The 144,179-nt window shown below is 44.5% G+C and overlaps 1 pseudogene; it reads left to right on the top strand.

Moving 5' to 3' along the window:
• The first annotated feature begins 35,843 nt into the window (after positions 1 to 35,843).
• On the top strand, positions 35,844 to 132,871 carry LOC144291398 (integrator complex subunit 4 pseudogene; annotated as a pseudogene).
• Positions 132,872 to 144,179: the final 11,308 nt, after the last annotated feature.

Raw genomic sequence — 144,179 nt, 5'->3', positions numbered from 1 at the left:
GGTATATCATAAGCTATACTACAGAGAACTCAAATAGTTGAGGCAATTTGTCTTTTAGGAATTGTCATCTATCAGTGAGTATCAGGAGGGCGATTCTGACTGAAATTTTTCGACAAGATATGTTAAATGGTCTTTTTTAAATATTTAAAACATGAAGGTGAAAAACAGGATTATTTTATTGGGAGTCTCATTCAACAGAAGGTCAAATAAAATAATCTTTAATGATTTTATTTAAGCTGTGGTGAGTAATTTAATTCAGGTCTAACCTATAAGAGATGGGGGAAGGGGAAGTTATTAAGGTAGCTGCCTTCAACAGAATTGCCTACATAGAATGATGTGGAGTTGCAGAGATCTGAGGAAAAAAAGTTGTATTTGCAGAAATGCACATGTTTAAAGACAGGATATCTAACCCATGGGGAAGAGAGTGAAGATTTGGCTTAAACTAGGAGAGATTCAGTTCTAGAGCCAGGAAACTAGGAAGAGTCTCATCATAAGGATTCTGGCAGAGAAAAAAGGATGGAGAACTAATTACTAGGACAAAGGAAATTACCGCCTAGGCCTCAGGGTCATAGAGTGTGGTGATATCGCATGAGAGACATGGCCAGGGGTGGGTTTGCAGAAGTAGGTGTAGATGGTGTTCACCTGAACCCCTCAGGAAGTATGTCCTATAGGAACTTCTGTTGAGCAGGCTGGCAGGTGATATTTCTATTTTATACCCTACGATATATTTTTCATCATCTTCTACATAATTTCATCTGCTAATCACGATACTTAAACCTGCCGCTCTTCAGTCCAAACATGGAGTCACACTTAGGTGTCATGATAACCATACAGAAATAATGAAAGACGAAAGGCACAACATCAACACCCCAAACAAAAATCTACTGATATATCAGGTCATATCAGATTTATAATCTGTATTAAAAATGGCATTTTTTGGTCTTTTTTACCTTAATCCCAAAGACTTTACTCATACTTGTATTTTTTTCCATTTAAAGATGAACTTGACACTCAACCCTCTCTCACTTACTAATCACTAGTTTATTTTTTAACCTACACTGAATGGGTTCCTATGGAGTATTAAACTAATTTATGGAAACAGTATATTTTATCAATAGATAGATGTTAATTTGGAAATTAATACATTACTCAAAATATGCTTAAGTACAAATGTGGTTGTTGATAAAATGATTGATATATGAAGTTTCAGGATGTAAAAATTCTTTATGGAGATAAATTACCTTTTTCGTCAAGTACCCTGACTTTTTTTTTCACCCTGAAAACTACATTACTGTTGATTAGTTTAAAAAATCCATGCCTTTTCAAATAAACTCAGCATTGCTTTATATGCAGTATATTTAACACCAATATTTTTCTAGCTAGAGCATTATTAATTAAAGTTAAATTTAAATTCTCACCAGATTTAAATCTCACAGGCCATATTTTATCTTTATTAAAAAGTTTCCTATTGACAATGCACATGTGAGAGCTATAGTTTTAATCACAGAACATGACTTAAGTCTTGCTGAACTGATAAAACTGAATCACCATGCTGCCAAGTTAGGTTCCATATTGCCGCCCTGCTTTTAATTAGAAGGCTAAATTGCTGTCAGACCATGCTTTTGAACCTTATCTTCCTCTTTCTATTAAGAAAAAGACATTCAGCATCTCATCCTGAGAAGTACAGTAATGATTTTTTTTTAAATCAGTTATTCCTTTTTCATGCCTAATTTCTTTGTTTTTTAGCAGTTTTTTTTTCATGTTCGTTGTTGTCATCGTTGCTGTTGTTGTTTTATTTTTTGGATAAAGCTTGAGTATTTGGATCTGAATTTCAGTCCTAATTTCTCAGTTGGTTATCTCTTTCAAGAATGACATTTTGGGTGTGAAAAATTAATATATATTGTTTTATATATGGATTATTCTGTCTCTTAATCCTTGGTTGATTATACTTTAATCGCTTTTTAGAATTCAAGAGAATTCAGAAGTTTTTCAGAGTGTGGAAATTATTTAATTCTTATATTCCAATTCGTTCTTAAAGTTATCTCTTTTAAGACATTTCAGAAAGAAGATAGTGGCTACTTCTATTACAATTTACTCTTTTATATTGCATTAACTTCTGCTTGGATGGAAGGGAATTCTGAAGTCTAGTAGTATATAGTTCAGTAGCATGTAATAAAATTATAATCCATATATGACGCTTATTGAGCCGGAAAAGCTGATGAATATGAAATATAACTATTGGAAGAAAACAAAGAATTGATTATAATTTTATAGAGGACAGACTTCAGATAAGTAAGTTTGAATAAAGAATTAAAAGTTTACTGATAACAGCAACTGTAAATTCATCTTAAATTATATAAACATTTTTGGTAATATGGACAGAGGCAGGCAAGGGATATTCCATTAGCATCTTTGGTAATATTGTGCCATCATGTTGAGGATTACTCTGAGGCATCCCATGAATGGGGCGAGGACCTACATGCCATGTGTTTGCTGATTCACCTTATGTTTTTTAGTTTATAAGGGTTTGTTTCTTCCCACTCAATTTCACTTTCTCGTTCCTATCTGAGAATGAGCAATGATTCGTTTGTCATAAGTCTTGTGTGAGGATTAAATCATATGTACGAAGGTTTGAGGACTGTACTTAGCCCATATAAACACTTTTAATAATAATAGCAATAATATAATTATAATAAGATGGCTAATTATGTAATTGTAATGGCTAGTAGCATATGTTAGTAGAATTATAGCTCTTGACTTACAATTTCAAAGTACAAATATATCTTTTTTTCCAGACATGAAGTTACCTTGAGCATTTTGTTAAAAAGATAAACCCTTAAAAATATCCAAAGGTAAATAACTTTAGCAGTAGGCAAGGATTCTTTTTAGTTTTAAAAAGTCATGTATTAAATCTTGGCACTCCAGATTGCCTACTGCTAAATTAGTGGTAATGTTTATGATGATGATGATGTCATGATACCTTGATATTATGACTAACACATCCTGACAATGACTCTGAATGAAACTGAATCACAGTGGTAATAATGGGTAATCCTGCTGAGTATCTCTGCTAAGCATGGACAATTAAGAAAGAAAACCATTAGTTGTAATTGAAGAATTCATGTTTGTATCTAGTAGTTTTGCTACTAAAGAAGATGAATCCCAACAAGCCCAAAATAATGCAATAATCAGTCCTCATTGCTTCATTAGCATTTTAAGAGATAATGACAATTGAGCCCTTTTAGTGTGTTTTCCAGAACCTAATTAAAAATGCAATTTATAATTTTTAGAATTGGACATGGAACAAGTATTCGTCAAAATGTCATTTAAGTAGAGCTCTTCTAAGGTTTTTTGTTTTTATTTCCTATGATAATTAATAAAATGTGGATGAAATACACTCCTGTGTCTTACACTCTTTTACTTCTTTCTTTCTCAAGCGGAGCTGTTTCACAAGTATGTTTGTAGGTGGTAAGGTCTCAACAATCAGCAAGCGTTGACGACCATATAGTACTTGTTGTGGGTGATATAAAATACTCTGTACAGTCTTAGAAACTGTACAAATCAATTCTATAGCTTTATGATGAAGAAGCCCGAGTCCCTCAGCTGCTGTGCTGTGTTAACCCCGAGCCCTGTGAACCACCTTTTCGGAAGGCTTCATTCCTCAGTTTCCTTCCTCCTCAGTGCTAGCCTACATGGTAGGCCTGGAAGTATTGTCCCTTTGACTTTTGCCTCTGAAACTCCAGCCCATAATTGAACATCATTATGTTAAATAATTAAATCACATATCAAAATCAGACGCTTTCCATTTGCCTCACATACTCGTCCCACCCCCAACAAGAGCCCAACTTCTTGAGTAATAAATGGTATTTATGTTGTTGATTTCTCAGTCTTTTAGGTTTGGACTGTCTCTCAGCCCTTTCCTTTTCACTCAGGTTCGCCATTAATTTGTTGAAGTGATTTAGCCATTTCTGCCTCTATAGTAAGTTCATATAAATCTCAATCTTTTATTTATTTAGTTTTGGAGAAGGAGGGGGAGGCCAGGGCAGAGGGGCAGAGGGAGAGGATGAGGGAGTCTTACCCGGTCTCCCCTCAGCGCCCAAGGTGGGGCTCAGTCTCACAACTTGCAGATGGAGACTTAGCCAAGGTGAGGAGTCCTATGCTGGACTGTGTCCAGCCAGGTGGCCCCGTTTTATCTCAGTGTCAGGTAAGAGGAATCAGCTCTGGCTAAGAGCTATGCAAAGGCCTGGCTAGAGGGTGTCTGAAGGTCAAGGTGAGGGCTCAGGTCAGCAGCCTCCTGTGTGGCCCCGATACAAGTGCCTGAGAAAGCAGGTTGCTGGCAGAGGTTGGATGAGGGGCTCCCCTCCTGGTCAAGAAGCTGTGGCTCTCTGCTGGGGGGGGCAGCCCTGGCCTGGGCACACCCCCAAGGAGGAGAGAGAGCTGCAGGGCCAAGGCGCTGCGGGCAGAAGCACAGACAGCAGCTTTTACCTTCTCTCTTCATTCATACATAATAGTACTGAGCTTCCGGTCTAATCTTTGTCTCTGGGTTGTTTCTGCTCCAATCTGTAACCCGCAGAGGGGAGCAGACATCACCAGGCTAAAATGACAGTTCTCTGAACTACCTGCCTCCTACTCTTCTCTGTCACACTTTCTCTTAAAGTGTGTGACACTCTCGTGTCACTCATCACTGATGATGAGTAATATTATGAAGTGTTCTTAAGTACTTTGGTCATGGAAACTGTGATTTTTATGACCTTCTATTGTTGATAGAGAATAAAATACTCTAGTGAAAGTAAGACGTATTTATATTTGCTGAAGATAATAATAGATCAGATTTATTCCCTTTGTCCTCAGATGTGAATATCCCTTTAGTAAAATAGTCATAGAATAAAATAATTTAAAATATTTAGAATACTGTAAATGTGTTCATTCTATTAATCTTTGTTTTTTTAAGACCTCTAATAGAATCCATATCCTTTGACAGAATAGGAGTTAATAAATATGAAAATATTTTAGACCAGATTTTGATCAAATGGGTTCAACTAATATGAATATTAAAACATATGAATAGATACATTCATAGAGGTATGAACATATAGATTCATAAGGATAAACAGGTAAAGGTGAAAATTATGTTCAAATTAACTTCTTATGATGTTTACTTTAAAACTTTCTTTTGTTGGGAGCCGGGGCAAGATGACAAAAGAGTAGGGTCCCCAAGTCACCTGTCCCCACCAAATTACCTAGATAACCTTCAAATCATCCTGAAAACCTACGAATTCGGCTTGAGATTTAAAGAGCTGGAATGCTACAGCGAGAAGTGTTCCCACTTCTATCAAGGTAGGAAGATGGGGAAAAAAGAAATAAAGAAACAAAAGGCATCCAAGGGGGAGGGGCGCGCGAGGAGCTGGGCTAAGGCTGGGCGAGTGTTCCTAGGACAGGAAAGCACCTTCCCAGAGAAGCAGGAGCTTCACCAATCATCCCGGTGGGAAAGGTGCTCGCAGGGAGTTGGAGCAGGATCCCAGGAGGGGCGGGGATGCCCTCAGGCTCCTTGGGACACTAACAGACACCTGCACCCCGGGGAGAGCCCCACAACCCGGGCCCAAGCTCCCTAAAGGGCTGCAGCATGCTCAAGGCTGGACCCGGGAGCAGCTCGGAGGGGCTTGGGCAGCAGCTCCACGTGGAGGGGGCTGTGCGGCTGGGAGCGTGAATCCAACAGCACAGGCTCAGGAGCACAGGGCGCCAGGACACTGCCCAGGATCTAGCACTTCCCCCGTGACAGGCAGAGGCCAGGAGGGCCCAGGACAGCAAGGACATTCCTGCCGCCAGTGGCCGGAGCTGAGAAGATCAGCGCCCCGCCCCCAGAGCATCCATGCCCCTGCACACCAAGAGCTCTGTAGCTACTGCGGGAGCTGACTCCAGGGCTCCAGAGCTGGCCGCCGCCACTGTGGTTGTTCCTCCTGGGGCCTCACAGGGTAAACAACCCCCACTGAGCCTCACAGTGGCCTCAGCAGATAAACAGGATAAACAACCTCCACTGAGCCCTGCAGCAGGAGGGGGGGTTGAGCAGCTCCCCAAAGTGCAAACACCTGAAAATCAGCACAGCAGGCCCCTCCCCCAGAAGACCAGCTAGACTGATAGGGGAGAAACAAATTATTGACCAAGCAGCACTGCAAAGTTCCAGGGGAAGTCAAGGGATTTACAGTATACAGAATCAGAGGATACTCACCCTTGTTTTTTGTGTTTTGATTTGTTTGCTCCCCCTTTTTTTCCTTTCTGTTCTTCTCTTTTTTCCCCTCTTTTTGTTTCTTTTTCCTTTTTCCTGTTTCTTTTCTTCTTTCTCTTCTCTCCTTTTCTCCTTTTCCCAATACAACTTGTTTTTGGCCACTCTGCACTGAGCAAAATGACTAGAAGGAAAACCTCACCTCAAAAGAAAACATCAGAAACAGTCCTCTCTGCCACAGAGTTACAAAATTTGGATTGCAATTCAATGTCAGAAAGCCAATTCAGAAGCACTATTATAAAGCTACTGGTGGCTCTAGAAAAAAGCATAAAGGACCCAAGAGACTTCATGACTGACTGCAGAATTTTGATCTAATCAGGCAGAAATTAAAAATCAATTAAATGAGATGCAATCCAAACTAGAGGTCCTAACGACAAGGGTTAATGAGGTAGAAGAACGAGTGACTGACATAGAAGACAAGTTGATGGCAATGAGGGAAACTGAAGAAAAAAGAGACAAACAAAAGATCATGAGGATAGATTAAGGGAAATAAATGACAGACTGAGGCAGAAAAAATGTAGGTTTAATTGGGGTTCCCAAGGGCGCCGAAAGGGCCAGAGAACCAGAATATGTATTTGAAAAATCATAGCTGAAAACTTTCACAATTTGGGAATGAAAACAGGCATTCAGATCCAGGAAATAGAGAGATCCCCCCCAAATTCAATAAAAACCCCTCAACACCTCGACATTTAATAGTGAAGCTTGCAAATTCCAAAGATAAAGAGAAGATCCTTAAAGCAGCAAGAGACAAGAAATCCCTGACTTTTATGGAGAGAAGTATTAGGGTAACAGCAGACCTCTCCACAGAGACCTAGCAGGCCAGAAAGGGCTTGCAGGATATATTCAGGGTTCTAAATGAGAAGAAAATACAGCCAAGAATACTTTACCCAGCCAGGCTTTCATTTAGAATAGAAGGAGAGATAAATAGCTTCCAAGATAGGCAGGAACTGAAAGAATATGTGACCTCCAAACCGGCTCTGCAAGAAATTTTAAGGAGAACTCTTAAAATTCCTCCTTAAGAAGAAGTCCTATGGAACAATCCCCAAAAAGTGGACTTAATAGATATCATGAAGACACTAAACTCATATCTTTCAATAGTAACTCTGAACGTGACTGGGCTTAATGACCCCATTAAAAGGCGCATGGTGTCAGACTGGATAAAAAAGCAGGACCCATCTTTTTTGCTGTCTACAAGAGACCCATCTTAGACAGGACACATACAGCGTGAAAATTAAATGTTGGAGAACCATTTACCATTCAAATGGTCCTCAAAAGAAAGCAGGGGTAGCCATCCTTATATCAGATAAACTAAAGTTTATTCCAAAGACTGTAGTGAGAGATGAGGAGGGACACTATATCATACTTAAAGGATCTATCCAAGAAGATGACTTAACAATTATCAATATATATGCCCCGAATGTGGGAGCTCCCAAATATATCAATGAATTAATAACCAAAATTAAGACATATTTAGATAATAATACACTTATACTTGGTGACTTCTATCTAGTGCTTTGTACACTCAATAGGTCTTCTAAGCAAAACATCTCCAAAGAAACAAGAGCTTCCAATGGTACACTCGACCAGATGGACTTCAGATATATACAGCACTTTATATCCAAACAACTGCATACACCTTCTTCTCAAGTGCACATGGAACTTTCTCCAGAATAGACCACATACTGGGTCAAAAATCAGTTCTGAACCTATACCAAAGATTGGGATGGTTTCCTGCATATTTTCAGACCATAATGCCTTGAAATTAGAACTAAGTCACAAGAAGAAGTTTGGAAGGACTTCAAACACGTGGAGGTTAAGGACCATCTTGCTAAAAGATGAAATGGTAGACCAGGAAATTAAGGAAGAATTAAAAAGATTCATGGAAACTAATGAAAATGAAGATAAAACTGTTCAAAATCTTTGGGATACAACAAAAGCAGTCCTGGGGGAAATACATCACAGAACAAGCAACCATCCAAACACTGGAAAGAACTCAAATACAAAAGCTAACCCTACACCTAAAGGGGCTAGTGAAAAGAGAGCAAATAGAACCTACACCCAGCAGAAGAAGAGAGTTAATAAAGATTCGAGCAGAATTCAATGAAATAGAGACCAAAAGAACTGTGGAACAGATCAACAAAACCAGGAGTTGGTTCTTTGAAAGAATTAAAAAGATAGATAAACCTTTAGCCAGCCTTATTAAAAAGAAGAGAGAAAAGACTCAAATTAATAAAATCATGAATGAGAAAGGAGAGATCACTACCAACATCAAGGAAATACAATCGATTTTAAAAACATATTATGAACAGCTATACGCCAATACATTAGGCAATGAAGAAGAAATGGATGCATTTCTGAAAAGCCACAAACTACCAAAACTGGAACAGGAAGAAATAGAAAACCATGGAGCCCAATAACCATGGAGGAAATTGAAGCAGTCATCAAAAACCTCCCAAGACACAAAAGTCCAGGGCCAGATGGCTTCCCTGGGGAATTCTATCAAACTTTAAAGAAGAAACCATACCTTTTCTATTAAAGCTGTTTGGAAAGATAGAAAGAGGTGAAGTATTTCCAAACTTGTTCTATGAGGCCAGCATCACCTTAATTCCAAAACCAGAAAAAGACTCCACCAAAAAGGAGAATTATAGACTGATATCCCTGATTAACATGGGCGCAAAAATTCTCAACAAGATACTAGCCAATAGGATACAACAATACATTAAGAAGATTATTCGGGCAGTACTGGTGGCACAGCGATTTGGCGCCTCCTGCAGCCTGGGGTGTGATCCTGGTGACCCGGGATGTAGTCTCACATCGGGCTCCCTGCATGGAGCCTGCTTCTCCCTCTGCCTGTATCTCTGCATCTCTCTCTCTCTGTGTCTATGAATAAATAAATAAAATCTTAAAAAAATAAAATAAATAAAATAAAATGACGAACTTCTTTAAAAAAAAATGATTATTTTCCATGACCAAGTAAGATTTATACCTGGGATGCAAGGCTGGTTCAACACTCATAAAACAATCAATGTGATTCATCACATTCATTTCACTTGCTAATATGCAAGTGAAAAAACAAGAATCATAGGAGCCTCTCAATAGATCCGGAGAAAGCATTTGACAAAATACAGCATCCATTCCTGATCAAAACTCTTCAGAGTGTAGGGATAGAGGGAACATTCCTCAACATCATAAAAGCCATGTAGGAAAAGCCCACAGGAAATATCACTATCAATGGGGAACCACTGGGAGCCTTTCCCCTAAGATCAAGAACAAGACAGGGATGTCCACTCTCACCACTGCTATTCAACATAGTACTGGAAGTCCTAGCCTCATCAATCAGACAACAAAAAGACATAAAAGGCATTCAAATTGGCAAAGAAGAAATCAAACTCTCCCTCTTCGCCGATGACATGATACTCTGCAAAGAACACCGAAAAGACTCCACCCCAAGATTTCTAGAACTCATACAGCAATTTGGCAGCATGGCAGGATACAAAAATCAATGCCCAGAAGTCAGTGGCATTTCTATACACTAACAATGAGACTGAAGAAAGATAAATTAAGGAGTCCATCCCATTTACAATTGCACCCAAAAGCAGAAGATACCTAGGAAGAAACCTAACCAAAGAGGTAAAGGATCTATACCCTAAAAACTATAGAACACTTCTGAAAAGAATTGAGGAAGACACAAAGAGATGGAAAAATAGTCCATGCTCATGGATTGGAAGAATTAATATTGTGAAAATGTCAATGCTACCCAGAGCAATTTACACATTTACTGCAATCTCTATCAAAATACCATGGACTTTCTTCAGAGAGTTAGAACAAATTATTTTAAGATTTGTGTGGAATCAGAAAAGACCCCGAATAGCCAGGGGAATTTTAAAAAAGAAAACCATAGCTGGAAGCATCACAATGTCAGATTTCAGGTTGGACTACAGAGCTGTGGTCATCAAATCAGTGTGGAACTGGCACAAAAACAGACACATAGATCAATGGAGCAGAATAGAGAATCCAGTAGTGGAGCCTCAACTTTATGGCCAATTAATATTTGACAAGGGAGGAAAGACTATCCACTGGAAGAAAGACAGTCTCTTCAATAAATGGTGCTGGGAATATTGGACATCCAGATTCAGAAGAATGAAACTAGCACCATACACAAAGATAAATTCAGATGGATGAAAGATCTTAACGTGAGACAAGATTCCATCAAAATCCTAGAGGAGAACACAGGCAACACCCATTTTGAACTTGGCCACAATAACTTCTTGCAAGATTCATCCATGAAGGCAAGAGAAACAAAAGCAAAAATGAACTATTGGATCTTCATCAAGATAAGAAACACAGCAAAACAAACAGTCAACAAAACTCAAAGACAACCTACAGAATGGAAGAAGATATTTGCAAATGATGAATCAGATAAAAGGCTAGTTCCCAAGATCTATAAAGAACTTATTAAATTCAACAGCAAAGAGACAAACAATCCAATCATAAAATGGGCAAAAGACATGAACAGAAATCTCACAGAGGTAGACATAGACATGGCCAACAAGCACATGAGGAAATGCTCGCATCACTGGCCATCAGGGAAATACAAATCAAAACAACGAGATACCTCCTCACACCAGTGAGAATGGGGAAAATTAACAAAGCAGGAAACCACAAATGTTAGAGAAGTTGTGGAGAAAGAGGAAGTGTCTTGCGCTGTTGGTGGGAATGTGAACTGGTGCAGCCACTCTGGAAAACTGTGTGGAGGTTCCTCAATGAGTTAAAAATAGACCTGCCCTATGACTCAGAAATTTCACTTTTGGGGATTTACCCCAAAATACAGATGGAATGAAACACCAGGACACCTGCACCCTGATGTTTCTAGCAGCAATGTCCACAATAGCCAAACTGTGGAAGGAGCCTCAGTGTCCATTGAAAGATGAATGGATAAACAAGATGTGGTTTATGTATACAATGGAATATTCCTCAGCCATCAGAAATGACAAATACCCACCATTTGCTTCGACGTGGATGGAACTGGAGGGTATTATGCTGAGTGAAATAATTCAATCAGAGAAGGACAAACATTATATGGTCTCATTCATTTGGGGAATATAAAATATAGTGAAAGGGAATAAAGGGGAAAGGAGAAAAAATGAGTGGGAAATATCAGAAAGGGAGACAGAACATGAAAGACTCCTAATTCTGGGAAAGAGCTAGGGGTGGTGGAAAGGGAGGTGGGTGGGGGGTGGGAGTGACTGGGTGTCGGGCACTGTGTTGGGCCCTTGATAGGATAAGCACTGGGTATTATTCTGTATATTGGCAAATTGAACACTAATAAAAAATAAATTTATAAAAAAAAGTTAAGCTCTTGTCTCCTCAGAGCCAAATTAACTGAAAATGGAGTAAATTTCCCAAACAATGACGAATGTCCAGTAATTGATGTGAATCACAGATGCTTTAATTTTATATATAGGGTGATTAAATCAGTGGTGTCAGATCACAAAGGGGTTGTAACAACAAAACCTGGATGACCTCATTAACATCCAAGGCATTTATCTTTTTATTATCCTACGTTGTCTGTGGTACAGATTTTTAAACTCCTAATATAAAAAAAATCATTCATTCTTTGCTTGGAAAAATATTTTTAAAGTACTTAAAATTTATCTAAAGCCCTCCCCTCACAAAAAAAAAATAAAAATAGGCTTATGCTTAATTCTAGTAATACATAACGTAGTGACAAAAAAAAGAGAGTTCCTTTAATTTTTAAAAAATATTTTTGTATCTTTAAAATGTTTGAAAGACATTTCAAAAATATTGGCTAGATAAAAAGTATTTACATCATTTTTAGTATATTTAAGTCAAATACATAAATATTTTGTATTTGTACCCATCAATCTTTTTTTAAGATTTTATTTATTTATTCATGAGACAGAGAGAGAGAGAGAGAGAGAGAGAGGCAGAGACAGGCAAAGGGAAAAGCAATCTCCATGCAGGGAGCCCAACGTGGGACTCCATCCTGGGTCTCCAGGATCACACCCTGGGCTGAAGGCGGTACTAAACCACTGAGCCCCCCAGGCCGCCCATGTACCCATCAATCTTAAACATAATCTTGTTGCCAAATAACCTTTGTCTCTTACATATATATGCAATTTTGTCATCTAAGATAAAATATGTCAGTTATTGAGTTAAAAATGCAAATAATTTCTTTTTTGTAAAAAGACACTTTAAACTGTTATGATTAAGGTGGTCCCCAAATCTGGGGCACCTGGGTGGTGTGGTCGGTTAAGGCTGTGACTTGGTTTAGCTCAGGTCATGAGCTCAGGGTCACGGGATTGAGCCCTGAGTTGAGGTCTATACTCAACATGGAATCCTCTAAGATTTTCTCTCCCACTCCCTCTGCCACTCCCACTCATGCTCTCTCTCTTTCTCTCTAAAATAAATAAATACATCATAAAAGACTTTCCCGAATCTAATTAAGATAAATTTTTAAAACTTGTAAAATCATCTCCCCTATGTATATTTATAGAGAAATCTCAAATAAATGTTATCAAATAGTACATTGGTCATTGGCAGCATAAATTAAAATACAAGTATTTTAAGGGTTTAAAGAAGGGAAAAAAATTTATGTTCCTGGAGGAGATGGCTCATTACTCATGTTCATAAATTTCTTCAGGTTTCTTAATAAATTTCAACCAATATGAATTAATAAATCCAAGATTTTAAAAAAATATTTATTTATTATTTTAGAGAGAAAGGGAGAGAGCACAGCATGAGGGGCAGAAGGAGGGGAGAGAACTTCAAGCAGACTCCTTGCTGAGCTTGGAGCTTGACAGTGGGCTCCATCACAGAAACCTTAGGTCACCACCTGAGCTGAAACCAAGAGCCCCAGGCTTAACTGACTGTGCCACCCAGGTGCCCCCTCAATAAGATATTTTAAATTGACTAACAAAAATTCTACAACTTTGAGGGGCACCTAGGTGGCTCAGTCAGTTGAGCATTTGACTCTTGATCTTGGCTCAGGTCATGATTTCATGATTGGGGGAGTGAGTCCCACCTCGGGCTCCACACTCAGCATGGAGTCTGCTTGAGATTCTCTTTCTCCCTCTGCCTCTGCTCCTCCCCCTGATAATGTGTGTGCTCTCTTGTTCTCTCTCTCTCTCTCTCAAAATGAATAAAATCTTTAAAAAATTATAACATCAATTAGGAACTATAGTGACAAGAAGTCAGTTATGAAAACAAGCAAAAATAAAACTGTTTACAGTGGAAGATTAGCCACAGTATAATTTTCAGTTAAATATAAAGGAGAAACAACAAAAGTATTTGCAAATGGTACCAAAAGAGAAAAGTACCAAAAGAGAGAAGTATATGGATCAGAAGAGAAATATACAAAGTATGCAAATTTATATGTAAAATTAATAACAAAAAAGATATTTGATGAATATATTGGTATAACTGGATGAATTGAGGAAAGTCATTTTAGAACTATATGCTATAGGTGAAAGGAGGATTTAGGTAGATTAGAAAATAAATATATAAAGATAAATAATAGATAGATGCTAGATTCTACATGGATAGATCATAGACAGGAAGATGATATATAGGGCAGCCTGGGTGGCTCAGTGTTTTAGCACCACCTTCGGTCCAGGGCATGATCCTGGAGTCCCAGGATCGAGTCCCACATTGGGCTCCCTTCATGGAGCCTGCTTCTCCCTCTGCCTGTGTCTGCCTCTCTTGCTCTCTCTCTGTGTCTCTCATGAATAAATAAATCAAATCTTAAAAAAAGAAAGATGATAGAGAGAGAGAGAGAGAGAGGGAGACTCTAGAGAAGAATTTTAAAAATTTGGGATGTTATTGAATACTACTGCTAACTATTGCTTTAAAAAATAAATCCTCCATAGAGAAATGTTTTGGAAACACTACTATAATTCTAAGAGATTCCTCATACATGGTAACATATTAAAGAACTGGAGCATACAAATTAAAATAAACATATCTGATTTTGTTTAACATACTTGTTTAGGGTACACGTTCCTGTAATATTTAATGTATTTTATTTTTCCACAAGTTTCTAAAGAAACAACATTTCAGGCATATTAGACTAGGAGATGAACCAGTTATTGAAAAGATTGAAGCAATATTTATTTGATTTGAATGTAAACATTTATAAATCTCAGAGAATGTAAGAGCTTACATCTATAGTAAACTCCACAGAGATAAGGATCATACCTTTTGCTCCATACAGTTACCTAGAACATAGCTCAGTTGATAGTTATTTCATAAATCAAAATGAATGAACCAAAAAACAATTTAAAAAATAATTCATTTGTTAAATAAGAGTTTGAGAATGAGGACTTTTTTCATTTAAAATGACAAGTGTTGGGATCCCTGGGTGGCGCAGTGGTTTAGTGCCTGCCTTTGGCCCAGGGCGTGATCCTGGAGACCCGGGATCGAATCCCATGTCAGGCTCCCTGCATGGGGCTTGCTTCTTCCTCTGTCTGTGTCTCTGCCTCTCTCTCTCTCTCTCTGTGTGACTATCATGAATAAATAAATAAAATCTTTAAAAAAATAAAATAAAATGACAAGTGTTGATATTAATATACAGCAGGTTTATTTCTTTCCAGATATAAAATACTACAAAGCTTACAACAGGATGTGATATACACACTGAAAATGAAATCTCTATACGGCACCAAGTCCATAATAGGAAGAACACAAGAGTCTGTATCCCCAGAAAGCGATACAAGAGTAGCTCCATTTACCATGAACTCCAATGAGTCACTGAGTGAAGTACTTTTTGTCCCCATAACTCTGCAGTCTGCAGGATTAGAAGTTCTGATCCCAAAGGGAATATACTTTTGTCAAGATTCCTTAAACTAGAAATTTACAGTTACTGCCTGAGCAATTTAGATTCCTTTGGTCACTGAAGCAGCATGAAAAAAAGAGGAGCCACCTACTTTGCCTAGGCAATTGATCCAGATGAGCAAGAACAGTTAGGCTGCTATCACGTTATTGGGTCAGAGAAGATTGTATGTAGAACACAGGTCATTCACTTGGGGACCTCTTAGTAATCCCTTATCCAAATGGGACTATGAGTGGGAGGTATAACAATGTGGCCTGTGTAAACTATGGTTAACAGGGTCTCAGACCCTTCTAGAAAGAAGATTTCGGTCACAATATCAGGCAATCCATTGAGACCAGCAGAGGTCTAAATGATAAGAGTAATTAAGCCTGGAAAGTGGAGGAAGACAATAATGAGAATAATGAGTACGAGTTGTGTCCCAGAAATCACCTGCAATGAGGGGCTGTAGTTCAACCCACTAATTTCTGTCTTCTAAGTATCTCTTCAGGAAAAAAGACCCAGACAAGTTTGTAGGAGAGGATCCCTGAATATTTATAAACAAGTTGATTCATGTGGCACAAAGGGTGTTCTATGATATTCAAGGTCATTTGCTACTTTTATTGCCTTTCAAAAAAAATCTGTGCTGTTACAGGAGTATAGTTGGTTGACTGTCTCCAGCTGGAAGCACACTGAGACTTCACCTCCGTGTTCCAGCCAATTCCAGGGTCACACCAGGCATCCCTGAGTCTGAATTCTGTCCTATGCACGATTTTTCTGACAATCTGCTCTGTTGAATGGCTCCACGTTGAAGTGACCAAGACATTGTCAGACGGACATAATGATGAAGGCTCACCCCTGCCCATTTCTGATTCCTCTTCCCTGTCCTTTCACAGATTGCCAATCCCTATCATCCCCCGAAGGCTTATTTTGTTCAATCTGACTTTCTTGCACTTCTACCCTTCATGGGAATTGCTCACCGAATCCCTTTCACATTCCTAACTTTGTCTCAATGCCTACATTCTGGTGACCCAAATGACACAGAAAATGACTTTTAAGGGGAAAAAAAGAAATTACGGAATCAGGAAAAGAAGAGGATACTTGTTGGGAAAGAGTCCATGAATAAAAATGAAGCAATAGGGCTTAGTGCATATTCAGGCAGAAGAAGGGGCGATGACATAGGTGGATAATTGTAACAGCAGGGATAACTGCTGAGGGATAATTGTAACAGCAAATAGGTTATGATACAGAAGCCAGGTGAAATGATATGAATTCATTAATTTTTAAAATGAAATTTGTAATATAAAACTGAAATATGAAAATAAAATATGTATATATTTTGTTTAAAGCTATGGTCACTGTGCATGTGTATGAGCAAAGGCTGTCAGGACAGAAACATGCCTACATTATTCTGTCTGGAAGCTAATTACTTGAATTAATTTTCCCAGAATGTGCATCTTTCTTACTCTTCTCTAATTACCCTCCAGAGAGCTCTTCATATGCTATTTTAAGAATGAAGAGTTGCAGGGATAATACCAGAGTCTAAGCAGTTCAGTAAAATTGAAATAAATTTAATTTTTCTAAAGTATGACTGACATGTAAAACAGTTCATTTCATGGCAGGAAACGAAATCTACATCAGTAGTGTGTGGTGTTTTTTTTTTCAATTTATAGAGTAAGTTGCTGCATTGATGCAATTTCTAAATATGAAATTACTTTTGAGTTTGTAAAATAAGTATAGACATTTACAGTGTCCTTGGTGCTAATTTCCAACTTCCTTTTTTATGACAGATAATTACCCTTTATGACTATCTAGATTAATTTATGATGAAGAAGTCAGCTTATAAATACTGTTCATCTGTTTCCCTTATCCCCAAGCTGTTTTGTTGTTTTGACCTTCTCCAGCTTAGTGCTTTACTTTTAACAATACACTTAATTTCATTTGGTGACTAGTGCAGCACATCCAAATTATGTCAATTCATGCACTTAAAGGGCCTCTAAAAAAAAAAAGGCCTCTAATAACGAGTGAAATCAATGTTAGTTAAAATGCATACACAACACACACACACACACACACACACAGATGCATATATGGTTTCCCTTTTTTTCTTTTCAAATCCCTTATATTATCAGATGGAAGCTATGATTCTCAATCCAGAAACCATCTCTGACTTTTCCCCTAAGTCCATATCCAATAGACTAGGAAATCTCGTGGAATCCATGACTTCCTTATGCATTGAATGTTTCCCCTCCTGATTTTTTTCACAATCAGTAATTTTGAACAGACTCACTTCAGTCAGCATTAGTAATGCAAGAATAATATTCCAGTGCTCCTCCAAAATTTACTCCTCAATGCTTAAAATTTGAGAATTTTTTTCTAATTTCACATTCACATGGGTTTCAGTAAGTGAAAAGTTTTTAATGAGCTCTTCCTATACAGTATAGCTAGGGATGTCTGTGAAGAATTAGGTTCAAGAATCAGATGAAGGCAAGGGATATCTTCAGAACACAATGCTGAGCAGGAATTATTGAAAGAAGGGAAGGGTGGAAGAAGAGAATGGGAAGAGCATCAGACTGCGAGATGACTCTGAGAAAGTTTTGGCAAGATCTGTGGAAGTCCCTGAACAAAATTTGGCTCTTTATGGAGTGTTATTTTAGTAGAAATGGCCTGGATCTTGTATCTTCACCATGTTCAATATTTGGCTGGCAGTATCCTGAGGATAGGTGTCAAAAGTAAAGATTGTCAATCAATCTTATTGCTCAGAATATGTCTTCTTGTACACCTGAGGGATGCATCCAACATGGTCTCTTCAGACTGTATAAGAGATTCAATTACTGTTCGGTAAATATCACTCAGAAATATTCACTCAATCTCCTCTCTCTTCCAATGCATCATATATATTTGAGTAACAAAGAGTCCAAATATATGGACTGCTATGTTTATTGCAGCATTACTTACAATAGCCAAGATATGGAAGCAACCTGGGTGTTGATGAGTGGATAAGGAAAATGTGATCTATCATCTAGCTAGCTAGCTAGCTAGCTATTATCTAGCTATCATCTAGCTATCAAAAAGCAGACAGATGGACAGACACAATGGAATATTACTAGCCATAAAAAAGGATAAGATTGCATCATTTGAGACAACACGGATGGGCCTAGAAAGTATTATGTTAACTGAAATAAGACTAAAAAGACAAATACCATATAATTTCATTCATTAAGTGGAATCTAAAAAATGAATAAAAAAATAAAAAGCAGAAACAGATGTATAAATACAGAGAACAAACTGGTGGTTGCCAAAGGGGAGTAGGGAGGATGGGCAATATAGGTGAAGGGGAGTGGGTTATCCAGGCTTCCAGTTATGTAATGAATGACTCACAAGAATAAAAGGCACAGCATAAGGAACGCAGTCAGTGATAATGTAATAGCAATGTAATGAGACAGATGGTAGCTACGCTTGTGGGGAGCATAGTGTAGTGTATAAGCTTGTCAAATCACTAACTTGTACATATGAAACTAATATAACATTGTGTGACCACTATATCCACATTAAAAAAAAATTCTACCTCAGGATCTTCTGGGGCAGAAATTTGGGCAATATCCTTACACCTTTTTCCTTGATCAACTACTTGCCTGTATGTCCAAGAAAGGATCCTGTCTCAATTGTATACTATTATGACCCATAAATTGGTACATTGTCTTATACAAAAAATAAATTATTGTCTTATACAAAAAAAGTTTTCAAAAGTAAATAAACACAAAGTGTATCATTGTTTCATATGTTAATACAAGATTTGATGCATTTGGGTAAGAAAGCAGACCTGGAACTTTCCTAATTCATCTTTCTTAATAGATCAAAGTAATTCTCAAAAATCATTTACCTGAGTTCTATGAAAAAGATGAGAGCTGAAAATTTAACTGCAATTTTTAAAAAAGATTTATTCATTTATTTGAGAGAGAGAGAGAAAGAGAGAGAGAAGCAAGAGAGAGCACATGCATGAGCAGGGAGGAGGGACAGAGGGGCAGAGGGAGAAGCAGACAACCCTCTGCATCCCCCGCTGAGCAAGGTGCCCAATGCAGGACTCTATCCCAGGACCCTGGATTATGACTTGGGCTGAAAGCAAACGCTTAACTGACTGAGCCACCCAGAAGCCCTAAGTCTTTACTTTTGTAGAAGGATAAAAGTCTTAGAATCTTTCCAATTTGCCTTAAAAAAGTAAATGGCTAAGATATCTATGTGGTACAGAGCACATTGAAAATGGAAGAAAAGCACTTCTATTAACTAGGGGTATTTTATTTTTTGTAATAGTTAAGTTCAATGTTGCTGATGGCTGCCTGACAAAATTACCTAATTCTTCTGGGCCTTGGAGATTCTCTCTCTCTCTCTCTCTCTTTCTCGGAATTTTTCTGTCTCACCTCTCAGTCAGTTTTCATTTCATCCTGTGAAAAAGTATAATCATGTCTAGTCAAGTCTCCTGTAGGCTGAAAAAATAAATAGCTGTAAGAGTTAAAATTATTCCTAAAATGGAGTAAATGGGTTTTCAGTAACAGGTTGGGGGAATTCTTCAATTGTTCCAAGGGCATGATTTTTAGTGCATGGCTTTCATGACATCTATTGATTGGTCAGAATGATGTGGGAAACAAAGGCAGAAGAAAATTATTAAATTTCCTTACTCCCTACAACCCACTGACAAATCCCTGCAACACGCAGAGTGACCTTCCTCTATGGACTCAGCTGCCTCCATGTTAATAGTTGGCTAAGGACAAAGGCCCAACCCCCAGGATCCTGTAACTCTACTTTAATGTATAAAAATTTCTTTGGGAATTTTCTTTATCTCCCCGTGCTTTAATAAAATCACCTTTTGCACCAAAGACATCTCAAGAATTCTTTCTTGGCCATTGTCTTTGAATTGTAACATCTGCCCTTTATCAAGAAGACAATTTTACTACTTTCTGGATGTAATTTATATTTTAGATGACAGATGTAGTTAGGAAACTGATGTTTTTCTACACATATGAGTAATTAATTGTGTATGTAATTGAAAGGGTGCAGGATGAGACATCCCTAATTGTGCCGCTTTGGCAGAAAGTTATTTCAAGTTAAGAGTATTAAAAACTCGACAGATGCAGGAAAAGCTCATAACTGTCTAAATTTACTTTGGAAAAGAAAGCCAGTCCCAGAAAGAGAGTTATGAACAGAGACTCCCCATTTACCTAAAAAACATCTGCATAATAGAGGTACCTTATTTTCCAAACATCTCCTTTCATCTTCTTGCTAATGAGCTTTCTCCCTTTTGTGTCCCCAGACCCTCTCCTCTCCTTAGCTCATATAAACTTCAAATGGCCTCATTGTCTTTGGCATCTCAGTTTCTGTGTGGATTCCCAATTTGTGTAACTATTAAATTTGATTTTCTCCTGTCAATTTGATTCTAAGTCTAGCTATAAGGACCTTAGAGCAGAAAGTCTTCTTCCCCAATGGAATACACACATGTATTATACTTTCTTGCTAAATGGACATCTTTATATCACACACAGAGACATACACATTATACAATGGAGCCCATCTGTGAACAAATTAGTTCACTGTTTATTTTGTGATACTTTTATTCTGATTCTAATTATTTAACTAATGGCTATAGTTCATCACAATTTTTCTTCAAACTGAGGAGTCATTTAATACAATTAAATAACAAGAAAATTATTATCAGGTGTTAATTCAATTCCCTCTTAAAAACTCATTTTGCAAAATGATAGTTGATTGTACATGTAATACTTTTCCTTGAGAGTTTCTTTTATCTATTTTAATTTAGGCTTTATACTAATAGTAGCTGTAGGGGGCTATCCAGGGATTGGAGTTAAGAAATCTACATAGAGGAGTGTCTTTTATGCAAGTTGAATATGCTAATGCGTGGGGATATGTATTTTGACACTTGTTTTATAATAAGATGGGCATCCTCGCAATGGGAATTTTATTGAACAAGACATTCAAATAAGAAACACAAAGTATTCCTTTGAATGTAATAAAAATATGAGTTCATGTTGAGACTCCTTATTATAAGTTCCATTTATACAGGTATTCTAATGAAAATGATTTGGAAGAAAGGTGATTGCTACTTACTGAAAGCTACACTTTAGCTTTTACATATGTATTCTAATTAACAAAGTTAGTGGCTTTAATCTTACTTTGTGAATGACCATTAGTTTTAAAGACTGCTGTTAAAAATCTCAAAGTATTTAAGATCTTAAAGTATTAAAGAACAATCCACATCTGTATTTCAGAAATAATCACAAAATTTACAGTATGTGTAGCTCGATAGATGACAGATGGATAGATCGGATAGATTAATAGATATGATCTTAAGCTAAATGCTATTTTAATATAAACTTAAGGTAATTAAAATATTGAGATATTCATATACAACAGAAAAACATAAAATGAAGTAAAATGCAGAATCACAAATATGTGTGTGTTCATATATACCCATGTTACATGTATATATAACAGTAAGGAGTATATATAACATGTATATATAACATAGGAGACAGCAGAGGTAAAATAATGCTATTCTGAGCAAAACAAACTTATTACATGTTAATGGTGAATATTTTTCTGTCTTTGATATAACATTTTTAAAAGGATGTAGAACCCCCTTTAAAACAAAACTGATGAATAAATATGCTTTTTTTTTTATTGGTGTTCAATTTACTAACATACAGAATAACACCCAGTGCCCGTCACCCATTCACTCCCACCCCCCGCCCTCCTCCCCTTCTACCACCCCTAGTTCGTTTCCCAGAGTTAGCAGTCTTTACGTTCTGTCTCCGTTTCTGATATTTCCCACACATTTCTTCTCCCTTCCCTTATTTTCCCTTTCACTATTATTTATATTCCCCACATGAATGAGAACATATAATGTTTGTCCTTCTCCGACTGACTTACTTCACTCAGCATAATACCCTCCAGTTCCATCCACGTTGAAGCAAATAGTGGGTATTTGTCATTTCTAATAGCTGAGTAATATTCCATTGTATACATAAACCACATCTTCTTTATCCATTCATCTTTCGTTGGACACCGAGGCTCCTTCCACAGTTTGGCTATCGTGGCCATTGCTGCTAGAAACATCGGGGTGCAGGTGTCCCGGCGTTTCATTGCATTTGTATCTTTGGGGTAAATCGCCAACAGTGCAATTGCTGGGTCATAGGGCAGGTATATTTTTAACTGTTTGAGGAACCTCCACACAGTTTTCCAGAGTGGCTGCACCAGTTCACATTCCCACCAACAGTGTAAGAGGGTTCCCTTTTCTCCGCATCCTCTCCAACATTTGTGGTTTCCTGCCTTGTTAATTTTCCCCATTCTCACTGGTGTGAGGTGGTATCTCATTGTAGTTTTGATTTGTATTTCCCTGATGGCAAGTGATGCAGAGCATTTTCTCATATGCATGTTGGCCATGTCTATGTCTTCCTCTGTGAGATTTCTGTTCATGTCTTTTGCCCATTTCATGATTAGATTGTTTGTTTCTTTGGTGTTGAGTTTAAGAAGTTCTTTATAGATCTTGGAAACTAGCCCTTTATCTGATAGGTCATTTGCAAATATCTTCTCCCATTCTGTAGGTTGTCTTTGAGTTTTGTTGACTGTATCCTTTGCTGTGCAAAAGCTTCTTATCTTGATGAAGTCCCAATAGTTCATTTTTGCTTTTGTTTCTTTTGTCTTCGTGGATGTAAATATGCTTTTTTATTTCAAAAGATATGACAAATGGATCAAAATACAGGTCCTGTTAACCATGAACAATTTCTATAGAAAAATGTTAATTTCACATATTTTTTCTTCTTTTCTTTCTTTGTTTCATGCACTTCACTATGAATATCTGGTTCTAGCTTCCTCCCATCTCTATAGGCTGCCATCATATTCTCCTGGAACTCATCTTCCTAAATAACCTTCCCTTGCTATCACACTCCATCCCCAAACACAATGCTGTCACATAAGCATTGCATAGTAAAGACTACCTCAGATATATGTGTGTGTATATATATATACACACACATAATACATAATGTGTATATTTATACACACACATATATGTAGTGGTAAGATAGTTTTATGTATGTCTTAATGATTCCAAATCAATTAGATCTCCCCATCCATCTTGAAACCAAGTTGGGGATTTTATTTTCCCAACTGTTCAAAACTTAAATTCCTTCAGCTACAAAATCCACTCTTGATAGTTCATTTTGGCTCCTGAGACATAGACCTATACGAATATTATTCTTCTAAATTGGTTTTGTGACAGTCTTCTTTTAAAGCAGACATGAAGAGATGGGATAACAAGAAACTATTTATAGGAATTGATTTTTAAATGATTGACATCTAAATGCAAAGGAAATATGGTTTCATTTTCTCCCAACATGTTAAATCAAATCTGTCAACCTAAATTTCCCTCAACTCACTGTCCCTTTCATCATCCTAAAATAAGAGAATGGGTTTCATTAATCAGAGCACAGAGCTTGAAGCCTATCTCCCTATACCAATTTGTCATGATTTTCTATGTAATCTGGAACAAACCCATTAAATTATGTCCTCCTTTCCATTTTGGAAACAAAGCCAAGAATTAGAATATTTCTTAGTATGTTTAATGTTTTCCTTTCCGCTTTCTTGAACCGATGAGTGCCAATTCTTTCTTTGAATTTTAGTGAATGTTAGCCTGGATATTGGCAGTAGGAAAAGAAAATGAAGCTATACTAATGATAAATTTTTTACTTTAATTTGAAGCTAGAACATTTCACAGAGTATAAAAAGTAAGTAGCTTTTTTTCTGTTTTGTGACAGGTTTTAAAAATTATGTGAAAGTCTTACCTTTATCCTCCTTTGATATTTCCCACAAAACACCAAAAGAAGTGACTGGAATCAATCATATAGTGGTAAAACCATCACTACCTTCTTTGAAGGGAACATTCATAATGTAGAAACTGCATTGCATTTTAGAGACAAGATTTAATTATAGTCAGATTATATATGATTTTTAATCCATGTGTTAGCAAAGATAGAGTGCTTAGACATTTCTGTTCAGAAGACTTATATCGTTTAGTTCCCATGCTTCTGCTTTATAGGCAATGATTGTGGATTTTATGGCCCACTCTTCACAAGTAGACCACAGAAGGAATAACATAACAACAAAAGGCTTTGGAAGTTGAATAATATTTCTGTTTCGTGCCCGCCACATGTATTTTGCCAATATTCATTTGGTCTTCAGGTGGCATAAGCACGGTCCAAATATACATATCCTAACAAAGAGTTTGACTTCAAATATACTCCATAAGGCCAGGAAGAAGTTACACAAAATAAAATGACAACACTAAAGGAAACAAGATTGTTTCTGATCAATGTTTGCTGTCAAAAACTTCAACATAGGAGATATAAATAATGTGGAGAATGTGAAGAAATGCATTTTAAGTCCCAAATATCTTCCTTGTTAGGCAAAGTAATCTCACCCTCTCTGATGGATCCTCCCTTGACAAGGTTTACCTATTTTTTGGCACAAATGAAAAAGAGGGTAGAAGTTCCCTAACCAACAAAACCATGGTATTCCTCATATGCCAACAGCATTTAATAAAGTATCAGGGATGAAAGGAATGTGAGACCCAGTTCATTCTGCTATGCTGTGCATGCGTCCCTTCCATGGCACTGCTACTCTAAGTGGGGTGTGAGGATCTGCAGCCACCTGAATCAAGATTAGGTGCTTAGAAATGCAGAATCATGTGCATTCAAGTTGGAGAAGCACTGCTGCTCCATAATGTGACCTCCAAAGATTATTCAGACCTACTGGAACATCTCCAGTTCCTAGGAAGTCACTCCCTGGGGTAGCTTGTACAGTGTTGAACCGTTTCTAAAGTAGTAAAAGTATTTCTTACATTAATTACAGCAAAGATCTGTTTTTCTGTTACTTCTACCTAATTAGTCAGAAATCTTCCTTTAAAGTGACTCAAAACACTCAGTCCCACTTCTTTCAGGGAAGTGTTTTAGAAAATGGCAAACAAAACTTTGTCTTCCCCTTACCCCTCTCCAGCTACTTTAATCATTCCTCAAATGTCATATTTAAACTCTCTTAACATGATGCTCTCTGCTAAAACCCACCATAGTTATTACCATCACCGTGTGATTTCTAGGCTTGAACCCAGTATTCTCAGTGTAATCTGGTCAATGCCAAATTGGGGAGGATTATCTCTGCACTCTGCATACTCTATCACTATTACTACAGTCTAACAACTGCCTTGTCCCTATGAGAGAGGGAGGAAGAGAAGGGATTCCTACTGCAGTTACAGATATCTAGAATCCTCATTACATTCTACTTAACAAAAGAGCTCGCTCGCTCGCTCTCTCTCTTTCTCTCTCTCTCTTTCTCTGTACTATGCATGTCAAATGGATTCTTTAAGCTTTGTACTCTCCTCCATTAACACCAGCTCCATCCACCAACAGAGGACACTGGGTCATTTGCCTGGATCTCCAGGCCTTGGAAGAATGCCCTTTGCAAGACACTGGACAACAAATTCTTGCACCTAAACGTGGGATATAGAAGAAGCTGGACGTTCAGAAACTGATACCCGAAGCAACTACTGTTAACTGTATTTACCCCCTTCATTTCTTCAAATTATTAGACTCAGTACAGAACTGATTCCATCGATACAATGTAGATAAGGATCCTTGGATGTTATAAATGTACTTTTGCTTGCAGGCTAATGTTTTTTTGAGGATTATGAATCAGGGCATCATCCCTCATGCCTAAGATAGTCAGATTTCGATATATTATTCTATGTAACAGTTCTTAAAATATATGAGTTGAAATACTCTACTTTGGGGATTTATGGGTTAAAAAATGTATGTTTCCTGCTGGCTGATATATAAAAACTTCTAGTAAATAAACGTGATTGGAAAATAGGTGCTCTGCTGTCCAAACAACCACCTGCTTTGAATAAAGGACTCTCTGAGGAGCCAATGTGGTGACATCCCAAAGATGCCTCTGACCTAATCTCTGGAAGTTGAAAATCTGCATTCCTTACGTGGCAAAGGGGGCTTTGAAGATGTTATTGAGATTACTGATCTTAAAAAGAGAGATTATTCTGGATTATCAGGATGGTTCGAATTTAATCTCCATAGGCCCTTCAGAACAGAGATTTTTCTCGTGCTGGAGGTGGAAGAAAGGAGGAAGAATGAGCAGAGATTGAATGTATGCAGAGGACCCAGTGCACCTTTGCTGTCTTGAAAATGAGGTGGCAGGTGTGATAAGGGGTGTAAGTGGCCAAGGAGCCCAGTGAGTGTCCAAGAGGACAGCCCGAAAGCAGGTGGGTACTTCTGCATGGACCTGAGTCCTACCAACGACCTCAAAGGAACGTGGCCCTGCTGATGCCTTGATTACTCCTTGTGAGACCCTCTTACAACAAGGACCCTCGCTGCGCCACACTACATCCAGACCCCTGCCCTACAGAACTGCCAGGAAACACATGGGTATTGTTTTAAGCCAGTACATTTCTGATGTTTGGTCACCACCCTGGTCAGGGCTCCAGGGACTGCGTGCTCTCCTTTTTAAGACAACAGCAGTCACTGCTAATTTATCTTCTTCATATTTTCAGACATAGCCTGAAAAAATTTCAAAACCAAGAATCCCTGCAAACCATTGGAAAACTTTCAGAGAACACACTGGATGAGACTCTGAGCTTTGGATGAAATCATCTGAGTTTTGTTTTTTTTTTTTTTTTTCCATCTGAGTTTTGGATGACATTCAGCAATGGCCTCTGATAGAGTATATGCTCCACAATTCTTTTCTTTCTTTTTATTTCTTGTAACACACAGCATTTTATTTTATTTTATTTTATTTTATTTTATTTTATTTTATTTTATTTTATTTTATTATTTATTTTATTTTTATTTTATTTTATTTTTGTATGTTTTTTATTGGAGTTCGATATGTATATAGTATAACACCCAGTGCTCAAGTCTTTTCTAATTGTTTTCTTCAGCTTTATTTCCATAACAAGAAATAACACCGAGGGAAAGAGGGAGAGAAAATGTGACAATATGTGAATTGAGAATCGGCTCTGAGACCTACTAAGTTGTGGGCTTTAAATGAATCCTAAATCTTTCTGATTTTTAATTTTTTCTTCCATAAGAGGACAGGTAATATCTCAGGAGTTTAAAATATGTCTTATTTTCTTTCTTCAAAGGAAACCTTATGTGGGAGGCTATTCTTCAGAGAGAAAAATGCTGATCTTCTTGGCATGGAGGGGTGGAGCACTCCAGCCCCACTTGCTAGACTCTCCTCCGCTAACTTCAATTCAACACAAGCCACTTAGCCATTTGCCGGGATTCCTAGATCTTGGAAGAATGTTAGTTGCAAGCCACTGAAAAACGAATATTTTCTTCAATGTTTCATGTTTTTTTTTTAATTGACATATAGAGAAAAAGGATGAAAATGAAGCTTCTGTAGCTGACACTGTACTCCATGTTCCATTTACCACCAGATATGGTGCTGCCTCATTATCATGAGAAGACACTTATGCATAAATATATATTCAGCACGTATCATTGATTATACAAACTCATGGAGATGTTCTCTCTCCTTCTGGAGGCAGGTAGTCTTATTGTCCAGCGGGGTTTGTCTCATGATGATGCCAGAGGTCAGCGACTCATTCCTTTTTTTGACTCCTCCTTTTTGATTTATTCTTTATAATTCATTCATTCTTCATGTATAATATAAGAAAATAGTTTAGGCTACTGAATCTATAATATTAAATGCAATTTTCTTTAAAATTCAGATACAAATATAAACTATCAATGTGAAGTATTAGTATTAGGACTACATCTTAAGAAATTCAAGATAATGCTACTGTATTAATTTTTTTTAAGTTCTATGAGAGGCAGACCATCATGGTTATGTTAAAGATTCAAGATCAGGGGCAACTGGGTGGCTCAGTGGTTGAGCGTCTGCCTTGGGCACAGGGTGTGATCCCAGGGTCCTGGGATCGAGTCCTACATCAGGCTTCTTGTGGGGAGCCTGCTTCTCCCTCTTTCTATGTCTTTGCATCTCTCTCTCTGTGTCTCTCATGAATAAATAAATAAAAATCTTAAAAAAATAAAGATTCAAGATTAAATTCTGCACTGATACCAAGTATGGCTTAATTCAGTAGAGTATCCTCATCTCTTGACATATAACTTACAGGCATTCAACATTTTCTTTTTTTTAAATTTTTATTTATTTATGATAGTCAGAGAGAGAGAGAGAGAGAGAGAGAGGCAGAGACATAGGCAGAGGGAGAAGCAGGCTCCATACACTGGGAGCCCGACGTGGGATTTGATCCCGGGTCTCCAGGATCACACCCCGGGCCAAAGGCAGGTGCCAAACCGCTGCACCACCCAGGGATCCCGAACATTTTCAAACATAATTGAGCTAGGTCAATTATCTGGAGGAAAAAAGTACAACTTAATTAATCTAAAACCACATTTATAGTGTTATGAGTAATGATTTGCATAAAAATACTGAAACAGCATTTTAGGATCTTTTGATGTTTGGATGCCCCCTAAGATGAACTCTTTAGCCAACACCCTGGGTTAACTGATGAACTCTGTCCCTTCTCTGTACCAGTGACTGAAGTCCACTCCACACGAACTTTCAGGTCATGAGGCTGTTCTCCAGCATCTCAGTGAAGCTCTTCTCTAGTCTTCGCACTGCCTGCGGCCAAAATTTATCCTCCTTATTGTAATTGTACGAGCAAATTAAGTTGAATTAATGTACAGGTAAATATAAATGAGGAAAGAAAGATGGCTTTTCTATGAATGTTTGAAGGATTAGTAAAAGCTACTAGTTAAAGACATTGATTTTTTTGTTATAGACATTTGAGGATGATTATAACCATCATGACATATTTTGCATCCAGATTGTTTCTCAGGTGTCTTTAAGTCTTGTTTCAGTGCAGAGTATCAGACTGCATCACCGTTGTGGTTGTGTCAGGTCATAAAGAGTTAGCTGTGAAGGGTGACCGAATGTCCAGTTATATGATTCAGGTGCAAAGGAAATGGATGTTGCATGCATATATACAAATGTGTGAGTTTTACAAGCTCTCTGCTTTAACCCACGTGTTTTTAATTGAGCCACTTTTCATTCTGATCCCTTTGTAAAAAAAAAAAAAAAAAGCCTCCTGGGCACATCAAATGACGAGCTCACTAGACCACCAGCATTCATCATGGAAGACAGATGACACTGCATATCATTAGTGCAAAGGACAAAAGGGACAAGTGAGAGTGACTGGGAAAAGGGAGACTCCTCTCTTGACTGCTCACTCACACAAACTGGCAACCCCAAACTCTCTATCCTATTAAAAATAATTAAAAGTGCCATCTTCTTAGTAATTCTTACCTTACTAACAGGTGACCTGCACAGAGCAGTTGCATGTGTCAGCCTGCATCTTGGTTTAGGAAGCATTTCTCCCCTTGAAGGATTGAGAACTAGCAAATTACATGCTCAAAACAAAAGAAAGAAGTAACCTTACTATTTATAAATCTAGGCAGCTTTAAAATACATAAAATAAGTAGCTGGAAAAGTTTTAAATAACAGCTCATTCTTCTTTTCTTGTATCTCTCACTAAAGAAGTTCGAAGGAGCTTGGTCAATTATTTTGGGGAAAAAAAGAACAACTTTATGTTAATTAATCTACTAAAATCACATTTATAGTGCTATGAGCAATGATTTGCATAAAAATACTGAAATGGCATTTTGGGATCTTTTGATGTTTGGGAATCCCATAAGGTTTATTTGTTTGTTTATTTCTGGCCATGAGGATAATTGCAATGTTGGGATAAAACATTTCAGGATTTCAGGATAAAGAGACACATCTCAAATCTGTTCTTAAATTATCAAGCAATCCTCCCTTACCAAATGGAAATAACTAAAGTTGTTTTCCACCTCATATTTTAGGGGAAAAAATGATGTGATATCTCTCTTCATGGAAACTACCGTATCTGCAACATATGATAAATGAGGCCATATATTTGATTACAGTGGCCCTAGTCGAGACCCTGGTTATTGACACTAGCAGCAATTTCTGCTCTTTCCACCACCTTTCCCCACAAAGTGATGTAAGTTAGATCTCAATAAATCTGTTCAATGTGGCTAGAAGTTTTACATCTATGAACATGTATCAATGAAGACTAGTGAAGCATGATACTGGATACTGAGCCCTTGTTTTTGAAATGATTACCAATTCTCAAAATGGTCTGTGCATTTAACACATGGGATTGTTAACATTTAGTGTAAAATTGTTCCTAGATGGTTTTGTGCTGTGAATTCTTTTTGTACTACATTCTTGATCATATGTCATTAGAGGAATGTGATTTTGGCAGTTCTTGTCTCAGCGACTGTTATTTGGTGCAAGTCATTAAATATTTAATGGGCGGGGACCTCTTCCAAAGTCTCTTAATAATTTCTTAGATTAACAGATCATGTGAAGTTCTTTTAAACGAGCTCATAAAAAATGATCTCCCAGTATTCTTGTAAAGAGATTTTTTCCTGCCAGCTTCTGATATAGAAGTATAAATACAAGACCAAAACATATAAAGACTAAATGTGGTTATACAAGTTATGTCAGTAAATTCTGACAGTATCGTCCTTCAGGTAAAAGGTTATTATGGGTGACAATGCACGATTTATAACAATCACATTTTGTTTCCCTTACCTTTGTCAAAGAACTAAAGAACAGTTTGGTGCATTTAATGTTTCAAAGAAGTTGAAGTGTTGGGATTGATCTTCATGCCTCCAGATCTTGGTCCTTGCAAGTTTGTCCCAAGCCTGAGACACACATCTACTCATTAGGTGCAGCAAAAGCGGATTTCTGAACTCTCAAGAATGTAGGATGTAACCTGGGCCGCAGAGAATCCAATACCGTGATCCTATTAAATCAATGATACTGCTTCAGAATGAGAGTAGGTACAGAACAAAGAGTCTTTTTATTCCTTTTTGAGTCCTCTTTTAGTCCATTGCAAACGTTTAGTCAGGAAGCCATGCTTTGTTAAAGAACATGTGTTTTTCAATTTCAAAAGCTTCTCTTAACAATCAAAAGTGGTGGCCTTGATTCATTCAATTTCTATAGTATTGCATTCATAAGAAAACATAGTATAAAGAACAGAGACCATATCGCAAACAGAGTTTCCTTATGACAGGGAGGAAAGTTTCCTTTACTAAGAAGCATAGGATTTGGAAAGGAGAGAAAGAGGAGAAGAAGAGTATAGGTATTATTATTATTTTTTTGAGTATAGGTATTAGTGATCTACCCACCTACTTGGGAACTAATGCCCTGGGGAGAGGGAAGAGGGAATGCTGTACACTCCTTTGCAAAGCCTTATATTCTGCCTTTTGTTGGTGTTATATAATCCCCGGGCAGAAAAGCAATGTCTGAGGAAGTATCTGAAGCCTGCCTCTTTCAAAGAATTCTGCATACTGTGGCATCATGAGGAAAATCAGCTGATAGCTTTTGGGTCTCCAGCAAGAATCACAGATTTGAGACAATCAGAAAAATGTAAAAGAGCCACTGTGGGGTGATGACAAAATCCAGAGGCATTAACAGACATGACACCACAGAATAAGCCAGACCAGTCATACCTCAGTAGGCACTCTGATGGGCCATCCAGTGATTAGAGAAGGAAAGGAAAATTCCAGAAGACAGCATGTGGACCTCTTTATACCCACCATGCTGGCATGGACCCAGAAGCCAGTTGTATGGGAGAGAAAGTTAGAGAAGACTCTGTAGAGGGGAGAAACAGTTGTGACTAGCGTTTAATAGATTTTTCCCCAAAGTATTTTGAATTCAAGTTGAATTAATCTTATTTGGCATCTATACAAAAAAAAAATACAGTGTTACTGTATTTTTTCCTGCTAGTAAAAGGACTCAGATTCTGGAAGACTTGTGAGATTAAATAACAAAGGCAGCTAACTTTTCTCTGAACAGCTGAATTTACATTTAGTTCTATTATGTTTATGTCAGAGACACTAAATTTCAGGATTTTCTAAAACCAACCTTCCTGCTAAGTGTTGTCAGAATTTGGCCACACACAAGAGACAACAAGGATTTGCAATTACCCTCCATCCATAAACAACTAGAAAACTGGACATAGTTTAGGAAGTAACTACTTTAAGAAACTTGATGGTAGGCAGTATAGGAGAATAATCTTGGAGGAAAGAGAAAGGAATGAGGTGAACTCTACCTTTGTCTAGACCTTCTGCCTAGAAGAATTTCTACTGAAGTTCAGGAAGGGGAATTCTAACAAAACTTGTGTATATGAATGAATTGAGGAGATAGAAATCATCATTTGGGGGAGCCAAGGCAATTAGAATTTGTGAGGCAGACTACCTAAGAGGAGGGAGCTATGCAGAAGTGCTCAGGATATTTTCATGGAAGTTGCATCAAGTCTTTGGCTGAAAATGAATTTGCAGACACATCACTGGATCTGAATAATTTCAGAGAACAGAACAGTTACCAGTGAGCTGAACAATTAATTCCTGGAGACTGTAAAGGTCTGAGAATCATTCAAGTTCCCATAAACCCAAGTAAAGAGACCTTCATGAATACATGGTACATTTAGTGGAGAGCCCAGAGAAGCCTCATCTTAAAAGTGGGGCTAAATGAGCATTAAAGGTATTCTAAATTCACCCAAAAAGATGTAACAAATGCAGTACTCAAGAACATAAAACCATGATGTCCCACATCACTAAAACCACTGCATATATGAAGAAGCAGAAAAATGGGACCCATAACTTGGAGAAAAGTCAATCAATGAAACAGACCCAAAATTAAAAATATAATCAAATTAATTAACAGACAAGAACTTTAAAACAGCACAAATCCAATATGTATATTGGATAGTGATAGAAATGCCTAGGACGAAGCCCAGAAAAATGACAAAGGCTGAAGAAAAATTAGTCTTTAGTGACGTTCTGAGACAATAACAAATGATTTGACACTTGTGCAACTGGAATTTCAGTAGATAAGGAAAGGAAGAGAAAAAAATACTTGATGACATAATAGTCCAACTTTTTTTCAAATTTAATAAGTTATAAACTTTCAGAACCAAAAGACAAAATGAAGCCTAAGTAAAATAAACATAAATCAAATCTCTCCAAGTCTTATTGTAATCAAGCTGACAAAAGAGTGTTAAAGAGGGAATCCTAAAAGCATCAAGAAAACAGACACATTGCATGCAGAGACACAAAGATAAACAAAACAGCAGACTTTTTGTCAGAAATCATTCAAACCAAAGAAAAGAGGCTTATCTCTATAAAATATTGACAGAAAAAAAATAAAATACAAAATAAAAATAAAATGTTGACAGAAAAAAAATCTAAATTCTATATTCAGCAAAATATCTTTCATAAATGAGAGTAAAGAGAAATTGACAAGGTTATAATATAACTCATAGGGAAATTCAAGTGATCTAGAATTTGCAAGTGATTTTTTAAAAATAATAAAGTTGGAGGATTTATTCCATTTGATTTCAAGATTACAAAGTTAAAGTACCAAGGCACTATAGTAATGGCAGAGAATAGACATTCAGATAAATGGAACAGAAATGACAATCCAGAAATACATCAATTACATAACCAATTGATTTTTCAACAAAGATGTCAAAAATTTAAGGCTTGGGGAAAGATTGTCTTTTTAGTAAACTATGCTAGAATAATTGGATACACACACACACACACACACACACACACACACAAATGGACCTCAGCCTTCTCATTACACCATACCTGAAAAATAATTAAAAATAAACATAGGAGCTAAATCTTTTAAAAGAAAATATAAGGGAAGATCTTTGTAACCTTGATTTAGGCAGAGATTTCTTAGGCAAGACATAATAATAAGCCCATAAATGAAAATTTTGTTAATTGGACTCCACCAAAACCAAAAATTTTACTTGTCAAAGGACACTACTGAAAATGAAAAGGCAGCCACAAAATGAGAGAAAATATTTGCAAAACATACATCTGACTAAAGGTAGATCCAGACACATAGCCACAAAATATACAAAGAACTTGTATAACACAATAACAGGAGAAACTTTTCAATTAAGAAGTGAGCAAAAGAAAGACACTTCATAAAAGAAGACACTCTGGCTAACAAGCTCCTGGAAAGATACTCAACATCATCAAGCATTAAGAAAATGCAAACCAAAATTATAAAATACCAGTATGGAACCATTTAAAAGGTTAAAATAAAAAGGCTGAGAAATCCAATTATTGACAAGGATGTAGAGAACAGTGGAAGTCTCCTATATCTCTGGTAGGAATGCAAAACACTGAAATCACTTTGTATAATAGTCTGGAAATTTCTTTTTTAAAATTTATTTATGATAGTCACAGAGAGAGAGAGAGAGAGAGAGACACGCAGAGGCAGAAGCAGCTCCATGCACCGGGAGCCCGACGTGGGATTTGATCCCGGGTCTCCAGGATCACGCCCTGGGCCAAAGGCAGGCGCTAAACCGCTGCGCCATCCAGGGATCCCTAGTCTGGCAATTTCTGAAAAAGTTAACCATAGGGCGCCCGGGCGGCTCAGTCCCTTAAACATCTGCCTTCCACTCAGGTCATGATACTGGGGCCCTGGGATTCGGCCCGCATCTGACACGTGGGCAGGTGCTCTCTCTCGTTCCCTCTCAAATAAATAAATAAAATCTTAAGGGAAAAAAAAAACATACAGTTAACCATGTGTCTACAGAAACAATAGCAAAAAATTTAAAAACTAAAAAATAGTAATGTTTGGCAGTGTTTTTAAAAACATATGTAGAAGTAAATTGAACGCAATTTTTGGCACAAAGAATGAGACAGGGAAATGGAAAATCCACCTATGCGAATTAGCATAATACTGTTTGAAGGCGATGATAATTCATTTTATTTTTTGAAGATTTTATTTATTCATTCATGAGAGGCGAGAGAGAGAGAGAGAGAAAGAGAGGCAGAGGCACAGGCAGAGGGAGAAGCCGGCTCCAGGCAGGGAGCCCATGCAGGGCTCGAACGGGGTCCCCAGGGTCACCCCCCGGCTGCAGGCGGCGCAAAACCGCTGGGCCCCGGGCTGCCCCGAAGGAGATGAGCACCTAAAAACGACAGCCCCTATGGACCCGTAGTGTTTCCTTTCTGGCTCCAAAAATCGTTTCTTTCGTCAGCTGAGAAAGCTTCTCCTAGGCTGCTGCTGCAGGCTCCTCCGGGACTTGGGCGCCCGCACAGCCGGCCCCGCGGCGCTGGGGTGACCCCCGGCCTCCGCCCCCCGCCTGCCAGGCTGGACGGCACCTTCCCCTGGGGCCCGGCAGGGGGGGGCAGCAAGTTCTCCAGCCTTTCCTCCTGTTCTCCGGGGCCTCTGTCCGAGCCGCCTTCCAGGGGGTCCCGGGGGGCCGGACGGTCCGTGAAGGGGGAGCCTGGCAGGGAGACCCCCGGACGGCGAGCTCTCCCCGCGCGGCCGCCCACTGCGAGAGCGGCTGGGGTGTGCAACAGCACGTGAACCCCACGGCTAGGCCCGCGGCCGCACCGACCACAAATCTGCGTCCAGGCAGAGGCTTCCGGCCGCAGGCGGGAAAGCGCCGGCTTCGAGCTTGCTTCCTCCCGCACGTCGAAGGCGAGCGCGGCTGCAGGCTCCGCGGGACCAGCTCCAGGCCCGGGGACGCCCGCCTGAGCGGAAGCAGCTCCGCTCCCACAGGCCTCGAGCGGCTCCGGCGCCCGCCGGCTCCGAGGAGCGACTGCGCACGCGCAAGTCGAGAGGCGGGCGGGGCCGTCGGGCGCCTGCAGCTGCCGGCGCGTGCGGGGCGCGGCGGCAGGGACTCCCCGGGAGAGAGACCAGGGCTTCCGGGCGGCCTCCGAGATCCCGGGGCCGCGTGCTGGAAGCCTGCCTGAAAACACCCCGCCAGGGCCGCTCCTCTGCCGCCGGCTCCTGCCCGGCCACTGTTCGGGGCCCTTGGCCGCACGACGGACGGAGGACGGCTCTCTGTGGAGCAGCGCGCGGGCTCCCCGGCTCGCGCCCCCCCTGCCCGGGGCCTGCGGCGCGAGGTACGTGCGGCTCCCGGCCCTGCCTTCCTGTGGGCGCGACGAGGGGGAAGGTGGGATCAGGTGCGTCTCTGCAGCCCCACGAGGAGAGGGTTTTCATACAATTGGATGACAGGATGTTCCGCGGGAGGTGGAGGAGGGTACAGCGATGGCGGTTTGGTTTTGGCAGAGACTTTTTAAAAGTTCAGCTGTAAGAATGAATCGAGACAGGGCATTCGTATTTAGATGGAGTGAATTCACCTGCCAAATCCATCCCATTAAAGAAAAAATGTGGGCAGCCCGGGTGGCTCACGGTTTAGGGTGGCCTGCAGCCCAGGGCGTGACCCTAGAGCCTCGGGATCGAGTCCCGCTTCGGGCCCCTGCCTGGGGCCTGCTTCTGTCTCTCTGTGTCAAATAAATAAATAAATAAATAAATAAATAAATAAATAAATAAATAAATAGATAGATAGATAGATAGATAGATAGATAAATCCTTAAAAGAAACAAAAGAAAAAAAGTTAATGGTGTTTAGGAGAAGAGGAGGGAAACTGAATTTCTGGCCAAACACCAGTTGGTCATTACTGCTGAGCTTTACCACACAACTGTGTGTTCTGCTCTACCCTTGGTTTCAGTGCCCTCAAATACCATCACAAGTCAGGGGTGGGCTGCAGCTCTGGGAGTGTCCCTAACAATTCCCCTTTCTTTTAGGAGTTTGATGTCTTTCAGGATTTTCCTTTTTGTCGGTTAAAGCCGCTCACGAGATGGCATGGGTGGTGGGTTAGGTGGGGAAGTCAGATTGGTGTGGCCAAATGTGGAGAAAATTCCTAAAGACAGGATGATCAACAACAACAACCACAAGAGAAGACACCTGGGTGACCCAGTGGGTTAAGCCTTTGCCTTTGGCTCAGGTCATGATCCCAGGGTCCTGAAATGGAGCCCCGCATCAGGCTCCTTGCTCAGTGGGGAGTCTGCTTCTCCCTCTCCTGAGCTTGTGCTCTCTGTCACTGTCTCTGCGTCTCTCTCAAAGAAATAAATACAACCCTAAATAAAAACAGACAAGAAACAACAATAACGAGAGGAGGAGCAAGATGGCGGAAGAGTAGGGTCTCCAAATCACCTGTCTCCACCAAACTACCTAGAAAACCTTCAAATTATCCTGAAAATCTATGAATTCGGCCTGAGATTTAAAGAGAGACCAGCTGGAATGCTACAGTGAGAAGAGTTCGCGCTTCTATCAAGGTAGGAAGATGGGGAAAAAGAAGTAAAGAAACAAAGGCCTCCAAGGGGGAGGGGCCCCGCGAGGAGCCGGGCTGAGGCCGGGGCGAGTGTCCCCAGGACAGGAGAGCCCCGTCCCGGAGACGCAGGAGCTGCACCGACCTTCCCGGGGGAAAGGGGCTTGCAGGGAGGTGGAGCAGGACCCAGGAGGGCGGGGATGCCCTCGGGCTCCCCGGGACAGTAACAGCAACTGCGCGCCCAGGAGAGTGCGCCGAGCTCCCTAAGGGCTGCAGCGCGCACGGCAGGACCCGGCGGGACCAGGAGCAGCTCGGAGGGGCTTGGGCGGCAGCTCCGCGGAGGGGGCTGCGCGGCCCGGGAGCGCGAATCCAACAGCGCAGGCTCCGGAGCACAGGGCGCTGGGACACAGCCCAGGATCCGGCCTCCCCCGGGACAGGCAGAGGCCGGGAGGGCCCAGGACAGCAAGGACGCTCCTGCCCCAGCTGAGCAGAGCAGCGGCCCCGCCCCGGAGCCTCCAGGCCCTGCAGACGGAGTTCCTGCCGGAGCTGAATCCAGGTTTCCAGAGCTGCCCCGCCACTGGGGCTGTTCCTCCTGCGGCCTCACGGGGTAAACAACCCCCACTGAGCCCTGCACCAGGCAGGGGCACAGCAGCTCCCCCAACTGCTAACACCTGAAAATCAGCACAACAGGCCCCTCCCCCAGAACACCAGCTAGACTGACAACTTCCAGGAGAAGCCAAGGGACTTAAAGAACACAGAATCAGAAGATACTCCCCGGTGGTTCTTTTTTTGTTTGTTTGTTTTTGTTTTTGTTTTTGTTTTTGTTTTGTTTTGCTTTTTGATTTGTTTCCTTCCCCCACCCCCTTTTTTTCTCCTTTTTCTTTCTCTTTTTCTTTTTTTTTTTCGTTTTTTTTTCTTTTTCTTCCCTTTTTTTTTCTCTTTCTCTTTTCTTTCCTTCTTTCTCTCCTCTCTTTTTCTCTTTTTCCCAATACAACTTGCTTTTGGCCACTCTGCACTGAGCAAAATGACTAGAAGGAAAACCTCACCTCAAAAGAAAGAATCAGAAACAGTCCTCTCTCCCACAGAGTTACAAAATCTGGATTACAATTCAATGTCAGAAAGCCAATTCAGAAGCACTATTATACAGCTACTGGTGGCTATAGAAAAAAGTATAAAGGACTCAAGAGACTTCATGATGCAGAATTTAGAGCTAATCAGGCAGAAATTAAAAAACAATTGAATGAGATGCAATCCAAACTAGAAGTCCTAACGACGAGGGTTAACGAGGTGGAAGAACGAGTGAGTGACCTAGAAGACAAGTTGATAGCAAAGAGGGAAACTGAGGAAAAAAGAGACAAACAATTAAAAGACCATGAAGATAGATTAAGGGAAATAAACGACAGCCTGAGGAAGAAAAACCTACGTTTAATTGGGGTTCCCGAGGGCGCCGAAAGGGACAGAGGGCCAGAATATGTATTTGAACAAATTCTAGCTGAAAACTTTCCTAATCTGGGAAGGGAAACAGGCATTCAGATCCAGGAAATAGAGAGATCCCCCCCTAAAATCAATAAAAACCATTCAACACCTCGACATTTAATTGTGAAGCTTGCAAATTCCAAAGATAAAGAGAAGATCCTTAAAGCAGCAAGAGACAAGAAATCCCTGACTTTTATGGGGAGGAGTATTAGGGTAACAGCAGACCTCTCCACAGAGACCTGGCAGGCCAGAAAGGGCTGGCAGGATATATTCAGGGTCCTAAATGAGAAGAACATGCAACCAAGAATACTTTATCCAGCAAGGCTCTCATTCAAAATGGAAGGAGAGATAAAGAGCTTCCAAGACAGGCAGCAACTAAAAGAATATGTGACCTCCAAACCAGCTCTGCAAGAAATTTTAAGGAGGCCTCTTAAAATTCCCCTTTAAGAAGAAGTTCAGTGGAACAGTCCACAAAAACAAAGACTGAATAGATATCATGATGACAGTAAACTCATATCTCTCAATAGTAACTCTGAATGTGAACGGGCTTAATGACCCCATCAAAAGGCGCAGGGTTTCAGACTGGATAAAAAAGCAGGACCCATCTATTTGCTGTCTACAAGAGACTCATTTTAGACAGAAGGACACCTACAGCCTGAAAATAAAAGGTTGGAGAACCATTTACCATTCGAATGGTCCTCAAAAGAAAGCAGGGGTAGCCATCCTTATATCAGATAAACTAAAATTTACCCCAAAGACTGTAGTGAGAGATGAAGAGGGACACTATATCATACTTAAAGGATCTATTCAACAAGAGGACTTAACAATCCTCAATATATATGCTCCGAATGTGGGAGCTGCCAAATATATAAATCAATTATTAACCAAAGTGAAGAAATACTTAGATAATAATACACTTATACTTGGTGACTTCAATCTAGCTCTTTCTATACTCGATAGGTCTTCTAAGCAAAACATCTCCAAAGAAACGAGAGCTTTAAATGATACACTGGACCAGATGGATTTCACAGATATCTACAGAACTTTACATCCAAACTCAACTGAATACACATTCTTCTCAAGCGCACATGGAACTTTCTCCAGAATAGACCACATATTGGGTCACAAATCGGGTCTGAACCGATACCAAAAGATTGGGATTGTCCCCTGCATATTCTCGTACCATAATGCCTTGAAATTAGAACTAAATCACAACAAGAAGTTTGGAAGGACCTCAAACACATGGAGGTTAAGGACCATCCTGCTAAAAGATAAAAGGGTCAACCAGGAAATGAAGGAAGAATTAAAAAGATTCATGGAAACTAATGAGAATGAAGATACAACTGTTCAAAATCTTTGGGATGCAGCAAAAGCAGTCCTAAGGGGGAAATACATCGCAATACAAGCATCCATTCAAAAACTGGAAAGAACTCAAATACAAAAGCTAACCTTACACATAAAGGAGCTAGAGAAAAAACAGCAAATAGATCCTACACCCAAGAGAAGAAGGGAGTTAATAAAGATTCGAGCAGAACTCAACGAAATCGAGACCAGAAGAACTGTGGAACAGATCAACAGAACCAGGAGTTGGTTCTTTGAAAGAATTAATAATATAGATAAACCATTAGCCAGCCTTATTAAAAAGAAGAGAGAGAAGACTCAAATTAATAAAATCATGAATGAGAAAGGAGAGATCACTACCAACACCAAGGAAATACAAACGATTTTAAAAACATATTATGAACAGCTATACGCCAATAAATTAGGCAATCTAGAAGAAATGGACGCATTCCTGGAAAGCCACAAACTACCAAAACTGGAACAGGAAGAAATAGAAAACCTGAACAGGCCAATAACCAGGGAGGAAATTGAAGCAGTCATCAAAAACCTCCCAAGACACAAGAGTCCAGGGCCAGATGGCTTCCCAGGAGAATTTTATCAAACGTTTAAAGAAGAAATCATACCTATTCTCCTAAAGCTGTTTGGAAAGATAGAAAGAGATGGAGTACTTCCAAATTCGTTCTATGAAGCCAGCATCACCTTAATTCCAAAGCCAGACAAAGACCCCGCCAAAAAGGAGAATTACAGACCAATATCCCTGATGAACATGGATGCAAAAATTCTCAACAGAATACTGGCCAATAGGATCCAACAGTACATTAAGAAAATTATTCACCATGACCAAGTAGGATTTATCCCTGGGACACAAGGCTGGTTCAACACCCGTAAAACAATCAATGTGATTCATCATATCAGCAAGAGAAAAACCAAGAACCATATGATCCTCTCATTGGATGCAGAGAAAGCATTTGACAAAATACAGCATCCATTCCTGATCAAAACTCTTCAGAGTGTAGGGATAGAGGGAACATTCCTCGACATCTTAAAAGCCATCTATGAAAAGCCCACAGCAAATATCATTCTCAATGGGGAAGCACTGGGAGCCTTTCCCCTAAGATCAGGAACAAGACAGGGATGTCCACTCTCACCACTGCTGTTCAACATAGTACTGGAAGTCCTAGCCTCAGCAATCAGACAACAAAAAGACATTAAAGGCATTCAAATTGGCAAAGAAGAAGTCAAACTCTCCCTCTTCGCCGATGACATGATACTCTACATAGAAAACCCAAAAGTCTCCACCCCAAGATTGCTAGAACTCATACAGCAATTCGGTAGCGTGGCAGGATACAAAATCAATGCCCAGAAGTCAGTGGCATTTCTATACACTAACAATGAGACTGAAGAAAGAGAAATTAAGGAGTCAATCCCATTTACAATTGCACCCAAAAGCATAAGATACCTAGGAATAAACCTCACCAAAGATGTAAAGGATCTATACCCTCAAAACTATAGAACACTTCTGAAAGAAATTGAGGAAGACACAAAGAGATGGAAAAATATTCCATGCTCATGGATTGGCAGAATTAATATTGTGAAAATGTCAATGTTACCCAGGGCAATATACACGTTTAATGCAATCCCTATCAAAATACCATGGACTTTCTTCAGAGAGTTAGAACAAATTATTTTAAGATTTGTGTGGAATCAGAAAAGACCCCGAATAGCCAGGGGAATTTTAAAAAAGAAAACCATATCTGGGGGCATCACAATGCCAGATTTCAGGTTGTACTACAAAGCTGTGGTCATCAAGACAGTGTGGTACTGGCACAAAAACAGACACATAGATCAGTGGAACAGAATAGAGAATCCAGAAGTGGACCCTGAACTTTATGGGCAACTAATATTCGATAAAGGAGGAAAGACTATCCATTGGAAGAAAGACAGTCTCTTCAATAAATGGTGCTGGGAAAATTGGACATCCACATGCAGAAGAATGAAACTAGACCACTCTCTTTCACCATACACAAAGATAAACTCAAAATGGATGAAAGATCTAAATGTGAGACAAGATTCCATCAAAATCCTAGAGAAGAACACAGGCAACACCCTTTTTGAACTCGGCCATAGTAACTTCTTGCAAGATACATCCACGAAGGCAAAAGAAACAAAAGCAAAAATGAACTATTGGGACTTCATCAAGATAAGAAGCTTTTGCACAGCAAAGGATACAGTCAACAAAACTCAAAGACAACCTACAGAATGGGAGAAGATATTTGCAAATGACATATCAGATAAAGGGCTAGTTTCCAAGATCTATAAAGAACTTCTTAAACTCAACACCAAAGAAACAAACAATCCAATCATGAAATGGGCAAAAGACATGAACAGAAATCTCACAGAGGAAGACATAGACATGGCCAACATGCATATGAGAAAATGCTCTGCATCACTTGCCATCAGGGAAATACAAATCAAAACTACGAGATACCACCTCACACCAGTGAGAATGGGGAAAATTAACAAGGCAGGAAACCACAAATGTTGGAGAGGATGCGGAGAAAAGGGAACCCTCTTACACTGTTGGTGGGAATGTGAACTGGTGCAGCCACTCTGGAAAACTGTGTGGAGGTTCCTCAAACAGTTAAAAATATACCTGCCCTACGACCCAGCAATTGCACTGTTGGCGATTTACCCCAAAGATACAAATGCAATGAAACGCCGGGACACCTGCACCCCGATGTTTATAGCAGCAATGGCCACGATAGCCAAACTGTGGATAGAGCCTCGGTGTCCGTCGAAAGATGAATGGATACAGAAGATGTGGTTTATGTATACAATGGAATATTACTCAGCCATTAGAAATGACAAATACCCACCATTTGCTTCAACGTGGATGGAACTGGAGGGTATTATGCTGAGTGAAGTAAGTCAGTCGGAGAAGGACAAACATTATATGTTCTCATTCATTTGGGGAATATAAATAATAGTGAAAGGGAAAATAAGGGAAGGGAGAAGAAATGTGTGGGAAATATCAGAAAGGGAGACATAAGGTAAAGACTGCTAACTCTGGGAAACAAACTAGGCGTGGTAGAAGGGGAGGAGGGCGGGGGGTGGGAGTGAATGGGTGACGGGCACTGGGTGTTATTCTGTATGTTAGTAAATTGAACATCAATTAAAAAAAAAAAAAAGAAACAACAATAACAAGACCGGGTCCCAGAGATTATTCCAAAGAGCAGCACGAAAGTCCCATTTATCTGAAGTGTGTCTTCTTATCAAATAATTTGAATTTGCTGTGGTCAGGGTCTGTAGAAGTCTTCATGGGATCATGGATTACACAGGACTGGAAGGGACTTTAAGAAATAAAGTAGGTTTTGTACTGGACTTAAAAGAAAAGGAGTTAAGAGTTCATGGGGTACGAAAAGGGTCTGATTTTCATCTAGATTTCACCTTCCACTCCAAAAAGTCCAAAGCCAAAGTGGCAAAAGTAACTGAGTAAAGCACACATATGGGGAATGCCTTTGCTCAATTTTTCCCTTGTTTTTTAGGAAGACCAAAATGATCTTTTGTACTGCAAGGTGCTAACACTTGATATAGAAGAAAATCTACATAAACCAACATATCTGTCTGCAACAGGTAGGTACTATTTAAATGCCTTTTAGGGAGAAAGGATAAGGTCTGAATCTTGGCCGTGTCTTTAGCTTCTTTCCCAATATCTAGGCTTTGCCATCCAGGAAAAACCCAGAGCATTGTACTAAATCAAAGTAATTGATTGCTTTACTGAGGGGTAACTTGAAAGTTTAGAGAGTTGGACTTCTGTGGTTATTGTTTGTATAAATAATGTGTTTTATGAACCATAGTGATATGTGATAAAATCTCATAAACACCTATAGATGTACTCAAATCACCTTAGATTAGGTAGTGGACTTTTAATAAAAGTTCTGCACATTTGCTTCTAGATTTCCTGGTTGATTTCTTAGAATCCTGGCAGCTTCTGAGCAACAGTTTTTCTAAGACTCTGAGGCAGTAGTTATATCGTTTAAGAATCCAATCAGTAGTTTTATCCTTATTCTGGATACACTTCCATTATAAACAGTTGATGGATATACACACACACACACACACACACACGTGTGTGTGTGCTAAGAGCACACAAAGCAACAGTACTAAAGCCTCACCCAAATGCTTTTCCCTGGAAAAGCTCTCCTCTAAAGTGCATCAACAAACTGAAGGTACCTTTTTATTACTCCGTGGGGGAAAATGTACAGAGCTCTATGTATACATATGTTCACACCCACCAAATTGTTACTGCAGTGGGCTGTGTTTTCATACAAACGTAAATTTTGAGAGAAAAGTCAAAGGTGCTTCAGCCTTGTACTGTGTATATATATTAAAAAAAACAAAGTTTTGTAAAAAAAAAATGCACACCCAGGTCCATACATAAAAGCCATTATCCCTCAAATGTTTTTCATCTTATTCATAAGCCAAAACTGAGTACTATTGAGGAACATATGGTTCTCTAAAAATCTATTAAGGAAAAATTTGGATTTAAGAGAAATAATTATCCATTAAATTCTCAAAACATTCTCAGAGCACCTGGGTGGCTCAGTTGATCAAGTGTCTGACTCTTGGTATCAGCTCAAATCATGATCTTAGGGTCATGAGTTCAGGTTCTGCATTGGGCTCCATATAAATAATAATAAATATTATTAAAATAATAATAATAATAATATAAAAGGAAATTATTAGGACATTTTCAATCTAGACTTTACCCTTAAGTGGAAAGAATGGAGAAATTTAATATGTCCAATTTTTATCGTTGTTTTTCCTCTGTTCTGTGCAAGAAAAACCAATAGAATTAATGTGGTATTGGTGTTATTTTCTTATTCTGGTTAGCTTACCTTAATAATATCACTTAATATTTCTTTTCTTTTATACTAAGTTTCTGAGCTGTTCATGTACAATGAATGTATCTGTGTTGTGATTTCCTAGTTTGTTCATGGAATGTACTATTTTATTTCTGAATATCTGATCATATTTAAATGCCTTAAACTTTCCTGGTCAAAGAGTAACTTCTTTTCCCTTTAATATTCTGCAGAGGAATTAAGCAGATTCTTACAGGTTGAAATGTTTAAATATGTCTTCAGAACACTCATGGGAGAAACAGTAACTCTGTCACATTTTTAGCAACAGAACACTTAAAAGAAGTAGCTGTCCAACAAAACTAAACCTGCTTGTGAAGTCCACTAGAGTTGATCCCATCCTAAATTACTTGGCTGCATTAGTACATTCGTATAAGAAAGAGCAAAACATAACTGGAAGGTAAGATAGCTGTGTCTGAAACACATGAAGTACTGATATCTATTAACAGACATCAGTTTCTAACTTGTGGTTTCAAATTATGAAAGGGAATTTGTTTGAGATGCTTTCTATCTCATTTTTGCAAAGCTTAAGGTAATTTTAGAATAGGTTAGATTTAGAATAGGGTTTTTTCTTAGTTTGAAGAAATAGTTGAAAAAGTAAATAGGAATTGTGTACCATGGCCCCTCCTCCATCCACTGGGTCTCAGAAACAGCGTTCTGCTCTTCCTCTTGGCTTACGGAAACCAAGTTTCTGTACTTGTGCCGCTAGGTGGACACTGTGGGTGGACAGGGAGGGACAGAAGGAACAGAATACACAGACTTCTCTTTCCATTTCAGTTTTCTATCATCTATCGGCTATGAATGACCAAGCCTTGTTTCTGCCCACTTGCAGCCCCCTGAAGTGAAGCTGTAAGAGAACACCACCCCCCACCCCACGCCAACATTCACAAATTTATAGCTTCTGGGTCACATTAGAATGTTTTAATTGTTTTAAATTCAACTTTGCTTTTTTGTTCTTTGCTTGTTTTAAAGTAAACGTTGGGGATCCCTGGGTGGCGCAGCGGTTTGGCGCCTGCCTTTGGCCCAGGGCGTGATCCTGGAGACCCGGGATCGAATCCCACGTCGGGCTCCCGGTGCATGGAGCCTGCTTCTCCCTCTGCCTGTGTCTCAGCCTCTCTCCTCTCTGTGTGACTATCATAAATAAATAAAAAAAATTTAAAAAAATAAAATAAAGTAAACTTTGTATTCAAGTATTCGTCATACTTGAATACAGAATGATACACAAATCAAAGTGTATTAAATACACTTTATAAAATATTATTTATTATTATTATTATTATTATTATTATTATATAAAATGTATTATATTAATTGGAACTGATCACATCGTGGGGAAAGTTGGCTGGGGCCTGAGTGGCAGTTACAAATTCCAACTGCTTGAGTACTTGATGAACATTGGTTTAGTGAAAGGTGTTAGGACCAGGTTTTGCCAAATTCTATAACTATTCTTAGATTGTGGTATGTGCCTTTATTCTGTAATTACATTTAGGCTGCTTCAGATATCTTCATTACTCCAGTAATAAAATTGTATAGTCACAGTCAGAATCTCCCAGTTAGTAAATTAATTACTGCAAATTAATTGGCTACCTTCAAAGGCTGATGAACAGGATACCTCTTATTGATTGTAGTATTGAGTATTGTGTGACTACTGAGTATAGCTCCTGCACCCCTCCCCACTTCTTTCTAATGCTGATTTTCATTCAGATAATTTAATCTCTTTCATATGGCCATATGCTTTCCTAATCCAATTATGGTAATCTTTTTTTAATTGTATTTATGTTCTAGTTAACATACATTTGTAATATTGGTTTCAGGAGTAGAATTCAGTAATTCATCACTTGCATACAACACCCAGTGCTCATCCTGACAAGTGTCCTCACCACCCATCTAGCCCATCCCCTGCTCATCTCCCTCCAGCAGCCCTCAGTTTGTTCTCTGTCATTAGGTCTCTTATAGTTTGTTGCCTTCTCTCTTTTTTCCCCTTTTCCCCCCTTTCCCATATGTTCATCTGTTTTGTTTCTTAAATTCCACATATGAGTGTGAAATCATATAGCATTTGTCTTTTTCTTACTGACTTATTTCACTTAGCATAATATGCCCGAGCTCCATCCACATTGTTGCAAATGGCAAGATTTCATTCTGAGTAATACTCCATTGTATATAAAAGAATGCGTATTCTGCTTTGGGATGAAATGTCCTGAGTATATATACCTGTTAAGTCCATCTGGTCTAGTGTATCATTCAAACACTTGTTACTGTCTTTGTTTTAAAATCTAGTTTGATATAAGTTTGGCAACTCTGGCTTTGTTTTGCCATCCATTAGCATGATAAGTGGTGCTCCATCACCTTAGTTTCAATATGGGGGTGTCTTTAGGTCTAAAATGAGTCTCTTGTAGGTAGCATATAGATGTGCCTTTTTAAAAAATCTATTCTGATACCCTATGTCTTTTGATTGGAAATTTAGTCCATATACATTCAGATTGCTTATTGAAAGATATGAATTTCATGCCACTGTGTTACCTGTAAAGTTGGTGTTTCTGGTGATGTTCCTTTCTAGTCTGTTGCTTTTTGAAAAAGATTATTTATTTATTTATTCAGAGAGAGAGAGAGGCAGAGAGGCAGAGAGGCAGGGAGGCAGAGACACAGGCAGAGGGAGAAGCAGGCTCCATGCAGGGAGGCCGACGTGGGACTTAATCCTGGAGATCCAGGATCACACCCCGGGCTGCAGGCAGTGCTAAACTGCTGGACCACCAAGGCTGCCCATCTTTGTTACTTTTGATCTTTTTTCTCCACTCAGTTCCTCTTAATATTTCTTGCAGGGCTGGCTTAGTGGTCTATGAACTCCTTTAGTTTTTGTTTGTCTGGGACACTCTTTTTCTCTCTTCCTATTCTAAATGACAGCCTTGCCAGATAAAATATTCTTGGCTGCATATTTTCCCCATTCAGCACAATTATGGTAATCTCATTGTTCTTGGCTGCTCATAGTTTAGAAACAGGTATGATGCATTTCTGGTCAATGAGCTATGAAGTGGAATATTCTGGGAGCTCAAGGAAAAACTTTGTCATAATTAAAGAGACACAAAAAGACAGCATTTTTACTGGATATCATTTTGTCACATATGGTGTAAGGTAGTTAACATAAGGATAAGCCTATATCCTGAATAATGCAATCTAGAAAAATGGAAAGATCCTTGATGATGTTGTCGAGGCACTGAATTAAGCAACCCTGTAGCTGCCTAACTGCTGAATTTCTCACATGAAATGATCAATTTCTTTTTTTTAAATTTTTTTAAAAATTTTTATTTATTTATGATAGTCACAGAGAGAGAGAGAGAGGCAGAGAGAGAAGCAGGCTCCATGCACCGGGAGCCCGACGTGGGATTTGATCCCGGGTCTCCAGGATTGCGCCCTGGGCCAAAGGCAGGCGCTTAACCGCTGCACCACCCAGGGATCCCGAAATGATCAATTTCTTAAGACATCAGCTAGTTAGGTCAGGATTTTCTGTTTCTTGTAGCTGAAATCTTCCTAATTAATACAGTAGGGCAACCACTTCATTAGTGAATGATTTACATTTAAAAGGTTTATCAGGAAAAAAAAAAGGTTTATCAGGCTATGTAGACAGGTTTTTATCTCAGTCTTTTTCACAGAATAAACTATCCTAGAAAGGAGAGGGAAAATTGGATGATGGTAGAAAGATAAAACTGAGTAAGGTTAAACAACAAAAGATGTGATAGTAGCTGAGACCAGGAGTCAGAATGTATTCTAACACATTCGTTTAGATTAAAAAATGTCATATATATATAGTGCATATATATATATCCTAAGTGTATGTGTATATGTCTATGTTTCCTCTAAGAGTGTGCAGATAGTTCGTATAGTTTGTGCTTCTGATGAATATCGAGTACTTTCATGTTTCTTAAATTGCTAAACCTAAATTATTAATGTGTTTACTTAACAAAGTCATCTTATCTACCATTTATTGAGCTTAGCTTCAATAAACTTTGAACATAAAGGTTTCTGTGAACTAAGCTTCTTTTCTGAAACTGATTTATCATCTCAGTATAAGCAGGAACAAAGAATACTGGCTTCAATAAAAGGCAGGTGTGGATCCCCTCCTCTAGCCATCTCTCTCCCACCAGTGTGTCCCAGAGCCCTGAGAGTGGGGCAAAGCTCTTTCTTTTTCTGGAGTGAGAACCCTCTCTGGCAGTTTCTTCTCAGTTGTTTGTGATCCACTAGCCTCTGGAAGGGGAAGGGCAAGATGTGCAGACTTCCTATGTTACTTTCCAAGAGCTTCAGCCTTCTTGAAGGGTCAAGGAGAAGGATATTGTGGATCAAATAGACACGAATCCTGACTATATATTTAGAAATGCTCAGCATAGTTGGTTGAATTTAGAGGCAGAGTTTTTCACTGTGATCAGTTTCCTATTCCTTTGGAGGCAGGTATCTTATCTGTCCACCTGTCTGTCTATCCACCTATAGCTTCCTAGTTCATCTTCTCTGGTATGTTCTATTCTGCCGATGAAAAGGAAACAGTTACACCATCACATCATTTGACAGGAACTTTATATTAGAAGTTAGAAGTCATAAAGGAGGAACAGAAATGTTTTTTTAGGAAGAGTTAGATAAGTAGAAGATAACTTCTATAAAGTCACATGTGTCAGAAAATAGACATGGGTGTTTAGAGTCCTGGGAAGAGTATGGGAGGAGGGGTAACATGTTGGCTAAACAGTGATGTGGCATTAGCCTAGACTAAGACTACTGACTCTGATCTACAGGCCAGATCCTAACTGCTGCCTGGTTTATTTTTTTTAATAATAATATTATTTATTTATTTATTTATTTATTTATTTATTCATTCATTCATTCATTCATTCATTCATTCATGAGAGACATAGAGAGAGAGGCAGAGACACAGGCAGAGGGAGAAGCAGGCTCCATTCAGGGAGCCTGACGTGGGACTCAATCCCGGGTCTCCAGGATCATGCCCCGGGCTGAAGGCGGCACTAAACCACTGAGCCACCTGGTCTGCCCTGCTGCCTGTTTTTGTATGGTACACAAGTGAAGGGAAGGTTTCAACATTTTTAAATGGTTGAAAAAAATTAGAAGAATATTTTGTGATACATGAAAATTTTATAAAATTGAAACTTGAGGTTCCATACATGGTTTTATTGATGTGGAACCATGCCCATTTATTTACATATTTTTTGTGACTGTTTTTGAGATAGGAAGGCAGAGTTGAACAGATATAATTGTCCTGAAACAAAGGCTTAAATATTTACTGTCTAGCTCTTTACAGAAAGTTTGCTAACCTCTGACCTAGACTACTGCTTCTCAACCCCTAATAGGTTTGTAAATCATTTGAAGATTTTGTGAAAATGTCTAGTTTCTGATTCAGTAGGTCAAGGGAGCCTAAGTGTCAGTATTTCTTTTTTTTAAGATTTTATTTATTTATACATGAGAGACACAGAGAGGCAGAGACACAGGCAGAGGAAGAAGCAGGCTCCATGCAGGAAGCCTGATGCGGGAATCGATCCCAGGCCTCCAGGCTCACCCCCTAGGCGGAAGGCAGGTGCTAAACCGCTGAGCCACCCAGGGATCCCAGTGTCTGTAGTTTTAATGAACTGAGGACCACATAGTAAGTGGCAAAGCTCTAGTGCAGGATTAACACACTTATTTTTTAAAGAGCCAAGTAATAAATGGTTCAGAATCTGTAGCCTATCCAGTCCTTTTCTTTACAACTATGTACATCTGCTGGGTAATGTAGACATAGACACCATATAAAAGAGCAGGAGGGGCTGTGTTCCAATAAACATTTACGGAAGTAGGCTTTGGGCTGGAATTGGCACGAAGATTTACTTTAGCATTCACTGGCCTCAGCTGTTAAGTGTGGGTGTCCGTTAAGTAATAGACACAGTCCTACCTTCAACTTGCTTACTAGTTTTATAACGTATTCCAGTAATGATGATAAAGACAGCAGTTAACTTGTATTGGGTAATTATCATATGCCAGGCTCTATGTGAAGCACTATGAGCCATCTCTTATTTAATTACCACAACAAATCCTAGGAAGCAGATACCATCATTATCCTTGCTGACAGATGAGAATAGTGAGCTTAAGAAAAAAAAATTAAAGCTGTCAACAGCAAATCAGTGGGGGCCTAGGGTAAGGCATAACTCATGATTATTGAATGACCGTTGGATTATTAGATGACTGGATCAAATGTGTGCACTCATAGGAGTTCCACAAGCTGGAGAACAAAACTGTGACTCTACTGGCTTCCTTCATTGTGAGGCCTGGTTCTCGAGGACCTGAACAGTAAAAGATAAGACATCTCTTTAGAGGCAACATTAAATGTAGGTGTCAGATACTGGATGTTTGACTCAGTCCAGAGCTTTCTTTTTCATGAAAGATTTAGTACCTTCACTGCATGTTTTTGAAGTTAAGGCTCATAGAGATCTCAGAAAGCATAGTTTTCATAGTTTTGGATTTTCCATGCTCCAAAAATGAAATTGCTTTACTTTATAATAACATGTTATTTTAGGCACCAAATAATTATGGCATTTTGCCTTCCTTGTGTACTTTAGAATTTTCAATTATACAGTAAATGTCCCTTCTAACCACAGTGACTGAAATTACATTTTTCCTTCCAAATTCTAGATTTTTTCCCCTTCCTTCTTAGCTGCAATTACTAATGTAGAGAGTAGACCTTAATTCTGGCCTAGAATATAAGATTACTTTTATCTGTCTTTACACTGTTATTTCCATGTAAATGAATGTTTTTAGGTAAGATGCCTATCAGTATAACTACATTATAATAAATTAATAGATCCCTGAGAGCTAACATGTTGTTAATAAAAATGCTTTGGAAGAAAACTTTCTGGAGTCTCAGACACAATGTCCTTGGACTATTGCTCTCATATAAATATGAATAAGTATGCCATTTTTTTTATAAATCACCCGTTGAAAAACTTTTATGTCATTGCTTTGATGAATAATAATAGGTTCCATTTTATGAGCAGTCAGTGTAGGTACAGGGCAAGGAGGAATATGTCAACATTTTCTAAGTATTAAGAATCAATAATCAGTAACCTCTTTCTCTGTGTGTGTGTGTCTCTTTGAGGCAGAGACAAAGGCAGAGGGAGAAGCAGGCTCCATGCAGGGAGCCCGATGTGGGACTCTATCCTGGGCCTCCAGGATCATGCCTTGGGCCAAAGGCAGATGCTCAACCACTGAGCCACCCGGGGATCCCATGAATAAAAAAAAATCTTAAAAAGAATCAATAACCTTAAATTTTTAGGTGGGGAAGGAAGTTAAATATGACACTTAAATAGGAAATCACATACTTACAGATTCTAAAAGCCAGAATTTAGGGCAGGGGAGGGGTGCATCCCAGTGCCTTGGCCTGAGGCCAGGGGCCTGGGTGGGGGGTTGGGGAGGCTGTGGCTGGATCTCTGTGGGGTTCAGAACTCAAAGGTGATGGGGACAAAGTCATATCTTAGGAGTCCGGGAGGGGCTCCTGCTTTCAGATCAGAGCAAGAGAGGCTTCCTCTCGAACTTTGCTCAGGCCCCTCCGTGGGTTTCTTTCTCTTCCATCAGCCTTGCTCATGTTCCTGCACCTGTGTCCTCCCTTACAGACATGTAACTCAGCCAGGACAGATGCTACAGCCTCATCCGTGTGTCCTCAGCCCAGAGCCTTCTCTTCTCAGGCACTTTCTGCCTTTCTGTGCTTCTCAGTTGTTTATGTTTGTTTTGTCTTTTAATGAAGTAGTATTTGGCTGGGGCTGAGGGTGCACACAGAGCACTTCTTATGTACACAACAACAAGAAACCTTCTACCAGAAACGTTTTACAAATTTCCTGTCATGGCATAATAACAGTTGTGGGGTTTTTGGGGCCTGTGCAAAACTGTATCGAAACCCTGATCATCTTGGGTTGAAGCCAAAGTCTCCCTATTTTAACTTAAATAAAATAATTATTTTTTCAAAAAAAAAATCTAGCCGTCTGTGTACACTCCTATTTTTCTATATGAGTCCCAATTGATTAAGTAAAATTCTTAAAGTCGTTTGCTTCTTTAACACAAATATGTTAGTTTTTCCCCCTGAATCTGGGACTATGTATTGGTTTCCTAGGGCCGTTATAATGAAGTACCATAAACTGGTGGCTTACAACAACAGGACTTTATTGTCTTGCAATTCTGGAGGTTAGAAGTCTGAAATCAATGTATTGGTAGGGCCACAGTCCTTCTGAAGGATCTGGGGCAGAATTCTTTGCCTCTTCATAGGTTCTGATGAAGGCCAGCAATTCTTAGCACTCTTTGGCTTGAGATATATATCACTCCAATCTCTGCCTCTGGCTTCATACGGTGCTTGTGACTCTGTCTCTTCACGTTGCTGTCTTCTTAAAAGGATATCATTTGTTTTGGATTAGGGCTCCACTCTACTCCAGTATGATCTTAACTAATGACATCTGCAACAACTCTGTTTTCAAATAGGCCACATTTTGAGGTACTGGGTATTAGGACTTCACTATATCTTTCTTGGGTGAGGGATGGTACAGTTTACCCATAACAGAGTATGGGGATGTAAAGATATTATTGTTTTCCATGCAGATCTTACAGTATAGGAAGAACACATATATAGAGATTTATGAAGATGCAGGTTGTAAATACAATATTCACAAAATGCTGTAAGTGTATTGCAGTGGGCAAAGCTACCTTTTCCCAAGTGAAATGGTAAAAGAAGGCTTTCAAAGGCAGATGCCATTTGAACTAATCTTTGAGGGACATATACGAGTTCATTGAGAAAAGGATGCCAGGTGGGAGGACACATCGGCCAGAAATGTTGGGGTAAAGGCATGGATTAAGTGTTTGTTTGCTGTGTTTATTACTAGCTACTCTTTATTGAGTATTAGTGTGTGTCATTTAATCGATAACAACCTTTTGATCCCAATGGTACAGATGGGAGAACTGAAATTTCAAAAAATTAAGTATTTGGTCTCCCACTAACACATCTTGAAGGTGGTACTATTGAGATTAGAACCCAGGGAGCCTGATTACATAGTCTATAATTTGCCATTGTGCTAAAAACTACAGTTTAGGGTATTTGGGAGTGCATATGGATAGTTAGACATAAGGCCAAAGAGATAGGTTGGAGACAAATTGTGAAGAGGTTGGTTTATCAATTGATTTGCTCAACAGAAAATTGTTGACTTACTAGAGTTTGAACTTTAAGGGCTATTGACATTTGAACAATTTCCAAAGCTGTAAGGACAGGTGTCAAATGGCCACATTCCTATGCAGTGTAGGGTAGTTTGGAGGCCCAGAGGCTAGAGAGGAGGTTACTGTCATGGACCATTTTATAATTAATGAAGGTTGGAATTAAACAGAGACAATGGAACCGGAGGGGCGATAAAGTCAGAGATACTTGTGAGTCAAGGTCAGTGAGGTGTTGAACCTAAGTCATTGCCTCTGTTGTGTGGCCATTCCTGATCCTTTGGCTCAAGTGCTGAAAGTAGAGCTGTCTCAACTAATGTGGTCAAATGCAATAATTTTAATTCATAACCCTAACTTTAGAAAGAGTCTAGTGAGTATGTGCCAATGTGATGGTTGTATTAGTGCACATATAAATGATTATATTATAGAAGATATAAAAATGTCTTTAAAATTCCAAAGACTGAGTTAACATATTTTAAAACAGACTACATAAAAGAAAATATTTTGCCATGTGCTCTGATGTAATCTCATCTATCTGTATTTTTTTAAAGATTTTATCTATTTATTCATGAGAGACCCACAGAGAGAGGCAGAGACATAGGCAGAGGGAGAAGCAGGCTCCCTATGGGGAACCTGATGCGGAACTCCATCCTAGGACCCCAGGATCATGACCTGATCCAAAGTCAGATACTCAACTACTGAGCCACCCAGATGTCCCTCATCTATTTTTTTAAATTTTATTTATTTATGATAGTCACACACAGAGAGAGAGAGAGAGAGAGGCAGAGACACAGGCAGAGGGAGAAGCAGGCTCCATGCACCAGGAGCCTGACGTGGGATTCGATCTCGGGTTTCCAGGATTGCGCCCTGGGCCAAAGGCAGGCGCCAAACCGCTGCGCCACCCAGGGATCCCCCCTCATCTATTTTTATTAAGTTGTAAATGGTTAAATTCATCCAAGTATTATTGGAAGTATAGCCACACTTCAGCTCAGCTTATTCAACTAAAGCCTGGTTATTGTAAAAAATCTATTATTTCTTAAAAATAGCTTAATTGATTACTGGGTTAATGTAATAACATTTTACATTAATTTGAAAGCAAGGCATTATTTAAGGGTCCCAATTTGTCTTTGTGTGGGACAGAGGTAACCAAAACTGTGTCTCCCTGTTACTTATGGCCCTCATGAGCTGCCCAAACAATCATGAATGTCCAGCAGGATATTTATGGGATTTCCTAAAAGGATATCAATTACCGGAGGAAAGTTTATTTAAAAAAAAGCTGCATTTCTCTTAAGTGAATTTTCTCTTATTTTGAGGAATTATTTTATGCAGGTATCCGGTGCCACCACAGACAGTGCATTGTGACTTGCTCATCTTTAGTGACTTTTGGCTTGTCTGTGTGTACTTGGCTGCTTTCCCCAAATGTTGGCCAGGGCCTTCTGATATAACTGCCATTAATCAGGCAAAAGCAAATACAAACAATGTGAATCTTTTTCCACTTTTAGCCCGTAAATTAAAAGTATAATATCATAAATTTGGGGAAAATTAGACATAAACTGACATATTTATATACATGCTATATCTCACTAAATGAAAATCTAGGCTAGAATTTCTTTTTTAAAAATAATTCTTTTGAATTGATTGTATCTTGCACAATGAAAGCTGAAGTGACCTGAAAATGGCCTACATTCTTTCCCTAGTGTTCTTGTAGGCACCTGAACACACACACACACACAAAAACCAAACCCTAGATTGTGTGGAAATGTTATGTCTTCTTGTGGTTGATTTTCAACTTGATACTTTGCATCATTGCAAGATTAAAAAATTTTTCCTGGAATGTTGATTTAGAATGTTGAGCACTAACTTAGAATTCAGTTTTAAGATTTGAAACACACAGTGCAATTAAGGGGTTTAAAATTCCTGTACTTCATTGTAAGAGACCATTCTTTTATAAATTAGAGTGTTTTGTAAAATAGCAGCCAAAGGACAGGGAGATGGAAAAGGAAAATAGAAAAACAGGAAGAATTATCCTTCTTTGTTCCGTTCGAAAACACACCCAAAAAGAATATTAAGTATAAGTAGTGAGGGAAAAGGCTGACTGTGCCAACTTACTAGCATTGATTAAGCAGTTCAAATGTGTTAATATAGTGATTTTCAGATTGCTGACAAAATGTGTAACACAACAGGAGGAAAAACCCCACAACTGTATTCTCAGTATCCAAACTATTGCTGCCAACATGAAGAAAGACTGTGCATCATATAATATTTTGCTAGACTTAACTGTTGTTTAGGTCTGTGGGGATATATCGATACCTAGAACTATATGCCAGCATGTGAAGGTAAGATCAACTGTGAAGGGCTTCTTCCTTTGCTTAATAAAACTCCTGGAATCTAACAGGGAACTAACCTGGCATCAGATGGCTATATGAGATTTGCAATGCCTTTTTCATAGTAAAGAATCTAAACACATCCAGAGAGTGATTATATAAATATGCAGTTCATATAGGTATATGGTCTACCATATGGTCTACCAGAGTTTCCTAGCAGTTTAAAAATGGTTCCGTAGATAAGAGGGATAGACCTAGAGTCTAGGACTAGAGCTAAAGCTGGAGCTGGAGTGCTTTCCAAGACCACCACCAGTTCTTCCATCCCTGGGAAAAAGGACAGAAAGGGGTGGTTCTGCTTGGCGCATTCAGAGATTTACTTGATTAGGATTCAGTCTGGACTAGACCACCTCATACTTTGACACTCTTAAGTTCTAGTGTTATAATACGTGGCCTCAAATTATTCAGAATCAATGGGACATGGTCAGGGAACCCTTGCATTTCTGTCCCTACTGGTCACCTGCTGTTCACTGTAGAGAGAATTCAGCATTTGCCCAGTTGCCCTCCCAGACAAGAAAAAGTGGTGGACACAGCCAGATCCACACCAACCAGCTTATATCCTATTCTTATGGATTCTTAAATGATGACACATTGATCAAGTTCATGAATATCACTGTTGCACGAAAACAGCAATACCTCTGATACCTGGTACGTTCTAAGAAAAAACATTTGTCATTTAACTTTTCAGAGTTAAAGTCACTGAGGTGGGGTTTTAATAAAGAAAATTAGTACTGTTATAATGTCTACATTATACAGTTTTACAAAGATACTTGATTTCTTTAATACAAATTTAGAGAAAATCTGTAAGTAATGGTGATGATGTGAATCAAAGAGGTAACAAACAGTTCACCGATCTGGAGGGCTTGCCCTGCCTGAACTAGAAGTCTGTTCTTTTTCCTTTTTAAGATTCTATTTATTTATTCATGAGAGACAGAGAGGCAGAGACATAGGCAGAGGGAGAAGCTCCTCCTGTGGGGAGCCCAATGTGGGACTCGATCCCGGGACCCTGGATCATGACCTGAGCCATTGAACCACCAAGGTGCCCCTGGAAGACTTTGTTCTTATGTGTCATATGGATTGTAGACAAGTGATCTGGAGGGCTCGAGTCTGAATCTGCTGCCCTAAATTTGGTAGTGAGTTTAGAATATTTGTTTAATGCAGTTATTTCAAATGAGACAACATTTACAAAGAGATATTAGAACTGTGGTAAAGTTTCTGGAAAAACCATGGAATAAGACAATTTAATGAACAGAATAAATAGTGGGGATTTGGAAAGATCTTTTCGAATCGATAACAAGTGGCAGAGAAAAAGGAGTTACTAATTTTCCTGCTATGTGGAATGAAACCGCACTTTCTGGGATTCACATTTCATATCAGAATTGTTTAACTAGCAAAATGCTGAAATGATTAAATATAAAACCATGAAGTTAAAGCTCGAGAAAACTTTGGTCAGAGATGTTTCTGGAATGAGCCTTCACTTTCGTAGTTGTTTCTGTTCTGTTGGTCAGTGATGAAATGTGCTCTAATCAGCCTAGTAAATTATCCACAAAGGAGGGTTTACTTTGGTGGATTGAAGGTATCTCCTTTCAGAGCTGTGATGCACAGAGCAGCACATCCCTTAACAGCTCATTTCCTCAGGGATACTAAGCAAGAGCCACACCCAGGAAAAGAGAAAAGTTTAAGATCTCTTCCCTTACTGTGAACCCTTTCCATGTTTAAACACAGATGACTCTCTCATTTGGAGTCTGGCTTAAACTGAACACTGCCACAAAGGCGCTAAATACTTCCTATGCAGAGACCCAGGGTCCATTTTTCACCAGGAAAATAAAAGCTGTCTTTACCAGCATTGTGCTTTGCCCAGATGTGAAACTGAAGCCGAAATGAATGAAACAACCTTATTTTTCCTATGGCAACTTAGATGGAGAACACTGTAATAAGTTGATGTGCAAACAGTATAAATATGTGTTGGTTGCCTATTAGAAACTGCCAAGAGTTCAGGTCTTATTTAGTAAAGCATGGTGTTGCTTTAGGTCTCAATCTGGTCCTTCCTCTGTCTTGGAAGTCCTTCCTGGTCGGCACAGTTATCCAATAATGTTGGGCCTGGGAAGCTGTCTCGTCCTAAGGGTTTTTTTGCATTTTAATTGTTTATTCTAATTTCTATTGATTTGACCATTGCCTTCTGATTTTTTTGTCTTACTTCAGCAGAGTAATGTCAAATGACTATGTAAATATACATATTTCATTTATATAGTTACTTATAAAATAATGTGTTCTTCGGATGTCAAATTGCTGTATCAGCAGAGTTAACTCCTCAGAACAGGTGGGACAGCAGGAAGAGACTAGAGTGAATGGAGAAATTCACTAACTTACTGTGTCTGAGTAAAATGAATATATATCTTTGAAGGACATCATTTCCAACTTTAAAATAAAAACAGAGAAGCCGAATCTAATGTGATTTGACTAGCCCATGTTTTTAAGTTTAGTAGTACCAATTCCTGAAATTTTAAAATTATTAATACAAAAAATAAACATAAAATATTTTAGAAGGTTTTTTGGTCAAAGTTGTATTATATGATAGGCTTTATTTTCCTTGGCATATTATGAAAAAGTCAACAAATAGCTCGGACCAACGGTGTACTTATACTTACTGGTAAATATTTATTAACTAGCTCTGGAAATGGGGTTAGAGAAGTCCTGATTCATAGCATTTGACAATTAACATGATGTAAATACTCCTACATGGGGCCAGTTTCAGACTACCCCTGGGATGTCAATTGGCTTGAAAACCTCTTGAAAGTTTAATAATTAGTTCTTACAATGCATAATGACTCTGCTCCAGCATATTGGCCAAGGATGAATTTATAAAAACTGTAAAATGATCTTCACAGCTTAAGAGTTTGTCAAATCAGTTGTCTAATGTGGACGTGGAACCTCAAATATTCTGTCTTAGGATCCTCCAAATGCCTCTAGAAAAAAATGAAAACATAGTAGGGATAAGAATGGGAAAATTCTACTATATTTGCTCTATTTAGAATCTTACACCAAATATATTGGAAAAGTGTATTAAATGGAATGAATAGTTCCTTAAGCCTTTGAGATAAATAAATGTGTCTCTGAAAATAAAGATTTTAGTATTATTTGTAGCATGTTGTTGGAAGTAGAATATCAATAAATGGCCATGAATAAATAAATGATTTACTGCCCCAGTCACTAAACCTTTTCCTTATATTACTTTTTAATTTATATTCTTGGAGTGTGTCTTCTTTGGTATCCCTTTTCCCTCAAATCAGTTTCTATGCATCAGTGCCAATTTATTTCACCAAAACAAATATCCCTACAAAAACTCTTTATCTGCTAGACTGTTTACAGTGTATAACTAAATGATTTTATTCCCCCCTCCTTCCCACCATTCTTTAAATTAAAAGAATTAGAAGGATGTTGCTAATCCTGTGCCAGAGTTTGGGAATTATATGAAAAATATCCTCTGACTAATCCCACCTTACCTGGAACTATTAATAATTTAGGGAAAAGAGACTTAGTTGTTTAATCTGCCAGAATGAAAAGTTACAAGTAAAAGCTTCTTAACTTTATTCATTCCTTTCATCATCTCAGGCCTGGGTCTCAGAAGGTCTATGTTGATTAAATTCTTTGCTGCTTGAGAATATTTTTAATTGGCAGCTGATAAGGAGTGCTTTCAAATAAATTTATTCTAACATGGTCCTTGGGTGTGACCTTTTCTTTTTAGGAATAGCCAAGAAATAGATTTACTAAAGAACATAATCCAGTAATCTTTACTGAGTTGTCATCTTTTTTTAAAGGGCTTATATGAGCACTGGGGGTTATATGCAACTGTGAATTATTAAAAACTACATATGAATGCAATGAAACGCCGGGACACCTGCACCCCGATGTTTATAGCAGCAATGGCCACGATAGCCAAACTGTGGAAGGAGCCTCGGTGTCCAACGAAAGATGAATGGATAAAGAAGATGTGGTTTATGTATACAATGGAATATTACTCAGCTATTAGAAATGACAAATACCCACCATTTGCTTCAACGTGGATGGAACTGGAGGGTATTATGCTGAGTGAAGTAAGTCAGTCGGAGAAGGACAAACATTATATGTTCTCATTCATTTGGGGAATATAAATAATACTGAAAGGGAATATAAGGGAAGGGAGAAGAAATGTGTGGGCAATATCAGAAAGGGAGATAGAACGTAAAGACTGCTAACTCTGGGAAACGAACTAGGGGTGGTAGAAGGGGAGGAGGGCGGCGGTGGGAGTGAATGGGTGACGGGCACTGGGGGTTATTCTGTATGTTAGTAAATTGAACACCAATAAAAAAAAAACTACATATGAAACTAATGATGTACTATATATTGGCAAATTGAAGTTAAGTAAAAATAGATAGATAGATAGATAGATAGATAGATAGATATATAGACAGACTTATAGTTTTTAACTTGCCTAGTCCTCTCTCATATGTTCTTGTTTGCTCAAATACAGGAGAAGCATAATGGCAATGCTCTAGAACAATGAAGAAAAAATGAGGTTCTAAAAAGAGTGATTGGATCAGAGAAAATTTAGAAAATGATATTTCTGTTTCCTTGGCTTTAAGAGGCCTAGGTACTCAGATAGGTAAAGCAAGTGGAGGGCTTTGATTTTTTAAAATTTATTTTGTAAAGCCCTGGGGACTCTCCCTTTCCCGAAAACTTAAGGCTCCAGAAGGGTTGCTTTTAACCACATCATGCATGATAATTTTTCTTTCTGCCTCCAAGGAAATTCTTAATCCGTGCTCTTCCTAATCCTTCTGCATTGGCTGTTTGTCAGTTGGAAACATTGACAGGTCTCATTAGTGAGTAGATATTAAAGTAACACATTTGTTCTAAAGAGAAAAACAAGCATATACATGTTACAGAGGTCACCAGTCACACAATGTACTGTTTGGAAATTTCCATTCACTTTTTCTATGTATATAAAGATTAAACTCTGATTCTTTAGGGAACTGTTTTTCAAATTACCCTATTAAAATAAAGCACTTCTGTATCTGTAGCTACTTTGGTGAAAAAAAAAAAAAAGGTTTGCCTCTTGGTGGATGTTAGAAGGAGATCATGATGTACCTACAATGTAAATTTGTTAAAAAGAAGGTAGGGTAAACTGATATACTAAAGTACTAAGTACTCTCCCTACCGTGAAACCTTTGAATCTATATTTTCTCCTGGATACAAACTTCCTGAGAACTTTCTTATCATTGAAGGCTCAAGGACAAGTGTTAAATGAGCTTATCCTTTTTACTTGAATTGAATATATGGGGCACTTAAAACCATAATCTCTATAGTCTAAACCCTTCCCACCAAAACAAGCAGTAAACCAACAAACAAACTACCCATCCAGGGAGATTACTAATCTGGTGGCTGATAGGTTATGTGATTTTGTTGCCTTTAATTTTCTTCCCAGATTTCCTTCTGTAGCATCCCTCTTTATTCTGTAAAGCCTTTTGAATATCTGCTTCTCTCTGAAGTATCATCAATTAATGAAATATTATGTAAGTTGTAACAATTTGATCTTCTCTACTCATATTAGCATTAAGCAACAGGATTCCTGAAGATGGAAAGACTTCCTTCATTCTCCCGTTAAGGTAGATATAAAACATCAAAACTACTTGTGTCTTCCACTTCTCAACCCTCTGCTCACCAGGAATATGAGGAAAAAGTAGAAAAAGGACACTCATTTCTAAGAGATTGCTAGTTCCTGATCTGAGTCTTTGCAGACTTCAAAAGAGAAAATACTATAATTGAGAATATTCTTTTAAAGGAGAACGTCTGTTTTCTAGGCTTATCAATAATGGAGATTAAATAATAGAGAGCAAAGGTAATTCTAAGAAGAATGGTGGAATGATAGGAAACAAAAAAGAAAGGCAAAGAAATAGTTGCCTTTGTTCTATGGATTTGCTTAAGTATTTTACAGCTCTGCCCCTAGACTCCTCTCTGATGCTATCAGGACTAGCAACAGAGCTAGCCTAGGTAGCTAAAGGCAGATCAATAATGAAACTCTATCGAAAAACCTCAGAAAGTAACGGGCAAAGCCAAACCAAAATTACCTAAACATTTAATCAAGTGAATTTTTCTCAATTTCTGTTCTCAGTAACTATGTCATTACTTAAACAGCGTATTTCTTTGTATCATTAGTGTATGTTTGCTTGCATCTCTCCATTGACTTTAATCTTCAAATATGGTGTTTCTTTAATTTAAAAGGGTTTCAATATTCCCATCCCTTTATCCCTTTAACATCCCTTTAACAGACTTGCTGCTGGGAGAGATGAACTGTTGCCCTAGAAACACTCAAAACCTCAATTTCCCTGGAGCAATATCTCACTAATCTCAGCACTCAAATCACAATGTTTAGTTAGAGCTTCCTCAGTGAGTACTTGAGGGTTGACTAAATGACTGTTAAACTTCCCAGAGCAACCAAAGTAAAAGCTCCAAAGGAGCAGATCACCCATGTTGGAAGACAGCTCCTTCAATTGAGAGATCAGTTTTGTCAAGACCACCTAGAAGACACACAATTACCATTTACTGAGGGTAACTGCAGAATAGTAATCCCATATGTACCATGGATATAATGTATATATAATTTCCTGATATTTCCTAAATGTGGCATTTGGTGAAAACATTTGGTAAGTATCCATGTGTATATATGCATGTGCTTGTGTCTGTGTGTTCTCCTTGTGTAGAATCTCTTTGATTAGCTTACCCTCTCACTTGTTGACTACCTTTCTACTCTTGTTTACCAACTCTCTTGGTAGAAGTTTGTTGGCAATTTAGATTATGTATCTTGAGGAATGCAGAGAGGACAGATCTAAGGACTTGAGACATATTTCCGAAGTGTTTGATTTCATCAGGACCAGAATAAGATTAGGTGTTTGTAATACAGTTTGACTCAAGGATTAGATCATCTTCTGACAGAAAGAAAGTGGTAAGAAAGTTATAGCTTCAAGATATGCTTGCAAACTAACACATCTGCTCATAAATCATAGTTTCTGGGAGAAGGAAGACCAAAACAAAAGTAAAACAAAAGACATAACACTGTCAACAGCAACAGAAAATAAAAATTTGATTCATAAACCAGGAGTCAGAGATTTTGTAGGATACCAGTAAAATTCCCATGAGTTACCAAGGGAAATGCTATTTCATCAGTTTTGAAATGGCTTTCCACTAGACCATTGACAAGTCCTTCCAATGCCGGCTTCCAGTCTAGCTTAGTGGAACATATTACTCTTCTCTGAAGGTTTGAGGGACTGTGTACGGCATTGCTGTTAATATTCCCATTTCATGTGTGAAACTGGGGTATGAAGGGTTAGTCTGTTTCTCTGGATTTGCACAGCTCTCTGAAGCAAGAATATCCAGAGGAATTACAGAAGTATGACTATATTGAAGCCTATTTTAAAAATGGTATACTATTTTGAAACATAAGTTAATTGGAAATTTGGGCTGTTATCAATTATAGTTTAACTTGAATGTCTGAAAATAATTCATAAGTAGCCTTTACTTTCTATAATTGAGGTTTCCATGTAAGATATGTTTTATTTATAACATGCTACACATTATTTTTTACATGGTTACTAACCGTGCACCTTTTGAAATAGTTATGATTTTAAAAATGAAAATTCTGAAAGGTCTATTTCTATGCCTTCTATGCCTCGGAAAATATTTGAATACTCTTGCTGTGTCATTTAATTTTGTATTGACCCCAGCTGCTGGTTGCAATCTACTTTTTTCCAGCCAGTGGCCATCAAGATGCCTTTCTAAGGTGCCTCAAATCCATATTTTATTTTATTTAAGATTTATGCTTTCAAAGGTGATCATCCACTTTAAAAATAAGAAACACCAAAAATAAATAAAGATACTAAGTCCTTTATTCCATTGAATATTCAAGCTAGAGGGAGTGTGTCGGGTCCTGCAGTCAGGGCTCCTCATCTTCTCTTTTTTAAAGATAAGGATGCTAAGCCTAGTGAGATGGTGCAGCTTGCCAAGACCACACAGCTAGTTAAGGAGGAGCCAGCACTGGAGCCCACATCTCTTGGCTTGCAGTTGAGACCTTCCCCACTGTATTTCAAGGAGACCATATTTAGCAAAGATTAAAATGCTGAAATTTTCTCTCCACATCTGTATTTTTCAGTAAATCAATCTTGGACATGAATCATACTCACCATTTCCAGTGTTTATCTGAAAAGTTCTAGAGCTCTGAACATTTTGGGGTTTACCTTTCATTAGCTACAGTGAAAATAGTGAAAGAGCCAGTCCCACCTCCTGTCCTGAATATACTGTTCCTCTCTGATATATTGGGTTTGCAGCTGCTTTTTGAGCCTCTCTCTTAAACACCATCCTCTTTACCCTATTGAAGAGTTATTGGGAATTTGGGAATCAACTGAAATATTTCAGTTTACAACAATGTAATTTAATGTTCACCATTCAAAATCAGAAACATAATGATACTCATTTATAGTCTGCCTTCCCTCTGGATATTATTAATAATTTAAATAATGTTAAGATAGTGTTTCAAAGGAACATTTCAATTTTCACCATATGTGCTTAGGGGGATCCCTGGGTGGCTCAGCGGTTGAGCATCTACCTTCAGCCCAGGGTGTGATCCTGGAGACCTGGGATTGAGTCCTGCGTCAGGCTTCCTGCATGGAGCCTGCTTCTGCCTCTGTCTTCCTCTCTGTCTCTCATGAATAAATAAATTAAAAAAAGAAAGAAATGCCTGATTCGAGGGATTTTGCTTTTTCAACCAGTAGGAAGTGCATTAAGTGAAGTATTTGTATCTGCTTTACTTCCCTTGAGGACCAGAATAATAGTAATCACATTTTTCCTGAGTGCTTACAAACTGCCAGTTCTGGGAATAAACACTTTATGTGCATCATCTTATTGAATTCTTATGGCTACCCTGTGAGATGGTTATTATGGACTCCATTTTACAGATGAAGTAACTGAGGCTAAGGGATTAAGATCACAAAGTTGATCAATGGCAGAACTGTGGAAAAATCCAAGCAGTCTCAATTCAGGTCCCAGCTCTGTTGCAGAATATATAACCCTCTGGGGAGGGGACAGCTTCCTAGTCCCAACATTATTTGGTTGCCTCTGTGATCATGGCTGACCTCTGGGAGGGGGTAATGATCAGGTTGAGACTGAAGAAACATCATGGAATAGTGGTTGAACCCCTGGGCTCTAGACAAACAGTGTGCTGAAGCTGGCATCCCTGCTTTGCTACCTACCAGGCTTTAGTTACCCTGTCTCTATAGTGAGGAAAATATTACTACACATATCTGTAGGTCTGCTGTGAGCACGGGACAAGGTAATCCATGGAAAATATTTTACACAATGCTGGGCATGTCATACACACTCAGGAAAACTTAGCTATACTTACACTTGACTGATAACAAAACAAATGAATTCCTAGCCCATTGTCCATATCTCCAAACCATAAAAATACCCCATGAAAAAGGAAGATCTGAAGAGTGGTCTGGGGGCTCTGGGTGAGAGCTTTCATTCTTCTTTGAATAGCTCAGATGTCATTAAGGCTTTCTCACAAGAAAGTAAAGCAGCCAGGCAGCAGTTAACGATATGATAACACGCGAAAACAAGACAAAGCATCAACCGGACATGGCCCTAACCTTGGAAAAGTCGAAGAAGAGACTATGTAGCCAGGGATACTGTGAACAGAGGTGCACACGGGTATTACAAAGTGCACTGTTGTTGGGAGTGAGGCATGGGGTCTTGGGTAGAGACTAAGGAAGTACTATATGATAGCATCCTGGAGATGATAAAGCACTTGTTATGTGAAACACATGAGGCAGACCTGTTGTTGAGTCAAAGAAGCTGTTTTCTGCACCTAGGATATTTAATATGGCAATTTCTGGGATAGGAGTTGCAAAATAAATGCACAGATCTTTCCTAGCACCAATGAAGGTTTTGGGCTAAAGCATAGAATGGGATGGGAGTGGTTGGGCAGGGTAAAAACCTAGTGTGAAGAGTCCTAAAGAATGTGGTTTAAGTATGGTTTAGATTCAAGGTAATTAGCAAACTACCAGAGGTTCAAAGAAGAGTTTATGGTCTGTGTTTCTCTTTCTCCCTCTTTCCCTCTTTCTCCCCCTCCCTCTACCCCACCACACTTCCTGGATTCTCTATCTGGAATACCTCTCTATCCATCCCCTCCCCATTCCCCTCCTGTTTGCTTAAACTAACTCCCAAAGTCTTCAGGTCTCAGTGTTAGGTCTTTCTGAAAAAGCCATCCCTGACCATAGACTGGTTAGGTCTTTTCCTGTGTGTACTACTAATATCCTCCTCTTACCCCTGTGAAGTTTGTTTTCTTTATGTAGTGCTTTGTAACAAATCACCACAAATGTAGCAGCTTAAAACAACAAAATTTCTTTTCTCACAGTTTTTGTGCCTTAGGTATCCTGGACACTCTGCTCAGGAACTAAGGCTAAGATCAGGATGTTGGCCAGCTGTGTCTTCATCTGGAGACTTGACCAGGGAAAATTAGGCTTCCAGGCTTCCTTAGCTTGTTGGAAGAATTTGTTTCCTTGCAGCTGTCGAACTGAAGTTCCTATTTCTTTCATAGCTGTAGGTTGGGACCTACTCTCAACTCAAGTCCTTACCATGTGGCCCTCTACAACACGGTGTTGTGGCACTTCAGGGCCAGCAGGGAATCTGCTAAAATAGGAGCTTATGTAACATTAAATCATCATGGAAGTGACTTTCCCATCATATTCACAAATTCTGCCCATACTTAAGCGGGAAGGGATCATACTGTGTGTGTAGACCAAGGGTAGGGGATCTAGGGAGTCATCTCAAAATTCTGCCGTTTTTGCTTTATGACTGAGACATCAGTCATCTCAAAATATCCTTTATCACATTGCATTATAATTGCCAAATTGCTGAGATCCCTGAAGTACTATCTCTTGGTGGACCTGGCTTGTGTTTTGCATAGTACTTGGCAGATATTGGACTCTCACTAGATACTTGCTCAGTCACTTAATAAATGTTGACAGTTGAGTTTGGGTGGTAGAAACCATGAAGGTCAAAGGAGAAAAAAAAAACCTTAATAACCAATATGTTCAGTAGAGTCCTAGGTGAAAAAATGTTTCTGAATGGCAATGAAGGAGGACAGAGAAATTTTGAACTAAATCTGGAATCCTCAGAATCTATTAATGAGGTGTTATGGAGCAAGAATTTTCTGTTCCCTAGTAGGTTATTCTAGGTGGGTTAAAATCAACTTGACATGAGACAGATTAATAGAAGAAAATAAAATTTAATTTCCTACATATGGAGAATCCACACAGTCGGAAATACCAAAGATAGTCAAACCAAGGGAGGTATATATAAGTCATTCTGAACTAAGAAAAAAGAGATAGGGATCTGGTACTTCAAAGGGAAGGAATGCAATTCTCAAGAAGACATAAGAGGATTGATGTTTGGTAAACTGTTGTTTATCACTCAGAAACAGTGGGACAGAAAGGACTTTGATCAAACAGGCCCTGCTATGTTCTTTCCTGTCTATGGTATCTAGTTTGTAGTGTACTGTAGTTAGCTCTGATGATAGCTCTCTTCCTGGAGCAGGGTGTCTATCTAAAGTATTTTTAGTCAGTTGTGGGGGAGATGAACTTTTCCTGAATCTTCTACATTTTGATTGCATTTTAACTCAAAGTAGCTATCCATCCTGGGGTGGTCTGCCTTTTGGCCCCTAAGAAGATGGTACCAGCATTGTGGTGATGGGGAAACTTGACACTGTATTTTTCGAGGTGGTGATTGAGTGATACTCAGTCAACACTGTTTGGTTGATTATGATGCATGGGGTGTTGAATAAGTAAGAATGAACAGTTCCCACTAATTTGCTGAAGTGTGGGAGGCCGTCCATGATAATCATTGCTTAAAAAAATATTTTAGCTTTTCCTCTGATCGAGGCACAGGATAAATACTATTGAAGAGTATCGGGGCTCAACCAAGAAAATATAGGAAATTTAAAGTAGGGAATTGGTTTACTCAGTGATAGGAATGATGAGAAGACAAAGAAGGGAGCGTTAGAATAACCAGAGATCAGTAGCCCCAGGAAGCTTCTACCATCTAGGGTTCTAGGTCATTCTAGGGAGGAGGTGATCACATAGGAGCTTGGAGGTCAGGGTTATGGAATTCATATGATAAAGGAAAACAAAACACAAAAAAGAATCAATACTTATAATGTGCCTACCAAGTAAGAAAAAGACAACTAACCAAATAGAAAAGTAAGCAAAGGTATTAGCAATTCACACAGTAAAATAAGATAATATAGTTCAGTTTTCATAAAGCAAGACATTAAACAACAGTCCTCCATGGATGATTTCTGAAATGGAGAGAAATGTGAAAGGTTGCATAAATGGCTGGCTTCTTACATTGGTTACTGGAAGGGAGGAGTGTGGAGCGTGGGACGGAGGACTAGGGAACAGGAAAATAAAAGAAAAAGGAGTACACAAGAAAAGTTTAAAGAACACATTCAGCATATACATGGTCCCATTCATGTAAAATAATTGACATATAAAAAAATAATAATAATTGACATATATGTCTATGTATAGGTCTGTGTATATACTACTTCCACCGCTCCCACCCAAGTCCAAACATCAGCTCTTCCCCTGGATTCCCTTTAGAATCTTCTTTCTCATTTCCCTCTTCCATGCTTGCCTTCATGCGGCACTCTGCACACAGCCCGAGTGATTATTTGAAAAGCTAAATCAGATCCTTCTCTGATGAGTACTGTCAGGATAGTACTCTCTGAGTACATGATAGTACATGATAGTACTTTCCATCTCACTCAGAGTAGAATCTGGCCCCTGTAGCTTCTCTAATCTCAGGTCATTCTCTCCCTTCCCTCAGGACACTCCAGCTACACTTGTCTTCACTATTCCTTGGATGTGCCGAATGCCATGTCACCTCACAACTTTCGTACTTTTGCAATCCCCTTTGCCATCTCCATCTTCCTGCCCTCTTCTCCATACTTCTGCTTAAATGTCACTCTTTAAAAAGGATTTTCCTGACAACCCTACCCAAAATAACATCTCTGATACTAATACCCTTCTTTACTTTTCTTTAGAGCATCTATTACCACCTGGCATATGACTAGAATATAAACATCTTGAGGACATAGGCTTTGTGTCCCATGGCACACAGTAGGCACTCAAAAATCATTTACTGAATTAATGAATAAATGGGGATATTTGGGCAAGGATAGTCACCAAAATATTAACAATTATAGGTTTCAGGTGCTTTTTGTTTCTTCTTTATAATCTTCCCTATTGCTTGAGTAGCAAAATTCTTAAACATTTCTTTTTCCAAAAAAAAAAAAACCACATTATTTTTCCTCAGTGACAAATCAGAGGATTTGGCTTGTTTATAGGAGTCTCTGATGGTTTAGATGAAGAACTCTTAAGGAAAAATGAGCTTATTACATTTCCTCTTAGAAATGCAAGATTATTAATAATCTCTGCAGCTCTCATTTTCCCACAGAACCTCAAGATGTTAGGTAGCTATTGCTTTATTTACTAGACATGGGTAGGAAGTCATATATTCAGGGTCCTAGTTCCTATGCTAGTATATGAGCCTTGTATCTTCCTGCTTATTGTAGTGGAGATAAACGTATCTTGTCTGTGTCAAAAACCAAATCACTAGTGTTTGCTGTAGTACTTAAGAAAAAGGAGATTGATGTTTCTTACATGTGTTTCTTTACTTTGGTTATTAATTGGTTAATATAATTGGCTGCTCCCAATTAGGAGCATAAATATTTACAATTGTTAGATCTTCTTGTTGTATAGACCTTTTAAGTATGATATAGCGCCCCTTTATATCTCTTCGTACAGTCTTTGGTTTAAAACCTAATTTATTGGGAGCCCCGGCGGTGCAGTGGTTTAGCGCTGCCTGCAGCCTGGGGTGTGATCCTGGAGACCTGGGATCGAGTCCCATGTCAGGCTTCCTGCGTGGAGCCTGCTTCTCCCTCTGCCTGTGTCTCTGCCTCTCTCTCTCTCTCTCTCTGAGTAAATAAATAAATAAATAAATAAATAAATAAATAAATAAATCTTAAAAATAAATAAATAAAATCTAATTTATCTGATACGACGATTGATATCCCAGCTTTCTTTTGATATCCATTTGCATGATACATGGTTCTTCACCCCCTCATTTTCAGTCTACAGATACATTTAGGTCTAAAATGAGTCTCTCTTAAAGAGCTTATGGATGGTCTTGCTTTTTTTTTTTAAATCTAATCTGGATACCCTGTATCTTTTAACTGGAGCATGTAGCCCATTCATGTTTAGAGTAACTATTGAAAGATATGAATTTAGTGCCATTGTATTACCTGTACAATCCCTGTTTCTGCAGATTATCTCCGTTTCTTTCTGGTCTGTGTTACTCTTGGTCTCTCTTTGCTTACAGAATCACCCTTAATATTACTTTCAGGGCTGGCTTTGTGGTCACATATTCTTTCAGTTTCTGTCTGTCTTGGAAGCTCTTCATCTCTCCTTCCATTCTGAATGACAACCTTGCTGGATTCAGTATTCTTGGCTGCATGTTTTTCTCATTTGGTATACTGAATATATCATGCCAGCCCGTTCTGGACTGCCAGGTCTCTGTGGAGAAGTCTGTTGTCAATCTGATATTTCTCCCTCTGTATGTTAGGAATCTCTTTCTGGACCTGCTTTCAGGATTTTCCCTTTATCTCTGAAATTCTCAAGCTTCATTATTCTATGTCAGGGTGTTGATCTATTTTTATTGATTTTAGGAGGGGTCCTCTCTACCTTTTGGATATGAATGCCTGTTTCCTTCCCCAGATTAGGAAAGTTCCCAGTTATGATTGTCTCAAATATATCCCCTGCCTCCCCCTCATTCCCACGCGCTGTGTGTCAGGAATTCCAATAATTCAGATCTTTGTTTTTTTAAATAGCATTATTTATGCCCATGAGGAGCCTCTCCTCATGGGCTATTAGTTGTTTTTCTCTCTTTTCTTCAGCTAACTTTCTTCCATCAACTTGTCTTCTATGTCACTTTTTCTCTCTTCTGCCTTATTTACCCTAGCTGTTAGAGCAACCAGTTTAGACTGCATCTCAGAGTATTTTAAAATTTGGCCTTATTAGATCTCATTTCTGCAGTAAGAGAATCTCTAGAGTCTTTTATGCTTTTTTTGAAGTCCAGCTAATCACTTTATAATTGTTATCCTGAATTCCATCTGATATTTTACTTAAATTCATATCCATTAGATCTGTGGCAGAGAATATTCCCTCTTGTTCTTACTTTTGTTGTGAATTCCTCCTTCTAGTCATTTTGTCCAGGGAAAAATGGCTGTATGAGTCAACAGAACTAAAATTTTCAACAATGACCCAAGCAAAATACACACTAGAAGAATCTGAAGAGGTTAGGAACCAGGAAAGAAAAGAAAAAAGACAAAGAAACACACACACACACACACACACACACACACACACACACACAAAAGAAAAGAAAAGAAAAAAGGGGAGGAGAGAATATAACCTCACAGTGGAAAAAACAGGGTGATCCACTTGGTCCTGTGTATTTTGGTCTATATGTTAGAAGATACTAAATTCTAAAGTTATAAAGAAAACAAACAAATATATATATATATATATATATTTTATAAATATATATTTATTATATATATTACATATATTTTATAAAAACGAAATTGAATAGAGTCAAAGGAAGCCAAAAATGAAAAACATATCTGTAACATGTAATTGTAAAATATGAAAGTTTAAAAAAAGATTTAAAAAGAAAAAGTGGATTAAAAAAACTAGTTGAAATGGGAAAAAAGAAAAAAAGTAAAATTTTGAACTGAAAGACCAACAAATCATAAGAGAAAACCTTGAGTTCTTTCTGTATATTATTTTACCCTCCCACTGGAGTTTTCCAGTCCTGGTTGGTCAGTAAACTTGCTGTTCCCGTGTTCTTTCAGCCAGTATTCTGGGGTCTGGGAGGTGTGCTGTGCTGGTTCTCAGGTGTCTGTGCCTGGGCAGAGTTGCCCACCCCTTGCCAGGGAGCTGGGCTCAGTATAAGCTGTTTGCTGTGTGTGGCTTTTGTTCCCTGAAGGCTTTCCACACCACTTCAGAGGGTGGAAATAAAAATGACTGGCCCCCATCTCCAACCCCAGAGCTGAAAGATCGTGGTGTGTGCCAAACTCTACAGACTGCTATGGTGCCCACCCACTCACATCCTCCAGGGGGAAGATGGAGGGACACTGATTTGTGTGATTTGCAGGGCTCTGGCAGGGAGAGCTCCCCCCGCTAGTGCATGCAACTGCACGCCCCCTCCTAGAGGAAGGAGAGGGTCATCCTGTTTCTGTCCATTGCAGGAGTGTTCACAGAGTGTTCATCTGGTTGAGTGTGCACCCGCTCTGCCTTTCCTGAAAGAAGACGGAGGGTTGCTGCGTTCCCATCCTTTTCAGGGGCCCAACACCCAGAGCAGTCACCCAAGCCAGCCTTGGTTCCTTGTTTAGGGCAAAACAAGCTGAGGGTCCCCTTCCTGGTTCAGTCATTTAAAGCTGTTTCCCTGCAGCAATGCTTGTAATTCCTGCCAGCTGAGACACTCCTGTTCTTTCTGCACTTCCAGGGATATTGATACCCCACTGTCCCACCTTTAATTCTGCCCCCACTTCACCACTGAGTATCTTTCAGGCAGGGAAGTCTCTCACAGGAGCAGATTTCTAAAGGTCACAATTTTGAGCTCCAGGGTCACATCACTTTCCAGTACCAGCTTACATAGGCTCCTCCACACCCCCACACTATTTATCTTCCAGTATGGCCCCTCCGTTTCTCTTCTCCACACTCCTACCTTGCAAAAAATGGTCACTTTTTTATTTGTTTTTTTAAGATTTATTTATTTACTTATGAGAGAGAGAGAGAGAGAGAGAGAGAGAGGCAGAGACATAGTGAGAGGGAGAAGCAAGCTCCATGACAGGAGCCCAATATGGGACTCGATCCCGGGACTCCAGGATCGCGCCCTGGGCCAAAGGCAGGCGCCAAACCACTGAGCCACCCAGGGATCCCCTCACTTTTCTATTTGTATTGTTCCAGCCATTCTTTCCTTACATCTCAGGTTGAATACATAGTTTTCAGGATGATTTGAGAGTTATCTAGCTAAATAAGGGGACGAGATGAAAGGAAGATCCCTCCCCTTTTGCCATCTTGCCTCTTCCAATTAATTTAATTTAAATATAAAATTAAAAATGGATCTTCCAAACCAGGAAAAAAAATTACATTGGCTATTTGGGATGTTCTGTGGTCCCATATAAATTTTAGCATTATTTGTTTGCCTTCTGTGAAGAGTACTATTTGTATTTTGATTTGGATTGTGTTACATCTGTAGATTGCTTTGGGTAGTAAGGACATTTTGAAAATATTAATTCCTCTGATCCATAAGCAGGGCCTATCATTCCATTTGTTTTGTTTTCAGTTTCATTCATCAGTGTTTTATTGTTTTCAGAGTATAGGTTTTTTACCTCCTTGGTTAAATGCATTCTTAGCCTCGGCCCCGGCGCCCCGACTAGACTAGCGGGGGAAGGCAGAGGCGGTCTCGGGTCCCCTGTAGGCTCCGCGGAGGGCGGGCCTCTGTGTGGCAGGTCTGCGGGGGGCGTGGCGGGGGCGGGGCGGGAGCTTGCCCAGGCGCCTGACCCCGAGCGTGACCTGAAGGGGGCCGGGGCGTGGCCGCAGGAGGAGCTGTGCGCAGATGCGGCGACCTGGGCACGGCAGGAGGTTGCGCGGCCGCGCCCCCAGTCCAGGCCCGCGGTTCCCCGCGGTTCCCCGCGGTTCCCCGCGCTCCGGGCTCGCGGCAGCGGCTCTGCAGGCCTGGGCCCCCGGCGCGCAGGTCAGCGTGGGCCCCGGGAGGCGTGACGGGCCCCGGGGTGGCTGTGCGAGAGGCATCTGGCCCTCGCTGGTGGCGCGGCGGGTGCCTGGGAGGGACCGGAGGGGGACAGTGAGTCTTGGGGGCCGCATGGAGGCGCCCCCGTGGCGAGCCCGGCGGACACCCTTTGGGCCGCCAGGGTGCCGGGCAGAGGGCTGCGCGGGGGAGGAGTGGTGGCACCTGTTCTCGGAGGGGGGCGGCGGCGGGGCCTCCTACGTGTCAGGTCAGGTCTCACAGGAGCGGCTCAGGGAGGGTGTGGGGCCCCTCCACCGGGGCTCGGGGAGGTGCCGCCGAACCCATCCGCGGCTGCTCAGAGGGGTTAGGATGCAGGCACCTTGCGATGTCAGGGCAGGGCCTTGGGGCGGTGGCTTGAGGGCCTGGGCTGCTGGGCCCCCCCAGGCCCCCCAAGGCCCTTGGCTGTTCCTCCTCCCCCCACCCCCTCCCCGCTCTCAGGTCCCTCCCTAAGCTCCCCAGCCTGGCCGGCAGCATGCCCCCCTCCCCCTTGGTCCCTTTCAGGTGAATATGGCTACCTCTGAAATTGTTGAATTTTGAAATCGTTCCCCTTTCTGCACATCCTGTCCAGTATTTGTGGTTTCCTGTCTGGCCAATGTTCCCCATTCTCACCGGTGTAAGGTGGGATTTCGTTGTGCTTTTGACGTGTGTTTCCCTGATGGAAATAACAGTGATGCGGCGCATTTTCTCATGGGCTTGTCGGCCACGTCGACGTCTTGCTCTGTGCCATTTCGGTTCGTGTCTTTTGCCCATTTCCGGATTGGATGGTTGGTTTCTCTGCTGTTGAGTTGAATGGGTTCTTTAGAGATCGTGGATGCTGGCCCTTTATCTGACGGGTCATTTGCACGTAGCTTCTCCCATTCTGGAGGTTGTCTGTTGGTTTTGTTGAGTGTCTCTTTGGCTGTGCGGAAGCTTCTCATCCCGATGAAGTCCCAATAGTTCATCTTTGCTTTTGTTTTCTGGCCTTCACGGGTGTATCTTGCAAGAAGTTACTGTGGCCAAGTTCGGGAAGGACGTGGCCTGTGTTCTCCCCTAGGGTTTTGATGGAATCTCATCTCACATTTACATCTTTCATCCATTTTGAGTTTTATCTCTGTGTATGGTGTGAGAGAATGGTCCAGTTTCATTCTTTTGCATGTGGCTGTCCAACGTTCCCAGCAGCCTTTAGTGAGGAGGCTGTCTTTTTTCCAGTGGATGGTCTCTCCTGCTTGGTCGAATATATGGTCCTGACCGTAGAGTTGAGGGTCCACTTCTGGATTTCTCTCTTCTGTCCCATTGATCCGTGTGTCTGTTTTTCTGCTAGTAGCACACTGTCTTGATGAGCACAGCTTTGTAGCACAACCTGAAGTCCGGCGTTGTGATGCCGCCAGCTGTGGTTTTCTTTTCTAATATTGCCCTGGGCATTCGGGGTCTTGTCTGATTCCACACTAATCTTCAGATGATTTGTGGCGACTCTCTGAAGGGAGCCTTTGGTATTTTTGATGATAGGGATTGCAATCAATGTGTAAATTGCCCTGGGTCAGTCACGTTGACATTTTCCCAATATATGAATTCTTCCAATCCAGGAGCATGGGATAGTTTTCCATCTCTTAGTGTCCTCCTCAATTTCTTTCAGATGTGTTCCGTGGTTTTTCGGGTAGAGATCCTTTACCTCTTTGGTTAGGTGTATTCCTGGGTATCTCATGCTTTTGGGTGCAGTTGTCACTGGAACCGACTCCTTAATTTCTCTTTCTTCAGAGTCATCGTTGGCGTATAGAGAGGTGACTGATTTCTTGGCATAGATTTAGGATCCTGCCACGCTGCCGAATTTGCTGTATGAGTTCTACGATCTTGGGGTGGAGTCTTTTGGGTTTTCCGGGTACGGTACCATGCATGCCATCGGTGAAGAGGGCAAGTTTGACTACTTCTTTGCCAATGTGAATGCCTTTTATTTTTTCTGTCGCTTGATTGCTGAGGCCGAGATGTCTACTAGTATGTTGAGAAGACGTGGTGAGGGTGGACATCCCTGTCTCTCGTTCCTGATGTTCGAAGAAAGGCTCCCAGTGTTTCCACATTGTGGATGATAATTTGCCACGGGCTTTTCGTAGATGGATTTGAAGATGCTGAGGGACGTTCCCTCTATCCCTGTACTCTGAAGGGTTTGGATCTGCCATGGATGCCGTATTTTGTCAAATGCTTCCTCTGCGTCTCTTGAGAGGATCATCTGGTTCTTGTTTTCTCTCTTGCAGATCTGATGAAGCCCATCGAGTGTTCTCCGAGTGCTGAAGCAGCCTTGCACCCTGGCGATTAACCCCACTGGGTCGTGGTGAGTAACTTCTTAATCATGTCCCGTCGGATCCTGTTGGCTCATATCTTGTGGAGAAGGTGTGCGTCCGCCTTAATCAGGGACATCGGTCCAGCATTGTCCCCTTTTGGGGTCTTGGGTTTTGGAGTTAAGGTGATGCTGGCCTCCAAGAACGAGCTTGGAAGTATTCCATCTCTTTCTATCTTTCGGAGCAGCTTTAGTAGCATAGGTAGTCTTTCTTCTTGAAGCGCTGGATAGAATTCCCCTGGGAAGCCATCTGGCCCTGGACTTTTGTGTCTTGGGAGGTTTGTGTGTTTGTTTATAGGTTTCTTTCTTATTGGAGGTCATTTTGCCAACATCGAGTGTAACTCCCCCAGTGTTCATCGCATCAAGTGCCCCCCTCTGTGCCCGTCACCCAGTCAACCCCGCCCCCCGCGTTCCTCCCTTTCTTCCACCCCTTGTTCATTTCCCAGTGTTAGGAGTCTCTCCTGTTCTGTCTCCTTTTCTGCCATCTCCCACTCATTTTTTTCTTCTTTCTCCTCTGTTCCCTTTCACTATTTTTTTCATACTCCCCAAAAGAACGAGACCATAGAATGTTTGTCCTTCGCCGACTGCCTTCTTTTTCTTTGACTCAGCCATAATACCCTCTGGTTCCATCCACATCGAAGCAAATGGTGGGTGTTTGTCGTTTCTGATGGCTGAGTAATCTTCCATCGTGTACAGAGACCACTCGCCCTCCTTATCCATTCATCTTTCGATGGGCACCGAGGCTCCTTCCGCAGTGTGGCTATCGTGGGCATTGCAACTCGAAACCTCAGGGTGCACGTGTCCCGGTGTTTCCCCGCATCTGTATCTTTGGGGTACATCTCCACCAGTGCACCCCCATGCTGGATCGCAGGGCAGATCCGTTGTTACCTCTCTGAGGCACCTGCACACGGTTTTCCAGGCGTGGCTGCATCAGGTCACATTCCCACCAGCAGTGCAAGAGGGTTCCCTTTTCGCCACATCCTCGCCGACCTTCGCTGTTTCCTATTTTGTTAACGTTCACCGCAGTCACTGGTGTGTCAGGTGGGATCTCGTGGTGCTTTTGACCCATATCTCCCTGACGGCCAGTGATGCGGAGCATTGTCTCACGTGCTTGTCGGCCATGCCTAGTCTTCCTCTGTGACATTTCCATTCATGTCTCTTGCCCGTCTTCCGGATTGGATCGTTGGTCTCTTTGCTGTGGAGTTGCAGAAGTTCTTCAGAGATCTTGGATACTGGCCCTTTACCTGACAGGGTCATTTGCACATGTCTTCTCCCACTCTGTGGGTTGGCTTTGAGTTTTGTCGGGTGTTTCTTTTGCTGTGTGGAACCTGCTCATCTTGGTGAAGTCCCAGCAATCCTTTTCTTCGCTCTTGTTTCTCTGGCCTTCGTGGCTGATGTCATTTCTACGAAGTTGCTGTGGCCCAGTTCAAGAAGGGTGTTGTTGCCTTTGTCCTGCCCTAGGATTTTGATGGACTCTTGTCTTGCAAAATTGAGATCCTTCATCCATTTTGAGTTTATCCTTGTGTATGGTGTGAGAGGAATGGTCCAGTTTCATTCTTCTGCGTGTGGCTGTCCAGTGTTCCCAGCAGCATTTATTGAAGAGGCTGTCTTTTCTTTTTCCCCGTGCATGGTCTTTCCTGCCTGGCTGAATATTAGTTGCCCATAGAGTTGAGGGTCCACCTCTGGATGCTCTCTTCTGTTCCATTGATCGGCGTGTCTGTTTTTGTGCCAGTATCCCACTGTCTTGCCCGTCACAGCTTCGTGGCACAACGTGAAATCCGGCATTGTGCTGCCCCCGCAGTGGTTTTCTTGGCGACTCTTCCCGTGGCCGTTCGGGGTCTTTTCGCATTCCACACCAGCCTTCAGAGGACTTGCTCCAGCTCTCTGAAGAGAGTCCGTGCTATTTCTGACAGGGATTGCATTAGTTGTGTATATTGCCCTGGGTCACGTTGACATTTTCCCCAATATCAATTCTTCCAACCCAGGAGCGTGGAACCCTTTTCCATCTCTTTGTGTCTTCCTCAGTTTCTTTCCGACGTGTTCCACAGTGTTTCAGGAAGCCATCCGGCCCTAGACTTTTGTGTCCTGGGAGGTCTTTGATGACGACTGCTTTAATTTCCTCCCTGGATATTGACCTGTTGGGGTTTTCTGTGTCTTCCTGTTCCGTTTTTGGTAGTTTGTGGTTTTCCGGAAATGCGTTCGTTTCTTCTCGATTGCCCAATTTATTGGCGTATAGCTGCTCAGGATGAGTTTTTCAGATCGCTTGTATTTCCTACGTGGTGGTGGTGATCTCTCCTTTCTCATTCATGTTTTTGTTAATTGGAGTCTTTTCTCTCTTCTTTTAATAAGGCTGGCTTCATGGTTTTTCTCTCTCTTATTGGTTCTTTCAGAGGTCCACCACCTGGTTTTGTGGATGTGTTTCCTCAGTTCTTCTGCTCTCTATTTCATTGAGTTCTGCTCGAATTTTTATTAACCGTCGTCTTCTGCTGGGTGAAGGTTTCATTTGCTGGTCCTTCTCCAGCTCCTTTAGGTGCCAGGTTAGTTTTCGTATTTGAGTTCCTTTCCAGTGTTTGGATCGATGCTTGTATTGCGATGTCTTTCCCCTATTTGGGACCGCTTTTGCTGTATCCCAGAGATTCTGAACGGTTGGTCGTATCTTCGTTCTCATTGGTTTCCGTGAATTTTCTTAATTCTTCTCTGATGTCCTGGTTGACCCTTTCACCTTTTAGCAGGATGGTCCTTAACCTGCACGTGTTTGAAATCCTTGCAAACTTCTTGTGGTTGAGCTCTAGTTTCAGAGCATTATGGGCTGAAAATATGCAGGGGACGATCCCAAAGTTTTGGTATCGATTATGACCTGATTTGTGACCCAGTATGTGGTCTCTTCTGGACAAAGTTCCACGTGCAATTGAGAAGAATGTGAATTCAGTTGCATTTGCATGTAAAGTTCTGTAAATATCTGTGAGATCCACCTGGTCCACTGTATCCTTTAGTGCTCTTGTTTCTTTGGAGATGCTGTGCCTGGAAGACCTGTCAATTGCAGAAAGCGCCGTATTCGAGTCTCCAAGTAAAAGGGTATTATTATCTAAGTATGTCTTAACTTTGCTTAGCGATTGATTGATATCCGTGGCAACTCCCACATTCAGGGCATAGATACCCACGATCGTTAGTTAGGTCGTCTTGTTGGATAGATCCCTTACGTACGATCTAGTCTAGTGATTGTGTGAGGTTTCCCACATAGAGTGTCATGTCCTCTGTGAAGAGTGAGAGTTTGACTTCTTTGCCGATCCGGATGCCTTTTTTTTCTGTTTCGGAATGTCGCTGGGAAAGCGAGGACCACTACTATTCTGCCGAACGAGAGTGTTGAGGGTGGACACCCTGTCGTGTTCCTGACCTTAAGGGAAAAGCTCCAGGTTTTTCCCAATGAAGAGCACGTTCCCTCTCTGGGTCGTTTGTACATGGGTTTTATGATAATTGAGGTTTTTTTCCCAGTATGCGTACCCAGCAGAAGGTTTTCATCATGAAAGGATGGTCTATTTGGTCAAATGCTTTTTCTGCATCTATTGAGAGAATCCTACGGTTCTCATCCTTTGTTTCATTAACGTGGAGAGGGAAGGAGAGACAGAACTGGAGGGATGGACAGACACAGGGAGGGGGACACAGACAGGGAGGGAGAGATAGGGATGGGGAGGGAGAGACAGCGAGATGGTGAGGGAGAGACCGAGACAAGGAGGAAGAATGAGGAAGGGAGGGAGAGAGCCAGACATGGAAGGAGAGTCAGAGAGACAGGGAGGGAGAGACAGAGACAGAGAGACACCGAGAGCCCAGGAGGGATACACTGAGAGACAGGGAGGAAGAGTCAGAGAGAAAGGGAGGGAGACTGAGACACAGAGAGGGGAACACAGAGACAGGATGGAGAGAACGAGACGGAGTGAGAGACTGGGAGACACGAAGGGAGACACACAGAGACTGGCAGAGAGACAGAGACGCAAAGAGAGACAGAGACACAGGAAGGGAGAGTCGGCGAGACAGGGAGCGAGAGTCAGAGAGAGGGCGGGAGAGGAGACGGGGTGGGGGGCAGGGCGGGGACAGACTGAGATGGGGCAGCGGGGAGAGACAGACACAGACACAGGGAAGGAGAGTCAGAGAGACAGGGATGGAGAGACAGAGACAGCGAGGGAGATACAGAAAGACAGGCAGGGAGAGGCAGGGAAACAGGTAGGGAGACACCGAGAGCCTGGGAGGGAGAGACCGAGACACAGAGAGAAGGAGGGTGAGATCTAGACACCGTGGGAGAGACAGAGAGGGAGGGAGACCGAGAGACAGGGAGGGACAGACCCAGAGACAGGGAGGGAGAGACCGAGAGACAGGCAGGGGGAGACAGAGAGACAGGGAGTGAGAGCCAGAGCCAGGGAGGGAGACCGAGATACAGTGAGGGAGAGGCCGAGAGACAGGATGAGAGAGACAGGGATGGAGACACACAGAGAGGGAGGGACAGATGGAGACGGGTGGCGAGAGACAGGGATGGAGAGACCGAGGCAGGGAAGGAGAGACAGAAGTGGAGGGATGGACAGAGACAGGGAGGGAGCCCCCAGACAGGGAGGGAGAGATAGATAGAGGTGGGCAGGGAGACGGAGAGAAAGCGAGGGGGAGACCGAGAGACAGGGAGGGAGAGAGAGAGATGGAGACAGGGAGGAGTGACTGAGACAACGGGGGTGAGAGATGGAGATGGGGGAGAGACACAGGACAGGGAAGGAAGGATCCAGAGACAGGGAGGGACAGACAGACCAAGAGACAGAGAGGGAGAGATGAGACAGAGGGGAGAGACCAAGGTGCAGGGAGGGAGACCGAGAGACAGGAGGGGAGAGTCAGAGACAGGGAGGGAGGAGACAGCGAGACAGAGACAGGATGGAGAGAATGAGACAGGGAGGGAGACAAGTGAGAGTCCGAGAGACAAGAAGGTAGGCACAGAGACAGGGAGAGAGAGACAGCGAGGGACAGGCCATGATAGGCAGTAAGAGAAGAAAGACTGGGAGGGACACAGAGACTGGGAGGGCGAGGGAGAGAGAGAGAGATGGGGGTGGGGGCAGAGGCAGAGAGACTGGGAGGGAGACAGGGCCAGACCGGGAGGGAGAGCGAGGGAGACAGTGAGGGAGAGACAGAGACCGGGACGGAGGGACAGGGATGGAGACACAGAGCCAGAGAGAGGCTCCGTGCCTCCGTGAGCAGGTGTCCCTCGGGACTGAGCCGGGGCGCAAGGCCTCGGCCCCGGCGCCCCGACTAGACTAGCGGGGGGAGGCAGAGGCGGTCTCGGGTCCCCTGTAGGCTCCGCGGAGGGCGGGCCTCTGTGTGGCAGGTCTGCGGGGGGCGTGGCGGGGGCGGGGCGGGAGCTTGCCCAGGCGCCTGAGCCCGAGCGTGACCTGAAGGGGGCCGGGGCGTGGCCGCAGGAGGAGCTGTGCGCAGATGCGGCGACGTGGGCACGGCAGGAGGTTGCGCGGCCGCGCCCCCAGTCCAGGCCCGCGGTTCCCCGCGGTTCCCCGCGGTTCCCCGCGCTCCGGGCTCGCGGCAGCGGCTCTGCAGGCCTGGGCCCCCGGCGCGCAGGTCAGCGTGGGCCCCGGGAGGCGTGACGGGCCCCGGGGTGGCTGTGCGAGAGGCATCTGGCCCTCGCTGGTGGCGCGGCGGGTGCCTGGGAGGGACCGGAGGGGGACAGTGAGTCTTGGGGGCCGCATGGAGGCGCCCCCGTGGCGAGCCCGGCGGACACCCTTTGGGCCGCCAGGGTGCCGGGCAGAGGGCTGCGCGGGGGAGGAGTGGTGGCACCTGTTCTCGGAGGGGGGCGGCGGCGGGGCCTCCTACGTGTCAGGTCAGGTCTCACAGGAGCGGCTCAGGGAGGGTGTGGGGCCCCTCCACCGGGGCTCGGGGAGGTGCCGCCGAACCCATCCGCGGCTGCTCAGAGGGGTTAGGATGCAGGCACCTTGCGATGTCAGGGCAGGGCCTTGGGGCGGTGGCTTGAGGGCCTGGGCTGCTGGGCCCCCCCAGGCCCCCCAAGGCCCTTGGCTGTTCCTCCTCCCCCCACCCCCTCCCCGCTCTCAGGTCCCTCCCTAAGCTCCCCAGCCTGGCCGGCAGCATGCCCCCCTCCCCCTTGGTCCCTTTCAGGTGAATATGGCTACCTCTGAAATTGTTGAATTTTGAAATCGTTCCCCTTTCTGCACATCCTGTCCAGTATTTGTGGTTTCCTGTCTGGCCAATGTTCCCCATTCTCACCGGTGTAAGGTGGGATTTCGTTGTGCTTTTGACGTGTGTTTCCCTGATGGAAATAACAGTGATGCGGCGCATTTTCTCATGGGCTTGTCGGCCACGTCGACGTCTTGCTCTGTGCCATTTCGGTTCGTGTCTTTTGCCCATTTCCGGATTGGATGGTTGGTTTCTCTGCTGTTGAGTTGAATGGGTTCTTTAGAGATCGTGGATGCTGGCCCTTTATCTGACGGGTCATTTGCACGTAGCTTCTCCCATTCTGGAGGTTGTCTGTTGGTTTTGTTGAGTGTCTCTTTGGCTGTGCGGAAGCTTCTCATCCCGATGAAGTCCCAATAGTTCATCTTTGCTTTTGTTTTCTGGCCTTCACGGGTGTATCTTGCAAGAAGTTACTGTGGCCAAGTTCGGGAAGGACGTGGCCTGTGTTCTCCCCTAGGGTTTTGATGGAATCTCATCTCACATTTACATCTTTCATCCATTTTGAGTTTTATCTCTGTGTATGGTGTGAGAGAATGGTCCAGTTTCATTCTTTTGCATGTGGCTGTCCAACGTTCCCAGCAGCCTTTAGTGAGGAGGCTGTCTTTTTTCCAGTGGATGGTCTCTCCTGCTTGGTCGAATATATGGTCCTGACCGTAGAGTTGAGGGTCCACTTCTGGATTTCTCTCTTCTGTCCCATTGATCCGTGTGTCTGTTTTTCTGCTAGTAGCACACTGTCTTGATGAGCACAGCTTTGTAGCACAACCTGAAGTCCGGCGTTGTGATGCCGCCAGCTGTGGTTTTCTTTTCTAATATTGCCCTGGGCATTCGGGGTCTTGTCTGATTCCACACTAATATTCAGATGATTTGTGGCGACTCTCTGAAGGGAGCCTTTGGTATTTTTGATGATAGGGATTGCAATCAATGTGTAAATTGCCCTGGGTCAGTCACGTTGACATTTTCCCAATATATGAATTCTTCCAATCCAGGAGCATGGGATAGTTTTCCATCTCTTAGTGTCCTCCTCAATTTCTTTCAGATGTGTTCCGTGGTTTTTCGGGTAGAGATCCTTTACCTCTTTGGTTAGGTGTATTCCTGGGTATCTCATGCTTTTGGGTGCAGTTGTCACTGGAACCGACTCCTTAATTTCTCTTTCTTCAGAGTCATCGTTGGCGTATAGAGAGGTGACTGATTTCTTGGCATAGATTTAGGATCCTGCCACGCTGCCGAATTTGCTGTATGAGTTCTACGATCTTGGGGTGGAGTCTTTTGGGTTTTCCGGTACGGTACCATGCATGCCATCGGTGAAGAGGGCAAGTTTGACTACTTCTTTGCCAATGTGAATGCCTTTTATTTTTTCTGTCGCTTGATTGCTGAGGCCGAGATGTCTAGTAGTATGTTGAGAAGACGTGGTGAGGGTGGACATCCCTGTCTCTCGTTCCTGATGTTCGAAGAAAGGCTCCCAGTGTTTCCACATTGTGGATGATAATTTGCCACGGGCTTTTCGTAGATGGATTTGAAGATGCTGAGGGACGTTCCCTCTATCCCTGTACTCTGAAGGGTTTGGATCTGCCATGGATGCCGTATTTTGTCAAATGCTTCCTCTGCGTCTCTTGAGAGGATCATCTGGTTCTTGTTTTCTCTCTTGCAGATCTGATGAAGCCCATCGAGTGTTCTCCGAGTGCTGAAGCAGCCTTGCACCCTGGCGATTAACCCCACTGGGTCGTGGTGAGTAACTTCTTAATCATGTCCCGTCGGATCCTGTTGGCTCATATCTTGTGGAGAAGGTGTGCGTCCGCCTTAATCAGGGACATCGGTCCAGCATTGTCCCCTTTTGGGGTCTTGGGTTTTGGAGTTAAGGTGATGCTGGCCTCCAAGAACGAGCTTGGAAGTATTCCATCTCTTTCTATCTTTCGGAGCAGCTTTAGTAGCATAGGTAGTCTTTCTTCTTGAAGCGCTGGATAGAATTCCCCTGGGAAGCCATCTGGCCCTGGACTTTTGTGTCTTGGGAGGTTTGTGTGTTTGTTTATAGGTTTCTTTCTTATTGGAGGTCATTTTGCCAACATCGAGTGTAACTCCCCCAGTGTTCATCGCATCAAGTGCCCCCCTCTGTGCCCGTCACCCAGTCAACCCCGCCCCCCGCGTTCCTCCCTTTCTTCCACCGATTGTTCATTTCCCAGTGTTAGGAGTCTCTCCTGTTCTGTCTCCTTTTCTGCCATCTCCCACTCATTTTTTTCTTCTTTCTCCTCTGTTCCCTTTCACTATTTTTTTCATACTCCCCAAAAGAACGAGACCATAGAATGTTTGTCCTTCGCCGACTGCCTTCTTTTTCTTTGACTCAGCCATAATACCCTCTGGTTCCATCCACATCGAAGCAAATGGTGGGTGTTTGTCGTTTCTGATGGCTGAGTAATCTTCCATCGTGTACAGAGACCACTCGCCCTCCTTATCCATTCATCTTTCGATGGGCACCGAGGCTCCTTCCGCAGTGTGGCTATCGTGGGCATTGCAACTCGAAACCTCAGGGTGCACGTGTCCCGGTGTTTCTCCGCATCTGTATCTTTGGGGTACATCTCCACCAGTGCACCCCCATGCTGGATCGCAGGGCAGATCCGTTGTTACCTCTCTGAGGCACCTGCACACGGTTTTCCAGGCGTGGCTGCATCAGGTCACATTCCCACCAGCAGTGCAAGAGGGTTCCCTTTTCGCCACACCCTCGCCGACCTTCGCTGTTTCCTATCTTGTTAACGTTCACCACAGTCACTGGTGTGTCAGGTGGGATCTCGTGGTGCTTTTGACCCATATCTCCCTGACGGCCAGTGATGCGGAGCATTGTCTCACGTGCTTGTCGGCCATGCCTAGTCTTCCTCTGTGACATTTCCATTCATGTCTCTTGCCCGTCTTCCGGATTGGATCGTTGGTCTCTTTGCTGTGGAGTTGCAGAAGTTCTTCAGAGATCTTGGATACTGGCCCTTTACCTGACAGGGTCATTTGCACATGTCTTCTCCCACTCTGTGGGTTGGCTTTGAGTTTTGTCGGGTGTTTCTTTTGCTGTGTGGAACCTGCTCATCTTGGTGAAGTCCCAGCAATCCTTTTCTTCGCTCTTGTTTCTCTGGCCTTCGTGGCTGATGTCATTTCTACGAAGTTGCTGTGGCCCAGTTCAAGAAGGGTGTTGTTGCCTTTGTCCTGCCCTAGGATTTTGATGGACTCTTGTCTTGCAAAATTGAGATCCTTCATCCATTTTGAGTTTATCCTTGTGTATGGTGTGAGAGGAATGGTCCAGTTTCATTCTTCTGCGTGTGGCTGTCCAGTGTTCCCAGCAGCATTTATTGAAGAGACTGTCTTTTCTTTTTCCCCGTGCATGGTCTTTCCTGCCTGGCTGAATATTAGTTGCCCATAGAGTTGAGGGTCCACCTCTGGATGCTCTCTTCTGTTCCATTGATCGGCGTGTCTGTTTTTGTGCCAGTATCCCACTGTCTTGCCCGTCACAGCTTCGTGGCACAACGTGAAATCCGGCATTGTGCTGCCCCCGCAGTGGTTTTCTTGGCGACTCTTCCCGTGGCCGTTCGGGGTCTTTTCGCATTCCACACCAGCCTTCAGAGGACTTGCTCCAGCTCTCTGAAGAGAGTCCGTGCTATTTCTGACAGGGATTGCATTAGTTGTGTACATTGCCCTGGGTCACGTTGACATTTTCCCCAATATCAATTCTTCCAACCCAGGAGCGTGGAACCCTTTTCCATCTCTTTGTGTCTTCCTCAGTTTCTTTCCGACGTGTTCCACAGTGTTTCAGGAAGCCATCCGGCCCTAGACTTTTGTGTCCTGGGAGGTCTTTGATGATGACTGCTTTAATTTCCTCCCTGGATATTGACCTGTTGGGGTTTTCTGTGTCTTCCTGTTCCGTTTTTGGTAGTTTGTGGTTTTCCGGAAATGCGTTCGTTTCTTCTCGATTGCCCAATTTATTGGCGTATAGCTGCTCAGGATGAGTTTTTCAGATCGCTTGTATTTCCTACGTGGTGGTGGTGATCTCTCCTTTCTCATTCATGTTTTTGTTAATTGGAGTCTTTTCTCTCTTCTTTTAATAAGGCTGGCTTCATGGTTTTTCTCTCTCTTATTGGTTCTTTCAGAGGTCCACCACCTGGTTTTGTGGATGTGTTTCCTCAGTTCTTCTGCTCTCTATTTCATTGAGTTCTGCTCGATTTTTTATTAACCGTCGTCTTCTGCTGGGTGAAGGTTTCATTTGCTGGTCCTTCTCCAGCTCCTTTAGGTGCCAGGTTAGTTTTTGTATTTGAGTTCTTTCCAGTGTTTGGATCGATGCTTGTATTGCGATGTCTTTCCCCTATTTGGGACCGCTTTTGCTGTATCCCAGAGATTCTGAACGGTTGGTCGTATCTTCGTTCTCATTGGTTTCCGTGAATTTTCTTAATTCTTCTCTGATGTCCTGGTTGACCCTTTCACCTTTTAGCAGGATGGTCCTTAACCTGCACGTGTTTGAAATCCTTGCAAACTTCTTGTGGTTGAGCTCTAGTTTCAGAGCATTATGGGCTGAAAATATGCAGGGGACGATCCCAAAGTTTTGGTATCGATTATGACCTGATTTGTGACCCAGTATGTGGTCTCTTCTGGACAAAGTTCCACGTGCAATTGAGAAGAATGTGAATTCAGTTGCATTTGCATGTAAAGTTCTGTAAATATCTGTGAGATCCACCTGGTCCACTGTATCCTTTAGTGCTCTTGTTTCTTTGGAGATGCTGTGCCTGGAAGACCTGTCAATTGCAGAAAGCGCCGTATTCGAGTCTCCAAGTAAAAGGGTATTATTATCTAAGTATGTCTTAACTTTGCTTAGCGATTGATATCCGTGGCAACTCCCTCATTCAGGGCATAGATACCCACGATCGATAGTTAGGTCGTCTTGTTGGATAGATCCCTTACGTACGATCTAGTCTAGTGATTGTGTGAGGTTTCCCACATAGAGTGTCATGTCCTCTGTGAAGAGTGAGAGTTTGACTTCTTTGCCGATCCGGATGCCTTTTTTTTCTGTTTCGGAATGTCGCTGGGAAAGCGAGGACCACTACTATTCTGCCGAACGAGAGTGTGGAGGGTGGACACCCTGTCGTGTTCCTGACCTTAAGGGAAAAGCTCCAGGTTTTTCCCAATGAAGAGCACGTTCCCTCTCTGGGTCGTTTGTACATGGGTTTTATGATAATTGAGGTTTTTTTCCCAGTATGCGTACCCAGCAGAAGGTTTTCATCATGAAAGGATGGTCTATTTGGTCAAATGCTTTTTCTGCATCTATTGAGAGAATCCTACGGTTCTCATCCTTTGTTTCATTAACGTGGAGAGGGAAGGAGAGACAGAACTGGAGGGATGGACAGACACAGGGAGGGGGACACAGACAGGGAGGGAGAGATAGGGATGGGGAGGGAGAGACAGCGAGATGGTGAGGGAGAGACCGAGACAAGGAGGAAGAATGAGGAAGGGAGGGAGAGAGCCAGACATGGAAGGAGAGTCAGAGAGACAGGGAGGGAGAGACAGAGACAGAGAGACACCGAGAGCCCGGGAGGGATACACTGAGAGACAGGGAGGAAGAGTCAGAGAGAAAGGGAGGGAGACTGAGACACAGAGAGGGGAACACAGAGACAGGATGGAGAGAACGAGACGGAGTGAGAGACTGGGAGACACGAAGGGAGACACACAGAGACTGGCAGAGAGACAGAGACGCAAAGAGAGACAGAGACACAGGAAGGGAGAGTCGGCGAGACAGGGAGCGAGAGTCAGAGAGAGGGCGGGAGAGGAGACGGGGTGGGGGGCAGGGCGGGGACAGACTGAGATGGGGCAGCGGGGAGAGACAGACACAGACACAGGGAAGGAGAGTCAGAGAGACAGGGATGGAGAGACAGAGACAGCGAGGGAGATACAGAAAGACAGGCAGGGAGAGGCAGGGAAACAGGTAGGGAGACACCGAGAGCCTGGGAGGGAGAGACCGAGACACAGAGAGAAGGAGGGTGAGATCTAGACACCGTGGGAGAGACAGAGAGGGAGGGAGACCGAGAGACAGGGAGGGACAGACCCAGAGACAGGGAGGGAGAGACCGAGAGACAGGCAGGGGGAGACAGAGAGACAGGGAGTGAGAGCCAGAGCCATGGAGGGAGACCGAGATACAGTGAGGGAGAGGCCGAGAGACAGGATGAGAGAGAGACAGGGATGGAGACACACAGACAGGGAGGGACAGATGGAGACGGGTGGCGAGAGACAGGGATGGAGAGACCGAGGCAGGGAAGGAGAGACAGAAGTGGAGGGATGGACAGAGACAGGGAGGGAGAGATAGATAGAGGTGGGCAGGGAGACGGAGAGAAAGCGAGGGGGAGACCGAGAGACAGGGAGGGAGAGAGAGATGGAGACAGGGAGGAGTGACTGAGACGACGGGGGTGAGAGATCGAGATGGGGGAGAGACACAGGACAGGGAAGGAAGGATCCAGAGACAGGGAGGGACAGACAGACCAAGAGACAGAGAGGGAGAGATGAGACAGAGGGGAGAGACCAAGGTGCAGGGAGGGAGACCGAGAGACAGGAGGGGAGAGTCAGAGACAGGGAGGGAGGAGACAGCGAGACAGAGACAGGATGGAGAGAATGAGACAGGGAGGGAGACAAGTGAGAGTCCGAGAGACAAGAAGGTAGGCACAGAGACAGGGAGAGAGAGACAGCGAGGGACAGGCCATGATAGGCAGTAAGAGAAGAAAGACTGGGAGGGACACAGAGACTGGGAGGGCGAGGGAGAGAGAGAGAGATGGGGGTGGGGGCAGAGGCAGAGAGACTGGGAGGGAGACAGGGCCAGACCGGGAGGGAGAGCGAGGGAGACAGTGAGGGAGAGACAGAGACCGGGACGGAGGGACAGGGATGGAGACACAGAGCCAGAGAGAGGCTCCGTGCCTCCGTGAGCAGGTGTCCCTCGGGACTGAGCCGGGGCGCAAGGCCTCGGCCCCGGCGCCCCGACTAGACTAGCGGGGGGAGGCAGAGGCGGTCTCGGGTCCCCTGTAGGCTCCGCGGAGGGCGGGCCTCTGTGTGGCAGGTCTGCGGGGGGCGTGGCGGGGGCGGGGCGGGAGCTTGCCCAGGCGCCTGAGCCCGAGCGTGACCTGAAGGGGGCCGGGGCGTGGCCGCAGGAGGAGCTGTGCGCAGATGCGGCGACGTGGGCACGGCAGGAGGTTGCGCGGCCGCGCCCCCAGTCCAGGCCCGCGGTTCCCCGCGGTTCCCCGCGGTTCCCCGCGCTCCGGGCTCGCGGCAGCGGCTCTGCAGGCCTGGGCCCCCGGCGCGCAGGTCAGCGTGGGCCCCGGGAGGCGTGACGGGCCCCGGGGTGGCTGTGCGAGAGGCATCTGGCCCTCGCTGGTGGCGCGGCGGGTGCCTGGGAGGGACCGGAGGGGGACAGTGAGTCTTGGGGGCCGCATGGAGGCGCCCCCGTGGCGAGCCCGGCGGACACCCTTTGGGCCGCCAGGGTGCCGGGCAGAGGGCTGCGCGGGGGAGGAGTGGTGGCACCTGTTCTCGGAGGGGGGCGGCGGCGGGGCCTCCTACGTGTCAGGTCAGGTCTCACAGGAGCGGCTCAGGGAGGGTGTGGGGCCCCTCCACCGGGGCTCGGGGAGGTGCCGCCGAACCCATCCGCGGCTGCTCAGAGGGGTTAGGATGCAGGCACCTTGCGATGTCAGGGCAGGGCCTTGGGGCGGTGGCTTGAGGGCCTGGGCTGCTGGGCCCCCCCAGGCCCCCCAAGGCCCTTGGCTGTTCCTCCTCCCCCCACCCCCTCCCCGCTCTCAGGTCCCTCCCTAAGCTCCCCAGCCTGGCCGGCAGCATGCCCCCCTCCCCCTTGGTCCCTTTCAGGTGAATATGGCTACCTCTGAAATTGTTGAATTTTGAAATCGTTCCCCTTTCTGCACATCCTGTCCAGTATTTGTGGTTTCCTGTCTGGCCAATGTTCCCCATTCTCACCGGTGTAAGGTGGGATTTCGTTGTGCTTTTGACGTGTGTTTCCCTGATGGAAATAACAGTGATGCGGCGCATTTTCTCATGGGCTTGTCGGCCACGTCGACGTCTTGCTCTGTGCCATTTCGGTTCGTGTCTTTTGCCCATTTCCGGATTGGATGGTTGGTTTCTCTGCTGTTGAGTTGAATGGGTTCTTTAGAGATCGTGGATGCTGGCCCTTTATCTGACGGGTCATTTGCACGTAGCTTCTCCCATTCTGGAGGTTGTCTGTTGGTTTTGTTGAGTGTCTCTTTGGCTGTGCGGAAGCTTCTCATCCCGATGAAGTCCCAATAGTTCATCTTTGCTTTTGTTTTCTGGCCTTCACGGGTGTATCTTGCAAGAAGTTACTGTGGCCAAGTTCGGGAAGGACGTTGCCTGTGTTCTCCCCTAGGGTTTTGATGGAATCTCATCTCACATTTACATCTTTCATCCATTTTGAGTTTTATCTCTGTGTATGGTGTGAGAGAATGGTCCAGTTTCATTCTTTTGCATGTGGCTGTCCAACGTTCCCAGCAGCCTTTAGTGAGGAGGCTGTCTTTTTTCCAGTGGATGGTCTCTCCTGCTTGGTCGAATATATGGTCCTGACCGTAGAGTTGAGGGTCCACTTCTGGATTTCTCTCTTCTGTCCCATTGATCCATGTGTCTGTTTTTCTGCTAGTTGCACACTGTCTTGATGAGCACAGCTTTGTAGCACAACCTGAAGTCCGGCGTTGTGATGCCGCCAGCTGTGGTTTTCTTTTCTAATATTGCCCTGGGCATTCGGGGTCTTGTCTGATTCCACACGAATCTTCAGTTGATTTGTGGCGACTCTCTGAAGGGAGCCTTTGGTATTTTTGATGATAGGGATTGCAATCAATGTGTAAATTGCCCTGGGTCAGTCACGCTGACATTTTCCCAATATATGAATTCTTCCAATCCAGGAGCAGGGGATAGTTTTCCATCTCTTAGTGTCCTCCTCAATTTCTTTCAGATGTGTTCCGTGGTTTTTCGGGTAGAGATCCTTTACCTCTTTGGTTAGGTGTATTCCTGGGTATCTCATGCTTTTGGGTGCAGTTGTCACTGGAACCGACTCCTTAATTTCTCTTTCTTCAGAGTCATCGTTGGCGTATAGAGAGGTGACTGATTTCTTGGCATAGATTTAGGATCCTGCCACGCTGCCGAATTTGCTGTATGAGTTCTACGATCTTGGGGTGGAGTCTTTTGGGTTTTCCGGGTACAGTACCATGCATGCCATCGGTGAAGAGGGCAAGTTTGACTACTTCTTTGCCAATGTGAATGCCTTTTATTTTTTCTGTCGCTTGATTGCTGAGGCCGAGATGTCTAGTAGTATGTTGAGAAGACGTGGTGAGGGTGGACATCCCTGTCTCTCGTTCCTGATGTTCGAAGAAAGGCTCCCAGTGTTTCCACATTGTGGATGATAATTTGCCACGGGCTTTTCGTAGATGGATTTGAAGATGCTGAGGGACGTTCCCTCTATCCCTGTACTCTGAAGGGTTTGGATCTGCCATGGATGCCGTATTTTGTCAAATGCTTCCTCTGCGTCTCTTGAGAGGATCATCTGGTTCTTGTTTTCTCTCTTGCAGATCTGATGAAGCCCATCGAGTGTTCTCCGAGTGCTGAAGCAGCCTTGCACCCTGGCGATTAACCCCACTGGGTCGTGGTGAGTAACTTCTTAATCATGTCCCGTCGGATCCTGTTGGCTCATATCTTGTGGAGAAGGTGTGCGTCCGCCTTAATCAGGGACATCGGTCCAGCATTGTCCCCTTTTGGGGTCTTGGGTTTTGGAGTTAAGGTGATGCTGGCCTCCAAGAACGAGCTTGGAAGTATTCCATCTCTTTCTATCTTTCGGAGCAGCTTTAGTAGCATAGGTAGTCTTTCTTCTTGAAGCGCTGGATAGAATTCCCCTGGGAAGCCATCTGGCCCTGGACTTTTGTGTCTTGGGAGGTTTGTGTGTTTGTTTATAGGTTTCTTTCTTATTGGAGGTCATTTTGCCAACATCGAGTGTAACTCCCCCAGTGTTCATCGCATCAAGTGCCCCCCTCTGTGTCCGTCACCCAGTCAACCCCCCCCCCCCCGCGTTCCTCCCTTTCTTCCACCCCTTGTTCATTTCCCAGGGTTAGGAGTCTCTCCTGTTCTGTCTCCTTTTCTGCCATCTCCCACTCATTTTTTTCTTCTTTCTCCTCTGTTCCCTTTCACTATTTTTTTCATACTCCCCAAAAGAACGAGACCATAGAATGTTTGTCCTTCGCCGACTGCCTTCTTTTTCTTTGACTCAGCCATAATACCCTCTGGTTCCATCCACATCGAAGCAAATGGTGGGTGTTTGTCGTTTCTGATGGCTGAGTAATCTTCCATCGTGTACAGAGACCACTCGCCCTCCTTATCCATTCATCTTTCGATGGGCACCGAGGCTCCTTCCGCAGTGTGGCTATCGTGGGCATTGCAACTCGAAACCTCAGGGTGCACGTGTCCCGGTGTTTCTCCGCATCTGTATCTTTGGGGTACATCTCCACCAGTGCACCCCCATGCTGGATCGCAGGGCAGATCCGTTGTTACCTCTCTGAGGCACCTGCACACGGTTTTCCAGGCGTGGCTGCATCAGGTCACATTCCCACCAGCAGTGCAAGAGGGTTCCCTTTTCGCCACATCCTCGCCGACCTTCGCTGTTTCCTATCTTGTTAACGTTCACCGCAGTCACTGGCGTGTCAGGTGGGATCTCGTGGTGCTTTTGACCCATATCTCCCTGACGGCCAGTGATGCGGAGCATTGTCTCACGTGCTTGTCGGCCATGCCTAGTCTTCCTCTGTGACATTTCCATTCATGTCTCTTGCCCGTCTTCCGGATTGGATCGTTGGTCTCTTTGCTGTGGAGTTGCAGAAGTTCTTCAGAGATCTTGGATACTGGCCCTTTACCTGACAGGGTCATTTGCACATGTCTTCTCCCACTCTGTGGGTTGGCTTTGAGTTTTGTCGAGTGTTTCTTTTGCTGTGTGGAACCTGCTCAACTTGGTGAAGTCCCAGCAATCCTTTTCTTCGCTCTTGTTTCTCTGGCCTTCGTGGCTGATGTCATTTCTACGAAGTTGCTGTGGCCCAGTTCAAGAAGGGTGTTGTTGCCTTTGTCCTGCCCTAGGATTTTGATGGACTCTTGTCTTGCAAAATTGAGATCCTTCATCCATTTTGAGTTTATCCTTGTGTATGGTGTGAGAGGAATGGTCCAGTTTCATTCTTCTGCGTGTGGCTGTCCAGTGTTCCCAGCAGCATTTATTGAAGAGACTGTCTTTTCTTTTTCCCCGTGCATGGTCTTTCCTGCCTGGCTGAATATTAGTTGCCCATAGAGTTGAGGGTCCACCTCTGGATGCTCTCTTCTGTTCCATTGATCGGCGTGTCTGTTTTTGTGCCAGTATCCCACTGTCTTGCCCGTCACAGCTTCGTGGCACAACGTGAAATCCGGCATTGTGCTGCCCCCGCAGTGGTTTTCTTGGCGACTCTTCCCGTGGCCGTTCGGGGTCTTTTCGCATTCCACACCAGCCTTCAGAGGACTTGCTCCAGCTCTCTGAAGAGAGTCCGTGCTATTTCTGACAGGGATTGCATTAGTTGTGTACATTGCCCTGGGTCACGTTGACATTTTCCCCAATATCAATTCTTCCAACCCAGGAGCGTGGAACCCTTTTCCATCTCTTTGTGTCTTCCTCAGTTTCTTTCCGACGTGTTCCACAGTGTTTCAGGAAGCCATCCGGCCCTAGACTTTTGTGTCCTGGGAGGTCTTTGATGACGACTGCTTTAATTTCCTCCCTGGATATTGACCTGTTGGGGTTTTCTGTGTCTTCCTGTTCCGTTTTTGGTAGTTTGTGGTTTTCCGGAAATGCGTTCGTTTCTTCTCGATTGCCCAATTTATTGGCGTATAGCTGCTCAGGATGAGTTTTTCAGATCGCTTGTATTTCCTACGTGGTGGTGGTGATCTCTCCTTTCTCATTCATGTTTTTGTTAATTGGAGTCTTTTCTCTCTTCTTTTAATAAGGCTGGCTTCATGGTTTTTCTCTCTCTTATTGGTTCTTTCAGAGGTCCACCACCTGGTTTTGTGGATGTGTTTCCTCAGTTCTTCTGCTCTCTATTTCATTGAGTTCTGCTCCAATTTTTATTAACCGTCGTCTTCTGCTGGGTGAAGGTTTCATTTGCTGGTCCTTCTCCAGCTCCTTTAGGTGCCAGGTTAGTTTTCGTATTTGAGTTCTTTCCAGTGTTTGGATCGATGCTTGTATTGCGATGTCTTTCCCCTATTTGGGACCGCTTTTGCTGTATCCCAGAGATTCTGAACGGTTGGTCGTATCTTCGTTCTCATTGGTTTCCGTGAATTTTCTTAATTCTTCTCTGATGTCCTGGTTGACCCTTTCACCTTTTAGCAGGATGGTCCTTAACCTGCACGTGTTTGAAATCCTTGCAAACTTCTTGTGGTTGAGCTCTAGTTTCAGAGCATTATGGGCTGAAAATATGCAAGGGACGATCCCAAAGTTTTGGTATCGATTATGACCTGATTTGTGACCCAGTATGTGGTCTCTTCTGGACAAAGTTCCACGTGCAATTGAGAAGAATGTGAATTCAGTTGCATTTGCATGTAAAGTTCTGTAAATATCTGTGAGATCCACCTGGTCCACTGTATCCTTTAGTGCTCTTGTTTCTTTGGAGATGCTGTGCCTGGAAGACCTGTCAATTGCAGAAAGCGCCGTATTCGAGTCTCCAAGTAAAAGGGTATTATTATCTAAGTATGTCTTAACTTTGCTTAGCGATTGATTGATATCCGTGGCAACTCCCTCATTCAGGGCATAGATACCCACGATCGTTAGTTAGGTCGTCTTGTTGGATAGATCCCTTACGTACGATCTAGTCTAGTGATTGTGTGACGTTTCCCACGTAGAGTGTCATGTCCTCTGTGAAGAGTGAGAGTTTGACTTCTTTGCCGATCCGGATGCCTTTTTTTTCTGTTTCGGAATGTCGCTGGGAAAGCGAGGACCACTATTATTCTGCCGAACGAGAGTGTTGAGGGTGGACACCCTGTCGTGTTCCTGACCTTAAGGGAAAAGCTCCAGGTTTTTCCCAATGAAGAGCACGTTCCCTCTCTGGGTCGTTTGTACATGGGTTTTATGATAATTGAGGTTTTTTTCCCAGTATGCGTACCCAGCAGAAGGTTTTCATCATGAAAGGATGGTCTATTTGGTCAAATGCTTTTTCTGCATCTATTGAGAGAATCCTACGGTTCTCATCCTTTGTTTCATTAACGTGGAGAGGGAAGGAGAGACAGAACTGGAGGGATGGACAGACACAGGGAGGGGGACACAGACAGGGAGGGAGAGATAGGGATGGGGAGGGAGAGACAGCGAGATGGTGAGGGAGAGACCGAGACAAGGAGGAAGAATGAGGAAGGGAGGGAGAGAGCCAGACATGGAAGGAGAGTCAGAGAGACAGGGAGGGAGAGACAGAGACAGAGAGACACCGAGAGCCCGGGAGGGATACACTGAGAGACAGGGAGGAAGAGTCAGAGAGAAAGGGAGGGAGACTGAGACACAGAGAGGGGAACACAGAGACAGGATGGAGAGAACGAGACGGAGTGAGAGACTGGGAGACACGAAGGGAGACACACAGAGACTGGCAGAGAGACAGAGACGCAAAGAGAGACAGAGACACAGGAAGGGAGAGTCGGCGAGACAGGGAGCGAGAGTCAGAGAGAGGGCGGGAGAGGAGACGGGGTGGGGGGCAGGGCGGGGACAGACTGAGATGGGGCAGCGGGGAGAGACAGACACAGACACAGGGAAGGAGAGTCAGAGAGACAGGGATGGAGAGACAGAGACAGCGAGGGAGATACAGAAAGACAGGCAGGGAGAGGCAGGGAAACAGGTAGGGAGACACCGAGAGCCTGGGAGGGAGAGACCGAGACACAGAGAGAAGGAGGGTGAGATCTAGACACCGTGGGAGAGACAGAGAGGGAGGGAGACCGAGAGACAGGGAGGGACAGACCCAGAGACAGGGAGGGAGAGACCGAGAGACAGGCAGGGGGAGACAGAGAGACAGGGAGTGAGAGCCAGAGCCAGGGAGGGAGACCGAGATACAGTGAGGGAGAGGCCGAGAGACAGGATGAGAGAGACAGGGATGGAGACACACAGACAGGGAGGGACAGATGGAGACGGGTGGCGAGATACAGGGATGGAGAGACCGAGGCAGGGAAGGAGAGACAGAAGTGGAGGGATGGACAGAGACAGGGAGGGAGCCCCCAGACAGGGAGGGAGAGATAGATAGAGGTGGGCAGGGAGACGGAGAGAAAGCGAGGGGGAGACCGAGAGACAGGCAGGGAGAGAGAGATGGAGACAGGGAGGAGTGACTGAGACGACGGGGGTGAGAGATGGAGATGGGGGAGAGACACAGGACAGGGAAGGAAGGATCCAGAGACAGGGAGGGACAGACAGACCAAGAGGCAGAGAGGGAGAGATGAGACAGAGGGGAGAGACCAAGGTGCAGGGAGGGAGACCGAGAGACAGGAGGGGAGAGTCAGAGACAGGGAGGGAGGAGACAGCGAGACAGAGACAGGATGGAGAGAATGAGACAGGGAGGGAGACAAGTGAGAGTCCGAGAGACAAGAAGGTAGGCACAGAGACAGGGAGAGAGAGACAGCGAGGGACAGGCCATGATAGGCAGTAAGAGAAGAAAGACTGGGAGGGACACAGAGACTGGGAGGGCGAGGGAGAGAGAGAGAGATGGGGGTGGGGGCAGAGGCAGAGAGACTGGGAGGGAGACAGGGCCAGACCGGGAGGGAGAGCGAGGGAGACAGTGAGGGAGAGACAGAGACCGGGACGGAGGGACAGGGATGGAGACACAGAGCCAGAGAGAGGCTCCGTGCCTCCGTGAGCAGGTGTCCCTCGGGACTGAGCCGGGGCGCAAGGCCTCGGCCCCGGCGCCCCGACTAGACTAGCGGGGGGAGGCAGAGGCGGTCTCGGGTCCCCTGTAGGCTCCGCGGAGGGCGGGCCTCTGTGTGGCAGGTCTGCGGGGGGCGTGGCGGGGGCGGGGCGGGAGCTTGCCCAGGCGCCTGAGCCCGAGCGTGACCTGAAGGGGGCCGGGGCGTGGCCGCAGGAGGAGCTGTGCGCAGATGCGGCGACGTGGGCACGGCAGGAGGTTGCGCGGCCGCGCCCCCAGTCCAGGCCCGCGGTTCCCCGCGGTTCCCCGCGGTTCCCCGCGCTCCCCCGCGCTCCGGGCTCGCGGCAGCGGCTCTGCAGGCCTGGGCCCCCGGCGCGCAGGTCAGCGTGGGCCCCGGGAGGCGTGACGGGCCCCGGGGTGGCTGTGCGAGAGGCATCTGGCCCTCGCTGGTGGCGCGGCGGGTGCCTGGGAGGGACCGGAGGGGGACAGTGAGTCTTGGGGGCCGCATGGAGGCGCCCCCGTGGCGAGCCCGGCGGACACCCTTTGGGCCGCCAGGGTGCCGGGCAGAGGGCTGCGCGGGGGAGGAGTGGTGGCACCTGTTCTCGGAGGGGGGCGGCGGCGGGGCCTCCTACGTGTCAGGTCAGGTCTCACAGGAGCGGCTCAGGGAGGGTGTGGGGCCCCTCCACCGGGGCTCGGGGAGGTGCCGCCGAACCCATCCGCGGCTGCTCAGAGGGGTTAGGATGCAGGCACCTTGCGATGTCAGGGCAGGGCCTTGGGGCGGTGGCTTGAGGGCCTGGGCTGCTGGGCCCCCCCAGGCCCCCCAAGGCCCTTGGCTGTTCCTCCTCCCCCCACCCCCTCCCCGCTCTCAGGTCCCTCCCTAAGCTCCCCAGCCTGGCCGGCAGCATGCCCCCCTCCCCCTTGGTCCCTTTCAGGTGAATATGGCTACCTCTGAAATTGTTGAATTTTGAAATCGTTCCCCTTTCTGCACATCCTGTCCAGTATTTGTGGTTTCCTGTCTGGCCAATGTTCCCCATTCTCACCGGTGTAAGGTGGGATTTCGTTGCGCTTTTGACGTGTGTTTCCCTGATGGAAATAACAGTGATGCGGCGCATTTTCTCATGGGCTTGTCGGCCACGTCGACGTCTTGCTCTGTGCCATTTCGGTTCGTGTCTTTTGCCCATTTCCGGATTGGATGGTTGGTTTCTCTGCTGTTGAGTTGAATGGGTTCTTTAGAGATCGTGGATGCTGGCCCTTTATCTGACGGGTCATTTGCAAGTAGCTTCTCCCATTCTGGAGGTTGTCTGTTGGTTTTGTTGAGTGTCTCTTTGGCTGTGCGGAAGCTTCTCATCCCGATGAAGTCCCAATAGTTCATCTTTGCTTTTGTTTTCTGGCCTTCACGGGTGTATCTTGCAAGAAGTTACTGTGGCCAAGTTCGGGAAGGACGTTGCCTGTGTTCTCCCCTAGGGTTTTGAGGGAATCTCATCTCACATTTACATCTTTTATCCATTTTGAGTTTTATCTCTGTGTATGGTGTGAGAGAATGGTCCAGTTTCATTCTTTTGCATGTGGCTGTCCAACGTTCCCAGCAGCCTTTAGTGAGGAGGCTGTCTTTTTTGCAGTGGATGGTCTCTCCTGCTTGGTCGAATATATGGTCCTGACCGTAGAGTTGAGGGTCCACTTCTGGATTTCTCTCTTCTGTCCCATTGATCCGTGTGTCTGTTTTTCTGCTAGTAGCACACTGTCTTGATGAGCACAGCTTTGTAGCACAACCTGAAGTCCGGCGTTGTGATGCCGCCAGCTGTGGTTTTCTTTTCTAATATTGCCCTGGGCATTCGGGGTCTTGTCTGATTCCACACGAATCTTCAGATGATTTGTGGCAACTCTCTGAAGGGAGCCTTTGGTATTTTTGATGATAGGGATTGCAATCAATGTGTAAATTGCCCTGGGTCAGTCACGTTGACATTTTCCCAATATATGAATTCTTCCAATCCAGGAGCAGGGGATAGTTTTCCATCTCTTAGTGTCCTCCTCAATTTCTTTCAGATGTGTTCCGTGGTTTTTCGGGTAGAGATCCTTTACCTCTTTGGTTAGGTGTATTCCTGGGTATCTCATGCTTTTGGGTGCAGTTGTCACTGGAACCGACTCCTTAATTTCTCTTTCTTCAGAGTCATCGTTGGCGTATAGAGAGGTGACTGATTTCTTGGCATAGATTTAGGATCCTGCCACGCTGCCGAATTTGCTGTATGAGTTCTACGATCTTGGGGTGGAGTCTTTTGGGTTTTCCGGTACGGTACCATGCATGCCATCGGTGAAGAGGGCAAGTTTGACTACTTCTTTGCCAATGTGAATGCCTTTTATTTTTTCTGTCGCTTGATTGCTGAGGCCGAGATGTCTGTTAGTATGTTGAGAAGACGTGGTGAGGGTGGACATCCCTGTCTCTCGTTCCTGATGTTCGAAGAAAGGCTCCCAGTGTTTCCACATTGTGGATGATAATTTGCCACGGGCTTTTCGTAGATGGATTTGAAGATGCTGAGGGACGTTCCCTCTATCCCTGTACTCTGAAGGGTTTGGATCTGCCATGGATGCCGTATTTTGTCAAATGCTTCCTCTGCGTCTCTTGAGAGGATCATCTGGTTCTTGTTTTCTCTCTTGCAGATCTGATGAAGCCCATCGAGTGTTCTCCGAGTGCTGAAGCAGCCTTGCACCCTGGCGATTAACCCCACTGGGTCGTGGTGAGTAACTTCTTAATCATGTCCCGTCGGATCCTGTTGGCTCATATCTTGTGGAGAAGGTGTGCGTCCGCCTTAATCAGGGACATCGGTCCAGCATTGTCCCCTTTTGGGGTCTTGGGTTTTGGAGTTAAGGTGATGCTGGCCTCCAAGAACGAGCTTGGAAGTATTCCATCTCTTTCTATCTTTCGGAGCAGCTTTAGTAGCATAGGTAGTCTTTCTTCTTGAAGCGCTGGATAGAATTCCCCTGGGAAGCCATCTGGCCCTGGACTTTTGTGTCTTGGGAGGTTTGTGTGTTTGTTTATAGGTTTCTTTCTTATTGGAGGTCATTTTGCCAACATCGAGTGTAACTCCCCCAGTGTTCATCGCATCAAGTGTCCCCCTCTGTGCCCGTCACCCAGTCAACCCCGCCCCCCGCGTTCCTCCCTTTCTTCCACCCCTTGTTCATTTCCCAGGGTTAGGAGTCTCTCCTGTTCTGTCTCCTTTTCTGCCATCTCCCACTCATTTTTTCTTCTTTCTCCTCTGTTCCCTTTCACTATTTTTTTCATACTCCCCAAAAGAACGAGACCATAGAATGTTTGTCCTTCGCCGACTGCCTTCTTTTTCTTTGACTCAGCCATAATACCCTCTGGTTCCATCCACATCGAAGCAAATGGTGGGTGTTTGTCGTTTCTGATGGCTGAGTAATCTTCCATCGTGTACAGAGACCACTCGCCCTCCTTATCCATTCATCTTTCGATGGGCACCGAGGCTCCTTCCGCAGTGTGGCTATCGTGGGCATTGCAACTCGAAACCTCAGGGTGCACGTGTCCCGGTGTTTCTCCGCATCTGTATCTTTGGGGTACATCTCCACCAGTGCACCCCCATGCTGGATCGCAGGGCAGATCCGTTGTTACCTCTCTGAGGCACCTGCACACGGTTTTCCAGGCGTGGCTGCATCAGGTCACATTCCCACCAGCAGTGCAAGAGGGTTCCCTTTTCGCCACATCCTCGCCAACCTTCGCTGTTTCCTATCTTGTTAACGTTCACCGCAGTCACTGGTGTGTCAGGTGGGATCTCGTGGTGCTTTTGACCCATATCTCCCTGACGGCCAGTGATGCGGAGCATTGTCTCACGTGCTTGTCCGCCATGCCTAGTCTTCCTCTGTGACATTTCCATTCATGTCTCTTGCCCGTCGTCCGGATTGGATCGTTGGTCTCTTTGCTGTGGAGTTGCAGAAGTTCTTCAGAGATCTTGGATACTGGCCCTTTACCTGACAGGGTCATTTGCACATGTCTTCTCCCACTCTGTGGGTTGGCTTTGAGTTTTGTCGAGTGTTTCTTTTGCTGTGTGGAACCTGCTCATCTTGGTGAAGTCCCAGCAATCCTTTTCTTCGCTCTTGTTTCTCTGGCCTTCGTGGCTGATGTCATTTCTACGAAGTTGCTGTGGCCCAGTTCAAGAAGGGTGTTGTTGCCTTTGTCCTGCCCTAGGATTTTGATGGACTCTTGTCTTGCAAAATTGAGATCCTTCATCCATTTTGAGTTTATCCTTGTGTATGGTGTGAGAGGAATGGTCCAGTTTCATTCTTCTGCGTGTGGCTGTCCAGTGTTCCCAGCAGCATTTATTGAAGAGGCTGTCTTTTCTTTTTCCCCGTGCATGGTCTTTCCTGCCTGGCTGAATATTAGTTGCCCATAGAGTTGAGGGTCCACCTCTGGATGCTCTCTTCTGTTCCATTGATCGGCGTGTCTGTTTTTGTGCCAGTATCCCACTGTCTTGCCCGTCACAGCTTCGTGGCACAACGTGAAATCCGGCATTGTGCTGCCCCCGCAGTGGTTTTCTTGGCGACTCTTCCCGTGGCCGTTCGGGGTCTTTTCGCATTCCACACCAGCCTTCAGAGGACTTGCTCCAGCTCTCTGAAGAGAGTCCGTGCTATTTCTGACAGGGATTGCATTAGTTGTGTACATTGCCCTGGGTCACGTTGACATTTTCCCCAATATCAATTCTTCCAACCCAGGAGCGTGGAACCCTTTTCCATCTCTTTGTGTCTTCCTCAGTTTCTTTCCGACGTGTTCCACAGTGTTTCAGGAAGCCATCCGGCCCTAGACTTTTGTGTCCTGTGAGGTCTTTGATGATGACTGCTTTAATTTCCTCCCTGGATATTGACCTGTTGGGGTTTTCTGTGTCTTCCTGTTCCGTTTTTGGTAGTTTGTGGTTTTCCGGAAATGCGTTCGTTTCTTCTCGATTGCCCAATTTATTGGCGTATAGCTGCTCAGGATGAGTTTTTCAGATCGCTTGTATTTCCTACGTGGTGGTGGTGATCTTTCCTTTCTCATTCATGTTTTTGTTAATTGGAGTCTTTTCTCTTTTCTTTTAATAAGGCTGGCTTCATGGTTTTTCTCTCTCTTATTGGTTCTTTCAGAGGTCCACCACCTGGTTTTGTGGATGTGTTTCCTCAGTTCTTCTGCTCTCTATTTCATTGAGTTCTGCTCGAATTTTTATTAACCGTCGTCTTCTGCTGGGTGAAGGTTTCATTTGCTGGTCCTTCTCCAGCTCCTTTAGGTGCCAGGTTAGTTTTTGTATTTGAGTTCTTTCCAGTGTTTGGATTGATGCTTGTATTGCGATGTCTTTCCCCTATTTGGGACCGCTTTTGCTGTATCCCAGAGATTCTGAACGGTTGGTTGTATCTTCGTTCTCATTGGTTTCCGTGAATTTTCTTAATTCTTCTCTGATGTCCTGGTTGACCCTTTCACCTTTTAGCAGGATGGTCCTTAACCTGCACGTGTTTGAAATCCTTGCAAACTTCTTGTGGTTGAGCTCTAGTTTCAGAGCATTATGGGCTAAAAACATGCAGGGGACGATCCCAAAGTTTTGGTATCGATTATGACCTGATTTGTGACCCAGTATGTGGTCTCTTCTGGACAAAGTTCCACGTGCAATTGAGAAGAATGTGAATTCAGTTGCATTTGCATGTAAAGTTCTGTAAATATCTGTGAGATCCACCTGGTCCACTGTATCCTTTAGTGCTCTTGTTTCTTTGGAGATGCTGTGCCTGGAAGACCTGTCAATTGCAGAAAGCGCCGTATTCGAGTCTCCAAGTAAAAGGGTATTATTATCTAAGTATGTCTTAACTTTGCTTAGCGATTGATTGATATCCGTGGCAACTCCCTCATTCAGGGCATAGATACCCACGATCGTTAGTTAGGTCGTCTTGTTGGATAGATCCCTTACGTACGATCTAGTCTAGTGATTGTGTGAGGTTTCCAACGTAGAGTGTCATGTCCTCTGTGAAGAGTGAGAGTTTGACTTCTTTGCCGATCCGGATGCCTTTTTTTTCTGTTTCGGAATGTCGCTGGGAAAGCGAGGACCACTACTATTCTGCCGAACGAGAGTGTTGAGGGTGGACACCCTGTCGTGTTCCTGACCTTAAGGGAAAAGCTCCAGGTTTTTCCCAATGAAGAGCACGTTCCCTCTCTGGGTCGTTTGTACATGGGTTTTATGATAATTGAGGTTTTTTTCCCAGTATGCGTACCCAGCAGAAGGTTTTCATCATGAAAGGATGGTCTATTTGGTCAAATGCTTTTTCTGCATCTATTGAGAGAATCCTACGGTTCTCATCCTTTGTTTCATTAACGTGGAGAGGGAAGGAGAGACAGAACTGGAGGGATGGACAGACACAGGGAGGGGGACACAGACAGGGAGGGAGAGATAGGGATGGGGAGGGAGAGACAGCGAGATGGTGAGGGAGAGACCGAGACAAGGAGGAAGAATGAGGAAGGGAGGGAGAGAGCCAGACATGGAAGGAGAGTCAGAGAGACAGGGAGGGAGAGACAGAGACAGAGAGACACCGAGAGCCCGGGAGGGATACACTGAGAGACAGGGAGGAAGAGTCAGAGAGAAAGGGAGGGAGACTGAGACACAGAGAGGGGAACACAGAGACAGGATGGAGAGAACGAGACGGAGTGAGAGACTGGGAGACACGAAGGGAGACACACAGAGACTGGCAGAGAGACAGAGACGCAAAGAGAGACAGAGACACAGGAAGGGAGAGTCGGCGAGACAGGGAGCGAGAGTCAGAGAGAGGGCGGGAGAGGAGACGGGGTGGGGGGCAGGGCGGGGACAGACTGAGATGGGGCAGCGGGGAGAGACAGACACAGACACAGGGAAGGAGAGTCAGAGAGACAGGGATGGAGAGACAGAGACAGCGAGGGAGATACAGAAAGACAGGCAGGGAGAGGCAGGGAAACAGGTAGGGAGACACCGAGAGCCTGGGAGGGAGAGACCGAGACACAGAGAGAAGGAGGGTGAGATCTAGACACCGTGGGAGAGACAGAGAGGGAGGGAGACCGAGAGACAGGGAGGGACAGACCCAGAGACAGGGAGGGAGAGACCGAGAGACAGGCAGGGGGAGACAGAGAGACAGGGAGTGAGAGCCAGAGCCATGGAGGGAGACCGAGATACAGTGAGGGAGAGGCCGAGAGACAGGATGAGAGAGACAGGGATGGAGACACACAGACAGGGAGGGACAGATGGAGACGGGTGGCGAGATACAGGGATGGAGAGACCGAGGCAGGGAAAGAGAGACAGAAGTGGAGGGATGGACAGAGACAGGGAGGGAGCCCCCAGACAGGGAGGGAGAGATAGATAGAGGTGGGCAGGGAGACGGAGAGAAAGCGAGGGGGAGACCGAGAGACAGGGAGGGAGAGAGAGATGGAGACAGGGAGGAGTGACTGAGACGACGGGGGTGAGAGATGGAGATGGGGGAGAGACACAGGACAGGGAAGGAAGGATCCAGAGACAGGGAGGGACAGACAGACCAAGAGACAGAGAGGGAGAGATGAGACAGAGGGGAGAGACCAAGGTGCAGGGAGGGAGACCGAGAGACAGGAGGGGAGAGTCAGAGACAGGGAGGGAGGAGACAGCGAGACAGAGACAGGATGGAGAGAATGAGACAGGGAGGGAGACAAGTGAGAGTCCGAGAGACAAGAAGGTAGGCACAGAGACAGGGAGAGAGAGACAGCGAGGGACAGGCCATGATAGGCAGTAAGAGAAGAAAGACTGGGAGGGACACAGAGACTGGGAGGGACAGGGAGAGAGAGAGAGATGGGGGTGGGGGCAGAGGCAGAGAGACTGGGAGGGAGACAGGGCCAGACCGGGAGGGAGAGCGAGGGAGACAGTGAGGGAGAGACAGAGACCGGGACGGAGGGACAGGGATGGAGACACAGAGCCAGAGAGAGGCTCCGTGCCTCCGTGAGCAGGTGTCCCTCTGGACTGAGCCGGGGCGCAAGGCCTCGGCCCCGGCGCCCCGACTAGACTAGCGGGGGGAGGCAGAGGCGGTCTCGGGTCCCCTGTAGGCTCCGCGGAGGGCGGGCCTCTGTGTGGCAGGTCTGCGGGGGGCGTGGCGGGGGCGGGGCGGGAGCTTGCCCAGGCGCCTGACCCCGAGCGTGACCTGAAGGGGGCCGGGGCGTGGCCGCAGGAGGAGCTGTGCGCAGATGCGGCGACGTGGGCACGGCAGGAGGTTGCGCGGCCGCGCCCCCAGTCCAGGCCCGCGGTTCCCCGCGGTTCCCCGCAGTTCCCCGCGCTCCGAGCTCGCGGCAGTGGCTCTGCAGGCCTGGGCCCCCGGCGCGCAGGTCAGCGTGGGCCCCGGGAGGCGTGACGGGCCCCGGGGTGGCTGTGCGAGAGGCATCTGGCCCTCGCTGGTGGCGCGGCGGGTGCCTGGGAGGGACCGGAGGGGGACAGTGAGTCTTGGGGGCCGCATGGAGGCGCCCCCGTGGCGAGCCCGGCGGACACCCTTTGGGCCGCCAGGGTGCCGGGCAGAGGGCTGCGCGGGGGAGGAGTGGTGGCACCTGTTCTCGGAGGGGGGCGGCGGCGGGGCCTCCTACGTGTCAGGTCAGGTCTCACAGGAGCGGCTCAGCGAGGGTGTGGGGCCCCTCCACCGGGGCTCGGGGAGGTGCCGCCGAACCCATCCGCGGCTGCTCAGAGGGGTTAGGATGCAGGCACCTTGCGATGTCAGGGCAGGGCCTTGGGGCGGTGGCTTGAGGGCCTGGGCTGCTGGGCCCCCCCAGGCCCCCCAAGGCCCTTGGCTGTTCCTCCTCCCCCCACCCCCTCCCCGCTCTCAGGTCCCTCCCTAAGCTCCCCAGCCTGGCCGGCAGCATGCCCCCCTCCCCCTTGGTCCCTTTCAGGTGAATATGGCTACCTCTGAAATTGTTGAATTTTGAAATCGTTCCCCTTTCTGCACATCCTGTCCAGTATTTGTGGTTTCCTGTCTGGCCAATGTTCCCCATTCTCACCGGTGTAAGGTGGGATTTCGTTGTGCTTTTGACGTGTGTTTCCCTGATGGAAATAACAGTGATGCGGCGCATTTTCTCATGGGCTTGTCGGCCACGTCGACGTCTTGCTCTGTGCCATTTCGGTTCGTGTCTTTTGCCCATTTCCGGATTGGATGGTTGGTTTCTCTGCTGTTGAGTTGAATGGGTTCTTTAGAGATCGTGGATGCTGGCCCTTTATCTGTCGGGTCATTTGCACGTAGCTTCTCCCATTCTGGAGGTTGTCTCTTGGTTTTGTTGAGTGTCTCTTTGGCTGTGCGGAAGCTTCTCATCCCGATGAAGTCCCAATAGTTCATCTTTGCTTTTGTTTTCTGGCCTTCACGGGTGTATCTTGCAAGAAGTTACTGTGGCCAAGTTCGGGAAGGACGTGGCCTGTGTTCTCCCCTAGGGTTTTGATGGAATCTCATCTCACATTTACATCTTTCATCCATTTTGAGTTTTATCTCTGTGTATGGTGTGAGAGAATGGTCCAGTTTCATTCTTTTGCATGTGGCTGTCCAACGTTCCCAGCAGCCTTTAGTGAGGAGGCTGTCTTTTTTCCAGTGGATGGTCTCTCCTGCTTGGTCGAATATATGGTCCTGACCGTAGAGTTGAGGGTCCACTTCTGGATTTCTCTCTTCTGTCCCATTGATCCGTGTGTCTGTTTTTCTGCTAGTAGCACACTGTCTTGATGAGCACAGCTTTGTAGCACAACCTGAAGTCCGGCGTTGTGATGCCGCCAGCTGTGGTTTTCTTTTCTAATATTGCCCTGGGCATTCGGGGTCTTGTCTGATTCCACACGAATCTTCAGTTGATTTGTGGCAACTCTCTGAAGGGAGCCTTTGGTATTTTTGATGATAGGGATTGCAATCAATGTGTAAATTGCCCTGGGTCAGTCACGTTGACATTTTCCCAATATATGAATTCTTCCAATCCAGGAGCATGGGATAGTTTTCCATCTCTTAGTGTCCTCCTCAATTTCTTTCAGATGTGTTCCGTGGTTTTTCGGGTAGAGATCCTTTACCTCTTTGGTTAGGTGTATTCCTGGGTATCTCATGCTTTTGGGTGCAGTTGTCACTGGAACCGACTCCTTAATTTCTCTTTCTTCAGAGTCATCGTTGGCGTATAGAGAGGTGACTGATTTCTTGGCATAGATTTAGGATCCTGCCACGCTGCCGAATTTGCTGTATGAGTTCTACGATCTTGGGGTGGAGTCTTTTGGGTTTTCCGGGTACAGTACCATGCATGCCATCGGTGAAGAGGGCAAGTTTGACTACTTCTTTGCCAATGTGAATGCCTTTTATTTTTTCTGTCGCTTGATTGCTGAGGCCGAGATGTCTGTTAGTATGTTGAGAAGACGTGGTGAGGGTGGACATCCCTGTCTCTCGTTCCTGATGTTCGAAGAAAGGCTCCCAGTGTTTCCACATTGTGGATGATAATTTGCCACGGGCTTTTCGTAGATGGATTTGAAGATGCTGAGGGACGTTCCCTCTATCCCTGTACTCTGAAGGGTTTGGATCTGCCATGGATGCCGTATTTTGTCAAATGCTTCCTCTGCGTCTCTTGAGAGGATCATCTGGTTCTTGTTTTCTCTCTTGCAGATCTGATGAAGCCCATCGAGTGTTCTCCGAGTGCTGAAGCAGCCTTGCACCCTGGCGATTAACCCCACTGGGTCGTGGTGAGTAACTTCTTAATCATGTCCCGTCGGATCCTGTTGGCTCATATCTTGTGGAGAAGGTGTGCGTCCGCCTTAATCAGGGACATCGGTCCAGCATTGTCCCCTTTTGGGGTCTTGGGTTTTGGAGTTAAGGTGATGCTGGCCTCCAAGAACGAGCTTGGAAGTATTCCATCTCTTTCTATCTTTCGGAGCAGCTTTAGTAGCATAGGTAGTCTTTCTTCTTGAAGCGCTGGATAGAATTCCCCTGGGAAGCCATCTGGCCCTGGACTTTTGTGTCTTGGGAGGTTTGTGTGTTTGTTTATAGGTTTCTTTCTTATTGGAGGTCATTTTGCCAACATCGAGTGTAACTCCCCAGGTGTTCATCGCATCAAGTGCCCCCCTCTGTGCCCGTCACCCAGTCAACCCCGCCCCCCGCGTTCCTCCCTTTCTTCCACCCCTTGTTCATTTCCCAGGGTTAGGAGTCTCTCCTGTTCTGTCTCCTTTTCTGCCATCTCCCACTCATTTTTTTCTTCTTTCTCCTCTGTTCCCTTTCACTATTTTTTTCATACTCCCCAAAAGAACGAGACCATAGAATGTTTGTCCTTCGCCGACTGCCTTCTTTTTCTTTGACTCAGCCATAATACCCTCTGGTTCCATCCACATCGAAGCAAATGGTGGGTGTTTGTCGTTTCTGATGGCTGAGTAATCTTCCATCGTGTACAGAGACCACTCGCCCTCCTTATCCATTCATCTTTCGATGGGCACCGAGGCTCCTTCCGCAGTGTGGCTATCGTGGGCATTGCAACTCGAAACCTCAGGGTGCACGTGTCCCGGTGTTTCTCCGCATCTGTATCTTTGGGGTACATCTCCACCAGTGCACCCCCATGCTGGATCGCAGGGCAGATCCGTTGTTACCTCTCTGAGGCACCTGCACACGGTTTTCCAGGCGTGGCTGCATCAGGTCACATTCCCACCAGCAGTGCAAGAGGGTTCCCTTTTCGCCACATCCTCGCCGACCTTCGCTGTTTCCTATCTTGTTAACGTTCACCGCAGTCACTGGTGTGTCAGGTGGGATCTCGTGGTGCTTTTGACCCATATCTCCCTGACGGCCAGTGATGCGGAGCATTGTCTCACGTGCTTGTCGGCCATGCCTAGTCTTCCTCTGTGACATTTCCATTCATGTCTCTTGCCCGTCTTCCGGATTGGATCGTTGGTCTCTTTGCTGTGGAGTTGCAGAAGTTCTTCAGAGATCTTGGATACTGGCCCTTTACCTGACAGGGTCATTTGCACATGTCTTCTCCCACTCTGTGGGTTGGCTTTGAGTTTTGTCGGGTGTTTCTTTTGCTGTGTGGAACCTGCTCATCTTGGTGAAGTCCCAGCAATCCTTTTCTTCGCTCTTGTTTCTCTGGCCTTCGTGGCTGATGTCATTTCTACGAAGTTGCTGTGGCCCAGTTCAAGAAGGGTGTTGTTGCCTTTGTCCTGCCCTAGGATTTTGATGGACTCTTGTCTTGCAAAATTGAGATCCTTCATCCATTTTGAGTTTATCCTTGTGTATGGTGTGAGAGGAATGGTCCAGTTTCATTCTTCTGCGTGTGGCTGTCCAGTGTTCCCAGCAGCATTTATTGAAGAGGCTGTCTTTTCTTTTTCCCCGTGCATGGTCTTTCCTGCCTGGCTGAATATTAGTTGCCCATAGAGTTGAGGGTCCACCTCTGGATGCTCTCTTCTGTTCCATTGATCGGCGTGTCTGTTTTTGTGCCAGTATCCCACTGTCTTGCCCGTCACAGCTTCGTGGCACAACGTGAAATCCGGCATTGTGCTGCCCCCGCAGTGGTTTTCTTGGCGACTCTTCCCGTGGCTGTTCGGGGTCTTTTCGCATTCCACACCAGCCTTCAGAGGACTTGCTCCAGCTCTCTGAAGAGAGTCCGTGCTATTTCTGACAGGGATTGCATTAGTTGTGTATATTGCCCTGGGTCACGTTGACATTTTCCCCAATATCAATTCTTCCAACCCAGGAGCGTGGAACCCTTTTCCATCTCTTTGTGTCTTCCTCAGTTTCTTTCCGACATGTTCCACAGTGTTTCAGGAAGCCATCCGGCCCTAGACTTTTGTGTCCTGGGAGGTCTTTGATGATGACTGCTTTAATTTCCTCCCTGGATATTGACCTGTTGGGGTTTTCTGTGTCTTCCTGTTCCGTTTTTGGTAGTTTGTGGTTTTCCGGAAATGCGTTCGTTTCTTCTCGATTGCCCAATTTATTGGCGTATAGCTGCTCAGGATGAGTTTTTCAGATCGCTTGTATTTCCTACGTGGTGGTGGTGATCTCTCCTTTCTCATTCATGTTTTTGTTAATTGGAGTCTTTTCTCTCTTCTTTTAATAAGGCTGGCTTCATGGTTTTTCTCTCTCTTATTGGTTCTTTCAGAGGTCCACCACCTGGTTTTGTGGATGTGTTTCCTCAGTTCTTCTGCTCTCTATTTCATTGAGTTCTGCTCGAATTTTTATTAACCGTCGTCTTCTGCTGGGTGAAGGTTTCATTTGCTGGTCCTTCTCCAGCTCCTTTAGGTGCCAGGTTAGTTTTCGTATTTGAGTTCTTTCCAGTGTTTGGATCGATGCTTGTATTGCGATGTCTTTCCCCTATTTGGGACCGCTTTTGCTGTATCCCAGAGATTCTGAACGGTTGGTCGTATCTTCGTTCTCATTGGTTTCCGTGAATTTTCTTAATTCTTCTCTGATGTCCTGGTTGACCCTTTCACCTTTTAGCAGGATGGTCCTTAACCTGCACGTGTTTGAAATCCTTGCAAACTTCTTGTGGTTGAGCTCTAGTTTCAGAGCATTATGGGCTGAAAATATGCAGGGGACGATCCCAAAGTTTTGGTATCGATTATGACCTGATTTGTGACCCAGTATGTGGTCTGTTCTGGACAAAGTTCCACGTGCAATTGAGAAGAATGTGAATTCAGTTGCATTTGCATGTAAAGTTCTGTAAATATCTGTGAGATCCACCTGGTCCACTGTATCCTTTAGTGCTCTTGTTTCTTTGGAGATGCTGTGCCTGGAAGACCTGTCAATTGCAGAAAGCGCCGTATTCGAGTCTCCAAGTAAAAGGGTATTATTATCTAAGTATGTCTTAACTTTGCTTAGCGATTGATTGATATCCGTGGCAACTCCCACATTCAGGGCATAGATACCCACGATCGTTAGTTAGGTCGTCTTGTTGGATAGATCCCTTACGTACGATCTAGTCTAGTGATTGTGTGAGGTTTCCCACATAGAGTGTCATGTCCTCTGTGAAGAGTGAGAGTTTGACTTCTTTGCCGATCCGGATGCCTTTTTTTTCTGTTTCGGAATGTCGCTGGGAAAGCGAGGACCACTACTATTCTGCCGAACGAGAGTGTGGAGGGTGGACACCCTGTCGTGTTCCTGACCTTAAGGGAAAAGCTCCAGGTTTTTCCCAATGAAGAGCACGTTCCCTCTCTGGGTCGTTTGTACATGGGTTTTATGATAATTGAGGTTTTTTTCCCAGTATGCGTACCCAGCAGAAGGTTTTCATCATGAAAGGATGGTCTATTTGGTCAAATGCTTTTTCTGCATCTATTGAGAGAATCCTACGGTTCTCATCCTTTGTTTCATTAACGTGGAGAGGGAAGGAGAGACAGAACTGGAGGGATGGACAGACACAGGGAGGGGGACACAGACAGGGAGGGAGAGATAGGGATGGGGAGGGAGAGACAGCGAGATGGTGAGGGAGAGACCGAGACAAGGAGGAAGAATGAGGAAGGGAGGGAGAGAGCCAGACATGGAAGGAGAGTCACAGAGACAGGGAGGGAGAGACAGAGACAGAGAGACACCGAGAGCCCGGGAGGGATACACTGAGAGACAGGGAGGAAGAGTCAGAGAGAAAGGGAGGGAGACTGAGACACAGAGAGGGGAACACAGAGACAGGATGGAGAGAACGAGACGGAGTGAGAGACTGGGAGACACGAAGGGAGACACACAGAGACTGGCAGAGAGACAGAGACGCAAAGAGAGACAGAGACACAGGAAGGGAGAGTCGGCGAGACAGGGAGCGAGAGTCAGAGAGAGGGCGGGAGAGGAGACGGGGTGGGGGGCAGGGCGGGGACAGACTGAGATGGGGCAGCGGGGAGAGACAGACACAGACACAGGGAAGGAGAGTCAGAGAGACAGGGATGGAGAGACAGAGACAGCGAGGGAGATACAGAAAGACAGGCAGGGAGAGGCAGGGAAACAGGTAGGGAGACACCGAGAGCCTGGGAGGGAGAGACCGAGACACAGAGAGAAGGAGGGTGAGATCTAGACACCGTGAGAGAGACAGAGAGGGAGGGAGACCGAGAGACAGGGAGGGACAGACCCAGAGACAGGGAGGGAGAGACCGAGAGACAGGCAGGGTGAGACAGAGAGACAGGGAGTGAGAGCCAGAGCCAGGGAGGGAGACCGAGATACAGTGAGGGAGAGGCCGAGAGACAGGATGAGAGAGACAGGGATGGAGACACACAGACAGGGAGGGACAGATGGAGACGGGTGGCGAGAGACAGGGATGGAGAGACCGAGGCAGGGAAGGAGAGACAGAAGTGGAGGGATGGACAGAGACAGGGAGGGAGAGATAGATAGAGGTGGGCAGGGAGACGGAGAGAAAGCGAGGGGGAGACCGAGAGACAGGGAGGGAGAGAGAGATGGAGACAGGGAGGAGTGACTGAGACGACGGGGGTGAGAGATGGAGATGGGGGAGAGACACAGGACAGGGAAGGAAGGATCCAGAGACAGGGAGGGACAGACAGACCAAGAGACAGAGAGGGAGAGATGAGACAGAGGGGAGAGACCAAGGTGCAGGGAGGGAGACCGAGAGACAGGAGGGGAGAGTCAGAGACAGGGAGGGAGGAGACAGCGAGACAGAGACAGGATGGAGAGAATGAGACAGGGAGGGAGACAAGTGAGAGTCCGAGAGACAAGAAGGTAGGCACAGAGACAGGGAGAGAGAGACAGCGAGGGACAGGCCATGATAGGCAGTAAGAGAAGAAAGACTGGGAGGGACACAGAGACTGGGAGGGCGAGGGAGAGAGAGAGAGATGGGGGTGGGGGCAGAGGCAGAGAGACTGGGAGGGAGACAGGGCCAGACCGGGAGGGAGAGCGAGGGAGACAGTGAGGGAGAGACAGAGACCGGGACGGAGGGACAGGGATGGAGACACAGAGCCAGAGAGAGGCTCCGTGCCTCCGTGAGCAGGTGTCCCTCGGGACTGAGCCGGGGCGCAAGGCCTCGGCCCCGGCGCCCCGACTAGACTAGCGGGGGGAGGCAGAGGCGGTCTCGGGTCCCCTGTAGGCTCCGCGGAGGGCGGGCCTCTGTGTGGCAGGTCTGCGGGGGGCGTGGCGGGGGCGGGGCGGGAGCTTGCCCAGGCGCCTGAGCCCGAGCGTGACCTGAAGGGGGCCGGGGCGTGGCCGCAGGAGGAGCTGTGCGCAGATGCGGCGACGTGGGCACGGCAGGAGGTTGCGCGGCCGCGCCCCCAGTCCAGGCCCGCGGTTCCCCGCGGTTCCCCGCGGTTCCCCGCGCTCCGGGCTCGCGGCAGCGGCTCTGCAGGCCTGGGCCCCCGGCGCGCAGGTCAGCGTGGGCCCCGGGAGGCGTGACGGGCCCCGGGGTGGCTGTGCGAGAGGCATCTGGCCCTCGCTGGTGGCGCGGCGGGTGCCTGGGAGGGACCGGAGGGGGACAGTGAGTCTTGGGGGCCGCATGGAGGCGCCCCCGTGGCGAGCCCGGCGGACACCCTTTGGGCCGCCAGGGTGCCGGGCAGAGGGCTGCGCGGGGGAGGAGTGGTGGCACCTGTTCTCGGAGGGGGGCGGCGGCGGGGCCTCCTACGTGTCAGGTCAGGTCTCACAGGAGCGGCTCAGGGAGGGTGTGGGGCCCCTCCACCGGGGCTCGGGGAGGTGCCGCCGAACCCATCCGCGGCTGCTCAGAGGGGTTAGGATGCAGGCACCTTGCGATGTCAGGGCAGGGCCTTGGGGCGGTGGCTTGAGGGCCTGGGCTGCTGGGCCCCCCCAGGCCCCCCAAGGCCCTTGGCTGTTCCTCCTCCCCCCACCCCCTCCCCGCTCTCAGGTCCCTCCCTAAGCTCCCCAGCCTGGCCGGCAGCATGCCCCCCTCCCCCTTGGTCCCTTTCAGGTGAATATGGCTACCTCTGAAATTGTTGAATTTTGAAATCGTTCCCCTTTCTGCACATCCTGTCCAGTATTTGTGGTTTCCTGTCTGGCCAATGTTCCCCATTCTCACCGGTGTAAGGTGGGATTTCGTTGTGCTTTTGACGTGTGTTTCCCTGATGGAAATAACAGTGATGCGGCGCATTTTCTCATGGGCTTGTCGGCCACGTCGACGTCTTGCTCTGTGCCATTTCGGTTCGTGTCTTTTGCCCATTTCCGGATTGGATGGTTGGTTTCTCTGCTGTTGAGTTGAATGGGTTCTTTAGAGATCGTGGATGCTGGCCCTTTATCTGTCGGGTCATTTGCACGTAGCTTCTCCCATTCTGGAGGTTGTCTCTTGGTTTTGTTGAGTGTCTCTTTGGCTGTGCGGAAGCTTCTCATCCCGATGAAGTCCCAATAGTTCATCTTTGCTTTTGTTTTCTGGCCTTCACGGGTGTATCTTGCAAGAAGTTACTGTGGCCAAGTTCGGGAAGGACGTGGCCTGTGTTCTCCCCTAGGGTTTTGATGGAATCTCATCTCACATTTACATCTTTCATCCATTTTGAGTTTTATCTCTGTGTATGGTGTGAGAGAATGGTCCAGTTTCATTCTTTTGCATGTGGCTGTCCAACGTTCCCAGCAGCCTTTAGTGAGGAGGCTGTCTTTTTTCCAGTGGATGGTCTCTCCTGCTTGGTCGAATATATGGTCCTGACCGTAGAGTTGAGGGTCCACTTCTGGATTTCTCTCTTCTGTCCCATTGATCCGTGTGTCTGTTTTTCTGCTAGTAGCACACTGTCTTGATGAGCACAGCTTTGTAGCACAACCTGAAGTCCGGCGTTGTGATGCCGCCAGCTGTGGTTTTCTTTTCTAATATTGCCCTGGGCATTCGGGGTCTTGTCTGATTCCACACGAATCTTCAGTTGATTTGTGGCAACTCTCTGAAGGGAGCCTTTGGTATTTTTGATGATAGGGATTGCAATCAATGTGTAAATTGCCCTGGGTCAGTCACGTTGACATTTTCCCAATATATGAATTCTTCCAATCCAGGAGCATGGGATAGTTTTCCATCTCTTAGTGTCCTCCTCAATTTCTTTCAGATGTGTTCCGTGGTTTTTCGGGTAGAGATCCTTTACCTCTTTGGTTAGGTGTATTCCTGGGTATCTCATGCTTTTGGGTGCAGTTGTCACTGGAACCGACTCCTTAATTTCTCTTTCTTCAGAGTCATCGTTGGCGTATAGAGAGGTGACTGATTTCTTGGCATAGATTTAGGATCCTGCCACGCTGCCGAATTTGCTGTATGAGTTCTACGATCTTGGGGTGGAGTCTTTTGGGTTTTCCGGGTACAGTACCATGCATGCCATCGGTGAAGAGGGCAAGTTTGACTACTTCTTTGCCAATGTGAATGCCTTTTATTTTTTCTGTCGCTTGATTGCTGAGGCCGAGATGTCTAGTAGTATGTTGAGAAGACGTGGTGAGGGTGGACATCCCTGTCTCTCGTTCCTGATGTTCGAAGAAAGGCTCCCAGTGTTTCCACATTGTGGATGATAATTTGCCACGGGCTTTTCGTAGATGGATTTGAAGATGCTGAGGGACGTTCCCTCTATCCCTGTACTCTGAAGGGTTTGGATCTGCCATGGATGCCGTATTTTGTCAAATGCTTCCTCTGCGTCTCTTGAGAGGATCATCTGGTTCTTGTTTTCTCTCTTGCAGATCTGATGAAGCCCATCGAGTGTTCTCCGAGTGCTGAAGCAGCCTTGCACCCTGGCGATTAACCCCACTGGGTCGTGGTGAGTAACTTCTTAATCATGTCCCGTCGGATCCTGTTGGCTCATATCTTGTGGAGAAGGTGTGCGTCCGCCTTAATCAGGGACATCGGTCCAGCATTGTCCCCTTTTGGGGTCTTGGGTTTTGGAGTTAAGGTGATGCTGGCCTCCAAGAACGAGCTTGGAAGTATTCCATCTCTTTCTATCTTTCGGAGCAGCTTTTTAGTAGCATAGGTAGTCTTTCTTCTTGAAGCGCTGGATAGAATTCCCCTGGGAAGCCATCTGGCCCTGGACTTTTGTGTCTTGGGAGGTTTGTGTGTTTGTTTATAGGTTTCTTTCTTATTGGAGGTCATTTTGCCAACATCGAGTGTAACTCCCCCAGTGTTCATCGCATCAAGTGCCCCCCTCTGTGCCCGTCACCCAGTCAACCCCGCCCCCCGCGTTCCTCCCTTTCTTCCACCCCTTGTTCATTTCCCAGGGTTAGGAGTCTCTCCTGTTCTGTCTCCTTTTCTGCCATCTCCCACTCATTTTTTCTTCTTTCTCCTCTGTTCCCTTTCACTATTTTTTTCATACTCCCCAAAAGAACGAGACCATAGAATGTTTGTCCTTCGCCGACTGCCTTCTTTTTCTTTGACTCAGCCATAATACCCTCTGGTTCCATCCACATCGAAGCAAATGGTGGGTGTTTGTCGTTTCTGATGGCTGAGTAATCTTCCATCGTGTACAGAGACCACTCGCCCTCCTTATCCATTCATCTTTCGATGGGCACCGAGGCTCCTTCCGCAGTGTGGCTATCGTGGGCATTGCAACTCGAAACCTCAGGGTGCACGTGTCCCGGTGTTTCCCCGCATCTGTATCTTTGGGGTACATCTCCACCAGTGCACCCCCATGCTGGATCGCAGGGCAGATCCGTTGTTACCTCTCTGAGGCACCTGCACACGGTTTTCCAGGCGTGGCTGCATCAGGTCACATTCCCACCAGCAGTGCAAGAGGGTTCCCTTTTCGCCACATCCTCGCCGACCTTCGCTGTTTCCTATCTTGTTAACGTTCACCGCAGTCACTGGCGTGTCAGGTGGGATCTCGTGGTGCTTTTGACCCATATCTCCCTGACGGCCAGTGATGCGGAGCATTGTCTCACGTGCTTGTCGGCCATGCCTAGTCTTCCTCTGTGACATTTCCATTCATGTCTCTTGCCCGTCTTCCGGATTGGATCGTTGGTCTCTTTGCTGTGGAGTTGCAGAAGTTCTTCAGAGATCTTGGATACTGGCCCTTTACCTGACAGGGTCATTTGCACATGTCTTCTCCCACTCTGTGGGTTGGCTTTGAGTTTTGTCGGGTGTTTCTTTTGCTGTGTAGAACCTGCTCATCTTGGTGAAGTCCCAGCAATCCTTTTCTTCGCTCTTGTTTCTCTGGCCTTCGTGGCTGATGTCATTTCTACGAAGTTGCTGTGGCCCAGTTCAAGAAGGGTGTTGTTGCCTTTGTCCTGCCCTAGGATTTTGATGGACTCTTGTCTTGCAAAATTGAGATCCTTCATCCATTTTGAGTTTATCCTTGTGTATGGTGTGAGAGGAATGGTCCAGTTTCATTCTTCTGCGTGTGGCTGTCCAGTGTTCCCAGCAGCATTTATTGAAGAGGCTGTCTTTTCTTTTTCCCCGTGCATGGTCTTTCCTGCCTGGCTGAATATTAGTTGCCCATAGAGTTGAGGGTCCACCTCTGGATGCTCTCTTCTGTTCCATTGATCGGCGTGTCTGTTTTTGTGCCAGTATCCCACTGTCTTGCCCGTCACAGCTTCGTGGCACAACGTGAAATCCGGCATTGTGCTGCCCCCGCAGTGGTTTTCTTGGCGACTCTTCCCGTGGCCGTTCGGGGTCTTTTCGCATTCCACACCAGCCTTCAGAGGACTTGCTCCAGCTCTCTGAAGAGAGTCCGTGCTATTTCTGACAGGGATTGCATTAGTTGTGTATATTGCCCTGGGTCACGTTGACATTTTCCCCAATATCAATTCTTCCAACCCAGGAGCGTGGAACCCTTTTCCATCTCTTTGTGTCTTCCTCAGTTTCTTTCCGACATGTTCCACAGTGTTTCAGGAAGCCATCCGGCCCTAGACTTTTGTGTCCTGGGAGGTCTTTGATGATGACTGCTTTAATTTCCTCCCTGGATATTGACCTGTTGGGGTTTTCTGTGTCTTCCTGTTCCGTTTCTGGTAGTTTGTGGTTTTCCGGAAATGCGTTCGTTTCTTCTCGATTGCCCAATTTATTGGCGTATAGCTGCTCAGGATGAGTTTTTCAGATCGCTTGTATTTCCTACGTGGTGGTGGTGATCTCTCCTTTCTCATTCATGTTTTTGTTAATTGGAGTCTTTTCTCTCTTCTTTGAATAAGGCTGGCTTCATGGTTTTTCTCTCTCTTATTGGTTCTTTCAGAGGTCCACCACCTGGTTTTGTGGATGTGTTTCCTCAGTTCTTCTGCTCTCTATTTCATTGAGTTCTGCTCGAATTTTTATTAACCGTCGTCTTCTGCTGGGTGAAGGTTTCATTTGCTGGTCCTTCTCCAGCTCCTTTAGGTGCCAGGTTAGTTTTCGTATTTGAGTTCCTTTCCAGTGTTTGGATCGATGCTTGTATTGCGATGTCTTTCCCCTATTTGGGACCGCTTTTGCTGTATCCCAGAGATTCTGAACGGTTGGTCGTATCTTCGTTCTCATTGGTATCTGTGAATTTTCCTAATTCTTCTCTAATGTCCTGGTTGACCCTTTCACCTTTCAGCAGGATGGTCCTTAACCTGCACGTGTTTGAAATCCTTGCAAACTTCTTGTGGTTGAGCTCTAGTTTCAGAGCATTATGGGCTGAAAATATGCAGGGGACGATCCCAAAGTTTTGGTATCGATTATGACCTGATTTGTGACCCAGTATGTGGTCTCTTCTGGACAAAGTTCCTTCCACGTGCAATTGAGAAGAATGTGAATTCAGTTGCATTTGGATGTAAAGTTCTGTAAATATCTGTGAGATCCACCTGGTCCACTGTATCCTTTAGTGCTCTTGTTTCTTTGGAGATGCTGTGCCTGGAAGACCTGTCAATTGCAGAAAGCGCCGTATTCGAGTCTCCAAGTAAAAGGGTATTATTATCTAAGTATGTCTTAACTTTGCTTAGCGATTGATTGATATCCGTGGCAACTCCCACATTCAGGGCATAGATACCCACGATCGTTAGTTAGGTCGTCTTGTTGGATAGATCCCTTACGTACGATCTAGTCTAGTGATTGTGTGAGGTTTCCCACATAGAGTGTCATGTCCTCTGTGAAGAGTGAGAGTTTGACTTCTTTGCCGATCCGGATGCCTTTTTTTTCTGTTTCGGAATGTCGCTGGGAAAGCGAGGACCACTACTATTCTGCCAAACGAGAGTGTTGAGGGTGGACACCCTGTTGTGTTCCTGACCTTAAGGGAAAAGCTCCAGGTTTTTCCCAATGAAGAGCACGTTCCCTCTCTGGGTCGTTTGTACATGGGTTTTATGATAATTGAGGTTTTTTTCCCAGTATGCGTACCCAGCAGAAGGTTTTCATCCATACAGAATAACACCCAGTGCTCATCCCGTCAAGTGTCCCCCTCAGTGCCCGTCACCCATTCACCCCCACCCCCCGCACTCCTCCCCTTCTACCACCCCTAGTTCGTTTCCCAGAGTTAGCAGTCTTTACGTTCTGTCTCCCTTTCTGATATTTCCCACACATTTCTTCTCCCTTCCCTTATATTCCCTTTCACTATTATTTATATTCCCGAAATGAATGAGAACATACGCTGTTTTATTTCTTTATTTCTTTATATTTTATTGGTATATGAATTTTAAAATTAAGAATTCAGTTTACTTAATAGACTACAGAACTATTCAGATGTTTTATTCACAGTACTTACATGTTACTGCATGAGTTGTAGTGGCTTGTGCCTTTTTGAGAAGCTTGTCCTTATCTTTGAATTGGTCAAATTGATGTGTGAAGTCTTACTACTGTTTCCTTTATCTTTTCAGTTTCCGCAGGGTCTGTAATGATAACGTTTCTTTCCTGATTTTGTTAATTTACGTCATATCAGTCTCTCTCTCTCACTCATTTCTCTAGAGGTTTGCGTATTTTATTTCCTATATTTAAGGGATCACATTTTTGTTTCGTTGATTTTGGGGTTTTTTTTCCTGTTTTCAGTTTCTTTGATTTTTTTCTTGTATTTACTATGCTATTCCTTCCTCTCAATTTGCTTTACTTTGTTCTTCTTTTTCTAGATTATTTAAATGGAAGCTTAGATTATTTGACAACTTTCTCTTTTTTAGTATGAGCAAATAATCTCATAAATTTCCCTTTCAGAGCTACGCACCACCGATATTGGTGTGTGGTATTCTCACTTTCATTCCGTTCTGTGTATTTTTAAAACTTTCCTTTGACATCTCCTTTCAACTCCTGGATTGCTTGGAATCATTTTGCTTAGTTTCTCAATATTTGGAGATTTTTCTGCTACTGATTTTTAGTTTGAGTCCATGATTTTCAAAGACCATGCTCTAGAATTTTAATTCTTGTAAATACGTTGAAGTTTGTGTCATGGTCCAGGATATGGCCTGTCTTGGTGTGAGTTCTGTGGGTGCTTGAAGACAACGTGTTTTCTGCACTTCTTGGGCGAGGTGTTTTATACCTGTTGTTGACATACTGTTGGCTGATGGTCTTCTCGAGTGCTCTGTATCATTGCTAATCTTTGTCCAGATTTTCTATCATTTATTTTTCTTCTTAAAATTTTTTTTGAAAAAGAGTTTATTTATTCATGAGAGACACACACACACACACAGAGATGCAGAGACACAGGCAGAGGAAGAATCAGGCTCCCCACAGGACGGATGCGAGACTCAATCCCAGGACCCCGGGATCATGCCCTGAGCCAAAGGCAGATGCTCAACCGCTGAGCCACCCGGGCGTCCCTGGGTCATACTTGTTAAAAACCAGTCTGCCAATGTCTGTCTTTTGTATGTTTAGAACACTTCTCTTTCATGTAATTATTATGTCAGAGCATCCACCTGTCATTTTATGTTTTGTTTCTTTTTCCTGCTTTCCTCTGTGTTAGTCGAACGCGTTTTTAGAATTCAGCTTTGATATATCATTGTGCCCGTGAGTGCGTATCTTTCTCAGTGCTGCTTGAGGTTTTATACTACAGACACGTAATGTCACATTCTACTGTTGTCGACATGTTACCGGATAGGGCGAAGTGCAGAAACCCCACCTCCGTGGCCTTCAGCCTCACCTGCAACATCACTGTCTTAAATATTTCTTCTGCATACATTTGAGCCACACCAGGCAGTGCTGTGTGACTTGCTTCAACCAGCACGTAGCAGAGAAGGGAAGTAAATTTTATTCATGGATATTTTTGCTTATGTTATGTTATTTTTTCCTCCCCTATGCCCAGGTGCTTCCTTTTCTCCTTTTCTTTCTGGTTACAGGTCTTTCTCTTGGGGCAGGTCTGTTGGTGACAAGGCCTCCTACTTTTCCCTCTTGATTTCTTTCATTCCTGAAGGGCTCTGGGTAGACAGTTCTTTTCTCTCTGCACTAGAAAAGCCGGCCACCATCTCATGGCCTCCATGATCCCCGATGAGAAATCTGCGGTAATTCCAACCGTGTTTCTCGTGGGAGAGGCACCGTTACTCCCCCGTTACTGTTCGGCCTCATCCCCTATCATGATGTTTCTGACATTTGACTGTGTTGTGTCCTGGTGTGGATTTCTTCGGTTTGTCTGCACTGGGGTCTTTCCAGTTTCCTGAGTGTGGAGATTTAGGTCTTTTGTCAAATTTGGGGTCTTTTCATCCACTAATTCTCTGAAGTTTTGTAGCCATTTTCTTACTCGTCTTTGGTGACTCCGTGGACATGAATGTGGGATCTTTTGTTACGGTCCTATGGGTCACTGTATTTTGGGGATTTCCTTCCCAGTCTCTGCTCTGTTTTATCCATGTGGGCTATCTCTGTCATTCCGCCTGCAAGTTCACTAGGCTCTCCGTTCTCTGCACCTGTCGAGCTTTTTATTTGATTTTTTTTTCAGCTCCAACATTTGTATTTGAGTCTCTCTTGTATCTTTTATCTCTTTGCTGGTTCCTTTTTCTTCTTTCATTTTTTCCAGGTGTGTTTGTGGCTGTTTATCGAATGATTCCTACATTAGCTGCTTTAAAATCTCGTTAGGTATGGTGATTATTCTGTTAATCATGCTGTTGCTGTCTATTGATTGTCTTTATTCATTTGTTGAGATCGTTCCGGTTCTCATGTGCTGCGTGATTTTCTTTTTTTTTCTAAGATTTTATTTATGTATTTATTCATGAGAGACACAGAGAGAGGTAGAGACAGAGGCAGAGGGAGAAGCAGGCTCCCTGCAGGGAGCCCGCACGATGCAGGACTTGATCCCAGGACCCCAGGGTCACACCCCGGTTGGAAGGCAGATGCTCAACCACTGAGCCATCCAGGCATCCTTAATACATTTATCTTAAGTCACGTTTTGGTAGTCAAGTTAAATGTAGTAATGTTTGTAGGATGCTGGGAGACATTGTAGGATCCACGTTCATGAGTTTGTCCTTTGGATTTCTGGCTTTGTGTTTTATTTTGCTGGTCAGAACACATCAGGCTTGTCGGCTCCTGATGCAGCGTTTACTTCTGCTTGGGGCTTTCGGGCTGGGTCTGAGATTGGACGTGGATTGCAGGTAATATCTTTATGATGTCAGAAAACTACTTTGTTCCAGGTTTTGCTGTTTTTAATCGGGGATGGGTGCTTGATCTTGCCAGATGGCACTTTGCTCCCTATGGGAAAGTTGTGTGCTTTTACTCTTGGTTATGTGTGTCAGCTTTAGGGACCATCCCTAATCTCGTGGGTGCAGCTGATGCTGAGCCCCTGGTCAGAAGGACAGCCACAGCCTGTCCTTAGGAATTTCATATGACAGTGGTTTATGCAAGTGTGAACACTCTTTCCCCCTCATGTGCGGGTTCCAGAGAGCCTCTTTATGGCTGAGGTGGCAGGGCTGATCCATGCAGCCCTTCCAGCCCAGTCTCCCATCTCTTCACTGATCTGCCACTGCTGGTGTGTGGCCCTCATCCTCGTTAACCAAGATGGTAGGTAGAGGGCTGGACATCAATACCATGTCCCCAGCAACAGAGGGACAAAAGGAAGAATAGGCCATCTTTAAGAGCCGTTCCAGAAGCTCTTACGTGACCTTTCACCCCCTGTCTTCTGGGCCACATCTAGCTGCAAGAGCAGGCTGGATCACAGGGTGTTTATCTTAGGTCTCTGAGCCCCAGATGAAAGTAAGAGGCTAGACGGTTGTGCTAGTGGTGAAGAAAGGATGTGGGAACAGCAGCCAGCTCTGCCCTGGCCTCACTTCCAGCACCAGATGCCACTGCCCAGCATTCCCAGCGTGGTACTCTCCTGTGGTCTATGGCTGACTCAATTTCCCTGTCCTAACTCCACGGTGCAGGGCAGTGATGGGATGGAGAGACCAGGTCCTGGAGGTGTGCCCTTAGCTGGGGTCCTTGGAGAGGGAGGGGTTCCAGGGAATTAGGAGAATACTGAACGGGGAGGACGGTGTGCTGGGCACGGCGGGTGTGGGGGGCAGTCTCCCTTGTTTGATCCGATGTAGCGTATTTGTAGGTACAGGTGAGGGATTTAAGACCTGAGCCCTGAGCAGTGGGAATTGGAGGCGTGGCAGGCAAAGGGGGAGCAGGGTCTGGGGGGCAATGACCCCCTCACAGAGCACCTGCTGAGGACGTGGTGCGCCTGTCTCCCTGTCTGGTGTGATGGAATTCAGACAGGGCAGAGATGCGATGCAAGGCCAGGCCACCGTGCACTTCTCCAGGGACCCTCCATGTGGGGCATGCTGGTGCCTGAGCCACCCCTGAGCCCCTAACCGCAGCTCGGCAGCCCGGGCGGCCCAGGGTCGTGGGGCCCCGTGATGCTGGGTCTTCCCAGGAGAGCGTGAAGCCCCATGTGTGTTCTAGGGCAGCATTCTGTAGTGTCTCGGCCTCGTGCCTCGAGGCCCAGGGGCCATATATGTGTTCTTCAAATCCATGAGCATGGAATTTTTTCCATTCCTTTGTGTTCGCTTCAATTTCTTTCATGAGTGTTCTATAGCTCTAAGAGTATAGATCTACCTATTTGGTTAGGTTTATTGCTGGGGGCGGGCCTCTCTGTGGCCAGGGCGTGGCCGGGGCATGGCCGGGAGCTTACCCTGGCGCCTGACCCCCAGCGTGACCAAAGTCCCCAGGGCGTGGCCCGGGAGGAGCTGGGCACAGATGCAGCGATCCCGCCACTGGGGCAGGAGGTTAGTCGGCCTCGCCGCCGCTCCAGGCCCGTGGTTCCCCGCACTGCGGGCTCGCGGCAGTGGCTCTGCAGGCCTCGGCCCCGACACGCAGGTCAGCGTGGGCCCCGGGAGGCTTGACGGGCCCCAGGGTGGCTGTGCGAGGGGCATCTGGCCCTCGCTCGTGGCGTGGCGGATGCCTGGGAGGGACCAGGTGGGGGACAGCGGTCCTTGGTGGCCACATGGAGGCGCTCCCGTGGCGAGCTGGGCCAACACCCTTTGGGCCGCCAGGTTGCCAAGGGCAGAGGGCTACATGGGGGAGGAGTGGTGGGACCTGTTGGCGGAGGGGGCGGCGGAGGGGCCTCCTACGTGTCAGGTCAGGTCTCACAGGAGCGGCTCAGGGAGGGTGTGGGGCCCCTCCCCCCGGGCTCAGGGAGGTGCCGCCGAACCCATGTGCGTGCGCTCAGAGGGGTTAGGGTGCAGGCACCTTGCAATGTCAGGGCAGGGCCTTGGGGCGGTGGCTTGAGGGCCTGGGCCGCTGGGCCCCAGGAGCCCCCCCAAGGCCCTTGGCTGTTCCCTCGCCCCCCTCCCCCCTCCCCGCTCTCGGGTCCCTCCCTAAGCACCCCAGCCTGGCCGGGAGCCCGCCCCTCCCGCTTGGTCCCTATCAGGTGAGTATGGCTACCTCTGAAATTTTTCCTTTTTGAAAGCGTTCCCCTTTCTGCACATCCGGTCCAACATTTGTGGTTTCCTGTCTGGCCAATGTTCCCCATTCTCACCGCTGTGAGGTGGAATTCCTTGTGGTTTTGATCTGTATTTCCCTGATGGAAATACAGTGATGCAGCGCACTTTGTCATGGGCTTGTCGGTCACATCTACATCTTGCTCTGTGCTGTTTCGGTTCGTGTCTTTTGCCCATTTCCGGATTGGATGGTTGGTTTCTCTGCTGTTGAGTTGAATAGGTTCTTTAGAGATCTAGGATGCTGGCCCTTTACCCGACGGGTCATTTGCACGTAGCTTCTCCCATTCTGGAGGTTGTCTGTTGGTTTTGTTGAGTGTCTCTTTGGCTGTGCGGAAGCTTCTCATCCCGATGAAGTCCCAATAGTTCATATTTGCTTTTGTTTCTCTGGCCTTTGTGGGTGTATCTTGCATGAAGTTGCTGTGGCCAAGTTCGGGAAGGGTGTTGCCTGTGTTCTCCCCTAGGGTTTTGATGGAATCTCATCTCACATTTACATCTTTCATCCATTTTGAGTTTATCTTTGTGTCTGGTGTGAGACAGTGGTCCAGGTTCACTCCTCTGCATGTGGCTGTCCAGCATTCCCAGTGGCATTTATGGAAGAGACTTGTCTTTTTTTCCAGTGGATGGTCTCTCCTGCTTGGTCGAATATGTGGTCTTGACCACTGAGTGGAGGGTCCACTTCTGGATTCCTCTTCTGTTCCATTGATGGATGTGTCTGTTTTTGTGCCTGTACCACACTGTCTTGGTGAGCACAGCTTTGCAGTGCAACCTGAAATCCGGCATTGTACTGCCCCCCGCTGTGGTTTTCTTGGCTACTCTTCCTGTGGCCATTCGGGGTCCTTTCTGATTCCACACAAATCTTCAGATGATCTGTTCCAGCTCTCTGAAGAGAGTCCATGGTATTTTGATAGGGATTGCATTGTGTAAATTGCCCTGGGTCACGTTGACGTTTTCCCAATATTCATTCTTCAGATCCATGAGCATGGAATAGTTTGCCATCTCTTTGTGTCTTCCTCAGTCTCTTTCAGACGTGTTCTGTCATTTTTCGGATAGAGATCCTTGACCTCTTTGGTTAGGTTTATTCCTAGGTAGTGCATGCTTTCGGGTGCCATCCCAAATGGGGTTGACTCCTTAATTTCTCTTTCTTCAGTCTCATCGTTAGCGTCTAGAAAGGCCACTGGTTTCTGGGCATTGATTTCGTACCCTGCCACACTGCCGAATATGCTGTATGAGTTCTAGCAGTCTTGGGGTCGAGTCTTTTGGGTTTTCCAGGTGTATGGTATCATGTCATCTGTGAACAGGGAGAGTTTGACTTCTTCTAGGCCGATTTGAATGCCTTTTATTTCTTTTTGTTGCCAGATTGCTGAGGCTATGACGTCTAGTGTTATGTTGAATTGCAGTGATGAGAGTGGACATCCCTGTCTCGTTCCTGATCTTCTTCGGGGAAAGGCTCCCAGCGTTTCCCCCTTGGGAATGATAATTTGCCGCGGGCTTTTCATAGATGGCTTTGAAGATGTTGAGGAATGTTCTCTCTATCCCTATACTCTGAAGCGTTTGGATCAGGAATGGATGCCGTATTTTGTCAAATGCTTTCTCTGCATCTATTGAGAGGATCATCTGGTTCTCGTTTTTTCTCTTGCAGATCTGATCAGTCACATGGAGTGTTTGACAAGTGTTGAACCAGCCTTGCATCCCGGGGATAAATGCTACCTGGTCACGGTGAGTAACTTCTCAATGTACCGTTGGATCCTATTGGCTCATATATTGTTGAGAACGTTTGCATCCGTGTTCATCGGAGACATTGGTCTATAACTCTCCTTTTTGGTCGGGTGGGGTCTTTGTCTGCTTTTGGACTTAAGGTGATGCTGGCCTCATAGAACGAGTTTGGAAGTATTCCATCTCCAGAAGCTTCAGCTGGCCTCACTGTAGTCTCTTTGGCAGGCTCTTGATTTGGTTCAGGATGTTGCTCAGTGGCAAAAGTCATTTGCTCCACTGAGGCAGGTGGCGGCTCCGGCATGTGCGGGAACCCAATAGCATGCACCTGGGCGTGCTCTTCCTCCAGGGTGGCCACGGGTACAGGTAGCTCTTGCATGTCGGAACAGTGAGTCAGAGGTGTTACCACCACATGCATTGGTTTGGTCTGAGCAGCTGGCTTCTCGGCTCGAGCCATGACCAGCTCAATCACCTCTGGCCCTGAAGCTTTAGCAGGCCCCAAGGTAGGAGCTGGGGCCAGTTGTTGAGGTGGTTCAGGATATTGCACAGGGGTGGACACTATTTGCTCCACTGAGACGAGTGGCTGCTCCGGCATGTGGCAGACCCTGATAGCATGCGCTGGGACATGATCTACTGCGAGGGTGGCCAAGATTGCAGGTGGGTCCTCCTTGTTGGGAGAGTGAATCAGAGATTTGACCACCTCATGCATTGGCTTCAACTCAGCAGCTGGTATCTCTACTCTGGCCAAGCACTCAGCACCGACAGCCCTGCCCAGCTCGATCACCTCAGGCCCAGAAGCTTCATCAGGCCCCACCTTCAGAGCTGGGGTGGGCTGCTGACATGATGTTGCTCAGGGGCCAAAGCTGGTTGCTGCACTGAGGCAGGTGATTCCTTTGGCATGGCATGCCGGGGACATTGATAGTGGGCACCTGGGGGAGCTCTTGTTGCAGGGTGGCCAAGTGTGTAGGTGGCTCCTCCAGGTCGGGACAGTGAATCAGAGGTGTGACTGCCTTGTAAATTGGCTTGGCCTCAGCAGCTAGCATCTCGGCTCGGGCCATGCACTCAGCACCAACTGCCATGCCCGGCTCAAACTGCTCAGGCCCATAAGTTTCAGCTTGCCCCAGTGTAGTAGCTCTGGCGGGCTCTTGATTTCGTTTAGGATGTTGCTCAGTGGCCGAAGTCGGTTGCTTCACTGAGGCAGGTGGCTGCTCTGTCATGTGGGGGATCCCGATAGCATGCCCCTTGGCGTGCTCTTCCTCCAGGGTGGCCATGGGTACAGGTACTTTTTCACATTTGAAATACATTATTGCATATTTGCTTATGTTAAAAAAATAACTGTGTCCAAAACTTAAAGATTCTTATTTACTGATGCATTTAAATCTTTCTCATGATGATCTACGGCATTTAACATAGTAGTGAAATTGTTCATATCTGTGCCTTCAGCAGCTTTTACTTCTGTACTTGTGGTGTTCCTGTTTATATCACTCGGATATCTTTTGAAAAACAATGACATACTTTAGAACCCTGAAGATTTCCCTGGTGTTTTTTTTTTTTTTTTTTAGTGTCCTACATTTCCATTTATTGGACCTACTGAATACATCAGTTAAATGTTTGCTTATTTTACATAAAGGGCCCATTTTCTTTTTTTTTGAATTTTTAATTTTTTATTGGAGTTCAATTTGTCCACATATAGCACAACACCCAGTGCTCATCCCGCCAAGTGCCCCCCTCATTGCCCATCACCCAGTCACCCACCCCCACCCACTTCCCCTTCCACTACCCCTTGTTTGTTTCCCAGAGTTAGGTGTCTCCTGTTTTGTCACCCTCACTGATACTTTCACTCATTTTCTCTCCTTTGCCTTTATTCCCTTTCACTAATTTTTATATTTCCCAAATGAATAAGACCATATAATGTCTGTCCTTTTCCGATTGACTGTTTTCACTCAGCATAATACCCGGGACAGCTGCACCCCAATGTTTATAGCAGCAATGTCCACAATAGCCAAACTGTGGAAGGAACCTCGGTGTCCATCGAAAGATGATGGATCAAGAAGCTGTGGTCTGGCGGGAAGTCATGGCGGCTCACCTAAAGAAACGAGTGTACGACGAATTCACTAAGGAGGTCCAGCAACAACAGGAGGAAATTGCAACCAAGAAACTGCGATTGACAAAACCAAGTAAATCTGCAGCACTCCACGTAGATCTGTGTAAAGCTCCCTTCCCAGCGGATGCTTTGCAGTATCTACTCCAGTTTGCCAGAAAGCCTGTTGAAGCAGAAAGTGTGGAAGGAGTAGTTAGGATTCTCTTGGAACATTATTATGGAGAATGATCCATCTGTGAGACTGAAAATTGCATCATTGTTGGGTTTATTATCAAAGACTGCAGGATTTTCACCAGACTGCATTATGGATGATGCCAATAACATCCTGCAGAATGAAAAGTCTCATCAAGTCCTTGCTCAACTGTTGGACAGCTTGCTTGCAACTGGCACCAGACTCCCAGAGAATCAAGCTATCCAGATGGGATTAGTTGATGTAGCCTGGAAGCACCTCACAGATACGTCTCATGGTGTAAGAAATAAGTGCCTGCAATTACTTGGCAATCTTGGCTCTTTGGAGAAAAGTGTCACAAAAGATGGAGAAGGCCTAGCTGTCAGAGATGTCCAGAAGATGATAGGGGATTACTTCAGTGACCAAGACCCACGTGTCAGAACAGCAGCTATAAAAGCCATGTTGCAGCTTCATGAGAGAGGACTGAAATTACACCAAGCAATTTATAATCAGGCCTGTAAATTGTTGTCTGATGACTATGAACAAGGGTGCAGTGCTGCAGTCCAACTTATCTGGGTTGTCAGTCAGCTCTATCCTGAAAGCGTTGTCTCCATTCCTTCTCCTAATGAAGAAATTCGCTTAGTTGGTGATGCATTTGGAAAAATTTGCCCCATGGTCAATGATGGCTCCTGGGTGGTTCGAGTTCAGGCTGCAAAGCTGTTGGGCTCAATGGAACAAGTCAGTTCTCATTTCCTGGAGCAAACACTCGACAAGAAGCTCATGTCCGATCTCAGGAGAAAACGCACTGCACATGAACATGCCAAGGAACTTTACAGGTCAGGAGAGTTTTCCAGTGGCAGAAAGTGAGGAGGTGATGCTCCCAAAGAAGAAATAGATACAGGAGCTGTGAACTTGATTGAGTCAGGAGCTTGTGGAGCCTTTGTTCAGGGATTGGAAGATGAGATGTATGAGGTCCTCATTGCTGCTGTGGAGGCTCTCTGCGTGCTGGCCCAATCTTCACCTTCTTTTGCGGAGAAGTGCCGCCCTGATTTCCTGGTTGACATGTTTAATGATGAAATTGAGGAAGTACATCTGCAGCCCATACACAGCATGAGAAAAATTTCTAATAATATCACTCTCCGAGAGGATCAGCTTGACACTGTCCTGGCTGTGTTAGAGGATTCATCCAGAGATATTCGAGAGGCTCTTCATGAACTTTTATGCTGTACTAATGTTTCGACTAAAGAAGGGCTTCATCTTGCACTGGCGGAGCTGCTGAAAAATTTAACCAAGTACCCTACTGATAGGGACTCTATATGGAAGTGCTTGAAGTTTCTGGGAAGTCGGCATCCAACCCTGGTGCTTCCCTTGGTGCCAGAGCTCCTGAGCACCCATCCGTTTTTTGACACAGCTGAACCAGACATGGATGAACCAGCTTACATTGCAGTTTTGGTTCTTATTTTTAATGCTGCTAAAACCTGTTCAACAATGCCAGCACTGTTCTCAGATCATACCTTCAGGCATTATGCCTACCTCTGAGACAGTCTTTCTCATCTTGTTCCTGCCTTAAGGTTACCAGGTAGAAAACTAGTGTCATCGGCCATTTCTCCCGGTATTGCGCCCCATGAGGACCCGTCCCATCAGTTCCTGCAGCAGAGCTCTGAAAGGGTGTACAGTCTTCAGAGCACCGGAACCCTCAGGGAACCCAGAAGCTGCTGGAGTTCACCATCCAGGATCTTCAAAAACGTGGAGAACTTCAGTCTGAACTAGCAGGAGTCGCTGCTAGGAGTTCTCGGCTACCTATCTTTGGTGTCAGCTTCTTCTCCTCAAGGCCTTGCAAGAAAAGCTCTGGAATGTGGCTGCCCCTTTATATTTGAAGCAGAGTGACTTGGCCTCCACAGCAGCAAAACAGATCATGGAAGAGACCTACCAAATGGAGTTCATGTACAGTGGTGTGGAGAATAAACAGGTGGTGATTATACATCACCTGAGGCTGCAGGCCAAAGCCTTGCAACTTATAGTAACAGCACGGACTACTCGAGGAGTTGACCCCTTATTTGGGATGTGTCAAAACTTTTTACAGGAAGTGGACTTTTTTCAGAGGTGTTTTATTGCGGATTTGCCCCACCTAAAGGACAGCTTTGTGGACAAACTTCTTGACCTTATGCCCCGACTCATGACATCCAAACCTGTGGAAGTGGTCAAAATTCTATGGACCATGCTGAGGCAGAGTACCTTCTTGCACCTCCCCCTTCCAGAGCAGATCCACACACTTCAGCCAGCATCATTGAGCCAGCAGGTGAGTCAGACAACCCCTTGCAGTTTACATCTGGATTGGTTGTGGCCCTGCATGTCGATGTGACCCTGGAAAATGTCCAGGACCCTCAGAGTGCTGTGAAGGTCCAGGTCTTCTATCCAGATGGCCAGGCTCAGATGATTCATCCTAAGCCGGCAGACTTGCAGAATCCTGGCCCAGGGCGCCACCGGCTTATCACTCAGGTGTACCCCTCCCATACTGCCTGGACAGAACCATGCCAGGTGGATGTGAGGCTGCTGCTGGCCTACAACTCCAATTCCCGCATTCCCAAATCCCCCTGGATTGACGGTGGCGAAGTGTCACCCCAGGTGGAAACCAGCATCGAGGGCACCATCCCCTTCAGCAAGTCTGTGAAAGTTTCCATAATGCCCAAACCTGCAAGGCGCTGAGTCACAAGCATTGTGTAGAGCTAAAGCTGAGAAAGACCTTCTTAGGTAGCAGAGTGAGCCCGAAGCCTAGAGCACTTCACCTGGAGCCGGCGTATGGGCATGAGCACCATCACCCTTATCGTCTCATCTGGTATCAAACACAAAATAAATTATTTTGCATTAAAAAAACAAAAACCTTCAAGTCCACACCTCTTCCTTCCCTGACTCCCCCCACCACCTCAATAAAGTTGAGAAAACAACAACAACAACAACAAGAATCTGTGGTCTATGATACAATGGAATATTACTCAGCCATTAGAAACGACAAATGCCGTGAAAGGAGAGTGATGTTTGTCTACTTGTTGGGTTCATGTTGTTGTACGTGTGTGTGCAGCCAACCAGCAGTGCTCATTATGTACCAGATCATCTACTAAGAATAGTCTTTTACCCAAAACCAGGAAAGAGGAGAGAGAAAGAACTAGTTTTGAGAGCTTTTTGATTTGGAAAAAGCATTACAAAAATCACAATTTTCATTATACAGTAAGGGAGTAGCTTCCTTCATTCTCGTGAGGATTAACGATAGAGGGAGTCCTGTGAAATGAAGACCACTTTGTATTCCAATTTAATTTCTTGAATTTCTTAATTGTTTCCTTTTCTTTTTGGTTTTTACTGACATTCAAAAACTGAAAAACTTCTAGCTCATAACTTTGTTGCATTTCTAGGTCCTTGCAGCAACAAAAGGAGATTGTCATATTAGGACTAGAACTTTAAGTGAGTCCTAAAGTATTGGAAGAAAATTCTAAAATATACATTGAGGTTCTACAAGGAAAAGATTGAGTTTAAACAAAAGAGCCTGAGCTAATTCTTCCAGAAGGTTTGTTACTTTGAATTCAGAGCCCTTTTACAAGTATATTAGAAAAATAAGTAGTCCCACAGTATCAGTCGATTCATGTATAAATGAGAAGAGGGCTAACATTAATGAAACTACCTCTAAAGTAGTTGACTGCCAAGCTGATTGTTAAATTGGTTATTATGGAAACAGGAGAACCAACTCACACACTTAGAAATGAGGTCCCAGACTGGAAGCACTGGTAAATGTAGCTGCTCATAATCTAAGTTAAATAATTCCTTGACAATCTGAGTAGATCTATATCATCATGGTGGTCTTATATGTAATTTAGGGTGTTTAGTAGGAAATTATTGAATGGACTTCATGATTCTCTAGAGCTTATTTTTGAGAGGTGCTAGTGAATCAGGAGGGAAAAAAATAAATGCTCAAAAAAGTCCTATTGCCATCTTACACATTTGGGGAAACTGTAAGAATATGTCCAAAGAATCTTGGTCTTCAATACTTTTATATACAGTAATAACTAACACCATAAAATAGCACTTATTTAGATAGAATTGATGGTAGACGTGGCAGTACTACATCCTTTTCTACAATGTCTGAGTGTTTGTAGTACTTAAGACCTTTCCATCAGGCATCAACATTAAATATTGAATACCTCTAGAAAGTGTGAAAATAATTTTGTCTTTGGAAGTAGTTAACGTGCAGTTTTTCCGTGTGTCCCATTGGACTTTTCTAGTGATGATTCTCCTAGGATGCTTTATCAGTAGCTGTCTGGATTTTATGGACTAAAAAGGTGATATTTTCTTTTATAATTGAAATCTGTAAATTATCTTTATACTTAATTTTCTATGTCCATTCATAGCAAAAAGTAAGCAAAATATCCCAAGACAAAGAATGATGGTTCCCCCCCCCCCCACCAAACCTTGAGCATAACCGTTGAGGAACAAGAACTGTCGGAGATCTATGTGTGTGTATCTGTACATACATCCATGCATACATGGCAAGATTTAACAGAAATCACAATTCCGACATCATCTGTGGTTTATGTCACAGCTCTTCTCTGTCATCAGCCTCTGTTTTTCTCTTTGGGCTTTCGTTGAAAAATACTCAGCCTCATATCTTTTGCTCTGAGACTTTAACTGTAATCCTTGAATTCTTAATTTCAGTTCAGAAACCCTAGTCGTAGAACTCATGAGTCTCCAGATTTCCATGACTGTCACCAAAAATTGAAAATCCTATAGGTTTGCCTTTTTTTTTTTAAACTAAAGACTTAAAAGCAAGAAAAGAAAAAAAATGCTTCTTTCTGTCTTGACAAACATGAGGAAGAAACTGCAAACAGGAATACAGGTGGAAGCAACTCCTTCTGTAGCTTCCCCTTGTACTTTTAAAAGAGTTTTGTCATGGGGTTAATGATGGAGAAAGTTGACAACAGGCATTGTATATGTCTGCTGTTTGCAAACTGTATTGTGTGACCGTATTTTTTTCCCAGTCATTGAAAGGATTCTCCCAGTGTGATACCTCTTAATTTAAAGAAAAAAGTGTTTTTTTCTCCTGTAAAATAGTAATCATTTGGAACTGGAGGGTATTACGCTCAGTGAAGTAAGTCAATCGGAGAAGGGCAAACATTATAATGTCTCATTCTTTTGGGGCATATAAAAATAGTGAAAAGGAATAAAGGGGAAAGGAGAAAAAATGAGTGGGAAATATCAGAAAGGGAGACAGAACATGACAGACTCCTCACTCTGGAAAATGAACAAGGGGTGGAAGAAAAGGAGGTAGGGTGGGGGTGTGGGGTGACTGGGTGACGAACATTGAGGGGGACACTTGATGGGATGAGTGCTGGGTGTTATGCTATATGTTGGCAAACTGAACTCCAATAAAAAAAATCATCATTATTTTATGACATTTATAAAATGCAGTAAAAGATAAGGAAACCATCCTGAGAGGCAGGATGCCTCTCTCATTTGGCCAGCTTTTTAACATGTTCTACTTATTTTCCTCCCTTATTATTTAAGGCTTTTTTGTATGTATGCACTGTCTTTTTTATTGGCTATATTTTTGAGGAAGAAGCTCTTCAATTTACAGGTGCTGTATATTTTATAGTCATAAATTCATTGATTTCTAGAAATACACATTTGCTTCCATGTATCCATTAGAGTGCAACAATCCTGAACTCCTAGGGATTTTTCACTGATGAAAGTTGTTTTTATACTTCCCTGTTGTATTGAAGCAGGTCTGAAGATCAGGAAGAAAGCTGACTAGTGATCTGAATTGCAAAATGTTGAGAACTAACCAGTGGGTTGTCATGGTGCCTAATGACTCTTGTGTGTGTGTGTGTGTGTGTGTGTGTGTGTGCCTAATGACTCTTAAGTACAAAGGAAGTTTATTAATTATTTGAAGTAAAGACAACACAGTCATTTGTAGGAGATCCTTAGCTAGAAAGTTTTAATATTCTTTGAAGAAATCAATACAACCAAACCTTAGAAAGTTTTAGAAGTTACCAAAAAATCAAAACCTGAGCTGCAAAAAAGAAAAGTCATGTATCTGAGGTGACAAACGTAAGGGAAGCAAGCAAGTGCAGGAAAGCTGGAAGCTCTCGATTGGTTGTGGCCACAGAGAGTTTGGACAAGACAGCAGGATGTGCCACTTTTGTTTTGTAGGGAAGTGTCATTTGTGACCGTCATATTTGTAAATGGGTTTTCCGTTGGTTTTGGCGGCAACAATGTTTGCCACTCCTCTGGTCTAACTGGACCGAGACATCCCTCACTTCTATTACCGCTAGTCCATGTGTGCAGTGCTGTTGGTTGGCTTTGGAAATGTGAACTTTGTGGATAAAACAGGGAAGTTTCTCTGGCATCGAGTGGCACACAAGGCTCTGTAGGGATGGTGTGTGTGCATGCGTGCGCATGAGATACTCTCATAACAGGAAATATACAGTACTCAATTTCATCAACAGTAGCTCAAATTTAGTTACTGAAACAGGTTTCAATGAACATTGTATTCTCTGCTTCAGGTTTTTGTAGAAGTGACAAAATTGGACAGTGTAATACCGTAAAGAACTACAAATTCACTAGAATATAGCTGACCTCCCCGCAACGTGGGGATTAGGGGTCCCGACAGCATCCCCCAGCACAGCTGAAAATCCACGTATAATTTTTGATTCTGCCAAAACTTGACTGCTAGTTAGTAGCCCACTGTTGATTGGAACCTTACCGATGATATAACCAGTAGATTAATATGTATCTTACAATGAAGTGAGCTAGGGAAAAGAAAATGTTATTAAAATCATAAGGAAGAGGGGCGCCTGGGTGGTGCAGCCATTGGGCTCCTGGGCGATGCCGTCAGTTAAGTGCCTGACTCTTGGATTTGGCTCAGCTCATGATCTCATGGTCTCTGGATCAAGCCCTGCATCGGGACTCATGCTCAGCAGTGAGTCTACTTGGAATTCTCTCCCTCTGCCCCTCCAACTCGTGTACACACTCTTTCTCATTCTCTCTTAAATGACTAAATCTTTAAAAAAAGAAAATCATGGGAGTAAAGACATCTATGGTGCTGTACTGTATAAAGAAGTGGACCCATACAATGCAAACACATGTTGTTCAAGTAACAACTGTACTCTTACTATATATATATCCCACTTATTAAACTGTGATCATTAGACAGTCATCAGCAGTTGTCCCTAAGGCTAATGAGCTTTTTTTTCTCTCTCTCTCCTACTCCTAGTCTGCAGAACAGGAATGCTGCCCCTCTCTACTGCATTAGCAGGAAAAGATCTCTGAGGGCAATTTAGAAGACCTGGTGTCTGTTTCCACGATTGCCCTTTCCAAGCTGGGTCACCTTTCCTCACTCCATGGGGCCTTTGTTCTGTTATGTGTGCTTGAATAGCAGACAGTCGTCAACCAGTCTCATACAGTATAATCTAGTTGGAAATCTCTGAGCGCAGGACTTACACGACAGCCACCCCGCCCCGGATCCCCTGCCCTGCGTGCCCGCTCTTCGTGGTGCTCGCCACCTTGTGACATGTTACAGATTTATTCAGTCATTGTCTCTTCCACCTGCGGAGGAAGACCAAACCCTGTGGATGGGGGCAGTCGCCTGATGTGTTTTGCCCATCGCTGTGTCATCAGCGCCTGCGTCAGAGCGTGTCGGAAACCACATGAAGCTCGTGGTGAATGTTTCTGGAATGAGTTAGTTATTAGGATCCAAACTGTATTTCTGGGTAATAATTTAGAGATCACTAAAAACTAAGTTCCTATGATAAGGGTTTTAGGTGTCTGCCAGTCGGCTTTATGACGTTCTTTGGTTTGCATGAAAAACTCTATTCCTCCTACAGGATAGAATTCGAAGAGCAATTTATATTTAGAAGATGTTTATAATAAGCCTTATGGGCCCAGTTTATCGCAGTGATCTCTTGTTATTCAAATGCTATATTTTCTCTAATGTAGATTGTACGGTTGTGCCTGGGAGGCATGTGCACTGCATGAAAGTAGGATCTGTGAGGCCCTCTAGCCATCATCACACCATATGGCTATTCCTGTAGATACTTACTTAAACCACAAAATATTTGCACATTGCTTTCTTTCTTAGCAAGTAGAAAATATACATGATAATAAAAATGTTACCTGATAGAAGAAATTTAATTTATTCATTTCACAGTTAAGAGTCTGACAATGAGAGATCTGTCCTAAATGGCTACCTACTTATGCATCATGCTTATTATATGTGTCAGATTGAAATATTTCCCATAATCCTGGTAAGTTGAGGAGTAAGGCCCACCTGAGCGCGACCCGAACGCAAGGGCACGAGGCTTTGCACGAGGCGTGGTGCATGGCAATTGGTCTTTTCTGTTTATAGTCACTCCGGGGTGGGGGCCGGGTCTGGAGTGAGATCATCTCCTGTCCTGCCTTCCGTGCTGTTTGTAGGTGGACACCTCCCACATTTGTCATTCTCCCACTGAATTGTATATCCAACTACTCATGTAACCTCTCCTCCAGTTTCTGCAAATAAACATGATCTCACCACACATACTCCTCTGTATTCTTCACCCCTGTGACTTGACTGCAAGGCTGTCTTCCCAGTTACTCAGCCTCCAGACCTCAGAGTTGTCTTTAATTCCTTGCTGTCTTTCAAACCCCCATCCAGTGCATCAGAAAAAAAAAAAACCTTTTATCTTGACCTTCAATATAGATCCAGAATCCAGCTGTTTTCTATTATCTCCACTGCTAGATACTAATTCAAGTGACCATCTTCTCTTGCCTGAATTCTTCAGAAGCCTTTTGTGGGGTTTTCCTGCCTTTCCCCATGCCCCGCTGTGAGATTCTACATGGAGCAGCCATCTCGATCCACTTAAAGCAAAAGTAAGATCCTATAACTCTTCTGAAACCATTTGAAGGCTCATTCAGCTCAGTCACTGTAAAAGCCAAAGTGGGGATGGTGGTCAAAAGGCCTACGTGATCTGTCTGCCCTTCCTTGTCTCTTTTATCACAACCTCTATGTCTGCCTTCCTGACCACTCTGCATCTTCCTTTACTGTTTCTCAGAAACCCATACAAGTTCCCACTCTTGGACTCATTCTAGCTCATTCCCTTGCCTAGAAAATTCTTTGACTTGAATTTCTCTTAGAGAGCCTTCACTTGCTTCAAGTCTTTTCCCAGAGGTAAACTGTTCATGAAGGCCTACATTGATCATTTATTCTAACTGTAAATCCCATCTCGCTGGCACCCCTCATTTCCGTTGTCCTGCTCCATTTTTTCTTTGCTACATGTCTCTTTCTAAAATGCGATGTGATGTTTTGTATTCGTTGCTAATTACTGGTTTCCCACTCTAGAAGCTTCACCAGAGCAGGCACTTTTGCATCTCTTTGTCTCTGCTGTACCCAATGAGGTGAAGACCATGCTTTACACAAGATAATAGCTTATTGAATAATTGAACAAATAAACTATGAGATACAGAATTTCCACTCACTCATTGGACAGATATATTGAGTGCCAATGATTGCAGTCCCTGTACCAGGCATTGCCATACAGTAGAAAGCAAAAGACCCATGTTCCCATGGAGCTTTCTCACGGCCTACTCAGAGGACAGTCACTTTAGAAATATTCATACTGACAAGTGCCTACAAGAAACGTGGGAAAGGTGCTATGAAAGAAAATGACAATGTACCATAAAATATCATAATGGAGAGAACTAGCTCTTAAATTAGAGGTTCAGGGAAGACCCCGTTAAAGAAGTAACATATGTGATGAATGTTGTAAGGCTAAGGCTAAGTTCCTACATAGGAAATCTTAATAGCCATTGAGATGTTGAAGAATGTAAAAAAAATATTGATGGGAGTCTCCAAGATTGAGAAAGATTGAAAAAATGGTCAGGGAAGGTGGAACATAATGAATAGATAGATAGGAGAGCAGCATTAGATGTGACTAAAGTCAGCATGGACTAGATCACACCAGGATTTATTGGCTCAGAGGGTTTTGATTTCATCCAAGGTACAAAGAGAAGACTTTGAAGAGAACTAATAAGCAAAGTAACAACATAATGATGTTTGGGGCTTTCACTATTAGGCTACCTGTTGTGGGTTTGGGAACGATTCAGAAAAGAACAGAGTTAGGGACACCTGGTGTGGGGGGGATCAGTCGGTTGAGCCTTTGCCTTTCGGCTCAGGTCAGGATCCCTGCCCAGTGGGGCATCTGCTTCTCCCTCTCCCTCTGCCTCTCCCCGCTCCGACTCATGCACTCTCTCTCATGGTCTCTCTCAAAGAGATAAAAGTCATCTTTAAAAAATCGAAAAGACTTGAGTTACAAGTGGGAAGGCTAGCCAGAATGCAATGATATTAGTTCTAGTGAGAGATGACAATGGGACATATAAATGTGACCTGGGTGCTGAATATAGAGAAGAAAATAATAAGATGGATGAAAAGTATATTTTAAATTAGAACAGTCATGGGTTAGATGTAGAAACAGATATGGCTGCCTGGTTTCAGTCATCAGCAAATGGATGGATACAGGTAGATAGAAATGTTGGGGTGAGAAACAGATAATAACATAATGAATCATTGACCACCTTTGTAGGGAGATGGGGATTAGGAAGCAGATGATCGGGATCCCTGGGTGGCTAAGCGGTTTGGTGCCTGCCTTTGTCCCAGGGCACGATCCTGGAGTCCCGGGATCGAGTCCCACGTCAGGCTCCCAGCATGAAGCCTGCTTCTCCCTCCTCCTGTGTCTCTGTCTCTCTCTTTCTCTCTCTATATCTATCATGAATAAATAAATCTTTTTAAAAAAAGGAGATGATAAAAAAATTAAGTCCATTGTTTGAGTTTAATCGGGTTCATTTTGATGATCATCCCATATTTTATACATGTTGTCCCATATTGTCCCAGAAGGCTCTGAAAGAGTGCCTGAGTCTCACAGTTTTGCGTGGAATGAACAACAGGCTAGACACTTCAGGCACGGAAAGCTTGTGAGATGGTGTGTAATATCCATCATCCTGAGTATCTCTTTTCATCCTCACACCAGTAAATGTCGAGTCCGTCTTCCTCAGTTCTCGTCTTCAGGGTCTCGGCTTGGAAAAATCTCCACCTGCTCCTCCTTTGTTTTGACTTTTGGTTGTGATTTTTTTTTTTGAGTCTGGGTAGACCAGATGGGACCAGGTGAGGAGCAAGGATTTGGCCTACAGCAAAGCTTGGGAAGGAATGTAAATATCGTGAGCCCCGAGAGAACAAAGCCCACAGCAGAATGTCCATGTGAATGAATCACCGACACGGCAAGCCTGGACACAGGACAGGGTAGGTATTCTAGGGGTCCAAACTTGGCAGGGGACACAATGAGAAATGGGGAAAGCATGCAGCTGCAAAAGGTGTCCCCATAACAGGACAGCCACAGGCAGAGGTGGTATTCAAGAGTTCAGATAAAGGGTGGCACCTCATTGTTTTGGAGAAACACACTGAGAATGCAGTTTGGGAAGCTAGGATTGTTAAGAGGCCCATGTGATGGAACAATCAGAATATCCTTGCAGAGCAGTTTCATCACTAGTGTTCAGTGCCCTTCTTGAATTCCTGGGTGAGACCAACACGTGCACCAGATGAAGCCGAGCCAAGCCCGAGGCAGTGACGTGTACAGACTGTCGATTATGGTATAGAATGATTCCTCCGGTGAGCCTTCACTCACATCTACTCCTGGGTCGAGCAGTTTCTTGTTGCCTCTGCTGCATTGTTAAGTTTGACACCCCATGGACTGGTGGTCTCATCATCGTCTCTTAGAGTTCGAAGACTCAGCCAAATGAATAGGTAACATCCTACTTGCTCTTCTCTTACTTTTAATCATAGTAGTTGCCTAAAAGGGTGACTCATGTATTCAAGGCCTTGAGGAGTCATTAGTGAGAAATTGAAACAAATGTGAAGATCCAGAAAGACCGTACCTTTCTGCTTCAAATTCCACGTGTCTGTTTCTCATTGACTTTGCGTGCTATCAAATCACAATGACTGAGGCTCCCCGGAACCATTGAGAAAAGTATCGTGTGTCATCTAAGCTGGGATGTATTTAAAACACTGCATTATCACTTTCCTAAATAAGATATGTTTTTTTTTTCCACGTCTGAAGCTAGATGTGGTCAGATTCATCTACAAATTCCAAAGAACATTGCCTAATACCAGATACCATGAGCCTGTTTCAAAGCCAAGAGTGAATGATGTCTGGAATTTATGTCCCTGCCAGTTTCACACATATTGAAATGATATAGTTCCTAACAACATAGAGATTAGCTGTCACAGTCTTTAAGTGGCAGTTTGGTACAAAAGGACCATGGTTTTTGTCAGGTTTAATCTGATTGGTAGTGAACTGGAAGAGAGAGGCCAGGCAAAAGTTGGTGGAAACAGGCTTTTATTTTTATTTATTTATTTTGTTTGAAACAGGCTTTTAATGGGATGCGCTCCCTGGCTAGGTTCTGAGGCCCGCAGGGGAGAGAGAGCGAGGGGGGGAGTCACACCCAAGCAAACTGCAGGGGGGGTCTATAAAGAGTTTTCCTCTGGAAGATGGGGGCGGGGCGGCATTCCAATTAGGGCAAGGGTTACAGGTCTTTGGGTGCTCAGTTAGGGTAGGGCCGCAAGGCGGCCTTATTGGGAGGTTGCTGGCCTGGGGTCAGCCATTTTGAGGTCCCCAGTCTCCCCAGCCCAACATTCAGATCTTTTTGTTATGTTATAATGGGGCGATGATTCAGATCCGGCTGCTTCCTGCTGATTTAGGGGCGTCGTGGTGCCTGTTGGAGGTGGGCAGGCCAGCGTAGGGGTGTAAAACAAGTTGGTTGACTGATAACCGAGATCTTTCGCGGATTCCTTCCTTGATGATTCAGAGAGAGCAAGGGACCACCATTAATAGTATGCCAATGATTAGGAGTGGGCTTAGAGAGAGGAGGAGCCATATGGTTAGTGGGGTCTGCCACCATTGGGGTGTAGTTGGGTCGACAGGGTGATACTGTTTTTGGAGAGACTCACGAACTTTGGCGAGGACGTGGAGATTGCTTTCAACTACACCTGTTTCGTTGATGTAGTAGTAGCAATCTTCATTGAGACACATACAAGTTCCTCCTTTCTTGGCCGTGAGGAGGTCCAAGACACGTCGGTTCTGAAGAGCTACCTGGGCCACCGGGTTTATTTGGCATTGTCGGGAAGCAAAAGACTCTGCCAAAGCCTCGATAGCCATTTGAAGCCTCTCGGATAGGTCCCTGGAGGAATCTACAGAGTAGAATAAGGGCCCCTTACCCAGTGGTCACCAGGGTTGAGGCCAGGGAGACCCTGACAACCAGTGGGAGAAAGATCACTCGTTTCTGCTTTTCCAGGGGGCTGATGAGGAGGGCTACTTCTGCCTGACTATAGATAGTTAATCGCGGAACTAGGGAGACAGTCAGGAGCGAGGCAGAGGTATTGAGAGATTGAGATAGGGTGCCATGGCACCAAAAGAATCAGGCAATAGCAGCATGATGAGAGGTGACGTTTGACCGGGTGACGTTGCACAGGGATGAGTTAGGGGCAGAATAACAGAAGGGGAATTGATGGTTGAGAGGGTCAGTAAATAGGGCAACATTAGTGAGAGAGGGATGAGGCAGGCACTGGAGGTGTGGGTGCGGGGCTGGTGCAGCTGAATGCACTTGGGGAGGGGAATGGCCACAAGGGGAGTTTTGCCTAAAGCGGCACAGATAAAACAGTGGGACAGATTGCCCATGCAGGAAAGGCTGGCGAGGGAAGTGCCTTGTTGGATAAGTTTTATCCAGGAGAAGGGGCCCTGGTCCTGAGTTGGGTTAGCCTGTAGGTGGGTGCTCCTGGAGTAGGGGTGACTGAATCCACATGGGCCCACAGGAGGGCTCTTAGAAGAGTTAGGGAAGGTAGGTAAGTAAGATAGGAGAGGAGGAGGTGATGATGGAAGATTTTAAGTGAGCAGGAAGGGCCACCCCGTAGAGAAGCTCAAAGGGACTTAGGCCCGATGGCCCTCTAGGGGTGGCTCTGAGCCTTGTTAAAGCCAGCGGGAGGAGGGTTGGCCTGGACAGGTGGAGTTTCAAGGGTAAGTTTGGTGAGATGTTCTTTGAGAAGGCCGTTGGCCCACTCTACCTTACCCGAAGACTGGGGGTGATATGGGATATGGAGTTTCCAGGTAATATTTAGGCTCTCGGAGTCTTGCCGGGTGATGCTGGAGATGAAAGCCGGGCTGTTGTCAGATTGTAGGATCTCCAGGAGGCTGAATCTCAGAATGATCTGTTCGATGAGTATGGTGGCCACCACATCCGCCATCTCCCGAGCTGTGGGAAAAGCCTCTATCCAGCCTGTAAAGGTGTCCACTAAGGTTAATAGGTAGCGAAAGGATTTATGGCGCGGCATGTGGGAAAAGTCAAGCTGCCAGTCCTTGCCAGGTTGGTAGCCATGGAGCTGGTGATTGGGTCCTGGCCTG

Source organism: Canis aureus, chromosome 20 (assembly GCF_053574225.1).
Source record: "Canis aureus isolate CA01 chromosome 20, VMU_Caureus_v.1.0, whole genome shotgun sequence".
Lineage (NCBI taxonomy): Eukaryota > Metazoa > Chordata > Mammalia > Carnivora > Canidae > Canis > Canis aureus.
This window is presented reverse-complemented; position numbering and strand designations above follow the sequence as displayed.